This window comes from Sorex fumeus, unplaced genomic scaffold (genome assembly GCF_029834395.1).
Source record: "Sorex fumeus unplaced genomic scaffold, SorFum_2.1 ptg000061l, whole genome shotgun sequence".
Classification (NCBI taxonomy): domain Eukaryota; kingdom Metazoa; phylum Chordata; class Mammalia; order Eulipotyphla; family Soricidae; genus Sorex; species Sorex fumeus.
Window position 1 is genome coordinate 18,803,537 of NW_026606118.1, and position 144,179 is coordinate 18,947,715.

At 40.0% G+C, this 144,179-nt stretch overlaps 1 protein-coding gene across 1 annotated transcript; it reads left to right on the top strand.

Moving 5' to 3' along the window:
* Positions 1 to 23,090: 23,090 nt before the first annotated feature.
* Positions 23,091 to 102,447, top strand: SHPRH (SNF2 histone linker PHD RING helicase). Its single transcript, XM_056126373.1, has 29 exons — positions 23,091 to 23,717; positions 24,455 to 24,584; positions 27,040 to 27,255; positions 28,954 to 29,032; positions 30,266 to 30,416; positions 35,857 to 35,962; positions 36,491 to 36,744; positions 37,243 to 37,905; positions 39,255 to 39,506; positions 40,409 to 40,487; positions 45,068 to 45,231; positions 45,339 to 45,595; positions 46,718 to 46,839; positions 57,089 to 57,177; positions 58,773 to 58,865; positions 61,031 to 61,138; positions 62,550 to 62,692; positions 66,635 to 66,808; positions 67,436 to 67,498; positions 68,405 to 68,630; positions 71,444 to 71,587; positions 73,346 to 73,447; positions 76,507 to 76,578; positions 77,901 to 78,089; positions 90,625 to 90,717; positions 92,021 to 92,107; positions 92,763 to 92,941; positions 97,082 to 97,162; positions 98,533 to 102,447. The coding sequence occupies exons 1-29, from the start codon at positions 23,106 to 23,108 to the stop codon at positions 98,639 to 98,641; spliced, it is 5,037 nt and encodes a 1,678-aa protein (XP_055982348.1). The 5' UTR covers positions 23,091 to 23,105; the 3' UTR covers positions 98,642 to 102,447.
* Positions 102,448 to 144,179: the final 41,732 nt, after the last annotated feature.

The following is a 144,179-nucleotide window of genomic DNA, read 5'->3' on the forward strand; positions in this document are numbered from 1 at the left end:
GAATCGAACTTGGGTTGGCTGGGCTGGCCACATGCAAGGCAAATGCCCTACCCGCTGTTCTATCAGTCCAGCATAGTTTGCAATAAAGGTACTGAAAATTATCATGCATATTCCTTTACTTACTTTCTGCACTCATTTCTTGTCCAGAGTGATAATTTCCAACTATCATTGTCATAGTAGTCCCTTCTCAATCCTATTGCTACCCCTACCCCTCACTTGGGGCAAGTTTCCAACTGTGGAAGCTTCCAATCTTCTTGGCCCTTGTTTCTACTGTCCTAGGGTATTAATCTCTTGCTATGTTTTTCTAAATCCCACAAATGACTTCTATCCTTCTATGCCTCTCCCTCTCCTTCTAACTCATTTCACTCAGCATTGATACACTTCATGTCCATCCACTTATAAACAAATTTCATGTCTTTAGTTTTCCTGGTAGCTGCATAATATTTCATAGTTTATCTAGTCACCTGTTCTTAGGTACTCCGGTTGTATCCAGGTTCTAGCTATTGTGAATAGTGCTGCAATGAACACAGAAGGGCAGATGACTTTTCTGCTGTGTGCTTTTGGGCCCCCAAGGTACATTCTCAGAAGTAGTATTACTGTATCATATGAGAGCTCAATTTGTAGTTTTTTTGAGGAATGCCCTTATCATTTTCCAAAGAGGCTGGACCAGTCAGCATTCCTACCAACAATGAATGAGAGTCCCTTTCTCTTCACATCTGCGCCAGCATTGGTTGTTCTTGCTTTTTTTGTTGTGTGCCAGTCCCTGTGGTGTAAGATAATATCTCGTTGTTGTTTTGATTTGTATCACTTTGATGATTAGTAATGTATAACATTTTTTCAGGTGCCTTTTGGTTTTTGCATTTCTTATTTGAGGAAGTTTCTGTTCATCTTTTCTCTCTATTTTTCATGGGGTTGGATGGTTTTTTCTTATAAAATGCTACCATGGTTTGGTCCATTTCTTAACTGTTGACTTTTACTTCTTGAGTTTTAGGACCATTTATATATTTATTTTGGAAAACAGTCCCATATCATATGTCATTTCATATGTCAATTGATAGTATTTTCTCAAAATTATGGGTTGCATTGCCAATGTCTTGACTGTGTCTTTTACAAAGAGGTTTTTAAATTTAAGAAAGTAATGTTAATCAAAAACTATTTCCATGGATTGTGCTTTCAGTACTGAATCTAAAAATCATGCCTTCCACCAACAAAACACACAAATGCACACACACACACAAATAATTCAAAAAGATACAATAACATTTATGTTTATTGCAGTGCTTAGTACAATAGCCAAGGTATGCAAACAATCTAAATATACAACAGTGAATGAATCAATGAAGTTTTGGTGTATATACACATGGAATATTGTGTAGCTATAAGAAAAGATGAAATCATTCTATTTGCTGTTACTGTCACTGTCCTCCCGTTGTTCATCAGTTTGCTCAAGCAAGCCCAGTAATGTCTCCATTTTGAGACTGGTCATTACTGTGTTTGGCATATCGAATACGTCACCGGTAGCTTGCCAGGCTGTGCCATGCAGGCATGATACTCTCGGTAACTAGCCAGGCTCTCCGAGAGGGGCAGAGGAATTGAACTCGGGTAGGTCGGGTCGGCCGCGTGCAAGGCAAACACCCTACTGTTGTGCTATCACTCCATGGCTTGAAATATAGGGCATCTGACACAGCAGCAAGTCCCAGAAGACACCAAAGCACAGAGATCTCTCCAGGCCCCATACCAAGCCAACTTCACCAGGACAAACCAGATGGAGCAGGTGTTCTCTCCCTGCCCACTCCAGATGTAATCCCAGTGACCAAGAGCTTCCACAAGCAAGGCCCATGTATGCAGGTTTCAGGACTAAGTGTCCAGGCCGCACAGCAGCAGAGGAGTTGGGCTGTCCCTCCTCAGTTCCCCACCCGCTTGGCTCCCTGGCTGTTACGCCCACAATCTGCCTCCCGGGAGCCATTTTAGCACAACAGTAGCCCTGGTTCAGAGACTCTCAACTGAATCCCAAAATGGATTAGTGCTCTATAGAGATGTCTCTGGAAGCCAGCCATTTACAATCTTAGAATTCCAGAAGTGCATGTGCAATGGAAAATAAATGATCTAGCGTCTGTCCCTGGCAGGCAGGCGTGAATGGGGTGGGAAAATTCAAGCAAAATATAATGCCCAAAAGTAGAGAGAATATTGGGGAAATTGTCCACCATAGAGGCAGGGTGAGGACTTGATGGAGGGGTGGAGGGGATAATGGGAACATTGTAGCACTGTAGCATTGTCCTCCCATTGTTCATTGATTTGTTCGAGCAGGCACCAGTAATATCTCCATTGTGAGACTTGTTGTTACTGTTTTTGGCATACCACAGGGAGCTTGAGAAGCTCTGCTGTGACGGTGGGATACTCTCAATAGCTTGCCGCGCTCTCAAAGAGGGACAGAGGAATTGAACCCTGGTCGGTCTCATGCAAGGCAAACACCCTACTCGCTGTGCTATCACTCCAGCCCAATAGGAACATTGGTGGAGGAAATTGTGAACTGGTTGAGGGATGGGCGTTGGATCATTGCATGGCTGAATCTCAAACATGAAAGCTTAGTAACTGTGTCTCACATCACTCATCAGTAGAATACACAGAGACAAAAAAAAAAAAAAAGAACACACAGTATTCAATAAGGAAGAAACTTTGGCCTTAGATTTCAAAACTTATCAACAAACAGTGGGTCACACCCACCAACTGCCCCCCCCACTCCCTCACCCCCCAATACCCGGCGCCGTGTAATCCCATCAACGGCCAAGACCCAGAGACTATAAAACCCAGCTCCCGGAAGCGCGCGCGGGCCGCATCTTATTATCTCATTCTTACTTTGGACAACCTGGCAGGCAACCGAATGTAACCTGCCCATACGGCAGAGTCTGGCAAACTCCCCGTGGTGTACCCAATATGCCAAATACCAGTAACAATGATGGGTCTCATTCTCCTAACTCTGAAAGATCCTTGAATATGGCACTTTTTAAAATCTCAGGGCTAGGGTGAAGGAGACATTACTGGTGCCTGCTCGAGGCAATCCACGAACAACAGGATGATCGTGAACAAACAGTGGAGGTAAGGGTAGGGAGAATGAAATCAGGCCAGGCATAACGAAAGGACAGTGGTTGAAGATCAAGGGCACTTTGTAGGTGGTAGCACATAGTAACTTTGTTTATAAATACTGTAAGCTTAAATGACATTATAACCATATTATTGAAACTAAATAATACATAAAATAAATTTAATAAAATAAAATTACACATCCACCTGCAAAAAATACTTCTTTCAGTGAAGCAAGTTTTTTGGTTTGTCTCGTCTTGTTTTGATTTTGAGCCACAACTGACAATGCTCTGGGCTTACATCTGGCTCTACACTCAGGGATCCCTCCTGGGTCGGTTGAGAAACCATATGGGAAGCTGGGGAATCAAACCCGGGTTGGCCACGTGCGCCCTACTAGCTGTACTATCACTCGACTCCCAAAGAAGGTTTTTATTGAACAAAACTCACTCAGAAAGATGTAAGGGGAGAGAAAGAAGAAACATGTGAACTTCAGGATCCAACAGTCAAAATGGAAATGATATCAGATGGATATTATTGATAATTATATACTATTATATCACTGCTTATTACATAGCATATACTACTACTATAATATTTAAAATTATAACACTTAAGGTATGTATTAATATTTATTTAAGGGCCAAAGAGGTACGCCAAGATTTAACAAAATTTGAATGAAGTAGAATCATATTTTTATTTTACAATTACCAAAAAATGTATACCAATTCTAAAACTATACCAATCATGGTACTACTTCAGTAAAAGAAAAGTTTAGAAAGATTCTTTTCTATAACCAACATAATTTTATATTAACATTTTATATTAACACTGAAAGTGTCACATGACCAAGTAGTTTTTAAAAAATAAAATAATAGGGATCCTTGGCATATTATAACATTTGTTTGTAATTTTCTCGAAACTCTTAATAAGTATATTGAAGCTATATGTTAAAAATACACTAATTACAATTTTCCTAATCCTAATGCTTAGTGGGTGTTCGGGCACAGCTCTGGACCTCCGACCACAGACAAGGACCACACAGGAATGCAATTAGCAAGCAGGCAGTTTATTAAGCTGGCTAGCGAGGGTCGTGCACATGCACACAGCGATGCCCAGGTCCCGTGTGAGAGGCCAGACCCGGACCCAAGGTACGGGGATTACTTATATGGGTCCAAGTCAGCCGATACAGCAGATTTGAAGGTCACAATTTACGTAAGTGCCCGCTCCCGGCTTCACGCGATATTTGGGTCCGTGGGTTGAGCCCACACCCGTGACAGCCATCTCTTTCATAGCTCAGGGGCCCATACATTCCTCCCGGAACAAGCAGATAGTAGTGTAAGGGTCGAGAGGCTCGCTGCCCATGAAGGAAAACTCCAAGAGACTTTCTCATGCAACACACACAGGGTTTATTGTCCAAGCATGCTGGGGCTCACTACATGTCCCGCAAACAGGACAGAGGCAGAGAGCCCCGAACCAAAGTACAGTGGGTTTTTATAACAAAGAATAAACAAAGGAATCTTACAGTACAGCAATCTGCAGCTTCACCAAGAACAGCATGACACTTGCACAAGATTAACTTCTTCGGAACATCTGAGCACACGTCCCCATATCTGGCCCAACCAGGAGGTCATAGCAGGGAGTAGGTGGGAGCTACATTATAACTCTTTCCAGCCAGCTTTTGCAACTCTATAGCTTTCACAGCTTTTACAGTTTTCTGGTTAACTCTTTCCTACCACTTAACTCTTTCATGACTATAAGCCCGGGCGGCCCTTACATTTCTATCTCCGGCCTTACAGTAGAGACATGAGTGGAAACTTTACTATCTTCATTGTCCTTGACCCAGTCCGAATCTGTCCTGTCCTAACAGTGGGCATATTGTTTCTAACTAGTTGGAAAATATACAATTGGGAATAGAGTGTGTGGTTACTCTAGGAAGAGGACCGATGATCCAGACTACATAATATTTATTAATAAACAATATAATCTTGTCACCAAATCCAAAGTGCAACTCTTTAACACTGAAAGACTAATACTTAAGAGACAAGGGTTGGTACCAAAAAAAACAGGTTTATTCATTTTCTAGTAGTACAAAAGAATGTTAGACTTGTCACCTAAAATCATGTCCGACTGAACCTCAGGATTATCAAAGACTGGTGGTGGAAGTAGACAAAGCAAAAAAGGATAGTGGGATTGTTGGGAGAACGGATTCAGGAAAGCAGTGTCCTGTTGATGCCACTGGTTCAGTAAAGTCACTGTGGCCTGTCAACTGGTTCTTTAAAGAACTTGAGATAACCCCATTGTGCAATGTCAGCCTTTGGTAGTCTATGCAATATCACCAGAGATAAGACATGTGCTGCTTGATTTTTCTCTCACATCCAGGATTGGCTCCTAGTCTATCACTACATACACAATTTATAGAAACATTTCTTAACGTTACTAGAAAGTCAGAAGTAAGAAATGTAAAAAAAGACGCAAAAGATATATAAAGAACCAGCCTAAGTTTTATTGCAGTTTTATTGCTTGCTCACTTACAATCACTTACAAGCTTGCGTATCAGACTCAGCTTTGACTCCCTCCTTGATTTTACTTTTTTATGAAGATATGCATTTACAAAATTCATCTGGTAAACTTTACCTGATTTACATTGATTTATTTACAAACATGGGCTGGAGCGACAGCACAGTGGGTAAGTGGGTAGGGCGTTTGTCTTGCACGTGGCCTGCCCGGCCGAACCAGGTTCGATTCCTCCGCCCCTCTCAGAGAGCCCGGCAAGCTACCAAGAGTATCTCACCCGCACAGCAAAGCCTGGCAAGCTACCCATGACGTATTTGATATGCCAAACATGGTAACAACAAGTCTCACAATGGAGACGTTACTGGACCCGCTCGAGCAAATCGATGAACAACAGGAGGACAGTGCTACTGTGCTATTTACAATCAGAGCAAACACTTAGACATGGTGAATTTCCTTCTGCTTGTGTCATAAATTCATGTTCAATGCAGCATCTTATGTTCAGATTATAAATTTCACTTTATACACTATGAGAAGCAGAGGGGACCTGGCTTGTGTTGGCAACTTTCGGGTTGCAGCAAGGCAGAGAAAATAATCTTTGTGAAATAAACCTAACCTGCAATCTCCAAGTTAAAAATGAACTTCAAAGCTGCTATTAAACCTATTCAGAGGAAGCTTAAGGAAAAGTTGTGAAACTTTAAAGATGAAGATTTGTGTTCAGGTCACATGCATCCTGCCCTCCCTCCCACCCCCCCACCCATCCCCCAATATATCCTACTCATGCTTCTGAAAATCATGCCCAGGCCCTGATACCATTTGTTTGTTTGACTCAGCAACCCTTTCAGAATGTGAAAGTGACTTCAGCACAGCTGACCACCGCTGTCAGCACCAATCTTCCAAGACAACATGTCTTCCTCCCATACACCAGTAGCACTGTACACTTGGTCAGTGACTTTAAACATTCTGATGATTCCAGAACAGTGCCTTTTCTTAAATGTTTACTTTCTTTTTAGTGTATTGAGTTGCCATATTTATAATATTGTAAACTATACTTTGTTTTGTATCATTTGTTTTATTTTGGGGTCATACATAGCTGTGCTCAGGGCTTATTCCTGCTTCTGAGCTAAGGGATCATTTCTGGTGCCAGCGATCACACACAGGTTGGATGTGTGCAAGGCATGTGCCCTGACTGGTGGACAATCTCTCTAGCTCTGGTAATTATGCTTTTCATGCATCTGTGATTCCAACACCACATCCTGTTGGTGCCCAACCAGATCATGAGGATGAGTTCTTGGACGCTGCCCTGCAAGCAGGAAGCAGAACCAGGACCCCACTTTGCACTATGTGGGTGAGCAGAAGCTTGTGAGTCCATTGCTATGGAAAGGGCTAAACGACTCTCTATGGCCAGCAAGTTCCCGCAGCACAAAGAAGCAGCTTCCCCTTCTTACATCTCTCAGATCTAGCTAGTCTTTAGATGTAAACATCCTCTCCGGTTTATCACAGACCCCAGGTGCGAGGTAGTCCTGACCTATGGAGCCTAGAGCTCTAACATATTTATTTTCTTCCCAAGGAAATTGTAACGGGCCATGTTTTCCTTCTTAGATATTGTAACTGTTTGCCTCATAAATAGGGCAAAACAATGTATACTTTGATACGTGTTCATCCTGTACATTTCCTTGTTTTGATTCTTCCTTTCACTGAAAGCGATTATAATAAGCCAGCAAATTAAAGGAGGCTGAGCTGGCTGCTCTTGGTCACAAGATCTGAACGAGTCCTATGTTCCTCTGTGAGAGTATAATTTCTCTTGCGTTCCTTGTCTCAGCTCCTCAGACTGCCTAATCAAATGTTTGTATGACATCCATGACCAGAGAGCACACTTCGTTCCCAAGGGCTCCTTCCAGTTACTCCCCCTCCTATGTAAGCTCTGTACTGTAGACAAAATCTTCAGTTCCAATGACTTTGGCTATTTATTCTCTATTTTTCATTATATTCCACAAGAGAGAACTTTATTTAAATTTTTTTATTTTATAAGTTACTTAACAATATTTGATGACATTTAATACTCAAACACCAATCCCACCACCATTACACCTTCCCACCACCCAATTCGTGTCCCAAAACACAAATGAAAGAATATATTTTGTATTGTCTGTTATGAAGAACTGCTGAACATGCTTACAAAAAAAGTGTTCTTATAGAAAACAGTGTGAGGATCTTCTATTTTGGCAGAAGCCAATATCCTATAGACATCCTATAGTATATCATTAACATGTTGTTGAAGTTTGGGTGATGTGAGCTTTGGTATGTATGTCTGAAAATATGCATATAGGCATATATATATTTCCCTCCATGATTTATTGCCTACTGTCTGAACCCCATCAAACATGGTGTGGTAATTATGGAAAATGGGTAGGGGCTGTCTTATGATGTGTCCAGGAATATGTTCACTCATATGTGAAGCTTGGCCTGAGTGTCTGGAAAGGGTCCTGGAGCGTGGGAGTGATTGGTTAGTGGAGGTTGGATATGGGGCTGGGTCCTTTGGGGTGGGGAGGGCTCTCACCCAACCCCCTATAGGGTGCCCCGAGGGAAAACAGCCTGGCACAGAGTCCGGTAGCATGGTTATGGGGGCTTCAATTTATGCTCCCTTCCAGGAGAAGCAGCCGTGAATTCTGGAGGGTGGCCGATGAGGAGATTATCTGGTGCCGGCAGGAGGTGGTTTATGGGTGTGATCCCTGGGTGGATGGAGCCTGGGGGAAGCAGGCAGAGGATCTCTGCTCCCGGGTCCCATAGAGCCCAGAGTCCCAAGGTCACAAAGTTCTGCATTACCTGGGTTCCGTGGGACTTCTCTCATACATGAGGCTCGAGAGAGAACTTCTTTGTTTGTTTGGAGGTGGTGACGCTGACACACAATACAGATGGTAAAGGTAAAAGGTAAAGGTAAAGGCCCTCCCGTTGATCGTCGATTTGCTCGAGGGGGCCCAGTAACGTCTCCATTGGAGACTTTGTTGTTACTGTGTTTGGCATATCGAATACTCTCGGTAGCTTGCCGGGCTCTCCGAGAGGGGCGGAGGAATTGAACTCGGGTCGGCCATGTTGGCCGCTTGTAAGGCGAACACCCTACTGCTGTGCTATCGCTCCAGCTCTCTCACAATACAGATGAATAAAGCTAAATTTCTAAAATTCCACAAAACTGCAAATCAATGATAAATCATAAAACTGGTTTCAAGGCTTTGTATCACAGAACAGTGACTTTGATACTAATATATTCAAGTCACCAGGAAGAGGCAAAGCGGGTTGGCTGGGGGAAAAGAAGCACAGAGATATCTTTGGCAGAGCTCATTCCTACTGGGCGGTCATTAATTTCACTTCCAATAGAAAAATATTATTCTCTAGTAGAGTGGAAGAGACACCTCGAGTGTTAGTGGGTATATGCCTTGAATTCACAAAGCTTCAAGTTCAATCCTCTTCACCACATGGCCCCTCTAGTACCACCAGGTATAGCCCAAGTGGTCCTCACCCTAGAATCCACAAAAGAAAAATTTTTATATTTTATTTATTATCTTTCTATTGAGAAGAAAGTAGCACTAGACAGAAAATGGTCCTTATTGTTGATACACACCACCCTGTGTCATTATATAATCACACACTTCTTGCCATAGTTTTCCCCCTTGACAATATGGCCACAGGTTATTTTTATTTGATAGTATAAGAGGCAACAATCTAAACAGAGACGTCAGGAGAAATTCTAGGTTCTTTGTTCTCTAAGACATAAACTGGAAAATTACCAAATTTTTCAGTCCCATATTTCTCTTTGGCAAAATGAAATTTTAAATATCTTGTATTATTGTTCTAAGAATCAAGTTAAAAAAATAGACAGAAAGGGGCTTTGTAAAATACAAAGTACTACGTGTAAATCATCAGTAATCCTGTTTCCCCAAAGACGTAACTTTTATATCAGTTCCTCTTCACCCCATCTATGAGCCTTCATCCTTGGGAAAAACTTACATTTTATCATGAAAATGATGACATGAATTGGACATACAGCTAGAAAAAAAGCTACTCCCCCTCCCCCAAAACTAGAATCTATATCTTTGACCTAGTAAGACCTTATTCACGGAAGTTAGTGGACTGATCACTGAAATTAAGTTTCAAGAGAAAGCAACAGAACTCCAGGAACAATGAGGAATCACTCATTATGTCATGTCAAGCAATTGACCCCCACTAACGCAATGATGCCAGCTCATTAGTGTTTACTAGCTGAATGAACTCACATCATCCAGGTAAAGGTAAAGGTAAAGGCCCTCCCGTTGATCGTCGATTTGCTCGAGCGGGCCCAGTAACGTCTCCATTGGAGACTTTGTTGTTACTGTGTCTGGCATATCGAATACTCTCGGTAGCTTGCCAGGCTCTCCGAGAGGGGCGGAGGAATCGAACTCGGGTCGGCCATGTTGGCCGCTTGTAAGGCGAACGCCCTACCCGCTGTGCTATCACATCATCCAGAATATACAGGTATTTCACAGCTGGGAGCGTCTAGTGAGCTAAGGTGTAAAAATGAATCACAAATTCCAAAATTAGCTCTGGTAATTCTGATATTGAAAAACATTACAGAAACTTTTTTCAAGAAACACTTCGCAAATTAAGGGTTGAAAATTGGAAAATTTCCACTGGAAAATTCCATAGAAGATTTTTGCACAATTTTAACCATTGAATGATCGTGTATAGAATTCTGTTTTTATAGTTGCAATTACATTTCCTCACACTTCCAACTGTCCTGTAAATACTTTTTACAGGATTATAATAACCATGTCTAAAGACATTAAGCATCATATTCAAGACGAACAAAGAGAAAATAATGCTTTACTTTTTTTTTTTTTTTGCAGAGCTTGGGGATCTAAGCCAGAGACTAAAAAATCTGCAAGTACTCTGTATTAGAAGACTCCCTGGTCCCTGAACTTACTTTTTAATATTTAATTTTAAAAATGTAATTTTTTATTATAAATGTTTTAATATTTAATTAAAAAAATATTTTTCTGCATGGCACCTGTCGAAACACAGCACCAAATTAATACAGAATCAGCATGTTAAGAGACAATGGAATTGGTCAACACAGACACAGTAAAGAAAATGAAACCAATCTTACCTAGCATAATTGCAGGGATTTACAGCTTTTCTCAAAGAAAGGTATAAGACAATAGCCATTCCCCTAACATCAGGGTGTTAGAGCACTGTTCTGGATCTTCGACCACAGACAAGGACCACACAGGAATGCAATCAGCAAGCAGGCAGTTTATTAAGCTGGCTAGCCAGGGTCGTGCACACGCACAAAGTGATGCCCAGGTCTTGTGTGAGACGCCAGACCCCGACCCAAGGTACAGGGGTTACTTATATAGGCCCAAGTCGGCCGTTCTAGCAGATTTGAAGGTCACAATTTACGTAAGTGCCCGCACCGGGCTTCACACGACATCCGGGTCTGAGGGCTGAGGCCGGATCCATGACAGCCATCTGTTTCATAGCTCAGGGGCGGGTACATTCTTCCCAGAATGGGCAGATAGTTCCTCCCAGAACAAGCAGATAGTAGAGACCTGAGTTCATCGTCTTGGCTCAGTCCGAGGCTGTCCTGTCCTAACACAGGGCTTTGCAGCCATATCTGGACTTTCTTGTTCCCTGGACTATGCCACTCAAACCCAAATAATGAAAATAATCACTTGGCGGCAGGGCATTTGCCTTGTGCGCAGCTAGCCCGGCCGAGCCGGGTTCAATTCCTCTGCCCTTCTCAGAGAGCCAGGCAAGCTATCGAGAGTATCTCGCCCGCACGGCAAAAGCCTGCCAAGCTCCCCGTGAAGTATTCGATATGCCAAACACAGTAACAACAAGTCTCATGATGGAGACGTTACTGAGCCCGCTCAAGCATATCGATGAACAACAGGAGGACAGTGTTTGTGTTTTTTTGTTTGACAAGCAACTGTAACAAATCAAATATCTTTCATATTTTCCCCCCTTAAAAATTCTTGAGTCTGACTTGGAGGCCAGCCACACATCCTAGGGGAAAAAGGAGCTCAGATAGAGAAGGGAGCACCAAATAAAGGGTGTTGGGAGGATCCTCCCAGGATGGGAGAAGCATACTGAAAGTAGACTATAGACCAAACATGATTGCCACTCAATGCCTCTTTTGCAAACCACAACACCCAAAAGGAGAGAGAGAACAAAAGGGAATGCCCTGCCACAGAGGCAGGGTTGGATGGGGGGGATGAGGGGTGGGAGGATACTGGGATCCGTGGTGGTGGGAAATGGGCACTGGTGGAGGGATGGGCATTTGATCATTGTATAATTGAAACCCAAGCACAAAAATTTATAAGTCTATAACTGTACCTCATGGTGTCTCACTAATAAAAATTAAAAAATAAAAAAATAAAAATAAATTCTTGAGTCTGTGAGTAAGTAAAAACTCCTTGTTTGAGTATCTGGAGTTTTTCTGAACGCCAAGTGAAAACTCATACAGTATATTTCATTTTTATTTTTCTACCCAGTGTGTGGTTGAGTTTGTGATAAAATAAACCAGCCTAATTTCTACACCAAAGGTAAAAAGTCCCATAGATTGCCAGAGGAAACTTTCCCAGCACATTTGATATTTAAATAATGAGATGTAATTAACGTTGCCAAAGGTTTCATTATTTGTCCTTAAAAAAATAATCCTTCTGGAAGGAAGAGGAGATCTGACATTCTATCTCTCAGGCTTTAGCACTACTTTTTGTCTGTCTTTTGTTTTGAGGTAACACCCAGCTGTACTCAGTACCTAACTCCAGCACTCAGGGATCAGAACTCAGTCCTGACAGGATTCGGGACCTTATGGGATCCCAGGAATCGAACTTGGCCTGGCCGTATGCAAGGCAAGCGCCCTGCACACTACATGTACTTAACAGCTTTAGCCCAGCACTGTTTTTTCAACATACCTCAAGATACTTTGCAGAAGGCAACAGATTTCCACCAAATTTTGCAGGGCTTAAGGGTTTTTAGTGTATTTAAGCTCCTTTCCCACTTCCTCCCAGGCCTGTGATGAGGCTCCCTACTAAGAATGATAAAGATGCCTTTTCTGGAACCGCAAAGGACATTCTCTTGGGTAAGGACCTGGCTGTGAATGCTAAATGATGGCGAGTTAGTTATCACTAACATCAGTGCCTGATGTTTCCAAGGGGTGCTTGTTTGACAGGCTCTTGGCTCCGCAGCCTCTCAGAGTCCTTCCAAATTGAACTAAACGTACACGTACTTCCAGAAAAAAAGGTTAATCTCTTGGTGAAGAGAAGCACCTACAGATTAGACTAGCTTCAGCACAATAGATGTCATTGTCCTCTCATTTCCTCGCATCTCCCTGGGAACTTTTTTTTTTTTTTATGTTTATTAGTCTGACAAACTCCCCGTGGTGCACCAAATATGCCAAATACCAGTAACAATGATGGGTCTCATTCTCCTAAAAAGCCTTGAATATAATCTCAGGGCTAGGATGAAAGAGACGTTACTGGGGCCTGCTCGAGGCAATCGACGATGAATTAGTGAAACACCATGAGGTACAGTTGTAGACTTACAAATTTTTGTGCTTGGATTTCGATTATACAATGATCAAATACCCATCCCTCCACCAGTAGGGACTGCTTTCTCTCGATAAAAGAGGTACATTTGCCTCTCTAATTGAAAGAGTTCTCAATTAAAAGAAAAAAAAAAAGAACAGTTTCCGGACTCTAAAGATCTTTATAAACCACAATTGCTACTCCTCACTAGGACCTAGTGGAAATCAGGCCTCACCGGGCCTTACGGGAGCTGGGAGGAGGGCGGGGAGTAGGAGGGTATAGAGTCCCGCCCAATCAGCTGGTAGTCCCGCCCCCATCTAGATCCGCATTCGAGTCCCGCCCCCGCCTTTGCCGAGCCAGCCAATCCCGTGCTCTTCCAGGGAGGCCTGGCAAGCTATCGCGAGACTCGAACTGCATCCTTCCGTAGAGGCTACCCCGGCGGGGGGCCTGCGCCGAAGAGACTCACGGAGCCAATGGGGGGCGGGGGCGAAGTGGGGAGGGCGGGGCCCCCGCGACGTGCGCGTTCACCTTGACCCCACGCTCCGGCGCGCGCCCGGCAAGCTGGCAGCTGAGGCTTCTGGGCCCCCGGGGGAATCATCGCCAACCTATGGCCGCATAAAGCGCGCGTGCCCGCCGCGGGCCGATGCTCGGCCGCTTGGCCAAAGTACCTGCCGCCGCGGGCCTTGGCGGAAGCTCTCGCGGACGCCGCGGCTCGGTCCGGAGAAGCGGTGTAAGGTGCGCGCTTGGGGGGAGGGGCGGGGAAAGGGAGATGGAGGCGGAGGCGGGGGAGGGTCAGAGGTCAGAGGTCGGGGGGCGGAGACGGAGGCTCCCTGGGAGAGCAGGCATCGTGCGGCTCGGCGTTCCGCGAGCCCCCGGAGGCAGACGCGTACCCCCCCAACCCCCCACCCCAGGCGGCCGTGCGGGCCTGGATGGGGAGACCCCCTCCCCCGGCGGGCAAGAACGCGGCGCTTTCCTCGGTGGGCGCGTCGGAGGGGGCTGTCGTGGCGCTTCTTCCCGGCGACCCCGACTCCTCTTCCCACCCCCAGCCCCTGTGAGTATCGACGGGGAGCGGGGGAAGACGGAGCCGGGTGCGGGGCGCCGTGGCGCGGCCTGGCCTGGCCTGGCCTGGCCTCGAGGCAGGCCCGAAGCTTGCGGGCCCCAAAGTTCTCCGTTCGCCGGGGAGGCCGCGGGCGGGGTTGACGTTCGGGGGTCTTGAAGGCCGCCCCGGCGCGGAGGGCCGCGTTTGCACTCGACGCTCAGGGAGGTGGGGGGAGGGGGGTGGGCCGAAGGTGGCGGCTGCTCGAACCCGGCCCGCGGCCGCCCGGATTTGGGCATCGCGGTCCCGCTGCCCCCGCCACGGCCTCTACTCGGGCCTCCGAGACGCCGATTGATCGATCGATGGATGGATGGGTTGATTTTTTTTTCCTTTTAACTTGAGGGCCTTTGTGAACATAGTTTTTTTTTTCTTATTTTTATTTTAATCCCCCCCTGTCATGGCGACTGTTTTTGTTTATCTTTGTTTCCGGGGGGAGGGGGGCGCCTCCCGGCGGCCCGATCTGCAGCCGACTCCTGGCTTGGCGCCGGGAGTCTTTCCTGGGGGTGGTCGGAGTGTGGGGGGGTGGAGCCTTGTAACCCCTGTAGTGGCTCTTTGGCCTTGATTGACGACTGTTGTTGTTTTGTTGTTGTTGTTGTTCTTTCGGTGGGCAATCGCAAGATTCGGCCCCAGCAACCAATCGGACGAATCCGTTACTTCTGCGCTGCGCCCGCTAAGGCTGGAAGGCGGGAGGTGGGGTGGGGGGGGAGCGAAATGGACAAATTGAGTCTGCACTGGAAAACTGAGCACCCTGTGGCCGCCCAGGCCTGTCAACTGATTGGAAATGAAACAGTTTAGAGAGTTCCTCTATTTGTTTTCCCCCCCTCGACCCTCCTCCCCCACACACACACATACACAATTCCTTTTGTGTTCATCCTAGCTGAGCTAGAAGAAGTTGGGGAAACATAGTCTGCTAGTAAAAAGTTCCTTAGGAGGGCGTTCTCCAAGTCCTTCGGGGGTTCAGCGGATTAAAATAGTCTCACCCTGCTGAAAATTTATTCTTACGATAAAAGGAAAAGATTGCAGGAATGTTAGGGGACTGAGCGCCTAGTAGCCCTCCGCCGGGCTGCCCTTGCATAAGATCCACCTTGGATAGCAATGCGGCAAGTGCATGTTCCTTGAACCCATGATAATGCAACATCTGTTGTGAGTTGGTTGCGTTCAGAACTTGGACTGGCTTGGTTTTGGTTTTTGTGTTTGGGGCCGCACCTGGGCGTGCTCAAGGCTGGCTTCTGTCAGCTCGGGGTGACGGAAGAGCTTACCTAGGTTAGCCCTTGTAAGGCCAGTGCCTTATCTGCTGTACTATCTCTCCAGCCCCAAGTCAAAATTTGGTGTCTATATTTATTTTTTCTTTTTTGGTTTGGAAGGAACTGATGTGGATTTGAGTTTTTGTTGCATTATCTTATATAACACTAATTTTTTTCTGTCCTAGCAGTCTATATTTTCACAATTAAGTCAGTTTTCATTGTCTTCTGGGTCAGAAATGTAATACAGTACCACGTTACTTAGAGTCTTTGAGAATATGGCCAAGATAAAACGGTCCCATAAGAAATTTGAGTAAAGTACTATCAGATTCTTAAAAGGGAGGGTATCCAGAGTTCTGTTTCGCCTTATAGTGTGTAATATCTCCACCCTGGTACAGAGCTGGAAAAGTTACTGTTCTACCCAGCCTCCAAGTACTTCAGGGAAGATTTTCAGGTTACACTAGGTAGGACATTGACAGTGAAGTGTGAAGGTGCGTTTTAAGCAAAAGCTCTTTACCTTCTAAAAACTGGTCAGTGGAGAGTGTAGCTGTCAAAGATAAAATATACAAGATAACAAAGAACGTGAGAGGAAGGATTGGAATGATAGTGATATATAGGATTCTGCTAGTGCCTGTTAGCTGCCAGTGAGCACATTTTGTTATAAGTAGCTTTAATATTGGTCCAAAGAGCTTTTCCTCCGAAGGGTTCTTCAAGAAGCATGGGGACAACTGAATAGAAGAAAAGGAGGTCTCCACTGGTAAGAAAGCAAATTAGGAAGTTATTCTGGCCAAAACAGGAAGGTACAACAAGCTTTTAAGAGAGACAGTGGGCTTCTGATTTTATGCTGGCTAGAGTAAGGGTGATATAATATTCTATAATATTTACTGGTTTTTCAGGAATACTTGTGCACGTTTATGTGGGAAGAATGGACATGTGCAGTTGAGAAACATGCAGTGCACGGTACATCCAGGGAGTGTGTCTTTATACTGCTGACTGTAGGCTCAGGAGGGCTCCACTGCAGCCGTCTCAACTAATAGTGTCCAGCAAAGGGCCTGGGGTCCTTATCATTACAGATAGGCTTGTTACTTTTTGTCCCAGTTAAAGCCAGAGGAATGGAATGCCCAAAGTGGGAGTCTCACTTTTCTCAAACTGCAAGGCTGTCTTTGCTTTTCTAACCCTAGAGTCCATCTAAGTGTGAAGGTGGGAGGCAGGAAGAAAGGAGGAGACTAAAGTTGCAGTTGGATTACTGATTAGGGTAGAGAATGCTCCCTTAGAGAAAGAGTCAACCCAAATGAGATTCTTGTGCAGTCAAGTTTGAAACCATGATCTGTGGTCCTTCCTCTGCAATACTAAAGTTTGGCTTGTGTAATGTAATTTTATTGTGTTTGTAGCATGATAATAATAGCAACTATCACTTTTTATTTATGCTAAATTCCTGTTACCGTGCTGTTGTATTTCAATTATTTCTAACTACAGTTCTGCTATAATCAACATTTTAGAGACAAGAGAGCTGGCAGCTGAACTGGGCCATATACTTAATAAATGTTAAAGCTAGAATTATATTCTAGGCTTTCAAAGTCCTCATTTTCTCTCAAATAAAAATCGGTAGCTTTGCTGATGTAAAGTTATAGCCAGTTGCTTTGGAGGCTTTTGGAGTTAATTCCATTCGCAAGAATACAACTCAGTGGTAGAGTACATTCTGTATACAGTCCTAGCACAGAGGAAAAAACAAAATTCAGGGGCTGGAGCAATATTGCACAGCGGGTAGGACGTTTGCCTTACATATTGTCAACCCGGGTTCAATTCCCAGCATCCCATATGGTCCCCTGAGCACTGCCAGGGATTAATTCCTGAGTGCAGAGCCAGGAATAATCCCTGAGCATGGCCGGGTGTGACCCAAAAAGAAAAAAAAATTCAAAATAGAGCTAATGATTTTGTAAGTATCATGGTATTAATGTCATTATGCCTCTTGTATTAGATTGTGTCCAACTCTTTTCTGTCTCGCATCCATGCCCTTTGTCATGAGCTTTTCAACTTTCTGAAGAGTATTTCTCTACCTCTTGATTTTGGATTCATCACTGTTATTTGTGCCATCAGCATATAACCTTTGGGGTTACAGTTGCCAGCCACTCTGAAAAGTACTTAATTGGTTTATTCCTTATGCAAGGAGTATAAAGTGTAAGGTACATCCAAACATCTCCATAAGCTCCCTTGGTTAGGAATCCTCATTCACTATTGATAGGAATGTGGTTCAGCTTCTGTGAAAATAGTATGGAGAGTCTCACAAAAGTTAGAATAGAGCGTCCTACATGTTGCAGTTAGTCTGCTTCTTAGCATCTTCCCCAAAAATGCAAAAACGGTAAACCAGAAAGATGTGCACAACAGTTAATTTCAGTATTTAGTCCAGTAGTACTTAGTTCAGGAACCATAATATGGAAACAGCCCAAATATCCAATGACAGATGAATGAGTAATGTGTCCTCCTAGTCCAGTGACACAATGGAATACTATGCAGCCATAAGAAAAGTTGAAATTGTACAGTTCCCTACAACTGGTGTTGGGTGTGGAGTCGGAGCATTTTATAACACTATGGTAAGTCACAGTATCTAAATAAAAATTAAGAGAAAGAGATTTGGAGGTTACTTTAAGGCCCTTTGAAAAAAGTGGGTAAGAGCCACTTTTCATGGAACCAAACTTCCTCCAGAAAGTCAGTCAACATTCAGTTAGTTTGTAGAATAGATGTCTTAGGTGTTTGGCTTTTGGGTGATTCATTATATAGTATGTTTGTGGTGATAGTTAACTGTAGTATCATTTCTTAGAGTTCCAGCAGAGTAACCCAGTTCCAGTATTCCACCTATGCTTTGAGGAACACTAGACAAAGACTAATACTTCAGTTGTTGGGGAAATTCCTGTGTTATTTTTGAAATAAAAAGAGCTAAAATGCTTGAAAATTTGTTAATAGTAGTGAGAGGTAGATTCTCATCCATCAGCAGCACATTCATAAGTCAGGCATTGACTAATATTGGAATTTTCATGATTAACTTGATATAGTGCTGTTGGGCAGGTTTTTTTAGTTATGTTTTGTATTTGCATTCATACTATAGTCACTATTCAAGTACTGCTTCTGAGCGCTTAAAAGTGTGGTCAGTGAGACTGAAATGAAATAGCTCAATCTGTAATATTTAATTTTGCATATTTAAATATTCACAGGTATCTATTGGACTGCAACAGACAGAAACAGTTTCTCTTTGGGGCTGCTGAGGAACCGTCCTGCTTTTAATTTTTATTTATTTATTTGTTAATGTAGGAGTACTGGTATTTATTCAGCCACTGATTGGCTGATTGAATTGTGCATGAACTCCGCCTTACTTTTTTTAAATTTTTTATAATTTTATTTTTTGAATCATCGTGAGAGCAGTTACAAAGCTTTCGGGTCTAAGTCTCAGTCATACAATGAGATACCCGTTCCTTCACCAGTGCCCATTCTCCACCACCAAAAACCCCAGTATATCCCTATCCCACACCCTCCCCCTACCTGTGGGGCAGATGATTTCCACATTACTTTCTCTGTACTTTTATCACATTCAATATTTCGTCACCAGACCCACCATTATTATTTGAGATTTTACCCCAATACTCAGATCTGCTGAAAAGGCAACAGTAGGCAATTTGTGTTCTATTGCTGGTTATGAATAACACATGATATCGCGTGGCTGCAGTAGGGCCATGTGGTTTTGAAATTCCGAAGTTTTAACACTTAAATCTGGAGGGATTTCTGCCAAAAGCCACTGGGTTTCGAGATTTGCTCCTGAGTCTCTGGGATCATGGCTGTTGAGCAGCTTGATCAGGAGCCAGAGAGGCCATTCGTGGGCAATGACTTGGGGTCTCGTTGGGGTGGGGAGACCAGGACCGGCTCCACCCCCATCCCGTGAGGCCCAAAATGTCTCGTCACTGTGGGCCCAGACCTGACTGTCCAGTGGCCTCTGAAGGATGGTGGCCACCAGGCCGCCCCGGCGGAACAGGCCAAGGCACAAAATCCATTCCCACCTGGGTTGACCCTGCACCAGTAATCTACTGCAGGGACCGGACGCATTTCTGCCAAAAGCCGCTGGGTTTCAAGATTTGTTTCTGAGTCTCTGGAATCATGGCCATTAAGCAGTTCAATCAGGAACCAGAGAGGCCATGCCTCTAATTATATAGCTGAGCTGGAGGAGGTTTGTGGGCGTGTTTCCCACATACCTAACTTTTGGCCGTTTACTTTCTTGGTAAACTTTGCCCCAAGTTTTTAGGGTCTGGCCAAAGGCACAGCAGCAATTTGGGAATATCTGGAAATCTGAAGGCGCCATCAGGCTGCTGGTACACTCACCTCACAGGTACAGATTGGCCTGCTGGCGGCACCATACCCCTGACCATCCTGCTTTTAAATCACTAGGCCATCATGTTCCCAACAGTGTAGGAGCTTCAGTAGGAAGAGACGTTACCTTCCTAATAGTATTAGGTCATTAATATTGTTGTGCTATTCCAGGTTTCTATTTCCTTGGAACAACTTATTATTTATATTTTGTTAGGCAGTTACTTTGAGGGGGGAATAGCAACACACCCAGCAGTGCTCTGGGGTTACTCCTGCCTCTGTGCTTAGGAATCATTCCTGACAGTTTGAGGGAGCATAAGGGATAGCCAGGATGAAATCCACTTCACTGTGTGCAAGGAATGCTGTACTCTGTCCAGAGCCAGGCGTTAACCTTGTCATCTAGACTTTTTTTCAAGTTTATTAGAATAATAAACTGTGCTATCGCTGGAGCGATAGCACAGCGGTAGGGCGTTCGCCTTACAAGCGGCCAACATGGCCGACCCGAGTTCGATTCCTCCGCCCCTCTCGGAGAGCCCGGCAAGCTACCGAGAGTATTCGATATGCCAGACACAGTAACAACAAAGTCTCCAATGGAGACGTTACTGGGCCCGCTCGAGCAAATCGACGATCAACGGGAGGGCCTTTACCTTTACCTTTACCTTATTAGAATAAAATATTCTCAGAATTTTTAAGCATAATAGTGTTTGTATTTTGATTTTTACACAACATCAGGTAGTGTTTAGGAGGCACTCCCAGCTCAGTGCTTGGTTGGTGATAGCTCCTGGCAGTGCTCAGACCATGTGATACGAGGATAGAACTGGGCGTTGGGTTTGAAAGCAGTGGCTCCAACCCATTGAGCTCTCGCTCCTCCATCTCTTAGGATTTTTAGAGCTCTTCTGTTTCTACTTCTGTTACGCTTTCAAAAATCTACTGTAAGGTATACTTTACATATAATTGAACAAGTTTAAGTGTATAACTAGAAGAATTTTGACAAATATATATACAATCATATGATCTCTAGAGTATTTCCTACCTGCTACTGTGCTATTAATGACCTGTTTCCACTTCCTGGTCCTTAGTGATCACTGATAACATTCCACTACTAGATTTTTTGTTTAGCTTAGAGTTTCGTATAGATGAAATGTTATAGCATCCGGCTATCTTCATAATACCTAGAACCTGGAAGATGACTCTATAGCTTCAAACCTGACAAGTCAGAGGCCTTGAATTCACATCCCTGTGTTGCCCAGCACCAGCCAAGTTGATTCTGAGAGCTTTGTTCTAGGATCCCCAGTGACACAGTGCTTGGAAGATAGTTCAGTGGTTTAAAAATGTCCCAGGGCACGGGAGGTGGTGGGCTTTATTCACTGCATTAGCAGAGTTGATCCTGACAGTCCCTTTGTTTGGGATCTTTGGGGAGAAAATAATCAATTCTTGTTTTATGTACTGTATATCACAGTGATGTCTACTATTTGTTTATTCACCAGATGATACACATTTTAATGTTCATATTTTCATCAATAAAATATTGACATTCAAGTTTTTAAGTGATTATTGTGAACTTGTTTTATTTACTTTCAGTAAATAACTAAGAATAAAATTACTTGGCAGTGAGGAAAGTGTTTTCTTTTTAAGTGGGTTGTTCATGACTGGTTTCAGTCATATAATATCCAATACTTGTCCATTCACCAGTTTACATTTTCTAACTTTTTTTTAAAAGTTTCTTTTAATAAGAAATGGACAGGCTTTCTCAAAGTAACTTAAATTGGAGTGTTTGAGGATTCTGTTCTAATTTACTCCAACTCTATTTCAAATTTTTATTATCCTGACATTATAGTTTCTTATGGTATTTGAATTGAATTTTCATATACTTAATAACTCAGAATGATGAAAATATTTTTATACATTTTTGCTATGTGAATATTTTTAACTAAGTGCTCATTCAAAAAAATTTTACAAGTAAGATTTCATCTTCAGGTTGATTTTTGTGAGTTTATTATATACATATAAATCCTCCGTTAGATATTTGTTCAGTAATATTTCCTTTCTCTGTCTTGCTCTCTGTAGTGTTGCCTTTCTATAGTGTTGTTTTGTTTAATTTGGGCCACATCTAGCAATGCTCAGGGAGTTACTCCTGGCTCTGCACTCATGAATCACTCCTGGCAGTGCTCTGGAGATCATATGGAATGCTAAGCATCGAACCCTGGTTGGCCTCGTGCAAGACAAGCACCCTCTCCATTTCACTATTGCTCCAGACCTCACTGTACTTTTGTTCCAGGCCCCACTATTCTAATAGGCTCGGGGCCTATTAGTATTTTTTTTTCCTGTTCAGTTTGATTTTTTTTCAATAATGTCAAGTAAAAAGTTACTGTGGCTGCACCCATTTACTATTAGTATTTTTTTTTAAAGAGCCAAAGTAATTTTGATGAAATGGTAATTTTCTTAAAAGCCTCTGCTTTCAATGCTCGTAATGTTTTTTGCCAGATCCAAAGCCACTTAGACTTTTTACCTTTTCTTTTTTCCAAAAATATTTTGGACTTAGCTTTTATATTTCATATTATTACTCATTTTAAGTCCATTTTTATATGGGAATTTAAAATAAAAAGGTTCTCGCGGGGGAGGCGGGGGGGGAGTTGTTTTTATTTCAGATAAGAAAAGTTGAGGTTTAAAAAGCCTGGGTAAAGAGCCAGAGAAGTAGCACAGTGGGGAAGGCAGTAGATTCGTGCACACCTGAACGGGGTTTCACCTCTGACACTCCATAAGGTCCCCCAAACCTGCCACGAGTGATCACTGAGTGCAGAGCCAAGAGGAAGCATTGAACATAGCCCACTAGTGCCTCAAAACAAACAAAAACAGGAAGATAAAAGAAAGCTGTAAGCTAGGAAGAGTAGATTACCCTAATTGAGTCTATATTAGAATTTACTTACTGTCACTCTGGTCCCTAAATGTACTTTGAGAATTTTATGCAGTTTATATTAAATTTATTTACTGGACATGGATTAAACTAATAGATGACCCAATGGCATGTTGAATGTTACCTCGGGGGAAATCGGCTAACCATTATTTTGTTTTGAATTTATGACTAATGAATTCCTTAATTTAAAAAAAAGTCATTTCTCTGAAGATTCATGTTCTGTGTGTAGAGTATTAGTTTATGCTGAATTTCTCACCTGTAATTATTTTAATACTAAAATCCCCTCTTAGAATATCTACTATTGCGTTTGTTTTCTAGAATTCATATTTACCAACCAAGAGTACGTAAAAATGAGCAGCCGACGGAAACGCGCTCCTCCAGTGAGAGTAGATGAAAAAAGGCAGCACCACATTCAGTGGAGTATACGTGAAGCCAGAAGGAGTGTATCTCCTGTAATTGATGTGGAGATCCCTTGTTCAGACTCTTCTGATTCCTCCTTCTCAGATGATAGTTCAAGGGAAGAAGTGGCACATAGAGATAAGAGGAGGTGCTCAAAGTTGGCAAGTCGCTCAAAATCACTGAGTAAAGCAGAGGCTCGTCCCATTTTCATCCCGTTGGCTGTTGTGATTTCTCCTTACTCATCCGATAATTCTTGGAAAGCCTTTCTAGGAGAATTCACTCTTCAGCTTCTTCCTGAACAGACTTTAATCGAAGATTTTTCCCAAAGAGGTTTTACTCTGAAGAACTCGGAATCAAGCAGTCAGCTCCTGATCTATGTTCATTCAGAATGTGAAGATGTAGCCAAAAACCAGAAGGAATGCAAAGAGACTATCAGTATTAGTGAGGAAGGGATTCAAGTGGATTCATCTGTCAGTGGTGAAATGTTGCAAGATTTGGACTGGCTACAAAAGAAGAAAAGAATTAAACTTTATTACAAAGCAGAAGAAAATCACATTATCAAGGTACTCATTTTCTGTGGTATCTTTTCAGTTCTTTCACAATGGCAAGAAGTTATATATGGGTACTAGGGATTCAACCTGGGTCAGCCTTGTGCAAGGCAAGAATGTTACCCACTGTACTATCTTTCTAGCCTCTGATTGTTTTTTTTAAGTGAAAAAAATATGTAAGAATCCTGGTGATTTAAGGAGCCATATTTCGGACAATAAAAACTACTGAAATTGCATTGAATCTCAAATAGACATCTCCATTTTTCAATTGAGGACATTTGGATCAAATGATAATCAATTTTTTGGCCTGTTTTTGAGCTCCTGAATATTTTGGCTGAAAAACTTTATACTGTTTCCCTAGGCATTTTGGTTATTCTAATGAGGTTTCCCATCCACAATAAGAATCCATACATGTGCATCAGAACCTTCTGTGGGAATCCAACTTTTAACCAGTTTCACTAATAATTCTGATGCTCATTAAATTTGGAGATCTTGACTTGGTTTTCGCATCCTGTTCAGTTCTATTTAGGATAAGAAAGTATACTTTTCTAGCAACTTGAATTGGTATCACATGCAGTAGGAATGACGAAGAGCTTGTTTTTAAAATAAATGTAGACAGTATGAGAGATTTGGTAAATATTTAGTGTTTGTGGAACAAATACTGTGAATTCCTTTTAAAACACTAATGATTTTATTATTTCCCAAGAGGTGGTATAAGACAGTTAATAACTTTTTGTTTTTTTTCCTTACAGGTTGGAATTTATCTCTTGGAAAGTGGACTATCTAAATTAGACTTTCTGAGTGAGGCGAATTCAAAAATGAAAAAGTTCAATCAACTCATGAAGCGAGTGATGAAAAATTTATACAGTTTTATTATTCCAGGTAATTTTTAGGATAAGCATTAAAATTTTACTTCTTAGGAGTTGCAGTTTTTCTCCCAACTTCTATAAATAGCAATCAGAATAACTGCTATAGCCATTATAAACATTAAATCTTCCTTGGTTTTCGGCCACATTCTACTGTTTCAAGGCTTACTCCTGGCTCTGAACTCTGGGATCACTTTCGATTTGTTTGGGGGACCGGATGGGCTGCCAGGGATCAAACCTGGGACTAAGGCAGGCACTGTGCCCTTTTAACTTTTTATTCTGACCCTCATTATATAAAGACTTCACTAACTTGTTTTTCAACGCTGCCTAACTTACAGTAGGTACTCAAGTACTATTTGTTGATTCACTGGGTAGATTTAGAAGGAATCTGAACTCATTAAAATTGTTGCCTTAATTCCTGTGCTTTTATATTTGTCATGAGCAGATTGGTCCTTATTTCACCTCTGCTTTGCAGTCTGAAGAATACTCTCCAGAATGCTTCTTATAAAGACCAGTTGACTTTGCTCTGTTCCTTGACAGTGTTTTATACTTGGTTAGGTCTGGAGTTTCTGAGTGGTCTGCCTCTGGTTCCCAAAGGATAGTATGGATAATTTGGTACGCATCAAATAGAAAAATTATTCCTTTTCTCCAGGTCCTGCTTGGGTGGGTCAGCTTTATTTCAGGTGCAAATTATGAAACATTTTCCTTTCTCTGGCCCTCTGGTCTTGAGTATTGAGTTCATTCTGCAGTGCGGTCTTTATCAAACTTTGTGTTAATTTTGCATGTTGAAGTATTGAGAGGAATTGTCTGGTTGCAAATGGGATAGAATGCTTTTTAAATGCATTCTTTTTTTTTTTTTAAAGTAATCCTTTTTCTGCCTTTTAAAAAGAGTATCTTGAGCTTTTCAAAGGAAAACTACGAATTTAATTTTCATTTCTAGATTATATAACAATAATAACAGCCCAAAATAATCAACCATATAACTACTCATTGGTTGTGAAGTCTCAAGACTCCTAACATATTTTTATTTAAAAAAAAAATATGTGGACCAGACAGATAGTATAAGGGTTAAGACATTTGTCTTGAATGCTGCCAACTCTGATTCTATCCCAGGGCCCATAAGTTTCTGAGGAGTGATGTGTGAGCAGTGAGGCAGGACTTTGCTCTGAGCACTGCCAGAGGTGGCTCAATATCCTCCCAGTTCCCCTTCCCCCCAAAAAAATAAATTACATATTTTGTGGTGAGGCTGCTAAAATCTCAGGGCTGGGACAAATGAGACATTACTGGCATCCACTTGAGTAAATTGATGAACAACAGGATGACAGTGATATAGGGGTTTTGTGGTGCAATGTTTTGTTCTTTATCATATGAGGTAGGTTCTATAATACTCTGTTAAGACTTCAAGAAACCACTTGGAAAGAAATCATCAGTTAAATGAGGTTTGTCAATTTCATCAAGATTTTAACGTTCTTCCTATTATGGTAGGCATGAATCATTTACAGGGCAATTGTGCCCCAAAAAGCTTATCACAGCGGCTTCAGCGTTTATCTCCTAATTGACTACTGCTGAATATATATTTTTTAAACAAAAGAAATAAAATGAGAACCCTTGTCATTGACCTAGAAGAATTACATCTGGTCAGAGAGAGAACACGCACGTGTTGCGTTCTTGTAAAACTTTGCATGCAGGAGGCCTGGATTCAGTCCCAGACACTGCATCACTGCAGGATGTCCAGAGTACTGTGTGGTTAAAAATAGAAACAAGCAAAAATTTATATCTACAAATAAAGATTTTCTCACGATATAAAAGTGAAGCAAGTTAACTTTTTTAAACTGCAAATGATACAAATATAACTGATACGTTTATTAACTATGTCTAGTAGTCAGGGCTAATGAGACATTATTGTTCAGTGGTTAAAGAGTGAGTACACATAGTTATTGTACCACTAGGCAGATTGCAGTGGATTATTACATACAGCTGGAAGCTGGAGCGATAGCACAGTGGGTAGGGCATTTGCCTTGCACGCGGCCAACATGGCCGACCCGAGTTCGATTCCTCCGCCCCTCTCGGAGAGCCCGGCAAGCTACCGAGAGTATTAGTATATGCCAGACACAGTAACAACAAAGTCTCCAATGGAGACGTTACTGGGCCCGCTCGAGCAAATCGATGATCAATGGGAGGGCCTTTACCTTTACCTTTATTACATACAGAGTATAAGAGTATTGCAACAACATTGTGGCCACCAAGTTTAAGTAGCAAAAATGAAATGTGCCATGGGTAGAATAGCAGTTGGGCTATCTTTAAAAATGAAAGTTTTTTATCGGTGAATAATGACTCTTCCAGATAGAAAGCACGCTAGGCACGTTTTCAGAGATGGGAGAATGCATGGTAATGTTCATGAAATAAGAATTGCATGTGACTTCAAAAGGGAAGTTGGGTCATTTTGAATGCATTTATTATTGCATGTACAGACGTATTAGAAGATGAAGATGATTCAGATAGTGAAGCAGAGGGACATGACATTGATGACCTTTATCGCTTTGTGAAGCAAGCCCACCAGCAAGAAACACAGTCTGTCGAAGTGGATGTGCAGCATCCTGCATTGATTCCTGTGTTGAGACCCTATCAAAGAGATGCCGTCAAATGGATGCTACAGCAAGAGCATTTCCGGAGCACTCCTACTAGTGGCAAGTATAAGATGCTTGCAGGAAAGACAGCATCAGCAGAAAGCAGAGATCATGGGGGGGGGGGGGGGGTAGGATTGATCAAATCATGTTGAAAAGATAGAATATTTTTGTTAAAATTATTTTCGAAGAAGTTCTTTATAGAGAAATAAAAAACTTAGTTTTCCCATCCACCAACATTTGAACTCATTTTTCTTCTCAAAATAAAGGCTGTCTTCATTGAAAATTTTTGAAACCAAGAAATTATACATGAAGTGAGTTTTCTGTGTAACTGTAATACAGTAAAGTGCACAGATCTGAGTGAAAGGGTTTAATAAATCTTGACAAATCTGTGCATCTGTGTAACCAGCAGCCTAATTAACATTTAAAACTAGACTTTCTCTAAAGTAACATTTGTTTCTTGTAACTTGAAATGTGACTCTCCAATATGACTTGTGCTGTAATAGTAATATACAAGAGATTTGAACTAGTACCTCCCAGAAAAAAAATAATCTCAGTAGTGATTATATTGATGATTGCATTTGAAATAATACTTTGGTTATATTGAGCTAAGATAGTTGTGAAATCAATTTTACCTGTTTCTGTTTAATATTTACACCCAAGAATATACATAAAATATTTTTAAAATCCCAGAAACTTCCTAGTCAGTTTTTTCCTTTTGAACTCACTGTCACTATACTTTAGTGTTGCCTGTTTTTAAAAAAATAAAAATTGCAAAGACATATGTATACCTTTCAGGATTAATGTGAGAGGGTATTTGTCTTCTTTCAAAATGTTTTTAAGATTAATCTGTGCCGTTATCAGTGATTTGCTCTTTTTCATTTGCATAATTGATATCATTGATTAAATCCCCTTGTATCATTTAATAGCTCTGATGTCCCTCTGGTTTTCATACATTGAAACTTTATTCTGTTTTGTGACAACACCCTGCAGTGCTCAGAGCTTTCTCCTGTCTCTGCTTAGGGATTACCCCTGGGAGAAGGGGCTCTTGTCACCGGACCATATGTGGTGATGCTAAGGATTGAACCCTAATTGACTGGGTGCAAGGCAAGCACCTGCACTGTCTTTCTGGCACCAAAATATGTTACCTTTAGTATTTTCCTTTTATGAACCATGTCTACCTGTTTCATCAATTAATCTGTAAGGAAACTAAGAAAATTAATTGCTGTAAACAAACTTCCTATTTGGCAGTGGCTTAAACAGTATTCTAAAATGTTAATTACAAAATGTTGGTTGAAACAAACTCAGTCCTTCACTGTTAAAGTTTCAGAGGTTTTTCCTTAGTTGAAAAAGACTTGACTTGGGCCTGTCTGAAAGCTTAGGTCTGCTGAGAGTAAATGTGTTTTAGCCCACTGTAATATGTCTGTTGAATTATTTAAAAACAGTTATTTGAAGTATTTTTAAGATAAAAATTGCTGTCAGTCCTGTGTTAATTTTTCTTCTCATAATCTGTTACTTGCTATACTGGGTTTTTCTGTCTTAACACTTGCTTATGTGGGAAATACTTGTGCCAAGCAAAGGAAGCTAAGGCATATAATTGTCTGAAAACAAGAATGAGGTGCGTTTTCTTCATGTGTCTGACACCTCTCAGAATATCTTGCTAATTCTTTTTTTATTTTAATTTGATAATCCAACAGAAAGCAAAACTAAGACTTTTTATTTTTTTATTATTATTTATTTATTTATTAATTTTTTTTTTAGAAAATTCCCTGCACTACTTATGGCGAGAAATAGTTACACCTGAGAATTTGAAGCTCTACTATAATCCATACACAGGCTGGTAAGGCAAAACTTTCTTTTGTGAAAACCTGTATGATTGCTAATGTGTGTCTTTGCCCTTGTTGGTACTACCTTGAAAATACTAAGGTTAGTCACATTAGATATTTTTATAAGTTGTATAGATATAAAATTAATAACATTTAAAATTTTTTAGTAAATGCAGTATGGTAGATTTAAGATGTTGGGCTGGGGGGGCCAGAGCCATAGTACAGCAGGCAGGGTGTTTGCCATAATTTGTTTTAAGTCATTTCAGAAATAAAAGCCGGCTTTTACCAACTCTTGTAAGATGGTTTTGACGGACAATACCCACAGAAGAGATGCTTAAGGACCGAGCAATAGTATAGGGGGTAGGGCGTTTGTTGTGCATGCAGTTGACCCAGGTTCGATCACCGGCATCCCAAATGGTCCGCCAGGAGTAATTCCTGAGTGCAGAGCCAGGGTAACACTGGATGTGACCTAAAAGGCGGGAGGGGGTAGGGGGAATCCTGGGCCAGAGAGGAAGTACAGGAGGGAAGGTGCTTGCCTGCCTTATATGCTGCTGGTCCAGTTCCATCTCTAGCACCTCCAGATGTGACGCAGACACCTCCACACCGCCCATAAAAAAAGATGCTTACTTACTGATACTTAAAGAGATAAAAATTCTTAAGTAAAACATTTTAGTGCACTTTTTTTTCCTTCGTTAAAATTGACCAATTTCTGGGCTGGAGCAATAGCACAGTGGATAGAGCTTTTGCCTTGCACGCAGACAACGCGGATTCAATTCCCAGCATCTCATATGGTTCCCTGCATACCGCCAGGGGTTATTCCTGAGTGCAGAGCCATAAGTAACCCCTGTGTATCGCCGGGTGTGACCCAAAAAGCAAAAAATAAATAAATGAATGAATAAAATTGATCAATTTCTATTATAAAAGAGTGTTATGAGTGTTAAACTTGATAGTGAATCAGTAGTTATTGGCCTTATTTTTTAGTTGCAAATTAAAGTCACGAAATAAGGCAAATGTGTTCTATATATAGAAGACTAAAGATAATTTTCCAGTATCACTTCTGTTTCTATAGACTTGTCAGCTCAGCCAATGTTTTAATTAGCACAATTTTTACTACTTATAACCTATAGATTTGTTGTTTGTAAAATGTGGTTTTTAGAAGACACACGCATTTCTCCAGTTCTATTTAGATGCCATGAAATTCTTGCTTATGTTCCTATGATGTGTTTTTCTTGATTTTTTTCCTTTAGCATTATCCGTGAGTACCCAAGTGCTGGCCCACAGTTGTTTGGTGGAATCTTAGCGGATGAAATGGGTCTTGGAAAGACAGTGGAGGTTTTGGCTCTGATTCTGACACACATTCGAGAGAATGTCAAGCAAGATGCTCTCACTCTTCCTGAGGTAGGATATGGGAAAAAAGCGTCATTCATATGTTCTCAAAAAGCATCATATGTTGAACATTTGCATGCCACTTTAGTCAATACTTGCAGTCCACTCTGCAGCTAATTACTTAAATTAGTTGTTACTTAACTTCAGTGAGCAAGAAATGGGATGTTTGGAACTGGCATGGTTATTTTTAAGTGATGTTTGACTAGAAAGCGGATATGCTGTTACTAACCTGGCTTCCTTATAGTTGACAGGTAAAAATCCCTGAAAAAGCAAGTATTATTACTTAAACATATTGTCACTATTAAAAATCTCTGTATTGAGACTGGAACACATTCAAAAGAACAAAAGCAACCAGTGCTGGCGTGGATGTGGGAAAAGGGGACACTCACTGTTGGTGGGAATGTCCACTAGTCCAGCCTTTCTGGAAAACAAAATGGACAGTCCTTCAAAAACTAGAAATTGAGCTGCCATCTGACCCCACAATACCACTTCTCGGAATATATCCCGAGAATGCAAAAAAGCACAGTAGAAATGACATCTGTACCTACATGTTCATTGCAGCACTGTTCACAATAGCGAAAATATGGAAACAACCCAAGTGCCCCAGAACAGATGACTGGTTAAAGAAACTTTGGTACATCAACACAATGGATTAATATGCAGCTGTTAGGAGAGATGAAGTCATGAACTTTGCTTATAAATGGATAGACATGGAAAGTGTCATGCTAAGTGAAATGGGTCAGAGAGGGAGGGACAGACAGAGAAGCACTGCACTCATTTGTGGAATATAAAAAAACATGAGGCTGACACCTAAGGATAGTAGATAACATGGTACAGGAAGATTGCTCCATAGCTGGAAACCTGCCTCATGAACAAAGGGGAGAAGGCAGCTGGAATAGAGAAGGGATCACAAAGAATATGATGGCTTGAGGAACCGGTTGGGATGGGAGACGTGTGCTGAAAGTAGATCACTGTCACTGTCCTCCCATTGTTTATCGATTTGCGGGCCCAGTAACATTGGCATATCGAATACATCATGGGTAGCTTACCAGGCTTTGCCTTGCAGGCAAGATACTCTTAGTAGCTTGCGGGGCTCTCCGAGAGAGGTGGAGGAATCGAATGCAGGTCGGCCGTGTCAGCTGCGTGCAAGGCAAACGCCCTACCCGGTGTGCTATGGCTCCAGCCTGCTGAAAGTAGATAAAGGACCAAACATGATAACCTCTCAGTGTCTGTATTACAAACCATAATGCCTAAAAGGAGAGAGAAAATATGAGGAATATGGTCTGCCATGGAGGCAGAGGGTAGGTGGGAAAGGTGGGGTGTACCGGGGATATTGGTGGTGGGGAATGTGCACTGGTGGAGGGATGGGTGTTTGATCATTGTGTGATTGTAATCCAAATAATGAAAGCCTGTAACTATCTCACGGCGATTCAATAAAATTAAAAAAAAAAAATTCTGCAATGCCTCTTAGCATCAGATAGTTTCAAATTTAATAATAAAAAGTTAGTTATAATTTAATAATTCAAATGTTATTAAAGAATTGGTGACTTTAATCATTAAATTGTTAGATGGAACAAACTGAGTCCTTATTCCAAAGTACATAATTGAGCTTAAAATTTTATGTTTACTTTACAATCTAGGACAGCGCGAAAGGATGGTGCATATGAGGCCCTGAGTTTGATCCCCGGCCCTATTGTCTCCCACACAACCCCAGCATTATTGGACTAAATGTTGGTTTGGAATGACCCCTAAGCCCTGGGTGCTAGTAGGATATAACTGTCTGTTATACTGTTATGCTTAATAATATACCCAAAAGCTTGCTTCATGTGGAATCTTTTAATAAGAACAGTTTGCAAAATTAGCCGTTTAGATGAATAGAAAATACGTATTCCCTTTGTAAAAAAAAAATGAGAATTGTTTTAACTGATTAATAAACTTGTTTGGAATTTTCACTATTAAATATATTCTTAATATATTCTTAGGGGCTGGAGTGATAGCACAGTGGGTAGGGCATTTGCCTTGCACGCAGTCAACCCGGGTTTGATTCCCAGCATCCCATATGGTCCCCTGAGCACCACCAGGAGTAATACCTGAGTGCGTGAACCAGGAGTAACCCCTTTGCATCGCCGGGTGTGACCCAAAAAGCAAAAATTAAAAAAATAAATGTATTAGACTAAGCTTTTTGTAGAATTAGTCTAACTTCTATGGGTAATTCTATATTTAAGCAAGTTTTTAAAAGTAACTCTGATGGACTAGAAAGATAGTTAACAGGGTTAAGGCACTTACCTTGCTTATAGTCAGCCCTGTTCAGTTCCTAGAACTGAATGTGATCCTCCAAGCACTGCCAGTGTGACCACCCTTCCTCCCCAAACACTTTGTATCTGTGACTAAGTGTAAGCTCTGAAATAAATAATTCTTATATGTATATACATATGTATATTGTTTATACATTTATAAAATGTTTAGCTTTTTCTTCAGGCATAGTTGAATATACATTAGTTTTAGTATTCAGTTGTGGCTCAGTTTTTGTAGATTGTGCAATAATTACCAAAATAAGTCTTATTAATACCACCATACCTCACCATAGCATTGTAGCACTATCGGCCCGTTGTTATCAATATGCTCAAGCGGGCACCAGAAACGTCTCCACTGTGAGTCCTGTTGTTACTGTTTTTGGCATATCGAATATATCACGGGTAGCTTGCTAGGCTTTGCCATGTGGACGAGAAACTCAGTAGCTTGCCGGGTTCTCCAAGAGGGATGGAAGAATCCAACCTGGGTCCTGGGTTGGTCGCGTGCAAGGCAAACACCCTATCTGCTGTGCTATCCACCATACCTCACCATACCGACTTAAAATTTTTTCTTTTTTTTTCAGAATTGTATTTTTAGCAGCTTGCGGGTCATCATGCTGTTCATTGAATTCCATGATATGTTTTAGAACTGGAAATTTGTGCTTTTTGATTCCCTTCACCCACTTTCATCTGCCTCCTTTCTGGCAATAGCCAGTGTGTTCTGTGTATATGTAGGGTTTTGTGTTTGGTTTTGGTTTTGGTTTTGGTGTGTTTGTTTTATAGAGCTAACACTTTGAGAGGTGTGGTGTTTGTCTTTCAGTGATTTATTTCACACAGCATAGTGCTTTCAAGATCCATTTCATGTTTGTTTGTTTTTTTAAAGGCTTTATTTCATTATTTTTTTTAATAGCTGAATAATAACTCCAGTATGTGTCTACAAAACAGTGAAGATTTAAGTTTTTTCCATGCTGCAGTCAACCTGAGTGTGCATATCTTTTAGGATTCGTGTTTTATTTTCTTCTAGATAAATTACCATAATTTGGATTGCTTGGAATAGTTTTATTTTTAAATTTTTTAAGAACTGATACTGCCCTTTTTTTTTTTTTTTTCATGAAATACCATGAGGTACAGTTGTGGACATTACAGGTTTTTGTGCTTGGGTTTCAGTTATACCATGATCGAGTACCCATACCTCCACCGCATCCCATCCTGCCTCTGTGGCAGAGCATTCCCTTTTGTTCTCTCTCTCCTTTTGGTTGCTGGGGTTTGCAAAATAGGCATTGAGTGGCAATCATGTTTGGCCTATAGTCTACTTTAACTATGTGTCTCCCATCCTGAGAGGATCCTCACAACACCCTTTACTTGGTGTTCCTTTCTCTATCTGAGCTGCCTTTTCCCTGGCATATGCGACTGGCCTTCAAGCCATGGAGTGAACCTCCTGGTACTTACCTCGACTATTCTTGGATTTTAGTCTCCTGTTTTGTTATTTTATATTTCCCAGATGAATGCAATCTTCCTGTCTGTCCCTCTCTTTCTAACAGCTGCATAGTACTCCATTGTATAGATGTACCAAAGTTTCTTTAACCAGCCATCTGTTCTCAGGCACTCGGATTTTTTCCAGATTTTGGCTATTGTAAACAGTGCAGCAATGAACATAGAAGTGCAGATGCCATTTCGACTGTACTTTTTTGCCTCTCTGGGATATATTCCCAGGAGTGGTATTGCTGGGTCAAATGGGAGCTCAATTTCTAATTTCTTGAGAATCATCCATATTGTTTTCCAAAAGGGCTGAACCAGTCAGCATTCCCACCAGCAGTGAAGGAGAGTCCCTTTCTCACCACTTCCACGCCAACACCGGTTGCCTTTGTTCTTTTGGATGTGGGCCAGTCTCTGTGGTGTGAGATGATATCTCATTGTTGTTTTGATCTGCATCTCCCTGATGATAAGTGATGTAGAGCATTTCTCATGTGCCTTTTAACCATTCAGATTTCTTCTTTGAGAAAGTTTCTGTTCATTTCATCAGTCCATTTTTTGATGGGGTTGGATGTTTTCCTTTTGTGGAGTTCAACCAGTGTTTTGTATATCCTTGATATTAACCCCTTATCACATGGGTATTGGGTGAATATTCTTTCCCATTCTGTAGATTGTCTTTGTATTTTGGTCACTGTATCTTTTGAGGTGCAGAAGCTTCTTAATATAAGATAGTCCCATTTGTTTATCTCTGTTTCCACTTTTATGGTCAGTGGAGTGTTGTCTTTGAAGATACCTTTTGTCTCAATATCGTGGAGGGTTTTGCCGACCTTGTCTTCAGTGTACCTTATTGATTTTGGCCTGATGTTGAGATCTTTAATCCATTTTGATCTGACTTTTGTGCATGGTGTTAGGTCGAGGTCTAAGCCTTTATTTTTGCACGTGGTTGTCCAGTTATGCCAGCATCATTTGTAGAAGAAGCTTTCCTTGCTCCACTTCACATTTCTTGCTCCCTTATCAAAGATTAGATATTCATACATTTGGGGTTGTGTGTACAGATATTCCACCCTACGAACTTATACTGCTTCTTTGTTGACATTCCCACCAACAGGACAGAGTTTTCTCTTTACACATCCTTGCTAGTTTGTTATTTCTTTCTTTTGATATATAGCTATTCTAACAACTACCAGATGATAGTTTATTGTGGTTGATTTTTATTTTCCTGGATGTTGAGTATTTTTCCATGTACGTTTTGGCCTTCTGTGTATCTCATAATTTTTGTAACTCTTTGCTTCTCTGCAAGAGATGGAAAAGTAATTGTAATAAGTAACTCAGGAGCCAGGAAGATAAGTTCGGTTTCCTTGGGCATGTGATTTGCATATGCAAGGACCTGTGTTTGATCCTAGGCAGCACCTGCCACTCCGGCCCTCAACACTGCCAGTTGTAGCCCTGGCAGTGCCAGGGACTATTGAACATCAAGGGAGTGGCCCTGGTGTCCCCGTAGTACCTCAGGGCCAGAGCATTACCTCATCACCAAGCTCTTGTGTTAAATGTTCACCCTGGTTGGCCACTTATCTTCAAGAATGCTCTCTGAGTAACATTTGGGACCCAGCAAACCCCACAAAATAAATACATACACCAGAATACTGAAAGCAAAACACTGTGTGATTATTGAATGTTGTTTATATCAGGGGAAAGTGGTGAATTACTACATTCCATCACATTCTGGAGGAAAAGTAAAAAACAAAGAAACCCAGAATATGGAATATGAACCAAAAGAGAAAGTTCAGTTCCCCCGTAAGTATGAAATCTTTTAAGAAAAAGTTTTCTATGTTGATCTTTCTTTTTCTTTGTATAGTCCATCCTTAATTTTTAATACTTTCTCGTTATAATTTTTATAGCTGTTTGTACTTCTCATAAATGAGTTCAATTCCAATCTAATGAGTAAAGATTTATTCTTTCACTTGACTTGATCTATTCTTGTATAATCTGTTGTGTTTAAATTTATGTAGCTAACAATTTTAATTAGGCCCTGTTTATTCACAGACTTAGTTCAAACTATTCAGATAGTTGAGAGAAGTTTTTTTAATAATGGTAAGTGGCGGTTGCTTTGTAAGATTGACAAATTACTAAGTAACTCTTTAATTTCCATTTCATACATTTATTAATGAGTTAAAATATTTCATTAGTTTTTAAAAAGACAAGTATGCAGACAACATATCTTCAGTGAATTAATTTTTCTTAACATAGCCCTCAGTGAACATAAACTGAGTTGTATTTTTCTTTAATTATTTTGACTGAGTTGACATATCCTTTTACGTTTAGCTACACGTGTAATGATCCTGACAGCCGTGAAAGAACTGAGAGGAAAGAAAGGCGTTTCCATCCTCTCCATCTATAAGTATGTCAGTTCTATATATAGATACGATGTTCAACGAAATAGGAATCTTCTGAAGCGGATGCTGAAATGTTTAATTTTTGAAGGTCTGGTGAAACAAATCAAAGGCAGTGGTTTTTCTGGGACTTTTACATTGGGAAAGAATTACAAGAAAGAGGAAGCATGTAAAATGAAAAAGCAGGTAACAGCATTTATTTAGTATCTATTAAAGTGATAACTTTCGGAATGATTTGAACAATTGCATATTAAACTGACATTCTTATATTCTGAGGTTTTTTTTTTTTAAGGAAAAGTTATAGTTGTGACGTTTTCTGCTTCCTGAATATGTCCCATAGTTTGTATGTTATGTTCTATATAAACTTTTCTATATAAAGTTTTCATTGATTTAGGCAGACTATAAATTGATACTGTAAGAAATTGATACTGAAGTATTAGTGACTTATTTTTTCTGTATTTGTTCTCTTTAAATCATATGTAGCGTTATTTCCCTCCACTTTTCTCCTGCAGACTATAGGGAGCATTATTATAGAAGGCATATTGGGAAATTGATTAAGAGTTATTGTTCTTAGGGAAAGATGTTGCAAAGACTCTATTACATTTTTATGTAAACTGAGGTAAAAATGGAAATTTAATTTCAAAAAGTGTAGCTGTGTTGAAATTTTTCTTTTCTATTTCTTAGGGATTAGGTAGCCCAAGAAAAACTCAAAAAGAAACTAGAAAACCAGACAGCAGAGATACAGATTCTGAATACTTGCCTTCAAATACCTCTGATGATGATGATCAACCTTACTATTCTCACTGTAAGTCCAAGAGAAATCGAGGCAAAATCAGAAAAAAGCCTGGCCCATCCTCCAAAAATGGGAAAAGTCAGCCTCACATCAGTCACGATTCAGAAGATGACCCCACAAGTAGTGCAATTACTTACATTACAGGAGCTGAAGATACAAGCATTTTTACTCTCAGTCAGCAAAATGCCAAAAAGAACCAAGCAGAATCTCTAAAGCCTGTTGCAGATGACGGTGATGATGACGACATTCCAGATTCTGATCTCGGTCCCTTCTGTTCCTCTGATTATCGCTTTGAGTGCATATGTGGTGAACTTGGCAAAAGGGACCAAAAAGCTCGTGTTCAGTGCCTGAACTGCCACCTCTGGCAGCATGCCAAATGTGTGAATTATGAAGAAAAGAACCTGAAGATCAAACCTTTTTACTGTCCCCACTGCCTGGTCGCGATGGAGCCCGTCTCAACGGGAGCGACTCTCATCATCTCACCCAGCTCTATCTGCCACCAGTGGGTGGATGAAATCAACAGGCATGTGAGGTCATCGTCTATTCGTGTCTTGGTAATGCATTTTGATCTCTCTAGAGGGTTAAGAAAATTTTTTAAAAAATATGGCAGTTACTGCAATCTTTGTTTATCTAAAAAATTAAGATAATGGAACTTTATGAAATTGAGAATGGGAAGAAGAACCATAGACTTCCTAATCTTTTTTAGTGTCAGGAATTGCTAAAGCATTTGGAATGAGAAGTAAGAATTTTGAAAAAACTCTCAATCATACAAATTGAAGTCTGTAAAAGCATTTATGTACTCTGAGAAATGCCATCTCAAGTATAGGTAATAGTACTTATCTTATCTCTTAGGTTCAGAAATGGTATCTGAATTGTCAGTTACTGTATCATTGAACGTTTAAGACTTACTCATTTGTGAGATCAGAGTTGTAGTACAACAGAAAGGATATATGCCTTGCATGTTGCCCACCTGGATTCGATCCTCAGCACCCTGTATTGTCCCTGAGCACTGTTGAATGTGGCACAAAAGCAAATATTCTTAAATGTTTTTATTGAATACCTGTTATGTGCCAGAAATTGTGCTAGGTAAAATATTCTTAAACGTTTCTATTGAATACCTGTTATGTGCCAGAAATCATGCTAAGTTCTAAAAGTAGTACCCCCACAAGGACTTAACTGTGAATAATTTGATAAAATGCTGGCACATAACTTCATTTTGTGTTATTTACAGATATGAATACTTTTCACTCCCTTTATTACTATGTAAATGTTATCAAAGATGTTATATATTTTAATAATACTACAATTAGGTGTGATGTATAGAGTAATAAGTAAATAGTACATCTTTGCCATTGAGGATCAAATTCTGGGGTTGATTCAAACCTTGGTTTGAATTTTGCTTCTACCAGTTTTGAGGTCTCTTCGTGCTTCCTATGTATGGGCTAGAAATATTAACAACTTCTAACAGAATAGTTGGACATGGGATTTAAAGCCTACATGATGTGTAAAATATAAAAGGCAGTCATTATAGTAGTTCCTAATTGTTCTTTGTGATTCCTTTGTGCTTTTATGCATATTATTGATTCTTTCTACCCAAAGTCATTTTTTCTAGTGACAACTTCTAAATGTTCTCAAGATGCATCTAAAATTTTATTTCTGTATTTGTCTCCTCGTCCTTAGGATTGATTTTTCCACTGTGATGCTGTCACATTTACTTTCATTATAGTTTCTCATTGCATGTGTTATTACTCTTCCACACTAAACTGTAACTTTCCTACACAACTAAGAAATGTGTCTCATTGCCTGTTTTGTCCTGAACATGTAGAGTGTGCATGTAAATAATTTTGCAGTTGTCTTCATTGAGCCCTTCTCAATAATTCTGCTTTTGCTGATTATTTCCTAGGTATATCAAGGAGTAAAGAAAGATGGCTTTTTACAGCCCCATTTTTTGGCAGAGCAGGATATAGTTATCATTACCTATGATGTTCTTCGTTCAGAACTCAACTATGTAGATATCCCACACAGTAACAGTGAAGATGGGCGTCGGTTGCGGAATCAAAAGCGCTATATGGCCATTCCCAGCCCCCTCGTAGCTGTAGAATGGTGGAGAATCTGCCTTGATGAAGCTCAGATGGTTGAATGTCCTACTGTAAAAGTGAGAAATTCTTTATAAACTTTTGAGAACTAAGGGAAAAAGAAGTGAGTGGGAGAGGGAGTTGGGGTTTATTGTCATTGAAATGTAATTCTTTTTATTACAGAATTGATACAATTTAAAGTTTGCTATTATGCACTGTAGATTTGCCTTGCTCTTCTGCTACAAACTATCTTGTACTCCTATTACTCTAACTGATGCTCATATATATATATATATATATATATGTATATATATATATATGTAACCAAGATGGTAATACATGTGTGACAGACAAAAGCAAACTATTCAGAACTTTCATAAGGATTTCAGCTAAGTGGAAAGCATAGTTCTTCTAGTTCTGGGCCGAAGTTGACTTTGTGGCTCTTTTATTTTCCTAACCTATTGGTAGCAGAATATGCTACTGTAGGGAATTGAATTTTAATCCAGCTCTTGTTTCAAGGGCGTTCGCCTTACAAGCGGCCAACATGGCCGACCCGAGTTCGATTCCTCCGCCCGTCTCGGAGAGCCCGGCAAGCTACCGAGAGTATTTGATATGCCAGACACAGTAACAACAAAGTCTCCAATGGAGACGTTACTGGGCCCGCTCGAGCAAATCGATGATCAACGGGAGGGCCTTGTTTCAAGACCAAATGTCTCTAGAGCATGCAGTAGCAGTCATTCTGGAAATATTTTCACTCTGTGCATGCTGGAACTATTTTGCTTCATAAGAGTACAGGACAGCCTCGAGAATCACTGTCATGATGATGGCCCATTGACTGCATTGAGGGCAATAACTTAAGAGTATATATTAAAAGGGAGTTGGAGCATAGCTTCTTGGATTTTGTTTTCATGCATGAACATATTCCTAACAATTTTTTCCTGTCTTTCATTCTTCTTTTTATTTCATCATTTTCTCTTACCAGGCTGCAGAAATGGCTCAGCGCTTAAGTGGGATAAATCGCTGGTGTATTAGTGGCACTCCAGTGCAGAGAGGACTGGAAGGTAATGTATGGTTTTCTCATACTGCCTATACTTAAAAAGTTAAATTTTCTGTTGAGGCCGTACCATCTTGTAGAATCTTCTGTCAGTGCTTGGACTTGGTACAGGAGCAGGGTTTGGAGAGAAGAAAGCATATATGTAATGCCTGGGCTCAAAATGAGGGGCCCATGCACTCCAGGCATGTGCTCTGCTGTTTGAGCTATCCCCTGAAGAAAAGGGGTTTTGAAGAAAACGTTTTGTTACATTTAACCTTAACTGAAATTCCTAAATAATTATGCCTCTGTTTCTGTTTGATTCCATATAGTTTGAAGCACTAATATTTTTTTTTTATCTTTTTTTTTTTAATTTTTTTATTTTATTTTATTTTTTTTAAAGTTGTAGATTTACAATTTTTTGTGCTTTGGTTTCAATTATACAATGATCAGATACCCATCCCTCCACCAGTGCCCATTTTCCACCACCATGGATAATATCCCTCCCACCCCCATCCCCCCATCCCCCCTGTCTCTGTGGCAGGGCAATCCCCTGTGTTCTCTCTTTCCTTTTGGGTGTTGTGGTCTGCAAAAGAGGCATTGAGGAAGCACTAATATTTTTAATAGATCGAGTATTTTATATGGCATCTCTGCAGCGAACTGCTCGGTTCCGAGATCCTTTTGTGTGTCCACAAAGAATATTTTCTATATTTTCATTTCAGTTTTTTTATTTCTTCCAAAACTGTTAGCATCTTTTAACACTTCGATTGTTGCAGTGCATCTGTTTTTTTTCATATTGTTGCAGTGCAGTCATAAAGCTGCTATGATTTCTATATCTTACTTAAAACGGAAACCTCAGTTGTCTTTTTGTTTGTCCAGGGTTTCTCACCTTTGACGCCCTTAAGATTTTGAAACAGATCATTCTTTTTCGTTAGGAGCTAACCTGCGCATTTTACAATGGCTAGCTCTACCACTGGGTGTCAGTAGCACCCCTGCAATTGTGACACCCACAAATCTCTAGACATTGCCAAATATCCCCGGGGGGGGGCAAATGACACCCATCTATTCCACCTTGTGCTCGACAGTGGTAAATTGTATTTGATGATCTGTTAATTAGCAACATTCCAGGCATCTTTCGAATCCCAAATTATGCCTCATATTGAGCAAGGAAATGAAGCTAGGAAGTTTTTATTCCTCTACTTGCTGAATTTTTAGTATGTTCTGTAGAAAGGCTGAAATAACATCTTTGTACTTGCAAAGTCAGGTGGTCGTGACCATTGCCCTCCTCTGCTCGCCCTATCTATGTTTGTTTCTATAATAGCCCGAGTATTGGCTTAGGGAGTTATATGAACCTGGGTTCGCATCCAGAGTTATTCATCATGTCTATAAACAAATTACTTACATATTTTAATTCTTTACGTGTTTTCAAGATTTCAAAATTAAACATTATTGGGCAAGTCATCTAGCACATTATGTAAAAGACATTAAGTATTCAGTGAACTGCTTACATTATTTCTTTTTTACATATTCACTTACTGTCATTTCTTTGAAAATGTTTGCTTTAAGTGATGTAAGTACTTTGTTGGTATACTTATGAGTTCCTTTATTTGTTAAGTAGTGGGCAAAAAAAAGTATACAATGTCTGAATCTGTTGAGCTTACTGCCTATCAGAAAAGCTATGTTTATTAAATATATGGACAAATATAACTCATATGAGGTAAATACAGAATTCTTCCTATTATACATTTCAAAAAACAAAGGCTGTCTAGTTCTGTGACATTGCATGATAGTGTGCAGAAGAATGTGACAGCTGAACTGACATCTGGAACAGTGTGAACTAGGTAAAGAGGGGGTGAAGAATTTTCTAAGATAACTGAAAATATATGGCAGGAGGAGACTGAAGTGTTTAATGTGGCTAAATTACAAAAGATAAGCTTTTATAGACTGGTATGACTGTGGAGAATGCCATAGGCCGGGGTAAATATTGGTAGGATTAAAGCAGAGTGGTTAGGCATCATCTTGGATTGCATTTGTATTTCAGAAGATGCCTAGGTGTAATGTGGAGAATGATTTAGAAGTAGGGCAGAATAAAAATTGTATCGGCTGTCCTCGCCAGGGCCCCTTGGAGGGGAGCGGGTTGAGTTTCCCTCCCCACCCCGAACAGGGCTCCAGCAGCCGAAGACCTCCAGAACCAGTCACCACCATGCTGAGACCACTCTCCACATGCATGAAGGTACCGGCAGAGGAACAAAGGCATGTGGGTCCTGGGGCAGAGATCTCCAAGCCTGCTCGGATCGGGGCTGAGCATCCTCCACCCAGATCTTCCATATTCCAGTAGGCAGGGGTCATACCCACCAACTGGCCCCCTGGTGCTGTGTAATCCCATCAACAGCCAAGACCCAGAGATTATAAAACCCAGCTCCCGGAAGCAACATCTTATTATCTCATTCTTACTTTGGACAAACTGGCAGGCTACTGAATGTAACCTGCCCACACAGCAGAGTCTGACAAACTCCCCGTGGCATACTCAATATGCCAAATACCAGTAACAATGATGGCTCTCATTCTCCTAACCCTGAAAGAGCCTTGAATATGGCACTTTTTTAAAAAATCTCAGGGCTAGGACAAAGGAGATGTTATTGGGGCCTGCTCAAGGCAGTCGACGAACAACAGGATGGTTATGATCGTGATCGGTTGGTTGAGGCTTTGTATTTGGTCTGGGTTGTCCTGAGGAAACAGAAAGAAGTAGATCAAGAAAAATAAACCAACCTTAGTGATGATCCAAGGAGATTCCAAGACTATTCGCTTGCTTAATTCCACAGATGGTGATGGCATTCATCAGTGGATAGCATGAGAAAATAAGTATTTTTGAGAATAAAAGATTATGAATTTGGAATTTGATTTGGTGTGTTGAGTGTAATGTACTTTTAAGACCAGAAAGGAAAAGACGCACGTAGGCGGGTGAATTGATCTGAGCAGAAAATACACACCTGAGATGCCTGCGTTTCGGTGATGGTTCTTCAGATGTTACTCCAGAAGCATCAGAGTAACTTCATTCAGCCTAAATTCAACTTAATATGTGTTAGCCAGTTTCAGAATGTTCTGAAATGACCCATGGCTTCCCCCCCCCACCCCCCGCATTTTTGTTTGTTTTGTTTTTTTAACCTTTTTTTTGTGACAGTGCTGGAATCCTGAAGTCCAGGGTCTCAGAATGGCAAGTGTTCTGATGCTTGGCTGTGAACCCAACCCTGAACCATGTTGTTGTTGTTGTTTTTTTTTTTTCTTAAATGACTCTAAGGAGATTTGTCCGTTGTGAATATGCTAAATAATACAGAAAGTTTATCTACATTTGGGGGTTATTGCATTTGTTACAAGCTCATACTGCATACATAATTTTATGTTATCTTCTTTTCCCTCTTAACATGATATCCAAACTGGTCTTCATAAGTCTTTTCTTATTTTTGAAACTATTCATAGATATGTGGGTAACTTCTTAAGAGTATTACTGTTAAATGACAAAAAAAGCAAGTAGGGGACAGGGAAAATAGTTCATTAGGGTTAGGGCATATGCCAGACCCAGTTATGATTCTGGTACCACGTGACCTCCCAAACATTTAAGTTAGCCCTAGAGGACTTTGGTCCACCAGCATGGTGGCAGTGGTGCTTCCTGGAAGCGAAAGGACAAGCAGCCTGCATCCTTCTTTCTTATCACTGCCCTCGTGACACGGTTGACCAAAGTATGACCTGGACTCGCCCCCAGGTCACTTGAACACCACTTGGAATACCCCCCAAAGACAAAAAGGATTGAAAGTTGAGTGTCCCACACCAAGAGCTATGTAAGAATTACCATGTCTGCATCTGAGTCAGGAAACCAGATTCTTGATATGGGGAGGGAAGAACTGGAATTTTTTCAGTAATGCTCTTGGAGTCATTTTTATTCTATATATTGTTGCTTTGTGCTTCACTGTGAGGTTAATAGTGTTTCTTATTTCAGTGCTTCACATTACTGTCTTGGACTTTTTTTCTAGAGTAGGGCTGGAGCGATAGCACAGCGGTAGGGCGTTCGCCTTACAAGCGGCCAACATGGCCGATCCGAGTTCGATTCCTCCGCCCCTCTCGGAGAGCCCGGCAAGCTACCGAGAGTATTCGATATGCCAGACACAGTAACAACAAAGTCTCCAATGGAGACGTTACTGGGCCCGCTCGAGTTGTTAAAGGGTGGGAGAGGAATATTAAATCACTGATTTTTCTCCACGTCACCTATATGAATAAAATATGCCCCCAGTTCAGCTTGTCTGGTGTTCATTGATTTTGGTGTCGCATACTTAATCTACCTCTTGATTAGGCACACTCCATTGTTTCTTTTTTCTCTCATTTCTAATGAAAACTTTAGTTTTTTTTATTACCTAGAAGTGTAATAGTTTTACTAACTTTAAAGCATCTTGCTTCTAGCACAAAACCTACTATAAAATACTCAAAACTATAAGTTGAACTGAAAACAACATTCAGATTTGAGAACTGTAACGTATGAAAAAAGTTATTCAGAGTAGTAGTAAAGGAACTAAAACAATTCTCAGTAGTTTTGTTGTCTTTTTTTTTTTTCCATTTCAGATCTCTTTGGGTTAGTGGTTTTTCTTGGTATTGAACCTTACTGTATCAGACACTGGTGGGTTCGGCTTCTCTATCGCCCTTACTGTAAGAAGAATCCTCAGCTTCTGTACAGCTTTATCGCCAAGATACTTTGGAGGTCTGCAAAAAAAGATGTGATTGACCAAGTCAGTATGAGCTTTTATTTCTCCTTTTCAGTTACGGGCATTAAGAAACAGTGGGAATGAAAAATTTGATTTCCAGGTGAAATCATTTTCCCATCTCCTTTCTCCAGATTCAGATACCCCCTCAGACGGAAGAAGTTCACTGGCTCCACTTCTCTCCAGTGGAAAGGCATTTTTATCACCGTCAGCATGAGGTGTGTTGCCAAGATGCCGTTGTAAAACTCAGGAAGATTTCTGACTGGGCCCTGAAGCTCAGCAGCCTGGACAGAAGGACTGTCACCTCCATCCTGTATCCATTGCTGCGACTCAGGCAGGCCTGCTGTCATCCACAAGCTGTTCGTGGGGAGTTTTTGCCACTGCAAAAAAGGTATGATCAGTTTCCATAGAGTGCACTTGATAACAGTAATGGGCAGTACTTCAGCGCTTTGTTTCCTAGCCCACAGTGGACTCAAGGCAGTGTTCTTTCCTTTTTATACGGATGCTGCTTTCAGGGCTTTTTAATTTGTGTGTTTTTGGTTACACTCTAGATGTGAAAAATTTGTGTTACTGTTTTTCAGACATCAGGGTATTACATGGTTGGAAACTATTTTAGTTTTTTTATAATTGTGCTAAATATATCTGTTGTTTCTTTTTAATTAAGGTGTGTACAACACTCAGATGTCCCAGATCTTTCTTTTTTTTTTTTTTTTTGACTGCATCATACTGTAACTCTGACACTGGCTGGGGTTTTTTGTTGTTTATTTTTAACCTGATATTAAAAAGATAATCTTCGAGATCATAATAAAATCACCCCAAAAAAGGGATTCTTATCCTTTAAGGAGTTTATAAACTAACTCTGAAAATAATTTTTATATAAATGATTGCACAGTATTGTGATGTAAGTAGCATTTGTTCTGATCCTGGATGAATAGTCTTTTTACAACAGAAAAAAGAAATTCAGTCTTCTAAAACTTAATCAAATTATAATGCTGAGATTTGGACTTTTGTCCTAACACCCAACTGTTTCAATTATATCATTTATATTTTGTATCTTAAATCTAATTCTTTTCTCCATGAACTGAAATGGAAAAACATTAAAGAATAGGGGGAAGGGATTAAATAAAATTGTTTAAAGTGATAATGGTAAAAATGAAGGTGAAGAGAAAGATACTGAAGATAATAGATTCCAAAGAGTCTGATATTATTGACCTTATATCGTACTATATGAGGGGCCAGAGCGATAGCGTAGCAGATAGGGTGTTTGCCTCTCATATGGCTGGACCCGGGTTTGATTTCACCACCCCTCTCGGAGCGCCTGGCAAGCTACTGAGAGTATTCCGCCCACGCGGCAATGCCTGGCAAGCTACCTGTGATGTATTTGATATGCCAAAAACAGTAACAAGTCTCACAAAGGAGATGTTACTGGTGCCCGTGCTACAGTGCAGTGCTGCTATATGAGATTACACTAGGACCTTTTTCCTATTCCTGAACAATCTGCCTTTTCATTTAGCACCATGACGATGGAAGAGCTGCTGACATCTCTGCAGAAGAAATGTGGAACTGAGTGTGAAGAAGCACACAGGCAGCTAGTGTGTGCTCTCAATGGCTTGGCAGGCATCCACATCATTAAAGGTAGAAGGTGATTGCTTTGTTACCTCTGGTTCTGTTAAATGCTTAAGTTTATAACAAATCAAAATACTCCCCAAGAAACATATTCTCACATCCAATTATAACCTATTAAACTCATCTACAGGAGAGTCATGTAGAATATTTCTAAGCAGTCAAAGTTTACATATATAGAGGCCAGAGCAGTAGTGCAAAAGGTAGGGCACTTGCTTTGCATGCAGCTGACCCAGATTCAATCTTCGGCACACAAGATAGTCTCCTACGTCTACCAGGAGTGATCCCTGAGTGCCGAGCCAGGAGTCAGCCCTGAGTACCACCAGATGTGCCCCCCCCCCCCCCAAATGTTTATATGTGCTTTTGTCAAATTTTTCTGCTTTCAGAAGATTTTCTTAAAAGGAACTGAGGTGTAAACAGAGACTTGGCTGTGTTCTCTGACCACCAGAATGAAATACCCCTTTGTGGAATCACCATTTATTTGGAAATTAACACTTTAAAATAATCCTTGAGTAGGGCATTTGCCTTGCATGAAGCTTACCCAGGTTTGACACCCTGTATGGTCCCCAAAGCTTACCAGTAGTGATCTCTGAGCACTGAACCCATATGGTTCCCAAAGCCCACCAGAAGTAAGCTCTGAGCATCATTGGGCATACCAAAAAACTTTAAAAAGTCTAAAGTAGTAGGAAATATTTTGAAATGAATTAAAATATATCCAGGTTCCTGAATTGTAGCAAATTAGGAATTAAAAGAAAATTTCTGAGACATAAAAACCTAGATTGAAAATGTTAAAATAGTAACCAGATCATTTGAAAAACTAGAAGTACCCTAGGCAAAAGAACAATAATAATAAAGCAAAAGAGTGGAAATAATTAAAACAAAAACAGGGCCAGAGCCATAGTGTAGCAGGTAGGGAATTTGCCTTGCATATGGTCGACCAGGGTTCAATCCCCAACTCAGGCGCGATCCCTTGAGTCCCGCCAGAAGTGATCCCTGAGTGTAGAGCCAGGAATACATGGCCAGATGTGCCCCCTTCCCCCGCAAAAAGAAAAAAATCTGTTTATGAATCTGTTGAAAGGAAAACAAAAATTAATGGGGGAAAGCAATAATGAGTAAAGACTATTCTTTAATGAACGATAATAAAAATCTTTGAACTTCTAATCAAAGCTGTTCAAGGAAACGACATGAAACTATTATTAGGAATGAGAGACCAGATATCAGATGCTGTGAATACTTAAAAATATCCTAAAAAAATACATAATCAGCTTTAAGTCATAAATCTGACAACTTAGATGAACAGACAAATGGCTTCAAAATAAAACTCACGAAGAAAATCTGCCTAAAGAAGAAATGGATATGGGTGTGGGCACCCAAAAAAGAAAAAAATAGATCTACTTGGCCGTATAATAATGTTGTAGTTAAAGAACAGTCCTCCCCAAAGTTCTAGATTTTGATGACTGTATTTAATAATAGCAAACCTACACAAACGTACTAAAAGTTGAAATGTAAGAAATGTGTGTTATTTTGAGGTGGCATTGTTTTAATTCCAAAACAAACTTGTCATTATGAAAAAGCAAGGCTACAGATCATTATCTCTCAACATATGTGCAATTTTGTTTTGTTTTGATGACCGGTCCTGGGGATGCTCAAGGATCACTCCTGGCAGTGCTCATGGGACCATATGTAACACTGGGGATTTTGGCCCTGAGTTGGCTGCACACAAGGAAAGTGCCTTACCATCATTATTGTCTGTAGCACTGTAGCTCTGCCTTCCCATTGTTCATCAGTTTGTTCGAGTGGGCAACAGTAACATCTCCAATGTGAGAATTGTTACTGTTTTTGGCATAGCGAATAAGCCACAGGGAGTTTTCCAGGCTCTGCCATGCGGGCGGGATATTCTCGGTAGCTTGCCGGGCTCTCTAGAAGGAATTCTCGGAGGAATCGAACCTGGGTGGGCCGTGTGCAAGGCAAATGCCCTACCCGCTCCAGCCCACCATCATACAATTTATCTAAATTGTTTCCTGCCAAATTGTTTCTTTCACTTTAACAAAATTATAGAGTTGGAGCAAAGATGGCCAATCAGGGCAACCTGTGAAATGTGCCAGGTCAAAAATGCAGCAAAACAAAAATAACCAAAGAATCCCAGTGATTGCTCTGCAGAGGAGGAACATGGCAGTACTAAGATCTCTGAGAGTTTCTACACGTGAATAGCTGCTCCACAATAAGGTAACTGAACGTGCAACTACAGCAGATGCCTTGGGACAGGTGGCGATGGATGTTGTAGCTGACCGCATGACATGGTGCACAGTGTTGTCTGAACTGCAAACTCATCTAGGGTCTTTTGGCTCTCCATATGTGTGAGGCCTGGACTGGAAGCTCGCCCAGCGATCCCAGACTCCCAAGCAAGTCCCCCCCAGAAAAGGTGCAGTGTTGTGATCTCAGGCACAGAAGTCTATTCCCACTACTTTAGGCAGTGCCTTCTAGCCTTAAGTGGCATCAGGCAAAGCCCCATCTCATCTCCCTAGTTAGAGTTGAATTAGAGGGAAGTATGAGGATTACCAGGGAATTGTCAACCCAACACTGAGATCTAAAGCAGCAGGATCAGGGTGAGACCCTGGGAACTTTATATACAAGGAACCAAGTACAGATTCATGCTGCAGAGGCACAGCAGCAGCTGGATACAGTAAGGACACAACAAGTTCATGATGCAGTTGGTAGAAACAAGCTTTAGATTGTTACCCCAACTTGTCCAAAGCTAAACCCTCACCCATAGCTTTCCATGGGAATGAAGCAGCATAGGAGTGCACCAAAGTTAGTGAGCCAAGATAATAGTCCAGAAGGGTCCCCTCCGCACCCAGTCGCCTCTTCAGAGCAACATTGAAAAGGCTGTTTAATGAGCTGAAAAAATGTATAGTGCAAATTATATCTCCCATAACAAAATCAAAAATAAGAGGATATGAGAAAACTATAATGACAAATCGTAGAACTGATAAGCAGGTAGGTGAACTAAAAAACTTATTGGAATGTCTCAGTAATAGAGTGGTAGAAACTGAGGAAGTGAGTGTGTAAACTCAAAAAGACAGCAGCAGCTGCAGTGGCCTATCTCTCCCATTGCCCGTGTTCGGTAGCCTCATGCTGCTTCCCCCACCCCAGGGAGGTCGATGGCGATGAGCAAGGGAAGGAAGGAACGAGGGCCAGGTTGGTTGGTCTTAGTTGCAGTTTATTCCATTCCCATCTCCATTCTCCTCTGACTCTCCTCCTGCTTCTTCCTCCCCCATGCTACTTCGTTCACCTTCTGGCTCTGGAATCCGGGTCCCCTTTCTCTTCCTTCTGGAGTCTGGATCCTGATCCCCTGAATCCTGATCCCCTTTCTCTTCCTCCTCTGGAGTTTTGATTCTGATCCCCCAGCCCACTCTTACAGTACAGTTAAATCCCAAAGCATGAGGGGTTGGGGTAACAATTACACGTAGGTGTGATCACAATCAGTAGGGGTAAAGTTCTTTCCCTCCAGGAAAGCCGCTGCTTCTAGGACAGATACTCTCTCAGCAGGATAAACCACCCTAGAGGAATCCCATGAGTGTGTTTCTCCTCTCCTTGTCCAACAAACATAAAAGCAATAAATCATTTTGTATGGATACAGTAAGAAATACCTTAAGCATATAGAATTGCTCTCCTAGGACCATCTCGATCTCAGCCTACAGTGCTCAGGCCAGATAGTCTTTCCTATCCCTATCAGGGTCCTAGTCTCATCGTTACATTTGTATCATGACAGCATCTGTCCATGATCAAGCTCTTACAGTTAAGTATCGTGGCACTTTGGCCTGACCCATTTCGATGCCAGGGTAGCTCACAGCTTGCCCTGGGTTCATTCAGTCCCTCGTCATGACCCTGCTTTTGGGGTGTAGGAACTAAGGGCAACTGAGGCTTAAGTCAAGAAAGCAGATGCCCGGAGTGAATAATACTCAAAGCCAATTAAATCCTAAGTTATAAAGCATAATATTAACTGCTTCCCGTATCTATACAAAAAGGACATTGCTTTGAAGTAAACTTCGTAAGACATAAGGAGGGGAGAAAGGCAGTATTAAATTACAGTACAATTTCAGTGTCCTAGACGGATCTGACCTTACAAATTAAAAGAGTCCGATTAGGGGGAAAAGCTGATTAACTGGTTGGGGAAGAGAGCAGAGAGAAGTGGTTACAGATGAATGAAGGAATGGGAATGACTCGGGAACACTGTGATGGGGATAACCTGATAAACCTAAGCTCCTTGTGGCAAGGGAGAAAGGACAAAGCAATGTCATCCTACAAGTGAGCTTGAAGACAAGACACAGGAAACAGAATAGAAAATGGGAAAAGTTTGAAAAGAAATGAGGAAAATACCCCAAGTTATGGGATAAGTTCAGGAGGGAAAATATACAAATCTTAGGCATCCCCAAGGAGTAGAAGGACAGATTTATCACATATTCGGTCACGGTCCTCCCGTTGTTCATTGATTTACTCGAGCGGGCCCAGTAACGCCTCCATTTTGAGTCTTGTTGTTACTGTGTTTGGCATATCGAATACGTCACGGGTAACTTGCCAGGCTTTGCCGTGCGGGCGAGATACTCTCGGTAGCTTGCCGGGCTCTCCGAGAGGGGCGGAGGAATCGAACTCGGGTCGGCCATGTTGGCTGCGTGCAAGGCAAACGCCCTACCACTGTGCTATCGCTCCAGCCCAATCACATATTATTGAAGAAATTATAACTGAGAATTTCTTCTGAGGATTGAACTCGCATCAAAGAGGAAAACTTGAAGACATTATTTTTAAAGATAAAAGTCAAAGGTATAGAATCCTGAGAGCAGCCGTTTCAAAGAAGGAACTTAAAGAGAATTCCACGCTGGAGCGATAGCACAGTGGGTAGGGCATTTGCCTTGCAGCGGCCGACCCAAGTTCGATTCCCAGCATCCCATATGGTCCCCCAGTACTGCCAGGAGCAATTCCTGAGTGCATGAGCCAGGAGTAATCCCTGTCCATCACCTGGGTGTGACCCAAAAAGCAAAAAAGAGAATCCCCTATAAGATTCTTGGCAGATCTGTCAGATGAAACCTTACACCCCACGCATATACACAAGAAGAAAGAAGGACAGAAAGTTAAAGAAACCTTACAGGCCCAAAGAAAAAGGTGGGATATAGCAAGCAAATAAGTGAAATGAGTGAAATAAGCATCTATCAAGTACACTGTATTCAGATTAGACAAACTGATATAAAGTCTATGGACAAGCATAGCTTAAGAAGTTTATGGCTATTAAGCCAGCTTTTCAAGCAGTAATAAATAAGCTCCTTTAAAAGGCAGGGCAAACTTCACAAACACTCATAGTTTCTCCAAAATAATGGCATTAAACTTCTTAATCTCAGTAATCTCATTTAGCATCAATGAACTGAACTCACCATTCAAAAAGTGCAAAGTGTCTTACTGGATCAGAAAATTGAACCCATTTTCAGTTGTCTATAGGAGACATACCTGTTATGATAACACTATTATAACTGAAACATGATAACTGAAAGAGTTAGGATAAACACTGCAAGTGAAAGTCTAGGAAACAGTCTTTCAAACATTTGCCAAACATGGCCAGGCCAATGAAACTTCTATCAAACAAAATAGATTTCAGATTTTAAAATGTTAAAAGGAGCAGGCATGATCATTTAATGCTCAAAGGATCTCTACATCATTAGGACTACTTTATACTCATAGATACATATCCCCATAATGAATGTATGACTGTCAAAATTTGTAGAGCAACTGCCAGTAGACCTAGGAAAGATATTTACAGCAGCACGATTGTAGTAAGAGTCTTGATACTTCCTCCCCTCACCATTGGATATATGAAGACAAAAAATCATTAAGAAAATGTTGACCTTAAAAGAAGTGATAGAGATGAGCCTAATGGACTTGTTTCAAGCTCTTCACTACAGAAATCAAGTACACATTCTCCAGTGCACATGCGATCTTCCCCAAGCTAGAACTATGGTCAGATACAACTAAAATTAAAAAAAAAAATAGAATGTCAGCAGTCTTCTCAGATCACAATGCCTTGAATGTAGAAATTAGTAGAAGTCAGATAACTCAGATTCTCACAAACTAAAGAGCTAAATATTGCTGAAAAAACAGTAGGTCAAAGAAAAAAAAATGAGAATACAAGCATAAACAACCAGAATATATAGGACATAGCAAAAAGTAACAAAAAGTGTGTTCATGGCAGTGCAAGTGTTCATCAGGAAAGAGAAAAAGACCTGAATAAATCGCCCAAATGCACATCGCATGTTTCTAATAAAAGTCAATCAGGGGTGCCCAAAATAGGCCAAATCAGCAAAATCAAGGTCTGGTGTTTCAAAAAAATTAACAAGCTCAACAAAGCATTGGCTGGGATTAGAAAAAGGGGGAAGAAGTTCTTAATAAGCCAAATCAGAAGTGAAAGGGTGAGAATTTACAGCAGATAAAGAAATTCAAACGATCTTCTGAGATTACTAGGAAAAACTTTATGCCATGTAATTGGAGAACCTAGAAGAAATGGTTAAAATTTTGAAATCTTCTAACATCACAAAACTGAATTAGGAGGAAACAGAACATCTAAATATAATCATTACTAACAAAAGAAGAAAGTATCAAGTCTCCCAAAAAATAAAAGCCTGGGCCCAGATGGGCTTACTAGTAAATTCTTCAAGCCATTCAAAGAATACCTACATACTCTTTCAGAAAATCTGATAATAGGAATCCTCCCAAATGGTTTCTCAGAGACCAGTATTACTCGGGTACCAAAAAAGGAGACTTCAGCCAAAAAAAAAATTAGTCCAATATGATGAACATAGATGTAGGATGATCGTCAACAAAATCTTGGTGAGCCGATTCCAACTATACATTAAAAGGATTCCACAGGATTCTACAGCGTGATTGAGTTGAATTTATTCCAGGAATATAAGTCAATGTGATAAATCCTGTCAATATAAGAAAAGATAAAAATCTATTAGTAGATGTCAGTAGTTACAGTGAAAACATTTGACAAGATTCAGTACTCATATATGAAGAAAACTCCACAAAATGGAGATAGAAGGAGTTTCTCTCAATGTAGCAAAGGCCATTTACCACAAATCCATTGGTAACATCATATTCAATGGTTAAAAACTGAAAATCTTTCCCTAAAGATCAGGTCCAAGACAAGGATGTCTGCTCATACTGCTAGTTAACACTATATTGGAGTTCTCACCATGGCAGTGAGGCAAGAAAGACTTTTAAGGGGATCCATATTGGAAAAGAAGTCTCACTATTTGTAGATGGTATTATTCTTGAAGACCCTAAAGATGCTTATCAAAAACTAGAAGCAGTAAAACTATACAGTAAAGAAGTAAGCACAAAATCAGTGTGAACCCTTCTCAAAAAATTTAGACTTGAGAATTCCATATGACCCAGCAATTGCACTGCTTAGCTTAGACCTCCAGCTATCTTTAGAAAGTGTACTTGCACTCCTGTGTTCATTGCAGTACTGTTTACAGTAGACAACATTTGTAAACCATCCTGCGCCCAAGAACAAATAAATGGATAATGGATTAAAAAAATAAATAGGGTAAAATTATACAGTGGAGTACTAATCTGCTGTAAGAAAGAGTAAACTTGTAGTTCTGTTGTGTGGATGGAACTAGAGGGTATCATGCTGACTGAAGTCAGAGGGGAAAATATAGAATGATCTCATGTGGAATATAAAGTAGCAGTAAGGGAATAACAAGTGGCCAGTTGTGGCAGACTCTGGATATCGGCCTACAGAACCTAGTCTGCCAAGGAGGTTGGGGGGTGGGGGAGGGCGGGGTGGCAGAAGACTTGGAGACATTGGTGGAGAAATAAACGCTGGTGGTGAATGTGATGTTGGGACATCATATGCCTTAATACAGTGTTGGAATCATAGTGCCTGAATAACCATTGGGGAAAATGGAACCAATGAAATCAGCAGTATATAAACAGAAATAATACAGTATGACCAACTAGAGTTATCCAGGGAATACAAGATTGTTAAGGTAGGAAAATTTGACAAAACCCGGTTTTATTTCTTATAAAAACTTGCAATCATATGTGTATCGAAGTGAAATTCAGAATTTGTCGTAATTCTAAACGCAAAATTAGTGTAATAACCATGAATAAAATTTCTAAAAGACTTGACTGTCACAGATGAGAAATATGTGTGCAAGATCTTAAATATATGTAAATAATGAGTATACTTTAAAAATATTTTAAGTTAGCATATCTTACAAAAACATACTTTTCTATAATCACTGTTAGTCATTGTAGTCATATATATGCTGTTCTCATAAATTATGCAATGATTGAAGAACTAACATTTTCATTTAAGAAAACTTGATTTCAGAAGATATACCTGCTCTTTTGCAAGATTGTAATTATTGACAGAATTTGCCTTAGATCTTCAAATTGGACATTTTTTATATGTTTTGTTCTCATAATTATGCAGTGATTGAAGATTTAACATTTTCATTTTAATTGGCAATTTGCCCTAGATTTTTATTTCAAATAGGTTAGTTCTTATATTGTCTCTATCAAATAGACATTTTTATACTATATTAGTATTTTACTGTCTGGAGTAGGTTTAGGCTTAACCATCAAGATTTCTAAAATGAATTAAAACATTATAGATAAATTATAGATTGTCACAAAAGTTAAAATAAATTTTAGATTTCCCATTTTGATTTTATAACTGCATCCCATCATCTTGTTCTGCTAGTTGGCTCTTGTAGTAGCAGAATGTAGGATGAATTTCCACTAAATCCCCCCCCCCATAGTTGTCTGTGGATAGAAACTAGTGCTGAAAATAACTATTATATATAACTAGTTTAAACCATCAAAGATGAGTGACAGTCTAATTTCTAAAAAGTAAAATCAATTTCAAAACTAGGTGAATTTGCTTCATTATATGCAAGTGTTTGAATATAATGTATGTTGCATATGCAAAGGTAAACAGTTATAGTGTTTAAGACATTTCCATTTTAGACGTTTTTCTTTCTGCTTTTTTTCTTTCTGCTTTTTTTTTTCAGTATTGTTTTATTGTTAAATTTTTATGGTGGGGGTGGACATTTTGCCATGCTGGGGTACCGTGTGGTAGCGGGGATGTAACTCTGGACTTCCAACATGCAAAGCATATGCTTTCTGCTCATATTTTTAAGAAAATTAGCTTGACAATATCAAATCCAGTGTCATTTACTTTTTAGTGCCATCAAGTGGCAAGGAAAGGGATTTCCAAATCCAGCTTAGATTTCAGGATTCGTTCAATATGTATATTTTATGTCTCCCCTAGAATCATTGTTCATAAGCCTAAAAAAACAGGTTTTGTAATGAATAAATTCAACTGCTGTTGCAGTCTGTGTCTTAAAAAGCTTTCTGTAATCTTCTACACTAAAAAAAAAAACTTCCTCTGTTTTAGAGACTTCATTATCATGAAAATAATACCTATTATCAAATGAATTAAAATTGCTTGAATGTAAAATATACTGTGAAAGTGTTTAGAAAGCAATATGTTGGGTAACCGGTAGATGTAGTTACAAACAGGTATTTGGCACAATAGTGTTAACATATTTAATGCCACTGAACTTAAAAATTGTTGAAACAGGCTGAAGAGATAGTGCAGTGGGTAAGGCATTTGCTTTGCACGCAGCCAATGCAGGTTTGAGCTCCAGCATCCCATATGGCCCCCTGAGCACTGCAGGGAGTGACGCCTGAATGCAGAGCCAGGAGTAAGCGCCAAGCGTCACCAGGTGTGACGCAAAAACAAACCAAAATTTATTGTTTTTCTGAGAATTTAGTAACTTTAGTAAGAGGAAAATCAATTGTCTGAACTGAAAAGTAAATCCAGAATTATTTTTCGTTGTAATTTTAGAGTATTATTATATTGATTGGAATTAATAAAGAAGAACAATTGTATTTTAACTGAGACAATCCGACCAAATCAGATTTCCTTTCTAAAAATAGTTTTGTTGGGCCCGGAAAGAGAGTATGGTGGATAGAGTGCTCGCCTTGTACACGGTCCGCCTTGGTTTGATACCCACCACCTGTGGTTCCTGAGCCCACCGGGATTGATCACTGAGGGATGGGCCCTAAGCCAAAACAGAAGACAGAAGTCGTTGGATTATGTTTCGTTTTTGTAGTAGACATCTTTCGATAAAAGATAAGTAGATGATGGAGGGAATTAAATGACCTTTTTATAATTCCAATATATTTAAATTCTTAGATGAGTATGCCTTGGCAGCAGAACTGTACCGTGAAGTGTTGCGTTCATCTGAGGAACACAAAGAGAAACTCAAAACCGATTCACTGCAAGTAAGAACTCAGGAGTTTAAGATACCTTTTCTCTTTGCGCTTTTCTTTTTTTAACTTCCATTTTGTTGTTGTTGTGTTTGTGGGGGGAGAGGTCTGGCAGTGCGCGGTATTCAGTCCTGGCTCTGTTCTCAGGGAGCAGATCTGTGCCATCTGTCAGGCCTTTTAAGGAAAATAATTTTTAGGAATACTTAGATAAAGAGTTACCTCTGGAGATGGTTTGAGATTCGGACCTTTTAGTTAGTATCCAAATTGATTTTGTATATACACTAAAGTTTGAGAATCCTTAAGTCCTTACTCTTCTCTGCTCAGACCAGTATCAGAAACAGTAAATCTAACAGTAAAATGAAAAAACTTGTATGTATTCCAAAGAATGGGTTCAGTTGTTTCATTTTGCATGTCAGCATGCACCTTTGGTATAGCCCTGATAGCACATGAGCACAGCCAGGTACAGCCATGGGAACCACCAGCACCTCGGATCCAAGTAGCACAGACCTTAATGCCCAAGCAAACTTTTAGGCCTGCACAGCTGGACTAAGTATCACCACCAGGAGTAGTTTTCAGTCCCTTTAGCATTACTTTTTTTTATGGGGGGAGGGGAGGAAGTGGAAGAAATCCCCACCAAGAAATAATTTTTTTTAGCCAGTAGGTTAGGCACTTGCCTTGCAAGTATCTGGCCTGGTTTCAATCTCCTGCACTACGTATAGTTCCCTGAGCACCTCCAGATGTGATTCTTGAGCCAGAGAGCCAGGAGTAAGTCCTAAGCATGGCCAGGTATAGCCCAAAAACAAAACAAAATTACTTTTATATGATTTTTTACTATAGTTCTTAAGAGTTCCAGAGGGAGCTATCTTTAACCAGTTGCAGATTCCAAATTACAATGAGTCTTCACCTTCTCTGTGTACTGCCTTCTCTACCTCCTCCACTTTTCAGGCTTTAAGTTCAACAGATGCGAGTTTTTTAAAAAATATATTTTACTTATATTTTTAGATTGGTTCTACATCTGCTAGTGCTCAGGGACCCAGGACCATTCCCAGCAGAGCTCCACCTACAAAGAAAGAACTCGGCCTTATGTATGCTACACATGCTCTCTTGACTTGAGCAATCTCCCCGGTCTCTCATTCTTTTTAAAAATCAGAATATTGTTACCAGACTCGTCATGTTCCGTTCTCAGGAGAAGAGGAATCCAGTCTGTAGCAGTCAACTTCTTAATCTTGCTAGACTTAACTTGGCATGATATATTTCAGGTTTCTTATCTAGACAAATGCTGTAATATTTTATAGAAATATTACAGAATATTTCATTAGATAACATTATATAGATGCCTTGACATACTTCATAAAACTGTTCATGCATACTGTATAAGTATGAAGTATAGCCATGTTCTTCATCATAAGACTGTTTTTAGTTGAAAAAAATTCATGTCACTTTGAATTAAGATGTTATAAAACTGAGTTTGCTTTTCTCCAGGAAAGTTGGGAATAAAATTGTTTTAAAAGAACTTGATCATAACGTGTTCTTAGTAACTGTAGGTTTTATTACAGGTTCACAGTTTCGTGTCTTGACTGTCATAATTATTGCCCTTTTTGTATCTGTAGAGACTTCATGCTACCCATAATTTGATGGAATTGTTGGCAGCCAAGCACCCAGGAATACCTCCAACATTGAGAGATGGCAAACTTGAAGAAGAGGTAAAAAGAATGTTCTTGATTTTATGGCAGCTATGAAAAAGTTATTTTATAAAAATAAAAAGGTTTGCGTTTTGCCTTTCTGTTTGTTGCCTAGGTCAGTAAGTAATACTCTAGTTTTTGTGTTATTAGTTTTCTCAAAGAAGTTCTCTGTGGTATTGCTGGTCATTGAAGAGTATTTTAAATTACGAAGTGTTCGATTTTTTTTCAATTTTATTCCCAGTGGAGACATCTAATCCTTACTGCTAGAGGTTTCTTTTTTAAATTCATCCAGTGACAGAATTGTGATTGTGAGACAGCAAAATTAATAGATAGCTCTAATTATTAAATAATTATAACCAAGAAATTTTAATAGGAATTAACTGGAAGATAGTAACAGAAAAAGGAAAAACACACCATGAACAGGAAGATTCAGAGTTCATCTTCTTAAGTCCCTCTTTGCACCTGAAATAATGAAAGGCCAGGGAAATCATATGGCTAATCCAAAAACATGTATATGTTCAGTTGAACCGTATGAGATTGTTAATTTTCCCTCTACTTAGAAACTTAGAAGGAAGCATTTGCATCATTAGTTCATAGTTTTTCCCATACAGCTGATACTCTTTATTCAGACACTCTAGGAATTCATATTTCAGTGAGATAGAACTTCATTTCATGTCTTTCTCTCCCCCCCCCTTTTTTTTTTTAAGTTTTTGAGCCTTATCTGGCTGTGCTCAGGGGTCACTCCTGGTGAGCTTAGGGACTTCTTTTGCTCACAAGTAATGTGATTCTTCTTGCCAGAAAACTCGGGGGGAGTGTGTGAATAGCAACTCCACAGAGCCCACAGCACTGTGAGCGGGAGGCCCAAAGGACAAGAACCAAACTCTTAAACACATGCCTCTCAAAGGAGGAAGATTCCGGGGTGGGAGGGCACCCGGGAACACTGTGCTGCGACATTGCATGCCTGAAACACCTAAGAATGACTTTGGAAGTCACCCCTTTTAAAATTTTTAGATTCCAACATTTTTTTAAAGCAGGGGGAGAGGCAGAATAACAAAATTCCACACCCTCAGTGTCTTAGAGACACTTAAAGAAGGGAATTTTAATTCCCACAGTTCTGGAGGTTGGAAGCCTAGAGTCTTGGTGTCTGCGGGGTTGGTTATTCCTGAGAACTCTGTAGTGTATTAATAGGTAGCTGCTGCTCTTTGTGCCCCCGCCTGGCATTCTGTGTTTGTAATCTGCCTCCCCTTTGTGGATAAGGACACCGTCATTAGATTAGCACTACACTGTGCATTTGCTTATTTAAATAACTCTCTTATCTAAGCTGTTATAACCAATCACATTAAGACTAAGCCTTCACCATGTGAATTTTAGGGGAATACGGTTCATAATATCTACCATTACTGAATATTCTCAGGTATTGTCTGAGGGTGGGAAGTAGACTTGAGCCACATTGCGCAGTGCTCAAGAGCTCTTACTCCCAGGTAGGTGCTCAGAGTTTCTTCCCAGTGATGTTCAGGAGACCCTGGAATACCAGTGGTTCGACACAGGCCTCCAGCCCTTTGAGCTATCACCCTTGCCCTTCAAGTGTAATTTTTTTAAGATGAGGCATTCCAAGAAATTTAAATAATTAAATCATAGTAGAGATTTTGAATGGTATCCTTGTATTTTGCCTCATAATTTTAAATATGACTAGTACTTTTTACTCCCTTGTGTTTTATTTTTCTTTTTTAAATTGTAAGAACATAAAGTTTGGAGCGCAAACACATGGAATTTCTTAAATGTTACAAGTTACAAATAAATTTTATCCTCTTTGAAATACTTGATGAATGTCAAGCATGGAGGTACTTTGTACAACACTGCTTTTCGACCTTTTTCCAGCCATTCGCTCCTTCCAACCTTAATTTCTTTCTGTGTCCACCCATCTGATCAGTTGACCCATTTATTTCCATATCATGCCACCCCATTACATTTACTGCAGATTTCACCCGTGGCCACCTTGGAATATCTGGAGAGCCTCTAGGGAGCATTTGGCCCCTTTCTGAGAAATGTTGCTCTAAGTGATATGTAGAGTTCTCCGTTTAAATTGGGTTGTTCTAAGAAGATAAAACGACCATACTGTTGAATCATACCACATTATTTTCAAGACCTGGGATGAAAGTTTCTCTTTGTTTCCTGTTTCAACACAGGCCAAGCACCTCCGAGAGCATTACATGAGCAAGTGTAATACTGAAGTTGCTGAAGCACAACAGGCTTTGCAGCCGGTGCAGCAGACCATACGTGAGCTCCAAAGAAAGGTTTGTCTCACAGTGTCCCGAGGGGGAGAGAGGCACAGAGACAGAAGGAAAGTGCCCGCTATAGAGACAGACGGGGGAGGTTGGCTGGAGGGAAACTGGGGACATTGGTTGTGGGAAGTGGACACTGGAGGAGGGATGGGTGTGGGAACACTGTATGACTGAGACCCACCATGGTCAGCTTTGTAACTATGTATCTCAACGGTGACTCAGAAAAAAATTTTGTCACTTAGTACATACAATACCTGGCCCACACTAGAAGTAAATATGCTTTTAGCATTATTGACTGAAATGAACAGATGCGTAGATAAATCAAGGATTTTTATTTTTGTTAAGCTGTAATGGGATTCCTCTTACCTTGAAAATGTAACAAGGTTTTTGGTGACTGTTTGAATAATTTAAGACTTCTGTAGCCTCGTTATTATTTTAGATGCTAAGCTTCCATAATACTTTTTGTGGTGTTGTTACTGTTGTCATCGTCCTCATAGTTGTTGTTGTTGTTGTTGTTGTTGTTGTTGTTGTTGTTGTTGTTGGAGGGCAAGGCCTGGCTCTGCACTCAGAGATCACTCCTGATGGGTTTGTGGGGGACTGTATGGGGTGCCAGGGATCGAACTTGGGTCAGCCGCGTGTACGGCAAGCACCCTGTCTGCTGTACTATCTCTTCAACCCCCCCAAATAATTCTATTTTAAGATGGCAAAACTTAGAGGGGCCAGAGAGCAGGTAGAGTGCTTGCCCTGCACACTGAGCCTGGGTTCAGTCTCCCCATTCCCCATCACAGCATCCTGTAGGGTTCCCCGAGAGCCACCAGCAGTGATTCCTGGGCACCAAGCCAGGAGCTGGGTGTGGTCCAAAAACAAAACAAATTTTTACAGAAATGTCAAGGCATTAGAATCAGAGACATTTTCACATTCTCTTATGATGCCATTCAGTCTCAAAAAGAGTCTGTAATCATCTTTTGTTTTTCTCTTTAGCCAGTCCCACGTTTTGTTCTACTGATTCGGGCGTATGAGTGATTTTTGTTTCCGTGGGTTATTCATTCAGTAGGCTCTAATTCAGTTAATAAAATATTAAAATAACGTTTTCATTATGTTGAGACTAAAGATCTACCTTTTAAATATATAGAATATTGAATTTTCATGTTGCTAGGTTTTTTAGTATAGTTTTATTATACCAACGTTCACAGTAATTCTCATTCCATCCAGAGTAGTCAGGAAACGAGGGTTCTCTTTGTACAAGAAGCAGTATTTACTTATTGTACGTAAAATGCTATTTTTGTCTTCTTCCTATTTGAAATCCTTTGAGAGGCATTTAATACTTCCTTTGAACCTTTCACAATATCTTTCCTAATGAGGAAACATAATGAATATAAGAAAATAGTGATGTATCGCCTGTTCTTTTTTTTTTCTTCTTCAGTTTCATTCTAGTTCACCTTGGTGGCTAAGTGTGCTCCACAGAGCAATAGAGTTTTCTCTTGAAGAAGAACTTCTTCAGCGAGTGAGAAATGAAATAACTAGCAACTACAAGCAACAACCTGGCAAGCTTTCCATGTCAGAAAAGTAAGAAAATAGTAGAAATGTTTACTTATTTTAGATACCTAAAACAGTTATTAAGACTCAACGAACTATGGTTATAAATAGGTTATTTTACATATTGTCACGATATGAATACTATTTATAAAGATATTAAATACACAGCTAAACAAGAGTTTTAAAAATGTATTTAGCCTCTTTTCTGTCTTTTAAACATTTTATCTTTCTAATGCCACCTTCTCACACACACACACACTTTTTTTTTTTAATATGCTTAAGACACCACTCTCAGGCCCAGAGCGATAGTACAGTGGGTAGGGCATTTGCCTTGTATGCGGCCGACCCAAGTTCAATCCCCAGTAACCCATGTGGTCCCCCGAGCACTGTCAGCTGTAAGTAATTCCTGAGTGCAGAGCCAGGAATAACCCCTGAGCATCGCTAGATATGACCCAAAAAGGAAAAAAAAAAAACTGGTAAGTGCCTTTTATTTTTGAGGGCAGACGTTCATCTTTCCTGTGTGTTTTACTCCATATACTCTAAACACCATAGTGCTGCAAAGGGCCAGAGTTTATATTGGGGCAGTACTCTTCTTTCTCTCCTTTGTGTATCTTCTCATCAGCACTCACCTTTCTTTATAATCTAAATGTAGATAAATTGGATTATTGATACACATAGCTCTTAATAACCGTAAAAGAGTGAAGTAATCGTCCTGATGAACAACTTCTGTCAAAAGTCTCTTAAGTGGCTTAGCCCCCCAAGAATGGATATAATGTAAGAAATTTATGGTAGAACTGCTGATTCTAGATAGAGGGACAGGGGATATCTTTTATTGTTCCTCAAATCACATCAACCTTGGGAGAAAATAAGATCACCCTCAGGATAAATGCTAGTTTTGAGTGTAAAATTTTGCATAACAATATTTTAGAAACATTTTAAAGTGATTTTATTTACTCTTCCAAAATTTTTTTTCAGAAGTTCGCTGAAATCAAAAGGTTAAGCAACCTTTTCTTTGTGTAATTTATTGACTGGTTTTTACTCTAGAAATAATTTTTTTTTTCACCATACAGAACAAAAAGACTTTTGTGAATGTGCAGTACTTTGTATACTTTACCCTGGTAAGCCCAAGAAGCACTTTTTCACAGTTCACACTTAAGTGATGACTCATTTTGTCCAGTTTTTATTTTCTTTTGTTTTTGTGGATTTGGGGACCACAGCCAGAGGTACCCAGGGCTTGCTCCTGGCTCTGCACTCAGGGATCACTCCTGGCGGGCTTGGCGGAGCAGATGGGATGGCAGGGATAGAACCCGGGTTGGGCTCATGCAAGGCAAGTACCTAACCCAATGTAATATCTCTCTGGCTCCTTGTTTTGTATCATTTTAAAGCTGTGTCCTAATTTGTTCTGCCAACATTGTGGAATCAAAAGAAAATAGGAATATTCTTAATTTTTTTTAACTATACAGAAATGCCTTAAAAGCAGTATGTTCTCATAGCAGTGTTAAGTATGAAACAATTATAGTACTGTAAAGCACTAGACTGCAATAAAAAAGGGGAAAAATAAGTCATACACGGGAAAAGGTATTTATTACTATATTAGAACATATATCCTAGGAAATGTTTTGAGATCCTCAAGCCAGAGGAGGACCTATAGGAAACAAAATGTGTCATTTGTTACGCAAACATGCCTTTTTTAACAAAGCTAGCTGTAAGTAGAAACTAAACCAACATTTAAAAAAGGTTTAACAAGCCTGTAGCTAAGTAATGTTATTTTATATTACATATATGTGTGTATAGATATATGCATAAAGTCAGAGCTATCATTTTAATGCTATATGCTTTAGTGAGATATTTCAAAAGCCAAATTGGTCACGTTTTCTCGAGTGATTCTTGGTAAAAGATTCATGGCTTGGTTATTAGGAGTGCAGCTAGGTTCACAAGTCGTACTATATGAGTTTGTCCCTGTTTGTATACCACCGTGGCCTTGAGAAGGATGTGTGACATCTGAGGCTTAGTTTCTTCACCTGTAAAAAAGCATTTTTGTGAGAACTAGGACCTGTGTATTTAGATTAGTATTTAACATTTAGTTTGGTGTTTTAAAGTAGCCGCTGTTACTGTTTTCTTCTCTCCCATCTTTAAAGGAGCTGCAAGAGAGAATGTTGTTTGAGATTTGTTAAATACTGTCTGTTATTTTTCAGCCCCAAGTCACATGACTCAGACAAAAATGAACAGAATTTTTCCAAAGCCACTTAATCCTTTTAAATTTGGGGCTGGAGCAGTAGTCCTGCAGCTGGGGTGCTTGCATGCACACGGCCTTTCCAAGTTCGATTTCCAGCAGCCCCTGTGATTTCCCACTCCTACCTCCTCCCACGCTGTTCCCACTGTGAGCGACCACTGACCACTGAGCACAGAGCCAGGAGTAAGCCCTAAGCACAGCTGGGTGTAGTCCCGCCCCGTCCCTCCCCCAAAAAACTAAAATTTAAAGAACTGTTTAAATTCTTAGAAATAAAAACTGGGTTTTCTTTTTATGAATAATGTAACTATGCAAATTAGAAGTTACGGAGCAGTTAATTTGTGTCAATTATATGTGGCTTTTAAAAAGAGTTACAGCTTTTATAATTCTTTTCAAAGTTACCCAAATGAGATGACCTGAAATAATTTGAGAAATATGATTTTTTAAGAGTTGAATACAACAAAATATTAAAATGAATGATACTGTCAGAAACGCAGCTCAATGCTGTGATGTACTGGGGTAGCATTCAGGAAGAACGGTTTTTTTTTTTTTTGTTTTTTTTTAATTAGTGAAACACCATGAGGTACAGTTGTAGATTTACTATTTTTTGTGCTTGGGTTTCGATTATACAATGATCAGATACCCATCCCTCCACCAGTGCCCATTTTCTACCACCATGGATAATATCCCCCCCCACCCCCATCCCCCCATCCCCCCCTGCCTCTGTGGCAGGGCAATCCCCTGTGAAGAACGGGTTTTTTGAACAATTTGAAAAGGAAGTTATAATTGGACAGAAAAGGATATAATTGTAAGTTAAAATAGAAACCTATTTGTATTTTTCATTTTTTAATTTCTTATTCTAAGCCTTTATTTCCCCCATAAATTCATGCACATATATCATACAATTTTTTAGCTTCTAATTCTGCAACACATAATAGCCTTGTAGTTTTAACTGAGTTACTTTGATTTATTAAGCTTTAATTATTCCACGTCACAGTATTACCTGTTGTATAAATGTGTGGCTAGAGATAGATGCTAAATTCTTCAAGGAATATAATGTAGCTATTTTCTTCCTGTCAATTTTGTCTGTTTTTCATTCATCAGTCACCTCTTCTTATATAGCAAAGTTATATCCAGGAGAGATACATACCTATGGTTAATCAGTATTAAAAAGAAGGAATATTGCAGTTCTGATAGTTAAAAGTTGATTGAGATAGCGGGGTGGACTTTTGAGTACTCTTGTTTTCTTCTGGAAGTCTCGAACTATGGGATTTCAGTATCTTTGCAGTAGATAACCAAGTATTTTTATTCCTTCTAATAACATAAAAAGTAAAAGTAAAGTAAAGGCCCTCCCGTTGATCATAGATTTGCTCCAGCGGGCCCAGTAACTTCTCCATTGGAGACTTTGTTGTTACTGTGTTTGGCATATCAAATACATCACGGGGAGCTTGCCAGGCTCTGCCTTGCGGGCGAGATACTCTCGGTAGCTTGCCGGGCTCTCCGAGAGGGGCGGAGGAATCGAACTCGGGTCGGCCATGTTGGCTGCGTGCAAGGCAAACGCCCTACTGCTGTGCTGTCGCTCCAGCCCTCTAATAACATAAAGTAAATATATTGTAAACTTCCTCAGGTATTGCTAGGTAAAATGATGGACATGTTAATATCTAAAGACAAAAACAACCATTTTCTGAGTTGAGGACATTGACTCACTGTCCTTTTCTTTGTGTTCTGATAATGGGAATCAGGTTCCATGACTGCAGAGGTCTTCAGTTCCTGCTTACAACACAAATGGAAGAGCTAAATAAATGCCAGAAGCTAGTTAGGGAGGCTGTGAAAAACCTGGAGGGACCCCCATCTCGTAATGTTATTGACTCTGCAACCATCTGCCACCTTCGACCCGTCAGACTTCCTCTCAACTGGTAGGTAATAGGAGAAATGGCAGCATTACTTTAAGCTAAATTTCTTCTGAAAAAAGGAACAACTCATAAAAATGTTTCATTGAGGGCTGGAGCAATAGAACAGCAGGTAGGGCTTTTGCCTTGAACGCGGCCGACCCAGGTTCAATTCGAGCATCCCTTATGGTCCCATATCCCAAGCACCGCAAGAGTAATTCCTGAGTCCAGAGCCAGGAGTAAATCCTATGCATCTCCAGGTGTCATAAAAAAGAAAAAAAAATGTTAAAAATGTTTGAGGGGCGAGTACAGCAAATGGTTACTTGCCTTGCTTGCACCTAACCCAGGATCAGTTCCTGGCATCCCATGTGGTCCCAAGCTCTGCGACGAGCGTTTCTTCAGTGAAAAGCTGGGACCAACCCCTAAATATCACGGTGTAACACAAAAACTGAAAAGTAAAATTATTAATTGAAAAACATTTGTTGAAGTTAACGGAAAAGTATTCATCTAACTTTTAACTCCCAAGAATCTATTTTTCTTTTTTTCTAAAATCACGTTTCTTACAAGAAAAAGTGAAATATCAAATATTGTGAGCCTATTACCTTGTTGGTTATGTTTGTGAGTATCTCTCTGATGCAGTCTCTTCTTTTCCAGCTGTGTCTTTTGTAAGGCTGATGAATTGTTCACAGAATATGAATCCAAGCTGTTTTCTCACACGTGAGTTCCTGATTGATGTTTTTCTCTTCAGGGTACTATTTTCTGACTTGGTATTTTATGTAATAGAACACGTTTTCTTCACAATATCCTTTCCCTTTTTTCATGCAAATTAATTATATTGTTGTTTTTATCATTTATTGCTCAGTTTCCCTTATACAGAAGCTAACTCCTGTAGGCTCGGGTTTGAGGATAATTGGTATTAAGAGACATTTTTGGGTCGTGAGTGACTCTTGAGGTCCCTGATTTCTCACCTGGTATTATAGGCAAATTACTTAAGCTTCAGTATCCTCATTCATGAGATGAAGATAATAATGCTTATATATAATTCATATTGATTAGGATTATGTTAATGACAAGTGTCCAGAATGATTACTCTCATTAAAATTCTGATCACATCCTAAAACAGGCATTTATTGGCATGGTACTTTTAGGTATTCTTTCTTATGATTGTTACTTTGTTTTGCATGATTGGTGGTAGTGGTTTATGATTGATGTTATTTTGGGGTTTTTTTTTTTAATTATGCTTTCAAGAAACACTGGTCAAATTTATGATGATTCAATTATTTTTGGAGTAGTTGATGGTTAAGTTGACTGGAAAGATAGTACTGGGGTTCAGGTACAAGCCTTGGAGGTGACCGGCCCTGGTTCAATTCCTAGTACTGCATTTACTTCCTGAATTTGATTTCAGGAGCGCACTGAGCACAGAGCCAGACATAAGTCCTGAATATTGCTGGGTGTGGCCCAGTCCCTAGCCCCCCAAAATAGTGTTCTCCAAATACTTGAAAACATAATTTTGTTCACACAGTATTAGAAGTTATTGGTCAAATGTTGTTACTCCTTTCTTACATGATTTTACAGTGCTTGTTACCCACTTAAGTGAAGAATTTTCTTTTCCTTTGTCTTCAGAGTCAAAGGGCAGACTGCAATATTTGAGGAGATGATAGAAGATGAAGAAGGACTGGTGGATGACAGGATACCTACCACCAGTCGGGGTCTGTGGGCAATAAGTGAGACAGAGCGAGCTGTGAAAGCTGTCTTATCATTTGCGAGATCACATAGATTTGATATTGAATTTATTGATCAAGGAAATATTTCAATGGATCTCTTTGAAGCATGGAAAAAAGAATATAAGGTATTATATTCTAAAACTCCTCTTCATTAGGACCGGGGGGATGGCTTAAATTGGTGAAGTGCATGATTTGCATGTGGTTTATCTGCATTCAATCCCCAGCACCACGGGATCCCCTGAGCAATGCTCCTTCAGATTACTTTTAATTAATTGCTTTACTTTTTCCTCTTTGGTTTTGCTACCTTGTTTAAGAACCACACCTGGTAGCTGCTTCGAGCTAATAGACACTATTGACCTGGCATTTCTGTGTGTGAGGCTCAACGGTTCTAGAGCCTCAAGAGCCGGACCCAAAGGAAGCTATGAGATGCCAGAGTCCCAGGCATATGTTTTACCCCGAAAGAAAGTAGATTCTTCTGTGTTTCTGAGGAGCAAACCCAGGCTCTCGCAAATGTAAAGCAGGTGTCCACTGAGCAACATCCCTGATCTCTCTTCAGTGTTTAAAAATCTGCTAGAGAGGTTTAAGATGGCATAATTTCTCATTCTAAACCATATTGATTTTGCTTAAAAATAAATAAGGAGGGTTCAGAGAGTTAGTACAGCAGGTAGGGAGTTTGCCTTGCACACAACCGACCCGTGTTCAATCCCCAGCATCCCATAAGCTCTCCAAAGCACTGCCAGGACTAATTTCCTGAGTGCAGAACCAGGAATATCCCCTGAGCATCACTGGATGTGTCTCAAGCAAAATATGGAGTTTTTACTTATTACTTAAAAAGTTGGGGTTTTTTAATTTTTTTCTTTTCATTTTTGGGCCCTTACCAGAGGAGTTCAGTCAGGACTTACTCCTAGCTCTTTGTAGTTAGGAGTAGCCACTGCTGGGCTGGGCGGCTATGTGTATTGCTAGGGATCGGCCAGGGTCAGCTGTGCGTAAGGCACGGGGTGTGTGCCCAGCCCATGGGCAGGTGAGGGGGAGGGCAGTAGAAGGGGGTCTGTCCTTTGCTTTTTCTTTGTAACAACTAAATATCACCCACCTTGAAGACTCGAGAACATAGTATATCTTTCTCAGTGTTGCTGGAATTGCGTTAGAGTAATACTGCAGAAGTGGGGCTAAGGGATGGCTCAGCAATAGAGTGCCTGTCTTGGAGGCCTGAGGCTGGTGAGGTCGCAAGTTCCTTCCATAGCATCATGATGTGATCCCAACAACTCTGCTGTCTGGGGTCCCCAGTGCCACAATATAGTGTGCAGTCTCCTGCATGTGCAACCAAGTGAGTTCAGCCCTTGGATACAGAAAATGACCTTTCATATTTATACTTCAATTGATTTCATCACATTGTAACTAACTTTGAAGTGAGATTTTAGAATTTTTGTTTTGAATTATTGGATTTACTATTTTTACTTTTTAAAAGGTGAGATGGTAAGAGAATAAAAGAAATGTTCGATTATGTTGAAATTAATTTGATACTTTTTTTTTAACCTAAAATTCTTGCCTTTTTAGCAGGACAAAAAAAATAATAATTGCTTTGTCTAGGGAGTGAACCCAGTCTCCCACACATGAAAGGCAAGTGTTCTACTATAGACCCTAGAATAAAATCTTTCCATAAAAAGATCTATTGTCTATAATAATAGTTCATATATCTGATAAATTGTGGAGTGATAGTTTTCTAAAGATAAAATCGTTGTTTATAAAAATTTGCTTTTTTCATTATCCTAAATGTAAACACAAGGTTTCAGCAAGCTGTAGGAGAAGGTAGTACTATATACATTGTCCACTTGCCCCGAAATTCTTTCTTTAGACTCAGCGTGGCCACATGTTCTGTGTCACAGCAATCCTGACTGTGCAGTCCTTCTCGATCTTTGAAATTTTTTTTTTCTTTATTAGAATGCAGAATTCTGGATCTGCTTCAGTGTTTAATGTTAGTGAAGAAATCATATCCAAAATGTGATAACAAATGTTAAATGCTTCTATAAATTTCAGAAACATATAATCAAATTATTAAGGATACAGAGATTAATATAACTCCAGTGAAAAGTGTGGAATAAGAAGTCCAACTCAGAATAGTGTCCCCATTGTTGGGGATTGAAGGAAGAATGAGTGAGTGAGACAGTGAAGAAGAAACTCAGAGGCTTTCCAAGGAATTGGTATTCTCTTTTTTAAATTGGATGATGGGTATTCATTTGTATGTTTTGACATTCTCACTTTCCTATACACGTAGTAAGTATATAAAATATTTCATGATTTAAAATACCTTAAAAAAAATTAAAGCAGAGATTCCACCAACCTAACATTATCTGTGAAGTTCTTTGTTTCTGCCAAGAAATCCCTGGGTATTCTGTTCTTACTCTGCAGTGTCCTCTGGACATTATGTAGTGCCCTTCCTCATCTGCAAAATGAGTCAAGAGTTGCTTGTACCTTAAACTCCATAATTCTTAAGTAACGGATCATGTAACTAAACGTGAGAGTCAATAAAAATTTCGGCAACTGTAGAAAGCTTCTCAGTGCACACTGACCAAAAATGAATTCAAGCTGTTTAATAAGTTTGAATTAAACTTGAATAATGATTTAAATTTAATGCATAATAATTCCAGGCATCATTACCAGTTTCTGGCAGTTCTAACAGTGTTGCATTTCTCGGGCAAGAAGGGATCACAAGTGGAAAAAGTTTAAGAAGCCCTGTTTTAGACAAATTAATGAAAAAAAATGTTACTGGTCTGAAGATTTCATTAAAACTTTTGATAGAGGTACATCTTGGATAAATGTGATTTTAACCAATTTTAATTATAAAAACTTTTGACCAACATACATCTTGATCAAAAGTTACTGTTGTAATCAATTTTAATGACGAGTTTTACCACCCTCTTTGTCTTCCGTGTTCTTCTAGTTGCTTCATGAGTATTGGATGGCTCTCAGGAATCGTGTGTCTGCTATCGATGAGCTTGCAATGGCTACTGAACGACTAAGAGTTCGTCTTCCTAAGGAGCCAAAACCTAATCCTCCTGTGCTTTACATCATCGAACCACATGAGGTGATTCATCAGTAAATTAAAGGAGCACAGCCAGTAGATGTTACTTAAGTTCAAAGTTGCAGACATTGGCCTTGCACACATGACTGACCCACATTTGGTCCCCAGCATCCCATATGGTCCCCTGAGCACCGCCAGGAGTAATTCCTGAGTGCAGAGCCAGGAGTAACCCCTGAGCATGGCCGGGTGTGACCCACAAAGCAAAATATTCTAAGTTCCATAGAAGAGTTTGAATCAGGGATCTGAGAATACTTAGAATAAATCTAATTATTTAATTATTAGATTTATTATTTAATTATTTAATCAGTTTCATTATCTTAATCATGCCTGTTTAGCATTCACTATTTTGGTGCCTGCTTTGTTTTTTCTTTCCAGATTGCATATACAGTCAAATATTTTTTGAGCACTTTCTTCATGCCAAAGTCTTGGTGAACTTTTAAACTTTTATTCTGTTACCTTAGCTTTTTCAGAAGACTGGTTTTTTAAGAAAGAAAATATTATTCCTTAATATCCAAAGTTTCTTTTGCTGTGATTTTCTTTGCTTGATGAACAGATGGCGACCGTTTCTCTTCTTAAAAAAACCCTCAAGTCTCAGAATTAAGAGATAATTCTAATTTCCTCTTCTACATTAAAAATATTTCCTTCATAATAGATTTTATTTCTTGCACTTATTTAAGATTATTTATTGTGCAAGATTATTTATGTAAGGTTATTTAATTTTATTCATCCTCTTCTTGCTGTAAAGCTCATTCAAAGTTTCTGACTTAGAAGTATTCATTACTGTCTTTCAAAATTTTAATCCGTGATCCAGGGAAATGTCCAGGGAGAGGTTAAGATTCATGTCTTGCAGTAGGGTGACCCTGGCTCCATCCTGGCAACCATGTGGTCCTATGAGCATCCATCCCTTGGGTATAGCCCTGGAGACCCCAGGGTACGCAGGTGTCACCCTGTATTCCTCTGAGCCCCACCAGAGTGGCCCAATTAATCCCCATCACTGGTCCAGCAGGGCCTGAGCAGCACCACTCCCGTGGGCCCTCAAATCAGCGTGCCTTCCAGTTGGCTGAGAATTTCGGGTAGTGACCCTAAGCATGCTTCGCGGCTTAGTAAGTATATAAATAAAACGAATTCTCACCAGGTTTTTTCTAAGAAAACAAAGTGTTCCTCTTCTTATACTCCTCTAATGTTCGGGGTGGTGGGGGGAGCAAGACACAGGAAGCAAACAGAAAAATTCTTTGGATTTCATAAAATCAGCCTGACCCAAGTAGCATATTATTTTATTTTTCTTTGTGCCTTTAATGTATTACTTTAAAATTATTCGGAAATAAAATTTGAGCTGATTTCTATCTAATAGCTTGTATAGAAACTCCCTGTTTAAAATTTTTCTGCATTGACTGGAGCTATAGTACAGTGACTGGGGCATTTGCCTTGCATGCAGCAACCCCAGGTTTGTTTCCCAGCATCCCATGTGACCAGGCACTGCCAAGAGTAATTGGTCAGTGCTGAGCTAGGAGTAACTCCTGAGCATCACCAGGTGTGACTAGGAAAAAAAAGAAAATCCTGCACTAGTATTTTTTTCTATAAAGCAAAGAAAACAACATCTTTCTTTTTGGAACGTTATTTAATATTCACTTTACACATTTGATATTTTTCATATGTAAGTCAGTTTTCTTAAAATAGAACAGATTAAAGAATTGTGTATGTTCAATGTAATTTTGTTGTCTTTCTGAAAGACAATAAATAAGTTGTTTTTACTTTTTTAAGGTGGAACAGAATCGTATGAAACTTCTGAACGATAAAGCTGTTGCTTCGTCACAGCTTCAGAAAAAACTTGGACAGCTTCTTTACCTAACTAATTTGGAGAAGGTAATTTTTTTTTCTAACCACTTTAGTTATTCATTCCATTGAATCTGTTATCCACATAGTTATAAATGGTTTTGGTTTTGGTTTTTAACTTTCCATTTGTTGGAAATAAGAGTCAGCACTAGCTCTATCTGTAGTAGCCTCACAGAACACAGAGGATGCTATTTCTGGGGTGGTGTCTCAAAGCTGAGGTACATCCTTTTCATGAGGAAGCTCTGGGTTCAATCCTGAGTACCATTGGTAGAGGCCCCCAGAACACTGCCAGATGTGGCACCAAATTAAACAAAGATGCAATACGTAAATAGCAAAGAATATGCATTGTGTGGTTTAGAACATTGTGAAAAGATATAGGGAAACAGAAATAAAGCTTCCTATAGTGGAAATATTATAATATCATTATGGGCTAAGATTGCATTGTGTGACATACATGTGTAGTTAGTAAAGCATCCATAGTGTTTTTTTTTTTAATGTTTGTTTGTTGTTTGAAGTTGTCAGATGCATTTGGAAAAACCACCAAATCAGAATATAAGGTAGTGAATTATTTATTGTAATTCACAGCAAATTTTCTGAGTTATGAACAAAATATTATGTTAAGACATTGATAGTATAATTCCATTTTAGTGCAAGAATAAGTGACATTTGGCAGAATACCTATCAGAGCAGGTCATATTTGAAGAATTTTTGGATAGGAAACATACAGTAATGCTGTAGATTAAAGTTAGTCAAAAAAAAGTAGTAAGGAATACATTTAAGTGAATTAGTAAATCCCAGTGAAGACAAAATGAAATTGGACATTTGTTGTAGGTAAAAATGCATGACAGTTAGGAAGACCTTAGATGAGTTAAGGTCTGAACCATGACTTCCAATTTCTATGAATGAGAACCACTATTTTCTCGTGCTCTTTTCAGGACTATATGAATTAATTGATGTAAAGTATAGTATACATTATGTATTAATGAAAATTTTTTAGGAGTTATTAATATTATTACCATATTACTATTCTTACTCTGATCACTTCTGTTATTTTGGTAGGATAAAAGAGGTAGAAATACTTTAAAAGTCATTCTCATGTAAAATTAGAAAATTACCAGTTGGGGAAGAGGTACATTTCTGGATTTAGTTTTTTTAAATGTATTATTTTAAGACTTTTTTTTTTAAATGAAATTTTACTGGATCACAGCCACACTTACTCGTTTTCAATTTATCTCTGGCTACGCTTAAAGGGAAAGTTGAGTAACTGAAAAGATGACTGTATGTCCCAAAAGTCTAAAATATATACACCAGGCATCTTTGTCTAAAAGGGGGAAAAAAGTCCCTTTCTTTAAATAAATTCGAAAAAAATTTACAAAATGCTACTTGTTGTATACCTCCTCACTTGCAGGTAATCCTCTTTCACATTGGCTCTCTGAGCTTGGTCATAAAACTTGCTTTTTACCTTGTGACAAGCAGACTGGAAAAATTCTGCCTATTGTAGTTTTCCCACTCTTGTTGCTATTTGTAGTTCTGACACTACGTGAAGAAGCCTAGATGATCTTCCTTGAGGAACACAAACTAGTTGTCTAAGACTAGTTGCTCGATATGAGCATGAGGTCATATTGAACCATCCCACCTCAACAATAACACCCAGCTCCAGATTACCCAAGTGATCTGTAAAATCATGAGAAAGAAAAAGATACTATCACTTAGTATTATAATACGCTATCTAGAATAAAATAACGGGGGAAACAGAGAATTTCAATTTTTTAAAAAGGTGCACAGCCTCTCCAGATTCAATCCCCAGCATCCACAGGGGACCCTGAGATCCGCCAGAGGACCTCATGCAGTCGCTATTCCCGCATGCAGAGCCAGGACTCCCTGAGACTTACCGAGTGTGGCTTAAAAACAAACCAAAAAACTGCCTGTATACTTCAGATATTTGTTGGCAAAAACAAGAATTTCACTAATGGGATTGTTTTGAACCCATTAATTGCTTGATTATGTCCAGTTTAGTCTATTTTTTACTAATAAAAATCAAATGATCATCAAAAACTAGACTTAATACTCAATTTTGATTAGTGAAGCCATACCCTTTTCAAATATTTATCCTTTACGTTTTACTTTTATTTTCAATTCTATTTGATAACTTTTTGATGTTAACTTATTTTCCTATTTGTTTTACTTAATTTTAAAATCTCTGCATCAGGCAACTTTTTGGGTTTGTTTTTGTTTGCTGTGCTCAGGGATTCCTCCTGGCTCTGCCCGGGCTTGGGGACTCCATGAGGAGGGCTGGGGTTGAGCTTTGCCCTCTGCGCTTTCCAAGCCCTCCCCCCAACCAGATAACTCTTGGAAGCTTTTTAAAATAATTCTAGTAAAGGAGATTTTGAGAAGTTCTAACACTGAGATTTTTCAGGCATATATAGGTCCCAGTATCATTACTGTTTTCAATTTACTTGTTTTTTATGAGGTTAGGAAAAAAATGGTAATTGGGAAAAAACAGTATTGAAAAGGAGTTGTGTAACTACTACCCCATACCATGTCTGTGATGTATACCAAGTGAACATGCATCATACATATTTTATAACTAAATCTAGCTTGAAAATAAAATTTTAACCAAGTTGTATCCTATTTTACATCAAAGTTCATAAATATTGTAATATGTTAAAATTAGAAGCTGGTTAAAAATTATTTTCATTGTTCATTTTTTAATAAATTTTAGTTGTAAATCCCAAGATTATATTATTAGATAATACATAAATTGCTTGAGGGGTCATTTGTTTGGGGGGCCATACCCAACGGTATTTATTGCTTTCTCTGTGCTCAGGAGTTACTCCTGGTGGTGCTTGGGGGACCATATGGGATGTTGGAGGTCGAGCCCAGCCTGGCCGCGGGCAAGGCAAAATGCCCTTTGCCCTACCTGCAGTACTCTCTCTCCAACCCAGTACATTATTTATTTATTTATTATTTATCTCAATTGTTAGTTTTTTTATATTAGTCACTAACATTTACTTCTATAAATAAATTATATATTATGTACCAAGTTTTTAAATATAACTAATACATTTTTTTAATTCTATTTTGGGTAGTCTCAAGACCAGACATCAGGAGGCATTAATCCAGAACCTTGTCCAATCTGTGCGAGGCAGCTGGGAGAACAGGTGAAATTATAATAAATATCATGACATGCATGGTTAAAAGACTTTGTAGTTTTGAAAGGTGTCTGCAAACAGTCTCTCATGACAGCTCTTTCTCTTCCCATAATTCGTAAACTGTTGACAGTGCTCACGCTTGGTAATACCTCTAAAGGTGTTGACATTTGTCAGTGCCTTATTCCTGTCTGGGTCACCTTCCTGTTCTCATACTCTAGTGCCAGATGTCTCTGGTTTCTTCTCTGTGAAGATGTGGATGAATTTGTCTTTCAGTTCAGCTTGTTTATCCTGCGCTTTCATAATTCATAAGCGTTCCTTCAGATAGATGAATATGCTTCCCCTATAGTGACTCTCTAGATATAGGGCAAAGAATTACTGCTGCTGTATGATCAGGAAAACACACACGTAACAGCTTTTTATGCTTAGTGCATCCTCATCTTTTTAGGATTCTGGCACAAATCCTTGATTGCAAGAACTGCTATTCAAAATTTATAGATTATTGCAAGAAAAAAGCATCAGCTAACCGCCAGGGGGAAAAAATCTTCCCAATAATTGTTTATAAACCACACTTGTATATTTTATCTTTCTCTTCCCTCGGTGTGGGGTCTTTAGCAAAGGACTTCTTGTCCATTAGGCAAAATACCTCAGGGGAGCCCAGCCTCACACCTTCTTTCCATAGAGTCTTAGAAGAATTACCTAAGCTTAGGGTATAGGAACTTTATGTGCAAATTTTATGATTACCTAGAATCATAACAGATAGTTACCTTTTAGAATTAGTACCTAGAGTAAATCTGAAGCTTTTCTCCATTCTCCGTAGCAAAGGGGGAAAGTCTCCATGTATCTTTCAGAGATTCAGAGTATTTTGCTTTTCTTTTAGAAGGACAAGAGTGCTTTCAAGTTAATCTTTTCGGTTATGTATCAAATTATTTTTATCTTTTTCAGTGTTGTGCTAAGTACCTGTGTTCTGCTATTACAAGGTTAAAATTATATATATATATATATATATATATATATATATATATATATAGCACTTCTCCTAAATTCTTGGAATCAAAGCAGCAGTTCCTTAAAAAATAATGATGAATGTTTTATTCACTCTTAGGATAAACAAAACTAAAGATCTTGAAAGCTTACTCTGATGTAACTAAAAAACAGTTCATTTAAAGTAAATTTATCTTTTCTAGCTTATAGAATGTTAATGTAGTGAAGTATTTAGAAAATAAAATTTTAAATTTCTTTCAATGTACATGCGAAGACAGCTTTATTAATATCTCACTAAGGTATGTTTTTTATTTTTAGTTTCATTTGTTTGTTTGGTGTTTTTTTTTTAGTGGGCAGTGCTGACCTGTGGACACTGTTTTTGTAATGAATGCGTTGCAATTATTATTGAACAATACAGCGTGGGGTCTCATAAGAGCTCCATTAAATGCGCCATTTGCCGCCAGACCACATCCCACAAAGAAATCTCTTACGTATTCACTTCCGAGAAATCCAGCCAGGATGAGGACTTTCCTGTGAAGGTAACGTTGGTTAAGAACAGATAGCAGGAAGTTGAAGCAGTGTAATAGAAATCAGTATGTGGCATTAAGCACATTGAAGTCAGGACAAGGTTGGCACGGTTAATACATAGAAATCCTCTTTTCTTTCTGTAGATGAGCTCATGGAAACCTCTGCTTACCAGCCACATTCTTGTGAGAAGGGTGCTAAAACACTGTTGTGCTCAGAATACTCTCATGCCCTCTGTGGCAAAAAGTAATTTATAGACTTCCTGCTAATAATATCTCATTCCAAAAAGTAATATTCTAGACTTTCTGCTAATAACACCTTGTTCCAAAGCTCAGGTTAGAGATTTGCTTAGAGAAAAATTTTTCTTGTTCTTTCGTTCAGCCAAATTGAAAAGAAACAAATAGATTGGTTACCAATTTAGGGAAGACAGAAGCGTGGATTGGAGACCAGGATGTAGCCAGCAGTATTATTACTTTCCTTATGTACAGAATGTTCTGGATTCAGTTCTTGAGCCCATGAATGGATAAGTGAATGAACGAATAAATTAATGGATTTTCATATTGGGATATAGCCAACATTTGGCTTTACTTTCATTGTTTTCTCACATTTTATTGAGAATCGTAAGAAAGTTACTATGATTTGAAATCCAAATATGACCTGTAATTGTATATTTTTTGCTTTACCATTTTAGGCAGTCGCAAATTGGTATGTGAAATAGTAAGAGCATATAGACCAGCAGGAGTGATTGAGAGAAAGACCGAGCTGACTATTAAGATGAATTAGAATGTTTTTCATCAACTACTTCTTTACCCAGTGGTGCTCACGGTGCAGTTCATGACTGGGGAAAGAGGAGAATCCATGCAGTGCTGGGGATCAAATTCGGGGTCTTGCCAGACATGTACTTTCTGAGTCACATTCTGTCTTCTCTTTTATTTTTAAGGAATTTTTTGTTTGTAAACCACTTAACTATAAGTTAAAATGGACAAGAATAATATAATAGTTAGGATGTCCCTCCTCCAGAAAAACACTGTACTTGAGTTATGGAGTCTAATTGCTATTTATTTCCACTGTTTATTGAGTAAACTGAAAGTACCAATTGCATTGGTCAGTGTTTGGATTATCCAGAGATGGAGAGTTCCAGAGTTGGATAAACTTTGATTCATTTATTCCAATCATGTTTACGAAATATATGCCGACAGTATGCTATACCTCAGACATGCAGTGTGCATTATTGAATAAAGCAAACATTATTACTGCCCTCATGTTGTGAGATGTTGGCTGTGGGGAGAAGGGGTTTGAACTGTGGGAAGTGTAATAATTAAATAATACATTATTAATAATCACAACTACAAATAATTGGGATATGTACTTTCTTAATATTAAAAAACCAAACCTCACATAAAGGAAAGATAGTAAAAGATAAGTGGATTGACCGGTCTGGGTTGAAGGTGGAGACCTTGTGAGGAGTTAACTGGCAGACGCTAGAAACACATACACGTGCGGGGAAAGGTCTGATTGGCTACCGTGTGGGAAGCATAGAGGAAAATGGAATGGAAAGAATCTTGAAACCGAAAGGCCATATATTGAAACACTTTCCTTTGTGTTTGTGGGTGGGGTGCGGAACGGGCCACACCTGGTGATGCTGATACTTTACTTCTGGCTCTGAGCTCAGGGATCATTCCTAGTGGGATCAAACCCTGATTGACTGCACACAAAGCAAACACCCTTCTATATTATCACTCGGCCCAGCTGTGAAGTGCCTTCTTAGGATTTGAGCCTTTTTCTTTTGATCTAAGCAAAAAAGGCTTTGCTTGTTACAGCAGAGATGTTCCATGGTCAGGTTTGGGTTTCTTACCATTCTTCTTAGGGCAGTGAGAAAGCTGGATTAGCAGGAATGGGAAAGAATAGGAAAATCACATCTGTAGAGGCTGAATTTGGAAACTCTAGCAGCATGGATGACTTCTGTTAGGTTACAGTGATAGGGATACAGAAGTAGGTGTAGTCAAGGGTCGCTTTGAGTAAAATTGATCAGGAAGATAGAGTGTTGGAGAGATTGATGAAGAAAGCTTATATCAGTGAGCGTAGTTGACTTCTTGTCACTGTTGTTAAAAATCTGGTGGATAATGGAATAGGTTTCTAATGAGGGTATTTGGTTAGAAGGGTAGTACGTTTAAATTGCTTAAGACACCCATGTGGGGGCTGAAGCAATAGCACAGCGGGTAGGGCGTTTGCCTTGCACACAGCCGACCTGGGTTTGATTCCCAGCATCCCATATGAATCCCTGAGCATTGCCGGGTATGACCGAAAAAGAAAAAAAAAAAGACACCCATGTAGATCTATCTAGGAAAATCTTTGTACATAGAACTGGAGGTTTAAAAAAAAATCAGTTAACAGCTTTAAATAATTGTTATGCCTTGAGAGAAATGAGTTACCTAAAGAAAGAAATAGAAAACACTATGGAGTTCTGTAGAACCTGACCTGAAGCTAGTTTCAGGTCAGGTTCTACAGAACTCCATAGTGTTTTAAAGGCTGTATAAAGGAGAAGCAACTAGAAAAGTAGGCTGACAAGGAGTAACTAGAGACACAGGCACTCAGTAGAGTAAACTGTCAGTAGAAAACACAGGAAAAACTACTTCCCTGTAGATGCAATTATCAGTGTACCCAGGACCATTAGAAAGGTGGCTCAACTGCTGCGTGGACTAATTTGGCTAATGAAGGTCATTAATGACTCCCGAGGAGAGGAGCTCTTCCCTGAGGAATAGAGTTAGAGCAGATACAGAAAGAACAGGAAGTGAAGAGGAAGGAAAGAAAATAATCAGTTCATAAATTAACTGAAGTAGAAAAGAAAGTTGTAGGTAGTTACAGGTAGTAGATCCAAAATATAAACCTTTTTGTTGGGTGGTTTTCATTGTTAAGATGAAAAGGGGTTTTGAGCGTGTCTGTACACTAGCGAAGATGAATTGATGACGAAAAGAGAAGGGATAATCTATAATATAAGTTCTTGAAAGAAAGGTGACTGTTGGTGTACAGAAAGCAGCTCTCCCCAAATACAATGGCAGGTAGAGGCATTCCGCACCCATTCAGGAGTGGAAGAGAAGAATGGTAGTGTGGAGGGCGGGGGGTTGGGGGTGGGCTGCAAAGCAGCAATGGGCTTATAGGTGTTCAGGGTTCGTGATGAGAAGACCTTAACTGGAGTCCTGTGACTCCACACTCTGTCGGAATACCTAAAACAAATTCCGAAGAGCTGCTGCATGAAGAGGAAGATGACTTGCAAGCTGCCGACCCGCCCGAGGCATTTGATGGTTCTCCTTTCTCCCCTCACCACAGAAAAAAGTAACTGCCCTTCCCAGGCTCCCATGTCCCTTTCCTTGCTCATTAAAGTCCCTTCCTTTTACCTCTTCAATTCCTTCTGGCTTCGGGCCTTCCAAGGGCCACACATGGCATCTGGGGCGAAGAACAGCTACTGACCCCAAGTTGAATGCATCGTCCCAGGACAGAGAGTAAGCATAAGAATTGCTGTGTCAGACTTCCTGCAGTGAGTTTAGGAAGTTATCACTCTAGCTACCAGTAAACAGCACAGCCTCTGTGGAACTGAGTCACTGAGCCCATCAGATGCGAACACCTGTTGGTTTTATGGCAGCTTTCCGAGATACCCAGGGGAGAGCTAGGACAGTTACTGTCGTTTGCTCTTGGTTGGGAAGAGGGACATCAATGCCTATTAATCTGAATTTTTCCTGCTTTTCGTGGGTATTGGTAAACACAAATAAATTGAAGCATTTGAAAAAACTGTACAATTACCAAAGTTAATTTCTCTTTTGTCAGAGATGCTTGTGTACTTGTATTTCCCTTTAAAATTTATGACTGAGTATTCCACCTGTTATTATGCAAGCAAGTTTTTCCGCTTTCCATATTCTCACAGTTCTTCTTGCCACATTTACTTTGGCTTCTTGCTGCCTTTTTTTGTCATATTTGTGTCTGTCACTTCCTCCATCTGCTGCGTCCTGTCCCCTTTCCTGACTTCTGTCACATTTCTGCCCTACTGTCTGCCACCTTTTTCTGGAGCATCTGCTGTTCTCAGATAGTAAAGACACTCTTCTACCTAAAACTGTTCAACTCGATGGTCATACTTACCTTGGAGTAAGAAGGTTATATTCTCTGTTTTTAAAGCTTTTATCCCCGTATTTTTAGACTAAAGCAGTAACATACCTGAGGAGTGGGTGCAGATTCTCTCAAGGGAGAGTCTCTTTTCAGGACAGGCAACAATTTTTATTTTTGTAAAGCCAAAAAAAAAAAAAACTTATATGAAACTTACTGAGAAAAACCTGAGGAGAGAAAGAGGAAGTACTTGTTCAAGAGAGAACATGGGTTTCTCCAGATTGGAAAAAGCAAAGCAAAGAAACTTAAAGACAAACAGGCAAGAGATGTGTTCAAGGAAGAACACAGACTTGAAGAGCAAGCCTAGGCAAGGGGGAGGTTATACAGAGGTTGGTTGGTATGAGTGGTCAGATGTAGATAGTGCTAAAGTTATTAAAGCATTGTTGAAATTTAGTTCAAAATTTCTGAACCAAGAAATTTTGTTTTTCATTGTTGGTTATGAAATCTCTTATCCTTATTAAATCATCCTGGAAGTGTCACTCAGTGATTCTTGGGGGTTGGTGCCAGTAGAGCTTGGGGAACATACGGTACCAAAGGTGGAACACGGCATTCTTGCATGTACAGCTGCACTCTGGCCCATTAGCTCAGCTTCAGTCTGACAAGTCATTTTATTTCATCAATTTTTGTGCTACCTAGAAGGTTCATTTCACTCAAAGCATTTTTGTCAAGGCTCTAGGACATCACAGATTAGTACATGCATGCAGCTCTTTTACCATATTGTTGACCTTAGATAAGGGAAATTTGGAAATACGAAAATAGTATTAAGTACTATAATCATCTTTCTACTATATTTGGGAAATAAACTGTCACAATGTAAGGAATCCTATTTGAATGACTGTATAAATAAAATGGCTACTGTAGTCACATATTCCCTTTATTGGGTAGTTAAAAGCAGTGTGGACTGTATTCCTGAACGACCCTTGGATCCTGCTGGGCATTTCACAGAGTACACAAAATTCCCCTTGCAAGTTCTGACAACTGCCAGGCATTTGGGATGGTGAAGTAGGCCTCCTGGCAGAACATATGCCCACGTGGCGTGTCCCCTGTGTCCTGAGTTTGGCTAGCTTTTGTACAAAGCATCTTCTCCAGTTGAAAACCTTGAGCCTGAACTGGACAGGTTCCTGTGTCCTGGGTGTCTAGCCATGAGAAAATAGACCGATCGCATGGGTATAACCATAGCAGCGACGTCTTCTCTCCCCTTGTCCACATAGTTTCTAAGACTTTTGTGTTTCGAACACCACCTACCCAACCATGCTCCTGACTCTGCACACAGGAATTGCTCCTGGCGGTGCTCGAGAGATTATATGGGATGCCAGAGTTGGAACCCGGGTCAGCCCTGTACTTGACAAGCTCCCCACCCACTAGGGCCTGCCTTTTATGTGGGAATAGAAGGCAATGCTAGAACCAATGCCTCAGACATGGAAAGCCCATTTTATACCCCAAAGTCACCTCCTCAGTCCCAACTGACCTGCCTTTTAATGTATTTTTTTTCTTGCCCCATTCCTAGAAATTTTTACTCATTGGATCTAAGTATCTGCATTTTTTGCAACAAATTCATTGACAATAGATAGGTGTCTAGCCTCGTAGTAAAGAAAACAAATAATCCTTATAAACATTAACCGGTAAATTGGGAAAACAATTTGCATTTTCGTTTAAAAAGAAAAACAACTACCAATTCCTATTCACTGACCAAATTACGGTAGCTTCCATTGTGTTTCGGAACTGTTTGCAATCTCCTGTTGAAGTTAGCAGCTTGTAATCAACAATGCAACAGACACTTCTAAATCAAACTAAAAATAATTTTATGATATTACTGCATTGCAAACTTAAGACATGGGGGAATTTCTGTTAAATTGTGGAAAGAAAATTGTTTATCAGATGGAGACTTAGTTCTGCATCCCTGACAACTAGGCAGTGCTTAGCATATAAGAAGTACTTCGTAGCAGATAGGTGGGTCGATGGTTAAATGTATTCATTGGTGGGTGGGAGGTTGGTCAGATAGAGAATAGTTGAATAGTATTTGCATGTAATATCCCTACATCCTTTGGTTCCAAATAAATTATTACTTATTGACTTTTTTTTTTTTTTCACTTGCCAGCTTACCTATTTGAGATCACTGTTTTAAAGAACAGGGTGATTCTTTTGTGACCTACTATATGTTAAACTTTCCATTGTCTAGGTATAGTTTTCACTGATCATTATTCAAGTAATGTGAGTACTTAAAAGAACCCAGCCATTGTCCTAGACAGGTGCTTGAAAAGTGTTTCTGCTTCTGAAAACCAATTATATAAGCAGCATAACTGTACTAAATTTTGTCTCTCACCACCAGCATGGGTTTTAACATGTTGAACAGGTGCAGACAAAAATAAAATAATGTTAACTGATCTTACTCAGCTGAAACTTTGGACAGCAGAGGCATATTTCTTTTTTAAAAAGGATAATCCACAATGGAAGTACTGTAAAAGTAGGAGAATAGTAAGACAGGAAATTAATTTCTCTGGAATGAACAATAGGAAATAGTCATTATTTGTAGCTTATAAACTCTACGAAGAACTAAAATAATGCATAGAGTATCACTAATATCGATTGGCCTTATTATATAATTACTAATAGAGAACATCTCTAAATTAGGGAGAGAGAAGAGCTATAAACTTGTGAAAATTCATCTTCAAAGTGATGTTCCTCAGTTGGATAAAACTTTTTTTTAAAAGTTTTGAGTCTGGAGACCTTTTATTATATTTTTGAAAGATTGCAAAACAATTCATATAATAACTGGAATATTTAAATGTTCTCTATGCCCTGCTTCAGACCTTGTATGATTTTTGTTGATTAAATTCCATGCAAGAAAATAGAAGGTCTTCATAAAGATCACTTATAAGGCGGTTTTGTTTTTGAGGGTTTTTTAAAGAACTTTCTGTTTTCTCTATTGTTATCTATGAAGCACTTGGCTGCCTACTCCAGGGGAAACCAGAGAGGTACTGAGTTGATCTCAGTGGGAGCACTTAGTGTACCTCCCTTTCTTGTTTCCTTGTTGACTTTAGAGAGAACTTAGGCCTCAAAGAGAATAATCAGGGAGGTACAGTCAGGAGAAGGGGCTGGCAATGTCTCTACTCCCACACTAGGCCTTGGGTTATTGGTTTGTAGAAATCTGAGTAAAAACCACACATTCATCACAAAAGCAAAGTTAAATAAATTTCTGGAAAGTTGAAGAGTCTTATCAAAAAGGACAGAACTTAAGATGAGGACAGAGCAGTTTTGTGTTATTTCTTTTCCCATGAACTTTATCTTCGTATCTATTGATTCAGCTGTACAGTAAGTTAAGTTGAACTGAAGCTTCCAGTTTATCTTTCTTGAGAATATTCACGGTCACGGTCCTCCCGTTGATCATTGATTTGCTCGAGCGGGCCCAGTAATGTCTCCATTGGAGACTTTGTTGTTACTGTGTTTGGCATATCGAATACGTCACGGGGAGCTTGCCAGGCTCTGCCTTGTGGGTGAGATCCTCTCGGTAGCTTGCCGGGCTCTCCGAGAGGGGCGGAGGAATCAAACTCAGGTCGGCCATGTTGGCTGCGTGCAAGGCAAACGCCCTACCGCTGTGCTATCGCTCTAGCCCTGAGAACATTCAGATTCCATTAATCGTCAGCATAAGGATAAATAATCCTTACATTTTTCTTCTATGTTTTCTAGCCTTTTTAAAGATCTTTTCTAACCATATACACACACACACACACACACACACCCCAAATCCACCCCCTTCTTTCAGTTTTAATAGCACAGCGGGTAGGGCGTTCGCCTTACAAGCGGCCAACATGGCCGACCCGAGTTCGATTCCTCCGCCCCTCTCGGAGAGCCCGGCAAGCTACCTAGAGTATTCGATATGCCAGACACAGTAACAACAAAGTCTCCAATGGAGACGTTACTGGGCCCGCTCGAGCAAATCGACGATCAACGGGAGGGCCTTTACCTTTACCTTTACCTTTTAATGTTGGTTTTTAGAAGTAATGACCACCATTGGGGCTGGAGCAGTAGCACAGCAGGTAGGGGCGCTTGCCTTGCACGCAGCCACCAGGGATAATTCCTGAGTGCAGAACCAGGAGTAACCCCTGTGCATCCCCAGTGTGACCCAAAAAGCAGAAAAAAAAAAAAGTAATGACCACATGGAATAATCCTCTTAGAAACTAGCATATTTCACCCCAATTTATCGGAGAGTGAAACATTGAAAAGAGCATATACAAACCACAACACCCTAAAGGAAAGAGAGCAAAGGGAAATGTCCTGCCACAAAGGTGAGGCGGGGTGGGGGTGGGAGGGCTGCTGGGATCATTGGTGGTGGAGAATGGGCACTGGTGGAGGGACGGGTACTTGATCATTGTCTAACTGAAACCCAAGCATGAAAGTTTCTAAGTCTACAACTATATCTCATGTTATTTCACTAATAAAAAAAAAAAGAAAGGAGCATGTAGTGTGCATGGTGCACATTAAGATGGTAAAATAATGCAGTAAGTTAATCATTTCTTAGCCAGATTTGTAGTATTAACCCTTTATTTTCATATTTTCTCTATATTCTATAACAGGTATTAACATGTGGCCTTTGTAATAATTGAGTGTATCTTTTCATCTTGATATATTCAATAATACTTGTCACTGGGGCGTATAAGTTGTGCGTTTTAATTACTTTAACACCATGGTATACCAAGTTGTTCGTTGTACAGTTGTTTCAGGCATTCAGTGTCCCAGCACCAGTCGTACCACCATTATGACCTTCCTTCCACCAATGTCCCCAGTTTCCTACCCACCTTCCCAGGCTACCCCATTAGCATGCACAAATTTACTTCATATTGCTTGTTACACAAAGGCAAATGGAATTATTTTTTTAAAAAAAACGGATCAATAAAAGTCAGTTTGTGATCATTGTTATTATGTCTCACAATGGTGTTGCTTAAGTCTTTGAGGATTTACTGGGCTGGTTGGTGCTAGTTCAGCCTTCTGTGTTAATTTTTTCCGCTCATAGAGTTTATTGGTCTACACAATTTTACCATCAGATTTACTGTAGTCCTACTGGGCTGATAATACTCTGAAATTTGGAGGTGTTGCACAGTCATATATGCAGCCAAGTGCTTCATGAACTTGGCGCTAGAAGGATTTGCTGGCTTGGCCGCGTGAGGGTCAGTTGTGGAGCTGGACTGCTTCTTTGTGAGAGGGTGTCTGGTGTGTTTGGACTGCTGTCCCTTTGGGCAGAAAGGGGGCCTGCCTCGCCCCATTCCAAGAAAACCTAGAGCTTTCAGCCCTGACTGGTCTACTTGAAATTCAGAGGCACTAAATTTTTATTGAATAATTAAGTAAATGACTTGAATAATCACATCAAATGATAGGGGAAAATGCGGAGGAAAATTTGCCCTATCTCTGTTCACTTTCATTGACTTTGCTCTTGTAAACACAGTAGGATCTTATCTGTATTATTAGGAACTTTTCCTTTGCATTTGGAAGTAAAAAGGCAATAGGTGGAAGGACAGCATTCACAAGGAAGAGCTTAATGTTATAGGAATCTGTTTTAATGATTATAAATAAAACCTAGAGTTTGCCAACTTTATTAACCTCGCATTTAAAGGTTAGATGAAAAATTGGAATGAGGTAGTACAGCCCTCTTGTTGACTTATTTTAACTCTGGAGCCAGTGATTTTATTATATAATACCTAATAAAATTTGCGCAGAGCCTGCTTTGTGTTAGATCAAAATCCCTTGTGTTTTCCGACTTAGTCACTCTCCCTAGAGAAGTGAGAAATAATTATAAACAAGGCTTGATTACCTTTTTTCATTGATCATTCTGAATATTAAGAAATGGGATTTGTTTTATTATTATTATTATTATTTGTGTTATTATTATAACACCGTGACTTACCAGGTTGTTCGTAATACAGTTTCAGGCATTTTTTATTTCAACCTTTCTTACTGTTTTACTTAGAAATCTTGGAATTAAGAGGCCTAAGTGTAAATATTAATACATGTTTAAAAATACCATTTACAACGGGTCATATTAGGTATGAGGTGATATAAAAGTAAAATAATTTGTTCTTTGTTTTCAGAAAACATCAACTACTGAGTGACAAGTATATTATACTGAAATGTGTTGTAATATATGAAATTACACCCACCAACTGCCCCCAGCGCCATGTTATCTCATCAATGGTCAAGACCCAAAGACTATAAAACCCAACTCCCAGGGGCTGGAGCGATAGCACAGCGAGCGGGTAGGGCGTTTGCCTTGCATGCAGCCAACATGGCTGACCTAGGTTCGATTCCCAGCATCCCATATGGTCCCCCGAGCACTGCCAGAAGTAATTCCTGAGTGCATGAGCCAGGAGCAACCCCTGAGCAACGCCGGGTGTGACCCAAAAAGCAAAAAAAAAAAAAAAAAAAAAAAAAAAAACCCAGCTCCCAGAAGTGCGCAGTTTCTTATTATCTAGTTCATACTCTTGGAGAACCCGGCAGTCTACCAAGAGTATCCTGCCCGCATGACAGAGTCTGGCAAACTCCCCGTGGCATATTTGATATGCCAAAACCCAGTAAACAATGATGGGTCTCATTCCCCTGACCCTGAAAGAGCCTCAAATGTGGCACTTTTTCAGGGCTAGGACGAAGGAGACATTATTCGTCCCTGCTCGAGGAATTCAATGAACAAAGGGATGAGAGTGATACAGTGATACACTGGCATAATCCATCCCATTCCTTCACTATATTGAAATAGTTAAGGAGAAAACCATCCTTTCCCCCAATAAAATTGCTCATACTTTCCTTATGAAACGTTTTAAATGTCAATTACAGAAAAGTCTAGTAGTATCTTAATCCAAATGGTATTCAGCTAACTATAGCACAGTCCTCCCATTGTTCATCGAATTGCTCAAACAGGCACCAGTAATGTCATGTCAGCCGCTTGTAAGGCAAATGCCTTACCCACTGTGCTATCACTCCATCTAACTATATAAAAAAAAATTCCTTTGATTTCCATTTGTTGAGTCCTCATGAATCAGTATTTAAATCTTGGTGAATATTTGGTCTACCTCTCTAGGGATGATCATGTGGTTTTTATATTTCCTTTTATTAATGTGGTTAATTGATTTATGTATATTGAGCGGTTCTTGCATCCATAAAGTTGGTCTCTTTACTTTTAAAGTATATTGATTTTTTCTCTTCATTTCTGACCCAATTTATCAGAGTTTTCTGTAATAAATGTGTTCAGTGTGGGGGTGTGTGTGTGTGTGTGTGTGTGTGTGTGTGTGTGTAGTAACAATTGAAATAATAACTTAGGGTCATTGAAATGTATTTGTCATCAAGAGCGTTGAGATGGTGATGGTGGTATGTTCCCAAGCAGCGCTCTGGGAGCACCACCAGCAGTTCTTAGCACACTGGGCCAGCAGTTGAATGCAAGGGAAGAGAAGCATCTTAACAAATTGATCTAGTTTAAGAATTTGTGTTTGTTGATTTTCCTCTTATGTATGGTCAAACAAAGAATCACACAAATATATGGAGCACCCACTGCTTTCGCCACTGCTCTTACTACTCTCGGTACCCACTTTCTGTCCATCTAGAAGAAAAGGGGTGTTTGGGTCATAGGTTTCCCCATGAGACATGCAGCCAAGCTAAGCTTTGGGTCTCTAGACTTGTTGAAAATAACCACACTGCAACCAGGTGATTCTGAACTGTGGCATTTGGAAGGGATCATTCAGGACTAGCACCAACTGATGAAAAGATGTGGTTAGAGTTTGGAGCGTAGCCAATGATTTTAAAAGGCTGTTGTTTTCTTTTTACCTATAAATAAGAAATGGTTTGGTAAGTAAGAGCTTGAGGGTCATCCTAGTATTTCAGTTGAAAATGCTTTTGGAAGTGAAATCTTTCAGGGAACAAGGGTTTTTCTGAGTAACTAATCACGTTATATTATCTTCCGGTTTTCTCTTATTGTAGATGATTTTGCTCTTAGGATATATATAAACCATAAAAGGAGTTTATTTGGGGCTGGAGCGATAGCACAGCGGGTAGGGCATTTGCCTTGCATGTGGCAGACCCGGGTTCGATTTCCAGCATCCCATATGGTCCCCTGAGCACCGCCAGGAGTGATTCCTGAGTGCAGAGCCAGTAGTAACCCTTGCACTCCTGGGTGTGGCCCAAAAAGCAAAAACGGGGGGGAAAGGACTTTATTTAACTTTCTATTAAATATTATCAAAAACCTATATTAAAAAATGAATGTAAACTTTGGACTGGATTTTATTAAGAGAACTTGGCAAGGGGACCTCAGTATAGTTTTTCATGTACATGGTTTGTTATTAAGTATCTTGTACTCTTTCTATTGTCAAACAGATTTCATTTAGTAGTAATATGTATTCTACTTTGTATTTAAAGGGTAGTCATTCTACAAAAGTGGAGGCCGTGGTCAGAACTCTGATGAGAATCCAGCGTAGAGACCCAGGGGCTAAAGCACTTGTTTTCTCAACGGTATCGTCTACATTTTTATTCTCACTATTCCTAAGATCAACTCATTGTCGCTAATCAATTTGTATCTGAAAACTAATTTTAATGTATATCACAATGTAATTAAAATTTAGAATTTCATGTTAGACTCCTTTCTATGTCTGTATAGTATTTTTGTGTTTCGTTTCACTTTTAGTAGATGTGCTGCTGAAGCGAGCACAAATTATTTTTGGTTTTGGGCCACACTCAGGGCTTACCCTTGGCTCTGTGCTCAGGGATTGCTCCTAGTGGTGCTCTGGAGACAAAATGTGGTACCAGAGTTCAAACTGGGTCAGATGCATAAAAGGCAAGTTCGTGCCTGGTGTGCTATCTCTCCAGCACCAGTGAAACTATTTTTAGAAAAATTTCATGCTGCTCCACAGAACAATACCTTTAGATACATCTCGCATTTCTAAACCAATTTTATTTATGGATTTTCTTCCGTTAATATGTTTAAAATGGGGTCTGGGGTGAGAGTCCAGCGGATATGGTGTTTGCTTTGTGGCCAACCTGGGATCAACCAACCCTAGCATCCCATACAATTCCTGAACACCGACAGCAGTACAGAGCTTGGAGTAACTCCTGAGTAGTGCTGAATGTGGCCCCCCCAAAAAAAAAATTTTTTTTTTCTTTAATGGGAATTTCTAACCTTAATATCTTATTTCACAAATGAAATTGTTTTTACAGTAGTGGGTAAAAATTAGTTTTTGTGTTCTTTTTTTATACTTCTGCCTAAAGTCTTATTTTTAATTTGACACCATATTTACAAAGTTGTTCATAATAGAACTGTTTCAGGCATACGAAGTTGCAACACCAGTCACACCTCCAGTATCTTGGGGTTCTGACATCCCCTAGCCTGACCTGTTGGCAGGTATATTACAAAATCGTTTCATATTGCTTGCTCCAACAAAACTTCAAAAAGTGGCAGATGGAATTATCAGAAGATAAACCAACAAGTCAGTTTGTGGTGACTAATTCCTATACAATTAAACCTAGACTGGAGCAATAGCACAGCGGGTAGGGCTTTTGCCTTGCATGCGGCTGACCCGGGTTCAAATCCTCCATCCCTCTCAGAGAGCCCAGCAGGCTACCGAGAGTATCCCGCCTGCATGGCAGAGCCCCACAAGCTCCTCATGGCGTATTCGATATGCCAAACACAGTAACAACAAGTCTCACAATGGAGACGTTATTTATTTGTCTTAGTTACAAAAGTAATTTTGGTTTAGTCCTTTTACGAATCTAACATAAAAAACTGAGTAATTTTTTGGTATTGTTTTATGTGTTTTAGTGGCAAGACGTATTAGATATTATTTCAAAAGCTCTCACTGACAACGACATGGAATTTGCACTTATCAGTCGTGTTAAAACATTCCAGGTATGTCTCAAAGATAATAATTGGTGTTTTTTGGTAGTCAATTCAGTTGTTTATTAAAACTACTATAACTAGTGTTCTTATACTTATAAATTATAAAAACAGGGTTTCAGTTTTTTATTATAAAATTCACACAAAGTGAAAAAAATACTTTATTTACACTCATAGCGAGATCGTTTTATTATTATATTAATGTAAGAAAGATGCTTTATGCTGCTGGATTAAATTCTAATGATACTGCATCAAGGAAAACTGCATATGATCAAATTGTCACTACATCACATTCAGAACAATGACATTAACATAAAAGACAATACATACACACAATGTACAGCACACACATGCTCATAAACTAAAAAGATTCATGTCTCGCATTCTGTTTTTTTCTAGAAGTTCAATTAGTTTTGATTTTTGTGTTATCACATATGTCTTACACGTCTTCGCTAAGTCTATACTGTAAAAAACAAGGTAACATACACAACATTTCATAAATCAAGATGCAACAGGTTTACTTCTAAAATTGATAATTACATTCCATTTTCTTAGTTACCACCTTTCGCAATAAACTACAGCATTAGGGATCTTTAAATGAGCTTATACAATACTGCTTTTATTTTTAACTAATCCAACTAAATTCAAATTCACTTTTTTTTTTTAGGAGAATCTCTCGGCATTTAAACATGACCCTGAAATCAATATTTTGCTGCTGCCCCTGCACACAGGATCTAATGGATTAACCATTATTGAGGCAACTCATGTTCTTTTGGTGGAGCCTATATTGAACCCTGCCCATGAGCTGCAGGCCATAGGGAGGGTACACCGAATTGGACAAACAAAGTAAGGGTGAAAATTAACATCAGCTATATTTGCTTCATTGTTACAAATCATTTCAATCTAATTGTGTTCATTATGTACTGTGTTTAATTATTTCCTAATTTAAAATGCTTAAGACAGTTTGAAACTGAAGGTATCCATAGTGACTTAATTGATTTTAACTGTAATCAAGTAGGCTGTGTTTCAAAGTCTGCTTTATATAAACAAATAGCTCCTTTTAAAATTTCTTATCCTGGGGGCTGGCGCGATAGCACAGCAGGTAGCGCGTTTGCCTTGCACACGGCCAACCTGGGTTCGATTCCCAGCATCCCATATGGTCCCCTGAGCACCGCCAGGAGTAATTCCTGAGTGCAGAGCCAGAAGTAACCCCTGTGCATTGCCGGGTGTGACCCAAAAAAGCATAAATAAATAAATAAATAAAATAAGATAAAATTTCTTACCCTTAGTGGGGCTGGAGCAATAGCACGGGGTAGGGTGTTTGCCTTACACGCGGCTGACCCAGATTCAATTCCCAGCATCCCATATGGTCCCCTGAGCACTGCCAGGGGTAATTTCTGAGTGCAGAGTCAGGAGTAACCCCTGTGCATCTTCGGGTGTGACCCAAAAAGCAAAAAATAATAATAAAATTTCTTACCCTTAGATAAGATAACCAGCCCTCTAGGTCCACTCAAAGAGCTCATAAGATATAGATGCATTTACATACACAAACTTGGTAGTGGATATTTCATGGTATGTACTAATTTTGTTCAAATATCAGAAAGAATAGTTATCCTTCATAAGACAGATACATTGCCTACTAGATGTGAGATACCTTGAATGTTTTGGGATATACATATGTCTGTACTTAAGCACTCAGTAAAAATTGGTATTTGTCAAACATTCTGCTAGAGTCTGATACTCAAATTGTTTAAGATGTAATCTATTCACTAAGTAGTTCGGGAACTTGTTGAAGTAGACAGTACAAAAATAAAATAGCAGTACCGTGGTTCCAAAAGATGGGCATGGTCCCTTGTTGCCCTATTAGGTAAGGATGAAGACATCATTAGGAAGAGCCTTGAATAAGTAATTATTTTCAACTGTACTAGAAAAAGAAGTACAGAGGCAGAAACACATGAGGAGATAAACAATATGATACATCGAAGAGCAAATGATCCTTCCATTTTCATCAGGGAACAAAGTTCACCATAAAACATTAGCAAAATAGGACGAATAAATAATTATTGTAAAGTACTATCAAGTCATTCTGAGCATGACTTTTAATCTATTATCTGCTTGTCCATCAAGAAATGCAGCACAGGCAAGCATCGTCAGAACACTGCAGACTCATTACCTGGTTGATTTGAATTAATTTTTGTGTTGTACATTTAGAAACCTTTAGCTATACCAAATTTTTTTGCAGCCCCCTTATTTCATTTTAGTTCAAAGCCCACAGTTTTAAAAAGCTAAGATTTTAAACACAGTTGGGAATTTAGGTGTGGGGGAGTTGTCTTATGTTTCTAAGCATTCATTTTTGTGTCCTTGATATTTTCTAAAGGATTTCAAATGTAAAATTATGGTCTGAAAAGACCATTCAGCACTACCCAGACATCCTATTCTTTCTAGTAAATAGATTTATTTAATTTCTGAGGGTACTCTCTTGAGACTTCTGTATCTTCCTCCCACTGATGATAATCTTACCTCACACAGAAAAACAGAACAGTCAGATTACAAGTACCTCATCTTTCCATCACCAGTTTGAACAGTCTACTTGCATGCTTCATTCAGTACACCTCTCTTGAATTCTTGTTTGCTAAAAACCTTTCTAGGTACTTGAGATGGAGCTTAGATTGTAGTGTTAAGAAGGTGGTTAGATAGTAAACGATGAACATAAAGCAGAATATACATACTGCTAAGACCAGGGGAAAGAGAGGGTTAAAAGTGTAGGTGACAGTGCAGGAAGGCGTTTGAGGTCTTGTGGTAACGTCTAAACACAGACTTCAAAGATAGAAGTCATGCATATACAACATTCCAGTAGATAATACAGCCAAGTCAAAGGCCTTACATCACAAGTATGCCTGCAATGTCTAAGGAAGACCAGGGTGTCAGGAGTTACTGAAGAAAATTATTCAGAAAAAGAGAAGCAGGACATGAAGTCAGTGAATTTGGTGAAGGGCAGTTATATAGTCTTCTGGGCTGCAGAGAACTTGACCTTCACAGCGTGTGAGGTGATGCTTTGAGAACAGGAAGTGACATGATCTAACTTGGGTTTTGAAGGAGAGTGAATTTCATGTTTGATTTTATGACAAAGGTAAGCGGAAGAGAGGGGCAAAGGGACCAGTTAAAAGATGACCTTAAAGTGACAGTAACTTGAGCAGGTTGAGTACCTTATTCAAGGTTACACAGCTGGTAGAAGTAGAGGCATTTTTCAGAACCAGCCATAGTGCCTCTACACGCTGCACTGCTAAAAATCCTAAATCCTCTGGCAGGAGTGAGGATTTTAGGAGTTTTGCTCCGGAGAGCAAAGGAAGCGAGTAGGATCCAAAGGTTTGCTGTTTTCCCTTTCAGTGTTGGAGAAATAATAGACAGATGATTCAGGAAGAAAAGTTAGTGGAGCCAGTGTGGGTAAGGAAGAGTCTGATACCCCCAGGTGAGCCTGGTTTTGTGCAGGATCATGGATATTTCATTTGTAGTAACAGGCAGAAAGACACCTTTCATTTCAGTGAAAGAACATTTCTTTGACCTCAGTGGAAGTTCCGCCATCTGGTTCTGAACTCTGTGCCATCATATTCAAGCTTCTTCCTCTTACAATATGTGACTATAGAAATGTGTTTTGATGTTATCTTTTTAATCTCCATACCACTGAAATTAGACTCATCTATGATCTTACAGATTCTCACCATTGTATCCTAGGCTTTCGTGTCCCTGTGTTCTGTGTCCCATAGTCATCCACCCACCCACCCACCCATAAGCTGTTCCAGTGCCATAGATTTGCACACCGTGTAACCATTTATATTTTGATGCACTTCAAGTGCATGTCTCTTATGCTCCTTTCTCAGCTCTGTGAATGTGGTTCTCTTGACAAGTAATTGTGGACTATACCCTTTGGGTGCCTGTCTAACAGGTTACTTTCACAGAGGCAGAAGCTTTCTTTTCTGCATCTTTCCCACCAGTCCATGGTGTAATGCTCCTTCATCATCTGTGGTTTCTCAGGCCAGAAATCTAAGACTGGTCCATGTTTCTTTGCAAGGCCTAACATTCAAACCATCGTTTTCATCTTGTCAGCTATACTTTTAAAAGAATCTTTTGAAAAGTGCCTGAGGTAGGCAGGGGTGGGGGGTGATGGCTTTGTACCCATCAGTCAGGTTTTAACTCACCTCTGCTTTCTCCTGGGGGGCCTTGGTGCTGGGTAATGTACACTGGTGGAGGCATGGATGTTGGAACACTGTGGGACTGAAACCTTATCATCAACAGCCTTGTAAGGGTCAATTCAATAAAAAAGTAAAAGTTAATTGAATTTTAAATAAGAAAAATAGCAAATGCTTCTCTTCGTGGGAGCAAGTAAAAGAAAAAAAATAAAAAGGATCTTTTGATTAATGTACTTAGGCCCACTGATCTAACCCTAATCCACTTTTTGTTGAACCATAGCTGACCTTCTTAACTAGCGTCTCTGCTTTCTCTTTGGCTGCCTAGCAGTTTATGTTTTGCATAGTAATCAGTGGAGTCTCTGAAGTAGATCAGCTATAAAGCAGATCAGGAATAAAACTTGCTGGTGGCTTTGCATTATATCCACAACAAACTCTGAGAATCCTGTGGTGTTCTGCAAGCCTCTGTGATCTGGTCCCAGTATTCTTCCTGTTTCTCTTTATTCTGGGGCTTTGTACCCATCAGTCAGGTTTTAACTCACCTCTGCTTTCTCCTGGCTTTAGCCGGACATGATATCTTGATTGATTGATTGATTGATTATGTCTTCCCTTATTAGAAAACTAGTTCATTGAGACTAAGCAATTTCTTTCATTCGTCACTGTCTCACCCTTACCCCATTCCATCAGTTGGTTTTATTCATTTCACAATGGGTACCAGTTAACTGATGAATGTAACATGCAACAGGTGAAATCTGATTTGTTTGAAGAATTTTTAAACTTACCATTGTTCCATGCCTTCTAGACCAACTATTGTACACAGATTCTTAATTAAAGCAACAATAGAAGAAAGAATGCAGGCAATGCTGAAAACTGCTGAGAAAAGGTAGGTAACAATTAGTTACAAGTCAGTGGCAGTCATTTCCTTATTTTCCTACAGGTGTGTTTAATTTGAAATTTTCTTAGGTCACCGTAAGATAAAATGCACAGTTCTTAGAAAGTATGGTATGAGATCTTACTTAATCTCATTGTTATACAATGAATGTTTTAGATGTTACAATTTTTACTTTAAAATTTTAAACTAGGGACCTGACAGTAATAAAGCAGATAGGGCCTTGCATGCAGTCAACCTGGGTTCCAACACTTGCATTCCATATGGTCCCCCAAGCACCCTCAGCAGTAATTCCTGAGTCCAGAGCCAGGAGTAACCCCTGAGCACTGTAGCACTGTCCTCCCTGTTGTTCATCAATTTGCTTGAGTGGGCACCAGTAACATCTTCATTGTGAGGCTTTTTACAATCACCACCAGTACTGATTCTTGAGTGCAAAGTAAGCCCTGCACACTGCCAGGTGTGGTCCAAAAACAAAAAAAAAAAGACATTCCTTAATTGTTCATGCAATATTATTGTGCATGTAGCAAACAGTTGGAATCAGAAATTTCTTTCCATTTTGTGGTTTGTGGTAAAAATGCTGCCACAAGGGTTTTCTTGCCTCAGACATGAAAGCATTTTTTGATGTTGTTTTCACATGTAATAGAAAGTGATTGAATTTTAATTTTTTAATTAAATTGCAATTACTTCTTTTAACAAGAAGTTAACTTCACATAAGAAGGTAATTTGTGAAGTAAGAGCCTTTGTAGCAGTTAGTAGGTAACTTAGTTTCTTTGATTAATTGTACAAAGAAAAAACATTTTATGACAGTGCCTGAAAGCAATTTTGACAAAATATAATTGTTTCCCAGTTAAAAGGTTTTTCTTTTTTTAAAAGGGTACAAACTTGCAGGCTATCGAATGTAGCCTGCCCACAGGGCAGAGTCTGGCAAACTCCCTGTGGCGTACCAAATATGCCAAATACCAGTAACAATGATGGGTCTCATTCTCCTAAAGAGCCTTGAATATAATCTCAGGGCTAGGATGAAAGAGACGTTACTGGGGCCTGCTCGAGGCAATCGACAAATGAAATGAAATGAAAAAGGGTACAAAAACTTAGGAAGAAGTAGTTTATTACATTATAAAAAAATAGGGACTACATTAATAGTACAGCATGTGGGGTGCTTGCCTTACACATGGTCTGCCTGGGTTCAGTCCCCAGCCATGTCATCCCCTGAGCATCACCGGGTATAGCCCAAAAAAAACAGAAAAGAGAAAATATAGTGATCTTAAGTATATTTTACTAAAAACTAGAAGCATATAAGACATAGACACTAATTTATCTTGGGGGATTTATTTCTGACTATTATCTCTTGGAAAATTCTGCAGTCATAAAAAATCAGCAGTGAAGAATACAGAGGCGTCTGTCTTGACCGTGGCTGACCTGGCAGACCTGTTTACCAAAGAGACCGAAGATCTGGATCTGGATCTTGACTGAAGTACCCTTAACTCAATCCACACAGTTAAATGTATTTTTAAAAGTTTCATAGCTGTAGATCAAAGCTTAAGTTTAAAAATGTCATGGATGTCAGTAAATACTGTTCTCCGTATTTTTGAGTTTTAAAATTATCCTAATAGTTACTGAATCCTTTTTAGTGTGCTGTTTCCAAAAGCTCTCCTAAGATTTTTTATTTTGCACTCCTAATAAAACATTTATTTTTGTTCCAAAGAAAATATCTGGTGAGGGAAATGAGAGGTAATGTGTGTTTGAAGTAAGATCACTTTTGAAAAGAATTGGACTAAGAGAGAAACTAGTTTCTAGTTTTATATGTCCTGGTATATTCAACCAACCTAGGTCTCATTTTTGGAAATACTTCAGTCTCTTTAACCAATGGTTTTGTCATTATCTTGTTTCAGTATTAAATAAGTGGTAAATTATATTAACTCTGTAAGTTTAAACTATAACTGCATACTTACTAATTTTATGGTAACATGATTCCTAATAAGAGTATTAGGTGATTATTTTCTGTCGCTTCTAAAAATCAAAATGCTAAACATTTCATATTTCATATGTTAAGTAATGTCAGTATCAGCGGTTATCTCAGTAGCATTTCAAGTGTATCAATATTTACCTTTAACTTACATCTATTTTATGGTTGATGTATCTGTAAATACTGTGATTTTTGTAATTTAAGCTTTTATCATAACATGGCGATATGGCAGGTTTTTTTTAAACTGTTCTTTTACTTATATCTTCTACTCTTTTTCTTTCCCATGTTTTTGTATAAATTAAACATTTCATGACTTATCTAAATATTTTATAGAGTTTGTTGTTTTATCCTCTAGTGCTTCTCTCAAGGACTAGTTTGTTGATCTTTGGAACCAGAGAAGGTCATATTAACATAAGCAAATAGTTGCAAGTGATACCATTTCTTCTTCTATGAAGAATTAATAGACTTAAATTGCTAGTTCAGGAGTAGCTTATTATATCCTTGTGTTCTTGTTTTGTTTCCTTTGAGTCTTCAGTTTTAAACGACCCTCAGGACTCATTAGCTCCTACTTAGCTGCCCAGAAAACTGTAATAGAAATATCCCCGGGATCACATTTGTCCGTGAGGCTTTGGTGCTTAGTTAAGGTGCATTTTCTTATTCTAGGTTTGTAGGGTGATATCGTTCAATTGAAGAAAACACACACATTTTTGGTGCTTATTCTTCAGTTGAAAGATGATGTGTTCTGATTCTTTTGTATAAAATTAAAGACAATTATTATTTTTATAGCTCTTTGCATATTATGAAGAGCTTTCCTGTGCATTCGTGTGTATGGTTGACCCATGATTCCTGTAAAGCTCATGCAATGAGTCTCATTCCTGTTTTTGAAGTTTAGAAATCTTAAAGACACGTAACAAGTCAACAGTGGCGCCCACATCCTCTATATCTAAATCTTGTGTTCATTCACAAAATCAAATGTGATGCCGAGGTTCAGAAGGCCAACAGTGGTTATAATTTAATTTTCTTTTTAAACTAATTTCAGGAATAAAATGTGATGTTTTCAATTTTATAAAAGGAATAAAGCATAAATTGGAGAAAAATTGCTCTCATTTATTTATACCATCAATTATATATTTTAGAGGAAATTTAAATTGGGAGATTGGTTAAACTTCTGAGCTGCAGTGTACTTTTTTGCTGGAGGCGTTGGGTGAGTAGTTGATGATTCAACAAATGCTGTCAAATGTTAAAAGCAAGGGTTTTAAACCTTTCTAAACCTGTAGGCAGGTACCAGTGCATAAATCCCATGATTGTGAAGCACTGAGTTAAGCAGCCAGTAGTGAAAAGCTACTAGTTTAGACAGGAGAATTCCATATTTATAGGCATTTGCAGCTTCTCCCCTTCTGTTTATGATCTCGACAGAACGATCTGTGCGTTTAATTTTAGTCCCAGACCTTCGTGCCACTTTAAAAATGACAAAAGTTCCTTACGTGATAATGCACCTTGTAAATACTTTTATAATCAATCCAGTACTTATCACAGTGCTTAGAGATTGAATTTAGCAATGCAAGGTTGTTCTCGGTCCAGGCTGTCAAGCTAGACTTCCAAGGAGACTGAGGAAGAAGTAACGTTTTTAATCTCTTGCTTTCATTTCCTAATTCTCCCAGGATTTAGTGTGCTCACGTGCTTTCTTTTTTATCTAAAGTCACGTTTGAGTTGTCACAGAAAACACCTGTGATAAAGCCCTCGGGCTTGGCAAAACGGAGTAAAAACTGCCCTCCAATTTTTCTTCGCATGAGCAAAATGCAGTAACAATGCTGTCAAAATTTTTAACTGTCATACTAATTATCAAAAGGAAATGTCATTAAAATGGTACAGTATAACCAATGCATTTTAATCTGGTTTGTTCTAATAAAGGAATTTCAATGTTCACTAATACTTTTTTCAAAATGGAATTAACTGTATTTTGTAAAAATTTACAACATCTGTGTAACTGTTACATTTTGAAGCCCACATAGAATGCTATCACATCTAAGGCCGGAATAAGTACCTCTTGCAAACTTTAAAGGAAGAATAGTAGGTACTGAGCACTGCCTCTGAGTTATAGAACAGATAATTCTACGTACAAAATATGTATTTCATCACATAATCATCATACCCTGTTTTTACTTTCAGTCTAAAAATGTATTTATTGCCTTTCATTGCATAATTGTAGACAGGTTAGTGATTATTTTTCCGTAATACTGGCATGGTTCTTTTCTAAAAGCTTCACATAATGGTTGCATCCCACTTTGGTGGGAAGGGGACAGGATTGGCATAAAATCCGTAAGAACTATGTAAGACTTGGCAGGGACCAAAGTTGCTATCGCTGAGCTTCCCTTGTCTTTGGTCAGCCTTCCAGGGACATGCCTTTCTTCTCTTTGAAGATCCCACACTATCCCGCGAGTCCTATTTCAGTATTTATTACCAGTGACTCTCAGACTGATTTCCTTTGTTGAACCTAACTCTGCTATATTGAAACATACTTGTTTCATATTTTGTTCTCTAGCTTGGGCTTTTTTTGCTTTTTTTCCCTTGCAAGAAGAAAATAAAATGTAGCCTCTGTATAATGATTCTTTGTATAGGTGATGATTGTTCTAAAATTGTTCGGTAGCATGTTTTTCTTCCTGCCTATCAGTGACCAACCCCTTTCTTAAAGTTCTTTCTCTCCAAACCTCTTTCTTTGTCTTTCAGTAAACCTGAATTTACATTCTCCCCCTTCTAAGAATCCAGCTGAGCAGCAGTTTTGCCCAAGGACAGATTTTCCTGTGGGATCTTTTTTGAAATGTGTCTTGTATGCCAGCACAGTTCTGATCACTGACCCCTTCAGTGCCTTAAGGAGCAAATATTTGTGCCCAGATTTTATTAGAAATCTAGTTTCTCCTCACTCTATTAATAATTTACTTTGGGGTATATCTACTGAAATCACCCACATTTTATTTCCTTTCGAGACCAGTTATTTTAAATTCACGTCATCTCAATACTTAGAACTAAAAAGGCAACGTCACACCACTTCCATCTCCCACTGGCTTATGATCAAGTGCCACATCAACGCTCTTGTGTTTTCTTTCAGACGCCTCGTAAATATTTTCATTGAGAGCATTTTTCCCTGTTGATCTTGTCGTGTATATTTTCCTTTGACTCTAGTAGACCAACATCTTCCTTGGTAAATGCAGACCTGTTTTTAAAAGGAATGTATTTTAGTATATTAGTGCCTGATCTTGCTTTGTTGTATTCAGAATGTTTATAAATAATTAGCTATTAAACTGTTAAAGCATTATTGTAGAGTGCTGTGTTTTTGTTTGAAACCTCCTTAAAGCATTTTGCTCTTTTAATTTTGTAACTAATAATGAAGTTATCAGTTCTAGCCCACAACTGACCTTTTCTATTCTACATTCACATTCTGTGTCCCAGCATATGATGTGCTTTACATGTTGTTAATAGTGGCTAAATCACGCAAGCATCTAATGTATGCAGTGAATTAAAGGGTGATCTTTTATGCATATAGCAAAAGATAAACAAGTTTGCTTCTTAAGTGGCCTAGTCTTTCAAGATTAAGGTAAAGCTCCTCACTAAGTAAGCCACTTTTTAATAATTCTGTTCTTTTTTTTTCCCCCTTTTCTTTTTGGATCTTTGGTTTTGAAACTCGAGCGGGCCCAGTAACGTCTCCATTGGAGATTTTGTTGTTACTGTGTTTGGCATATCGAATACATCACGGGTGGCTTTCCAGGCTCTGCCGTGTGGGTGAGATACTCTCGGTAGATTGCCGGGCTCTCCAAGAGGGGTGGAGGAATCGAACTCGGGTCGGCCATGTTGGCTGCGTGCAAGGCAAACGCCCTACCACTGTGCTATTGCTCTAGCCCTGTTTTGAAACTATGCTTAGGTATTTGACTGTAGCTTATTTACTGTTATGTAAAGGAGTACTTAGAACATCACCCTTGTGAACTAGAATCGGCAGGCTCCTAACGGAAGAACGGCCTTCTCAGAACACTTTCATTGAGGAACCACCTCCTAATTGTATGCAGGTTGCAGTTTTCTGGAGAGAGTTCACTCTAACAGCCCAAACTAACATCTTTATAGACAGAAGTTGTTTTGGGTTGTCAATAGTTCCAATGCATGTTAATAGATTCCACAGACCCAAAGCTTTGACATCCACTGCCATAGCTTTTTTTTTTCTCTGTGGGAGTTTGAAGGCTGGTCTCTGGTGGTTATGTCCACAGAAACAGCACAACAATGACCCCTGCTTATTCTCTGGCTGCATGAGGTTCGTGTAAGTAGCAGACCTGAATGCAGAGCAGAAGGTGTCACCGCAGCCATCTCAGCAGCAAGTTTTTAATTGTCTTCTATTATCTGTCAGGAACTCAAAGTTTTTTATTATCAGTACAGCAGCAAGAGTATATGCAATTAGTGTATGTATTGGTGGACTTCAGGGCAGTTTAATTTTGCAAATTAACTGTTTAGACATTTTTTAATGGTTGAGAATGCATATAGCAGCTTTTTTTTTCTTTTTTTTTTTTTAACTTTTGACTATGTGTATTAGGGCTGGAGCAGTAGCACAGCGGGTAAGGCATTTGCCTTGCACGTGGCCGACCTGGGTTCAATTCCTCCGTCCCTCTTGGAGAGCCCGGCAAGCTACCTGTGGCATACTTGATATGCCAAACATAGTAACAACAAGTCTCACAATGGAGATGTTACTGGACCTGCTAGAGCAAATCGATGAACGACGGGAGGATAGTGCTACAGTGCTCTATGTATTGAGATACCAGGATTTATAATGTCATTTATTGTACTTTTCAATGGATACATAATTCCATCACCCTCTTTTCTCTACCAGTGTCCCTAATGCCCCTCCAACCCAGTCACACATACCCTTAAAGCTCAGTTTAATAGACAAAATCTGTAGTTTCTTTGGCTTTGGTCATTTGTTCTTTATATCCCATATATGGGTGTAATTTTTTTTTATTGTGGAGGAGGTGATATCTGCATACAAAGACGAAGAAAGTTAAGTTGAAATGCCACAAAATTGTAAATCCTTAAATTGATTTTTTTAATTTAACTCTTTCTGAGTATAAATTGAAGACAACATGATTAGTTCTATTTAATGCATGTTAAATATGCAATTTAGTAAAAATGAGAGAAAATCTTAAGGCGAAAAAAACCCAAATAGTGATATCAAAGTACAAATGTGTGCTTTACTCTAACAAGGGAATATTTTTTATGCTACCACATTTAAATAGCTTTATATTATTTCTTCACATTCATACTCCAAATGCCTAAACAAAAAAGTTGCACAGAAGAAAATGAGACTGTTTGACATATCACTGTGTCCTTTAGTGACCTCTAGTGCAGTATGTATACATCCCATAAAGTCAAGGAGGTCTAAAAAGAAGATGTTGGAAATAGGATTATAAAAGAAACATCTGCTATGAAGATTGCCTTTAGCACTTTTATTCCCATCCATAAATAATGTGGGTGGATGTCACAATGTTAAGTGGGTGTGGAGGCTTTTCATATTATTAAGAAAGAGATAGAGTGAAAAATTGTTGAAACTGGGTTAGAGAGGATAGTTGGTGAGGTGTCTTGCACGTGGCAGGCTCTGTCCATCCCTGGCACCATATATGGTCACCTGAGCACATCCAAGAGTAAGCCCTGAACAACTCAGGATGTAGTCAGGAAAAAAAAAAAAAAAAAACAAGGATTGCCTGACCTGACATGTCTGAGGGGAAGAAATTAGTCACTGTTCTATTGAAAGTGAAGGAGGGACTGATAACATCTAGCAGGGCTTTGATTGTCCACAAGAAAGGAGTTTTGCAATGCAAAATGGGCCCTCAAAGGAGATGATGAAATTGTATCTGAAAAACTTTAAGAAAAGGAAAGGATATTTTTAGGTGCAGGTGAACTCCAGGTTCTTTTTTAAGTCTAGTTAAATAACTGGAATAACTAGTTAAATAACAGATTTCCCATCTTCGAATTTTTTTTTCTCTCTTCCCAAATGCATAGTGTTAACTTCAGAATCTCTAGCAAAGTAGATCACAAGTCCAAATAATTGAAGCTGCTCTTTCCTGTTCTCCAAAATTAGAAAACACGACCAGAAAGCTCGTTCAAGGTTAAACAGGTACTTCCCCTTGCGTATAGCTAGCCGTCCCAAGCAGTCCCAGGAGTGATCCCTGATCATAGAGCCAGGAGAAAGCCCCGAGTACCAGAGTATGGCCCAACCTCCCATCCCCCACCCATTCAGTATCCATAAATAGTGCCTTTGGAAGAAAGTGAACAGAACTTTTGGAAAGGGATTTATCAAGGATTTCAATGAACTCGGTCAAAAAGGCACTGCCTTTATTGGGCTCTTAGTAAGTGGCTGATTTCACTGGTTGTATTAAATACAGTTCAGAGTGGAGTTGTATGTGCTGCTAAAACATCTGCACAGTTTCTGCCATCCGAGCCAGAGAAATAGTTCAAGGCTCAAGGCGCCTGCCTTCAGAGCTGACCCCAGTTGAATCTGGAGCACACATCCCCACCTCCACCATTGGCAGGTGTAGTCCTGCGGGTCATCTGGGTAATTCCTGGCACTGCATGGTTGATTGCCAGGAACCACAGACTCTGACACTGAACCTATGGCACCCTCACCTCGAGCACCACTTGGGAACCCCCTTCCCCACAAAAATCCTGCCCCCCCAGAGGCCTAGCTAAAGTCACGTAATGCAACATCTCAAAACTGCACTGCTCTTGTATCTTTTTTTTCTTTTTTTGGGAGGGTAACACCCGACGATGCTCAGGTGTGATGATGCCCCAGCCCCATCTTTCATTTTTAAGAGTAAGGCGCGGTTTTATTCTTACTCCTGTTTTCGGTATCAAACAACATTATACAAACCTGATTAGCTTTTCATTAGAGCTCCAAAAATTATTTAATATTGCCTAAAGCTGTTGCTTTCTTCGGGACTCTTATGGCTCAACTGTCAAAAGGTGGCTCTGGGGCTGGAGCAATCGTACAGTGGGTAGGGCATTTTCCTTGCACACGGCCGACCCAGGTTCGATTCCCGGCATCCCATATGGTCCACCGAGCACCACCAGGAGTAATTTCTGAGTGCAGAGCCAGGAGTAACCCCTGTGCATTTCCAGGTGTGACCCAAAAAGCCAAAAGAAAAAAAAAGGTGGCTCTGCCCGGAAACCACGAGGCATCTCCTTTGGCAGTCAGAAGAGATCTGATAGAAAGGACAATGAACCATGCAAGGATGCCAACCTCCAGAACAACACAGTGTCTTTTTCTCTTGGATTAGACAGAATCTTGTTTTCCTTTTTTGGTTTGGGTAAAATTCATCTTTAAAACGTCAGTATTAAAATAGACCCCAAGAATCACTAACACCCAAAGGCAATGGAAAGGAAGAGCAGATCTGCTCCTTAGTCCGAAGCTTCCCACAGTGGGGTTCTGTGATGGGAGAGGTTGGATAGGGCAGGGGCATCACTACAACAGTGACGGGGGAAGTCATCAGTCTGGAATCTGGACCAGGACGAGGTGCTGAAAGGAGGGTAAGTGACCTGCATGATACCTTATCAGTGACAGTAGGGTAAACCTGATGTATGAAAACACCGTTTAGTCAAAAAAAGCATTTGTAATCAAATAGTAAAAATTTTGCAGCCATATTCTCTTCTCACATTCTCAAAACTTAAATTCTGATTAAGAAAGCAGAAGGGGGGCGGGGGAGAAAAGCAAAATATTGCCTGCCATAGAGGCAGGCCCGGAGGGCAGGGGGGAAACTGAGGACATTGGCAGACACCAGTGGACACCAGTGGAGGGATTTCTGTTGCTACCCTGTACACCTGAATCATGAATCTCTCAAAATGTTTTTAGGTAAGATAGGCCCCCAGAATGAATTATTTTCTCCAAAATGAAGACACTGGAATGACAGGAAGTCCAAACCTTTCATAAAGTTACTTTAGTGTATTTGTCATTGCCACAGTATTGTAGCTCTAAACATGTGTTTCCTCAAGCAAGTTACGGTAATAAGTACAAAGATAAAAATAGTAGCCATTTGAACCTTGAAAGTTTCCCTCCAGCTTTAATGCACTTTGAATATAATTGTGTCAATGTAAAGTGCACCTGTAATGATTTTATATTGAAATGACTAACAAATACTTTGCATATTCATCCCCGTACTGAACTCCCTCCGAAGAGGAGATGCTCCTGCAAGTACAAAAGACCACTAAGGGTGCCAGAGTGATACTTCAGAAGGTCGGTGTTTACCTTGCCCATGACCAATGGGAGTTCGATCCCCGGCATCCCATATGGTCCCCTGAGCAATGCCAGGAGTAACCCCTGAGCGTTGTTTGGTGAAAATGGGGACTGAAGAGATAGTACAGCAGGTGGAGACCCAGCTTCAATTCCCAACCTCCCCAGAGCACAGCCAGGAGTGATCCCTGAGCACGGAGCCAGGTATGGCCCAAAACAAGACATGACAAAACACCAAAAATTCATCCCTCCTTCCATTGTCAACTCCCTAGCAACAGACTATAGAAAGCCCTAAGCTGAGGCAGTTTGGTAGGAAATCTAGAAATTCACTTTGCAAAGGCAAACGGGGCCCTTCCCTGTGCTGAGACTCACTCTCCACTTAGGGTGTGGGATCCTGGCTTATTTTGTGCCTTACTCATGGCTCTCCGCTCCAGGGAAGCCCTTGTTCTCTCAATCATGTTTCTCATCCTCTCTTCCATCTCAGAATCTCTAAACGAAACTGTTTTCGCATCATAGTACAGTGGCTAGACCACTTGCCTTTGATTCACTCCCCGGCACCACATGCTGTCCGAGCCCTGTCAGGGATGGTCACTTTGATCACCGAGCACAGTGCCAGGAAAAATCCTGAGCACTCCCAGGTGTGGTCCAAAAAACCAAAATCAAAACAAAACCACGTTTGGGGGGGGGGGGGGGGGCAGAGCAATAGTACCACGGGTAAGACATTTGCCTTTTAAGTAGTCTGACACCGGTTCAATCCCTGTCGTCTGTCATCCCCTTAGCACCACCAGGAATGATCCCTAAGTGCACAACCAAGAGTAAACCTTGAGCCCTGCTGGGTGTGGCCCCCAAGCAAATAAAATCGTTGGATGTTGCCCCCAAACAAAACTGTTGGGTGTGACCCCCCCAGACTTTAACTTCATAAATCATCCTTTGAAATTCTTTCCTGGGAGGTGATCAGCGGATCTGGGAAGCTGAGAGAGGTCAGGACTGACTCGTCCTGCAAAGCACAGGTCCTCACTCCAACCTGAGCACTCTGCTGGGGCTGGGGGCAGGAGGCCTAGTTTCTGTCCTGTGACAAGTGGAGCTTAAGTCCAGCCTGTGACACTTGCCTTGTGGGGCTGATGGGTGGCTAGTGTCCCTACTGTGTGGGAGCTCATGGCATTGTATCCTGTCCTGACCCTCCCAGGCATATTCACAGTGACTGAGCTGGGTCAGGCAAGAAAGCAGCAGGGCACTTACCCCTGTAGAGTGGCTCCCTGCCTACCCGCACTCCTCCCCCCAGTATCACTAATACTTTAAGACCCCAGGCCGCAGAGAACAAGTTGGCAGGTCAGTCCAGCAGCACCAGCACCAGCTCTAGAGGAAGCTGCAGAAAGAGAAACTGGGGCTCTGGTGTCTGCTGAATGGGGTGAGGATAATGGAACCCTTAATAACATGTTGAGGAATTCTGAGCGCAGGACCATGTATATTTAGGAGACAAAGGTGGGCGTGAACAGCTGAGGGATATACAGAATCCTCATCTCGTGCATAGAACAAGTAAGCGACATATCACCAGTGGTGAATGTTCCAGTAGGGTAAGAATAAAGGTGGTCACGGGCTGCAGAGGGCTCTGCTGTGGTCTCCACTGTAAAATGATACAGATTCTTTGGAAGTCAGTTTGCCCATTTTTCTAGAAGGTTGTACAAGCACACCTACCAGTCATGCTGATGCCTGTGGATTTACTGAAAAGGCAGCATCCAAAGACCTGAATGTGACGAGGAAGGCAGTTGAACTTCAAGTCCTTAAGCATAGTTTTCCAAAACTCCATACTGTCCCTTCTAAGCAAGACCTGTAACTCCTAGAACTGCTTTAACAAAATCCCACATACCGGGAGACAGTAAAGCACTTTTCTCACGCTTTTTTAAGGTTAGAGACTGGAAGAACATTGTCTTGGTAGATGTAGTTTCTCCCAAAGTCTTGCTTCTTGACATGCAGACAAAGACTTTCATTTCGTCCTTAGAAGGTCTCTCTTGGACCATGCACCCTCTTCTCATATGGATACAGTCGCATTGGATCCAGGTCCATATTGAAACTAGTTCTTATCAGCAGCAGACAAAATTAAACAAGCAGCAGCAGTTCTTACCTTGCAGTAGACAAAAGTGGGAACCACCTAGATGATGACTGTAAAATGAATGGGTAATCGAAATATGGTACAGAGGCCAAAGAAATAGGACAGCAGGTAGGGTGTTTGTCTTGCATGCAGCCAACCCAGGTTCAATCCCTGGCATCCCATGTGATGTCCCGACCTCATCAGGAGTGACTCCTAAGCACAGAGCCACACGTAATCCCTGAACATCACTGGGTATAACTCAAGTTAAAAAAAAAAAATTTAAGACAACAAAAAAATATATAGTACATACTTGGAACACATAACTATTAAAATACAAAAGGACTGACTTTTGATACATCACAGATAAACATTGAAAGAAACCAGTAACTACCCTGCCAAAGAGGCAGGACGGGATGTGGGGATGGGGGGTGGGAGGGATACTGGGACCTGTGGTGGCAGAAAATGGGTACTGTGGAGGAATGGGTATTTGATCATTGTATAATTGAAACCCAAGCACAAAAATGTGTAAGTCTGTAACTGTATCTCATGGTGTTTCACTAATAAAAATTTAAAAATAAATAAAAATAAATAAAAAAAGAAAGAAACCAGTAACATGGAGCTATATATGAGGGTGGGATAGTGCAGCAGGCAAGGCATTTACGTTGCATGCAGTCAACCTGGATTGGATCCCTGGCACCACTTATGGTGCTCAGAGCACCACTAGGAGTGATCCCTAAGTGCAGAGCCAGGAGGAAGCTCTGAACAAAAACAAAAATTAGGTGTGGCCCCTAATCAAATAAATAACAACAGAAAGATGTGCTTCTTGCACGAACTTTCTAGAACAGTTAAATCTGTGGAAACCAAAGGTACCCTAGTCTAGGGAAGGGATTTGAGTTTGTGGAGTGAATGCTAATGGACATGAATTTTCTATTTATGGACTGATGAAAATATTCTAAAATTAATAATTTGACTGGTTGCACAACCATCAAAATGTTCTAAAAATCATCGAATCACACACTTAAAAATGGTTGGATTTCATGGAATTTGAATTTTATCTCAATAAAAATATTTTAAAACATAGCACAAAGGTTTTATTTTTAAGTCATTTGGCATGCATCAGATTTGGCAGTGCCTGTTCAGGATTAAAATGTGACAGATGGCCTTCAAAATATGAATCTCGCAATGCAGTGAATTTTTTACTTAGACCTGTGTATCTTACTGCTACATGCAGTCACAACTATAGGGTTGCAATATCTGAACTTGTTGGCTATAGCTAACACTCAACCAAATAACCATGGAACTGGAATAACAATACACAGAACAATTTCTTAGATGTGAAATAAAGATGAGTATTATCTTCCAAAACTCATTAACCTTCATAATACTCCTATAAAGTCTCAGTGCAGTATATTTGCCAGTAAATAAAGGATCAAATGGTCTTCCAACTAAAGTAATGACTAATAATGAAACATGTAGCCTCAAAGTATAATACTCTTTCCACTCTGGAAATACATTACAGAGCCAATCTATCTTGATAATTGAATTCTTAGAATTATGACCACCAAAAATGTTTCCAAATATTACCAAATTTCTCATGATGGAAGGGAGCATGGGAAATTTGAGAACCACCGACTCACATTAAGGAAGAACTAATAATTTTCCCTGGCAATAAGATCCTGACCAAAAAGAATGGGGTTGAAATAGTCCAGAGTTAAGGCACCTATCGTGCATGTAGCCCACTCTGAGTCAATCCTCTGCATCACATATGGTCCCCCGTGGCCTACTAGGAGTGATCCCTGAGCATAGACTCAGGAGTAAACTCTCGACACAGCTGAATATGATATATATAAAAGCAAAACCAAAAAATAACTCCTATGGTTGATTTCTGCCTCACTTGTACAAGTTGTTGATTTGAAATATGCAGAATATTGAGAAGAAATAGAAATAAAGTTTTGTTGATATTTGCAAATTTGTAACCCTATTCTTTTTCTTTTCTCCTATTTTGTTTCTTTGTTTTTGTTTTGAGGCCACACCCAGCAGTGCTGGGATTCAAACCCGAGTCACTCAAGACTCAAGGCAAGTGCTTTAACCCTTAGACTCATTCCACCCCTGACCATATTATTTGCCAACTTTATTTAGAAAATTTTTATATTTTTTTCTAAAATTTTAACCCAGTGCTAAAGTGCAGTCTTGCTAACACAGAAAGAGTTGTTTGTATTTAGCCGAAGACAAATCAAAGTGTAATCAATTTTGCCACAGAGTTGATTTTTTTATCTACTGATAGAGACTTCACATACACTCAGTCTTCATCAGTCAGCACACCAGCTCAGCACAGTTAAAATCACTGGACAGGCTATCAGTTCCAGAATTCCTTAAGTCTATACTTTAATCCTTGTACTGAAGGAAAAGTGGACTTGGTACAATGGCAAAGCAAGGTCAATGTGGGTAGTAGACCAGATGGTCAACCCTACCGTTCTTCAACTACTGGCCACAGACTGATGCTGCTCTATAGGGTAGAAAGATTGAAGAACATTGTTTAAAAAAGGGGAGCTAAATATTCCTTTATTTCCCCATCCCTCTTTTCCATCCTTCATTCTCCCTTCCACCTTTCCTTCCTCCTTCCTTTGATAAGCATGAGATGCTACGCTGCTATCCACACTCTCCACCCTTTGTGATTATACTTCCAGGGAATCACAAACATTTCAACCTCTCCCAAAGAAGAATGGAAGGTTTTACTAGAACCCTCTAGATTTTATGTGCTTGAGTTGACTGAACAGTAGCCAAGTCCAATTTGCAAACCCTACTAGACTGCACTGCCTCCCATGTTCTCCTAAGAGACCTAGCACTGCACTGTATCACTGTCCTCCCGTTGTTCATCGATTTGCTCGAGCGGGACCAGTAACATTGTGAGACTTGTTGTTACTGTGTTTGGCATATAGAATACTGTGTTTGGCATATTGAATACATCACGAGTAGCTTGCCAGGTTTTACTTTGCGGGCGAGATACTCTCACTAGCTTGCCGGACTCTCCAAGAGGGGCGGAGGAATCGAACTCCGGTTGGCTGCGTGCAAGGCAAACACCCTACCTACCGTTCCTATCGCTACATCCCTAGACACTATCATAATCACTCTACTAGGTTTCATTGTGACAGCCTTCCAGTATAGCTTCGTGAGGGATCCTTTATGTAATATTTTTCCATAGGTACTCATCCTAACTCAGAGAAAAACCTAAATCCTCATGAAAGCTGGAAGGCCTTACTGATCGGGACCTTTGCAGCTTTTCTGTGCTTCTTACTCTCTCATCCCTCTAATCCACCCTTGGGATGTTTCTAATACCTATTGCATTTCACACATGCTTTCCCAGGGCCTTTAAAATGCCTCTACCTGGGGCTGAAGAGATAGCTCAAAGATCAAGGACACCTACCATACTAGCCGGAAGACTGGGTTTTATCCCTAGCACTATGTAGTCCCTTGGCATCACTAGGAGTGACCGAAACACCGCTGAAGTGACCCTAGTGGGACCCTTAAGCACTACCTGGAAACACCACCCCAGTAAATAAATAAACAAAATAGCTGTTTCCTCTGCCTGTTATCTTTTCTTGGCTCAGTTCACTCCTTGACCTGCTGCCTCCCTTCCTCTGGGACTCTGCTCCAGTGTTTGCTCCTCCTTGCTCAAACATCCTCCGCAAAAGTTGTTTTTTAATCTTTCTCTAAAAACTTCATTAAGTTATTCATTTCACTAATAAGGTATGTGGTTAATGTTCTGTGCCAATATTATTGGATCTGTCTGTTGCCAGCAATGGACTTTGAGAAAATTCATTTTGTGACAACCCATCCTCCACAAAATTGCTTCCTTTCCCCTCCCCATCATTCTCTCCTCTATTACTTCATTCCACAAGCTTTTGCCACCAAATGGGACATACTCGTTTACTTTTTTTAGTAGTCTTGATTTATTTTTTTTAACTTTTTTATTGAATCATTGCGAGGTAGACCCTTACAAAGCTGTTCATGATTGGATTTCAGTCATACAGTATTCCAACACCCATCCCTTCACCAATGTACATTTCCCAGCACCAGTGTCCCCAGGTTCCCTCCCATCACCCCTCACCCCCACCCCCAACCCCTGCCTACCTTTGGCAGGTACTTCCTCTCTCTCTCTCTGTCTCTCTCTGTCTCTGTCTCTCTCTCTCTCTTTCTCCCTCCCTCCCCCCCCCTCCCTCTTACCCTCCTTTTGGGTATTGTGGTTTGCAGTATTGATACTGAAAGGTTATCAAGAAAATCCCTTTACCTTCTTTTAACCCTCAGATCTTGTCCGTCCGTTGATCAAGATCATTCCCAGCTACTATTGTCATACTGGTCTCTTCTCTATCTTACCTACCCTTATCTCCACACACATTTGTGGTTAGTTCCAACCATTGATCAGTCGTCCTAACCCCTGTTTTCCCTGGCCATGGATATTAGTCTTCTACTATATATTTTTTTATATACCACAAACGAATGCAGTCATTCTATAACTGTCCCTCTCCTTCTGACTCATTTCACTCAGTATGGTATTCTTCAGCGGGTAGGGCGTTCGCCTTACACGCGGCCAACATGGCCAACCCGAGTTCGATTCCTCCGCCCCTCTCGGAGAGCCCGGCAAGCTACCGAGAGTATTCGATATGCCAGACACAGTAACAACAAAGTCTCCAATGGAGACGTTACTGGGCCCACTCGAGCAAATCGACGATCAATGGGAGGGCCTTTACCTTTTACCTTACCTTATGGTATTCTTCATGTCCATCCATTTATAGGCTAATTTCATGACTTCATTTTTCCTAACAGCTGTATAACATTCCACTGTGTAGATGTGCCATAGTTTCTTTATCCATTTGTCTGTTCTTTATCCATTTGACTCAGGTTGTTTCCACATTCTGGCTATGGTGAGTAATGCTGCAGTGAACATAGGAGTGCAGATGGTGTTTCTGATGTGTGTTTTTGGGCTCCCAGGGTATATTCCCAGAATTGGCATTGCTGGGTCAAATGGAAACTCAGTTTCTAGTTTTTTGATACTCATTTACTTTTTACATTTTCTTGTCTTTATAAAAATTGTTATTGCTTTTTTAGTATAATTTTTTACTTTTCCTTAAAGGAGAATGTAAGCTATATCTCTGATATCTATAAATATGCTTATTTGGACTTAATCACTTCACTTAATCACTTAACTTCCCGTTAGTCGGCGATTTGCTCGAGCGGGCGCCAGTAACGTCTCTTGTTTGGACTAGTTGCAGTAAATACTTTGGCTTCAGCTCTAGTGATGACATGTAGAAATGACCCTCTACTTTTCACCTCTACTCCTTAATTTTCCAGTCCAAACCCTTATTTCCAACTCTGTGTGGTATTTACCCAAAGGAGTTCAAATACTGTGCCCACACAAAAATCTTGCAGGTAGATGTTTATTGCAGTTTTATTCATAATTGCCAAAAAGCCAAAGCAACCAAAGATGTCCTTTAGTAGGTAAATGGACGACCGCTGGACTAGAGCTGTTACCGACTGGATTCCACGGGATGTCAAAAGACCGTGTGGCCGCCCACCTACCAGATGGTCAGACTTCTTCATCAAGATCATGAACGATAGGTTTGAGGCTCTTCATGTTCCCAGAGCGAACAGATGCCATTGGGCTACACTAGCACGCGACAGGGACAAATGGAGACATTACTGGCGCCCACTCGAGCAAATCGATGACTAACGGGAAGTTAAGTGATTAAGTGAGGTAAATGGATAGATAAAATGGTGGTGGCTTATCCAGACAACAAAATATTATTCAGGACTTTTGAAAGATTGGAAGGTTGGAAGACCATGAATACACACAGAGTCAATCTGTAAAGGCTACATACCATGTTGTTCCAACTATATGACATTATGGAAAAGGTAAAACTATGGTTACTATAAGGAAAGAAGAGAGGAGGAAAGGATGGAGAACAGATAACTGTTAGTGGGGCAAAACTACTCTATAATACTTATTTTCGGTTTGCTCAAAGTGAACATCAATGTAAAATGTAAACTATTGAGTCTGGATGTTTGGCTAGTTGCAGTAGTGATGATCTATACATAGCAGCTGATCACTTGTGACAATTACACCCAGTAAGGGGTGTTGATAATGAGGAACGCTATGCAAGTGGGCTATGTGGAAAATATCAATAAATTATCAACAGTATCAATAAAATATCGGTTCCATTTTGCTGTGTGCCTACAATTGCATTTGTCTATTTTTAGAAATATGGGACCGGAGCCATAGGACAGCGGGTAGGGCATTTGCCTTGTACGCAGCTGATCTGGGTTCAATCTCTCGCATCCCATAGGGCCCCCCAAGCATTGCCAGGAGTAATTCCTGAGTGCAGAGCCAGGAGTAACCCCTGAGCGTCGCTGGGCGTGACCCAACAAGCAAAAAAAAAAAATGTCTATATGAACATAGACATAAATATAGTTAGAATTCTGTACTTTAAATATTTCTCATTTCTTATACCCCTCTTAAATTTGAGGCAAAAGTAATAACTAACCTTTATATTTTAGACACTTGTTTTTACAGTTGGTATGCCCTAAAACTTTAACTACATAGCTCCTCCCACAAGAGCATTAATAGTTAATCCTCTTAGAAGTCACACTCTATGAAGTAAACAATTCCATACAACTTCATAAATATTTATAATGGGTCTTACTGTAATACAAAAGTTTTTGCCAAATAGAATTTTCCATCATCAAAGCTTTGGTTATGTAAAAATAAAGTGTAGTCCCTTAATTGTCATTTCCTCTAAAAGGCAGATGGCAAGATTGTCTCAATTCTCCCAGGGTTTAACTCTGGAGATTCTATGAGTCTAGACTGTAATAAGTCTTTCCCAGCTTTCCATTAAGGCACATTTCTCTCCTTTTCATTTTCCAAAGTGAAATAAAATTCTCTCCTTACCAGATAAATGATAATTTTATCACCCACAGTTTGACTATAATGAAAAATCAAGAATGAAAGAAGAAAAAAATATAACCCCAATCCAATCTTACTGGCATCAGACTGAGCTAGAACTCCATCTTCTGTGAGTCTGGTGTCCTGGGCAAGAATATTTCAGTTAGAGGTTTTTAAACTACAACAATGCCTCCTGCATAAAAATCATTTGGAGGATTTGGTAAAACACAGAAGACTACAGAACCCTAGATGGGTGAGATCTAATAATGTCTACTAAATTCCCAGATAATATAAATCCCAGTAAATCATAACCACACCTAAAAACTTCTAATCTCTGTGTGCAATGCTTGTTATCTGTGAAGAATGTCTGCTTGTTATCTGTGCAGACCTCAGGTTAGTCAAAAATGTGACCTGTCAATATTCTGGAATTCTCAATCTTGTATTATACTACTGAAATAAAAAGACGAGCTTGTGGCCAGAGAGATATAGTACAAAGGGGTTAAGGTGCTTTTGATCCCTGGCACCGTAAGGTCCTCTGATCATTACCAGAGGCCATTCCTGAGCACAGAGCCAGGAATAGCCCCTGAGCACTGTTGGGTGTGGCCCTACACCCCACCCGATTTCAAGAAAAAAAAGCTGCACTTGTCTTTCATCCATTTAAAATGATCAATGCATTGATCTTGCTATTGCTATAAAGTACCTATCAATTCAAAGGGTCCCAGTCACCAACTTTAATTATGTATAAGAAGAAGAGACTGAAGGTGACCGACCTTTTGCAATCCATTTGCAATTTAATTGAAAGCACCACTGCAGATACTGGGTGGGACTCGATCCTTCTCTGTTACGACAAAGAAAAGGATGTTTGGTAGTTGGAAGTGACCTCTCTGGATAAGAACTGCATGCTGAAAGTAGGTAAAGGAGCAAACATGATAACCCCTCAGTATCTGAATTGTAAACCATATTGCCCAAAAGGAGATGGGGGGGAGAAAGAGAGGGGGAGGGAAGCATCTATAAACATGGTTAAAATATAGAAAACTAGTACCCTAGTAACTGAATGAAAAGATTTCTGTTAAGAGTGATAGCTAAATAATGCACACAACTATTATTTTGACCCGCTTCATTAACTCATATGCAGAAATAAGTAGAATACACATCTATTCCAAAGATTTAGGGGGCTGGAGAGGTAGCACAGTGGGTAGGGCATTTGCCTTGCACGCGACCAACCCAGGTTCGATTCCCAGCATCCCATATGGTCCCCTGAGCACCACCAGGAGTAACTCCTGAGTGCAGAGCCAGGAGTAACCCCTGTGCATCAGCTAGTGTGACCCAAAAAACAAAACAAAACAAACAAAAAAAAAGATTTGACTCAGGCAGATATATCTGAATATAAAAAGACGTATTTTGCATTTGTTGTAAATTATTCCCCAATATTCTAAATAGGTTTTATTTGAAATCCATAACTTGGGTCTTTCCCCTCCTTGTCTGAACATCCTAGACAAAGAAGGCAGCATGGAGCCATTCTCCTTCCTAATGCCGGGGACTGCCACTTTGGTAGGGAGATCCCAGTTGTCACTAAAAGGCTCAAAACTGTTATGGAAAACCAATTATGCAAATGATGTATGCTTATTAAAACTTGCTTTAAGTCAGTTAATGGCTTGGAAAGCAATAACGGCACATTCATTATCTTTATGTAAAATGATTCAAGTAATCATTAGTATTTGGAAGTCAGAATTAGCCAATGGAAAATAAAGAGAAGGGGAGAGAATTACCTTCTTTTTAAGTATCTATGAGAGCAAACATTTTTCTGGTGTTCTAATACCTGGATGCACTCTTTCAAGTAAGCAGCATAGGAAAACACGTTCCCTTGATGGAGTTCAGATTGCTTTTAAAAGATTCTGATCAGGCAATGACCTAAGCAGCTCTTCATAAATATTAAACTCTTCAAAGAATGATACTGCATATAACAGAAAATACATATTTTCTATTGCATCATAACTCTAAACATAAAGTAGTTATGCAATCAATTGAAAATACATGGCCATTACAAAGTACTAAGAAGAAACTTGAAATCATGATACAAACAACACTAATCTAATGCTGGATAACAAATCACTTCAGTAGGTGGAGTAATTGCATCAAATAGTTGGATCAACTCTTTTTCTACAGCAATAAGAATTTTTACACTTTTCATGGTTTCTTTGGTCAAGATTTTTGACAGGGGAACAGAGAGATAGTACAGCAGGTAGGGTGTTTTCCTTGTACATGGATGACCAAGGTTCAATTATTCCAGGTGTCCCATATGGTCCCTTGAGTATTGCCAGGAGTAATTATTGAGTGCAGAGCCAGTTGTAAGCCCTGTGCACCACTGGGTGTGGCCCAAAAACTGAAGCTAAAAAAGATTTTTGGTAATCACTCTCATGAGGTTATAGTCTTCTGTTGGCTGTGAGTATAGACATAAGACATGGTTGATATGTTATCTAATTTTGACCATCATTGTTTACTATGGGCTGGAGCGAAAGCACAGTGGGCAGGGCATTTGCCATTCACGTGGCCGACCCGGGTTCAATTCCTCCACCCCTCTCGGAGAGCCCGGTAAGCTACCGAGAGTATACCGCCTGCACTGCAGAGCCTGGCAAGCTCCCTGTGGCGTATTCAATATGCCAAACACAGTATCAACAAGTCTCACGATGGAGACGTTACTGGGCCTGCTCAAGCAAATCGATGAACAATGGGAGGACAGTGCTACCATGCAGTGCTGTTGTTTACTATTTTACTCCACTAACTTACAGGCTTCATACAGGATTTTTCTACATGGAATTTTTTTACCTTATTCCCAGATATTTGTTGATTGAGTAATGTTATATTTGGATATTCTCCCCAATTAAAACAATTTTGAGAACTTGATAAAAAATAATTAATGAATACCACAGTGTCCCATGAAGTGAACACGTGGAGCTTTATGGATTTAGAAACAATTACACCAAAAGATTTCAGACTCCTAAAAATAACTCTGCTATTTCTTTGTAGATTTGTTTGTTCCCAGAAAAACATGTGAAGACTCCAAGTCTAAGAGTAATGACTTGAGAGCTGACTTTTTTCCTTTGTCTCTGACGATGCAGATGCCTGGGCTGCCCCCTGCCTCCTTCTTCAGCTTCAAATTGAATTTACTGAACCAGAAATTAGAGAGGATGAGCTATAAGAACTGGGCCTTTCGGAGAAAATCACTTCTCTCCCTTTGATTCTCATTTGATTCTTTTTTTTTTCAAAAGTCCTGGGACTAGAATTTCATATAAGTCATCTGCTTTCAACCACTGTTGGTGTGGATGTGAGGAGAAAAGGATGCTCTTTCACTGTCAGTGGGAATGCCAACTGGTCCAGCCTTTGTGGAAAGCAATATGGACATTTCTTCAAAAACTAGAAATTGAGGCTCCAGCTGAGCAACTAACCTCCCCTCTTCACTCCTCAAGCTGCGCTGCTCTCGTCCCAAACCCAGGTCAGTTCATCCTCCGGTTCTTGAACCCGGGACTTGGATCTCTCCCTTCAAGACCCCAGGTGTGCCCCCAGACGCCTGAAGAAAAGCAGTTCTGAGAGTCTGCCCTCCCCCTTCACTCCTCACGCTGCGCTGCTCTCATCCCAAACCCGGTCAGTTCATCTCCCAGTTCTTGAACCCGAGACTTGGATCTCTCCCTTCAAGACCCCAGGCGTCCCCCCCCCCCCCCAGATGCCTGGAGAAAAGCAGTTCTGAGCGTCTGCCCTCTCCCCTTCACTCATCACGCTGCACTGCTCTCGTCCCAAACCCAGATTTCCGTAGGGGCGTGGCCTCTTCACAAGCGGGCGTGGCTTCTATAGAAGTGGGCGTGACCAATTTTTCAGCCAGGGCCACTTATGCAACCACAGGTAGTTTAGCCATGATAAGGAACCTACTCCCCAAGGAATCTAGTCCCCAACCTACACGGCAATATAAAGAAACAACGCAAAATCCCCACCACAAGGGGAGGACAACGAAAGCAATCTAGAAGACTCTGTTGATACTGCTTACCTAAGGAATATCTCTGACACAGAATTCAGATACAAAGTCATGAAGATGTTCAATCAACTCAATGAAACAGTCAGACAGACATCCAGTAACACCACAGAAAAAATTGACAAATTACACGAAGAAATGAGAGCAGAAATGTCACGATTAAAAGATTCCGTAGATGAAATGAAAAACTCAGTCTCTTCTCTTAACAATAGAATGACCACAGCTGAAGAGAGAATCAGTGAGCTGGAAGATCAGCTTCACCAAGCCAATAGGCAACAACAAACAGTGGCAAGGGACCTCAAAATAGCTCTACAGAGAATCAGAGTCCTAGGAGATGATTCCAAGAGGAACAACATTAAAATCATTGGACTACCAGAAGCTCAGGGAAACAATCCCAACGAAAACAACACGGTCAAACAAATCATTGCTGAAAAATTCCCAGAGCTTCACAATGCAGCCATTCAGGTTCAAGGACCCCGAAGGGTGCCAGCTAAAACAGGCCCTAACAAAAACACTCCAAGACATATCATAGTTAGAATGATTGATGCTGCCAATAGAGATACAATACTGCAAGAAGCAAGGGCAAAGAAGGAAATCACATACAAAGGAGCACCCCTTAGATTCACTGCAGATCTATCAGAGGAAACCCTCCAAGCCCGAAGGCAGTGACTAGATATAGTGAAAAAACTCACTGAAATGAATGCTTCACCAAGAATACTCTATCCGGCTAACCTCTCACTGAAAATCGAAGGAACGGTACACTATTTTCTAGATAAACAGCAGCTCAGGAACTTCATAGACTCAAAACCGAACCTAAAACAAGGGCTAAAGGGGCTACTATAATACAAGACAAACCCTACAACCACAACACACCCGCACAGAAAGATGACACAAAATCCCATAGCAATAATCTCTCTCAATATCAACGGTCTAAATTCACCAATTAAGAGACACAGAGTGGCAAAATGGATTCAAAGACAGAACCCAAAATTCTGCTGCCTACAAGAAACTCATCTCAACAGTCAGAGCAAACACAGACTCAAATTCAAAGGATGGAAAACAACCCTGCAAGTAAACAGCTCCCTCAAAAAAGCTGGGGTGGCCATACTAGCATCCAACAGCATTAATTTCACTTTGAAAAAGATTAGAAGGGACATCGAAGGCTATTTTCTCTTCATCAAGGGATACGTACAACAGGAAGAAATCACACTCTTAAATGTATACGCACCTAATGAGGGAACAGCTAAATATTTAAAACAACTGCTAACAGATTTTAAGGAGAACATTGCTAGCAACACAATAGTAGCTGGAGATTTCAACATCACCTTATCACCCCTGGATAGATCAACAAGAAAAAAACTCAGCAATGAAACATTGGCTTTGAAAGAAGATAGAAGAGAAAGGGCTTATAGACCTATACAGGGCTTTACACCCCAAAAAGAAAGAATACACATTCTTCTCCAGTGCGCATGGAACACTTTCCAAAATAGACCATGTCCTAGGCCACAAAACATACTTAAATAGAATCAGGAAGATAGAAATAGTATCAACAATCTTTTCAGACCATGATGCACTGAGAATAGAAGTGAATCACACACAGACACAGAGAACCAAATCAAACACCTGGAAATTAAACAACTCAATGCTTAACAACGAGTGGATCAGGAAGGAAGTCAAGGACGAAATCAAAAGATACTTGGAAACAAATGAGAATGAAGACACGAGCTACCAGAACTTAAGGGATGCAGTGAAAGCCGTTTTAAGGGGAAAATTTATAGCTCTGCAAGCATATCTCAGGACAGAAGAAAGGATACACATAAACAACTTGACTTCACAACTCAAGACCTTAGAAAAGGATCAACAGAAAGAGCGCAAATTGGGCAGAAGGATCATAAAACTTAGAGCAGAAATCAACGACATGGAAAACAAAGAAACAATCCGAAAGATCAAACCAAGAGCTGGTTCTTTGAGAAAATAAATAAGATAGATAAACCACTAGCAACACTCACAAAGAAACAGAGAGAGAGAACCCTAATAAATCGAATCAGAAATAAGAACGGGGATATCACAATAGAAACCAAAGAAATTCAAAAGATCATCAGAGACTACTTTGAAAGTCTGTACGCCACGAAACAAGAGAACCTAGAAGAAATGGATAACTTCCTGGATTCCTATCATCTCCCAAAGCTGAATCAAGAAGATATAGAGTACCTGAATAGACTTATTCACATCAAGGTAATTGAAACTGTAATCAAAAGTATTCCCAAAAACAAAAGCCCAGGTCCAGATGGATTTACTAGCGAATTTTTCCAAACATTTAAAGAGGACCTATTGCCAGTTCTTCTCAAGCTTTTCCAGGAAATTAAAAAACAGAAACTCTCCCAAACAGTTTCTATGAAGCCCATATCTCTCTAATACCAAAAGAAAACAAAGACACCACAAGAAAAGAAAACTACAGACTGATATCTCTGATGAACATGGATGCGAAGATTCTCAACAAAATACTAGCAAATAGAATTCAACAACTCATCAAAAAGATCATACATCATGACCAAGTGAAATTCATCCCGGGGATGTAAGGATGGTTCAACATTCGGAAATCAATCAACATAGTCCATCATATCAATAAAAGAAAAGATAAAAATCATATGATCATATCAATAGATGCAGAGAAAGCATTTGACAAGATCCAGCACCCATGTATGATGAAAACCCTCGCTAAAATGGGGATAGAGGGGACCTTCCTCAATATAGTTAAAGCCATCACCACAATCTACAGCAAACATCATCCTCATTTGGGAAAAACTGAGAGCCTTCCCCCTAAGATCAGGGACAAGACAAGGATGCCCACTCTCTCCACTACTGTTCAATATAGTACTGGAAGTACTTGCAATAGCGATTAGGCAAGAAAAAGATATTAAGCTCATCCAGGTAAAGAAGGAAGAAATCAAGCTCTCACTATTCGCAGATGATATGATACTAAGAGAACCCTAAAACCTCTACCAAGAAACTCCTAGGAACAATAGACTTGTATAGTAAAGTGGCAGGCTATAAAATCAATACCCAAAAATCCATGGCTTTCCTATATGCAAATAGTGAAAGAGAAGAAAGTGACATGAAGAAAACAATCCCATTCACAATTGTGCCCCAGAAAATCAAGTACCTGGGAATCAGCTTAACTAAGAAAGTAAAGGACCTGTACAAAGAAAACTACAAAACGCTACTTCAGGAAATAAAAGAGGACACGAGGAAATGGAAAAATATCCCCTGCTCATGGATAGGGATAATCAACATTGTCAAAATAGCACTACTTCCCAAAGCACTGTACAAATTCAATGCAGTCCCTATAAGGATACCCATGACATTCTTCAAAGAAATGGAGCAAACACTCTTGAAATTTATATGGAACAATAAGCCCCCATGAATAGCTAAAAGCAATTCTTGGGGGAAAAGAAAATGGGAGAAATCAACCTGCCTAACTTCAAGCTCTACTACAAAGCAGTAATAATTAAAACAGCATGGTACTGGACAAAGGCAGAGCCACTGACCAATGGAACAGAGTGGAATATACTGACATCTCCTCCCAAGCATATGATCATCTAATCTTTAATAAGGGGGCAAGAAAAGTGAAATGGAGCAGGGAAAGCCTCTTTAATAAATTGCGCTGGCAAAACTGGACAGATACATGCAAAAAAAAGTGGGCTCAGATCTCTGCCTAATGCCATGCACAAAAGTAAGATCAAAATGGATTTATGACCTCAACATCAGATCGGAATCCATAAAGTTCATTGAAAACAAAGTTGACAAAATCCTCCATGATATTGAAGCTAATTGTATCTTCAAAGATGTCACGCCACTGGTCAAACAAGTGAAAACAGAAATAGACAAATGGGACTATCTTAAACTAAGACGCTTCTGCACCTCAAAAGAAACAGTGACCAAAATACAAAGACAGTCTACAGAATGGGAAAGGATATTCGCCCAATACACATCCAACAAGGGGTTGATATCAAGGATGTACAAGGTACTGGTTGAACTCCACAAGAAGAAAGCACCCAACCCCATCAAAAAATGGGGCGACGAAATGAACAGAAACTTTCGAAAAGAAGAAATCTGAATGGCAAAAAGGCACATGAGAAAATGCTCTACATCACTAATCATCAGAGAGATGGAGATCAAAACAACAATGAGATACCATCTCACACCACAGAGACTGGCCCACATCCAAAAGAACAAAAGCAACCGGTGCTGGCACAGATGTGGCGAGAAAGGGCCCCTCCTTCACTGCTGGTGGGAATGCCAACTGGTCCAAGCCTTTTGGAAAACAGTATGGACGATTCTCAAAAAATTAGAATTTGATCTCCTATTTGACCCAGCAATACCACTCCTGGGAATATATCCCGGAGAGGCAAAAAAGTATAGTCGAAGTGACATCTGCAATTGTTTGTTCATTGCAGCACTCTTTACAATAGCCAGAATCTGGAAAAAACCTGAGTGCCCGAGAACAGATGACTGGTTAAAGAAACTTTGGTACATTTACACAATGGAATACTATGTAGCTGTTAGAAAAGATGAAGTCATGAAATTTACATCAAGTGAAACTACATGGAAAGTATCATGTTAAGCAAAGTAAGTCAGAAAGAGCAGGATAGACACAGAAAGATTGCATTCATCTGGGGAACATAAAGCAACAAAATGGGAGACTAACACCCAGGAGTGGCTGAGATTAGTACCAGGAATTTTGCTCCGTGACTTGGAGGCCAGCCACACGTGCTAGAGAAAAAGGAAGCTCAGATAGAGAAGAGAGCTCCAAATAAAGGGTGTTGTGAGTATCCTCCCAGGGTGGGAGAAGCATGCTGAAAGTAGCCTATAGACCAAACATGATTGCCACTCAATGCCTCTCTTGCAAAACACAGGACCCAAAAGAAGAGAGAGAAACAAGGGGGAATGACCTGCCACAGAGGCAGGGTGGGATGGAGGGGGTTGGGGGTGGGAGGGATGCTGGGACCCGTGGTGGTGGAGGATGGGCACTGGTGGAGGGATGGGTACTTGATCATTGTATAACTGAAACCCAAGCACAAAAATTTGTAAGTCTATAACTGTACCTCATGGTGTTTCACTAATAAAAAAATTTTTAAAAAAAGAAATTGAGGTTCCATCTGGCCCCACAGTACCACTTCTGAGAATATAACCCGAGGGTGCAAAAATGCACAATAGAAATGACATATGCACCTGTTCACAATAGCCAGAATCTGGAAACAACCCAGAGTGCCTGAGAACAGATGACTGTTTAAAGAAACTTTGGTACACCTACAACAATGGAGTACTATGCAGCTGTTAGGAAAGATGAAGTTATGAAATTTGCTTATAAGTGGATGTCATGGAGAGTATCATACTAAGTGAAATGGGTCAGAAAGAGAGGGACAATTATAAAATGACTGTACTCATTTGTGGAATATAAAATAGCATAATATGAGACTGACACCCAAGAATAGTAGACACAAGGGCCAGGAATATTGCTCTATGGTTGGAAGCCTGCCTCATGAGCTGGGGGAGAAAGCACAGCTGGGAGAGAGAAGGGGTCACTAAGTCAATGATAGTTGGGGAAATCATTCGGTATGAGAGATATAGATGGCTGAAAGTAGATAAAGGACCAAACGTGCTAGCTTCTCAGTATCTATATCGCAAACCATAATGCCCAAAAGTAGAGAGAGAGTATGGGGTAAATTGTCTTCCATGCAGGCTGGGGGAGGGTTGGAAAGGTGTGTGTGTGGTGGGGAAATACTAGGGACATTTTTGGTAGAGAAGGTGCACTGGTGGAGGGTTGCATGTTTGATCATTGTATAACTGAAACTCAAGCATGAAAGTTTTGTAACTGTATCTCACGGTGATTCAATAAAAATAAATAATCTGCTTTCATTTTATAATATCCAACGGTGGGAGGCAGGAGTACTTCTTTATGAACCTTTCCTGGGTCCCAACTTAACTCCATCTCAGTCTGATGGAAAAACTGGTGAATTCATCCGTGTTTGTTCATCGTGATTTAATGAAAGTTCATTCTACTCTCAAATATTCCCTTTTTATTTTCAAAAAGTCCCTTATAAAATAAACTAACATTGCCTCAATTAAAAAAAAATTATATAGCAATTCCTCTCACCATCTCAAGGCCAGAAGTTTGAAAACAGTTTCACTGGGGAAGCAAACCTAGTAGCAGCGCTGCACTCCCTCTGGAGAGTTTCCTGTAGTGCTAGAGGAAAGTCCCTATGCGTGGCCCCTATGTCTGGACTGACGTTTCTAGGCTTTAGGGCATCGACGCTTCCATCTCTGCTGTGTGGCCACAGCGCCTGCTCTAGAGTCTGCGTCAGTTCCCTCTGCCTCTCTTTTAGGACACTGCTGCTTGCGTCAGGCTAATCCAGGATAATTCCCCTGCCATGATTTTCCACTTAATCACTTGGGTGAAGAGCCATATAAGGTTCCAGATTCCAGAGACCAGGGTCTGGCTTCTCCGGGAGCCACGGCCCTGCCCACATCTTCAGGGATGCATTCTGATACTCAGGGAATACAAGCTGCCTTCCTGTGCATCTCAGGCTCCTAATGTATTCATGACCAAGACATTTAGTGTATGGGCTCATTCTAAGACTGGGGAGAAACTGCGCGTGGAAAAGCAAATGCTGACACTGTTGAAAAACATCCCGGAATATTTCGATGACTTCAGTTTTGAAGTTGAGCGTCCTAGTTTAGATTTTATGTTTTGGGAACTAAAACAATATTTTGTTGTTGGTGGTGTTGGTTGGGGACCAACCAGGCTGTGCTTAGGACTTGCTCCTTCCTCTGTTCTCAGGGGTCATGCCTGGCCAGAGGAGAGTGATCAGGTACCACAAGAGATGCCTGGGATCTTAACCCAGATAAACTGTGTACAAGGCAAGCTCCTTACTCTGTGAATTCTCTCTCTAGCCTGGAACTGAAATAATGTAGAAAGTAGGAGACAGATTCGGAGTACAGATGTTGGCAACTTTTAAATGCTTTGACAAAACCTATCTTTTTTTAAAATTTTTATTAGTGAGACATCATAAGGTACAGGTGTAGACTTACAATTTTTTGTGCTTCGATGATCACGATCACGACCATCCTGTTATTCATCGATTGCCTCGAGCAGGCCCCAGTAACGTCTCCTTCATCCTAGCCCTGAGATTTTTAAAAAAAGTGCCATATTCAAGGCTCTTTCAGAATTAGGAGAATGAGACCCATCATTGTTACTGGTATTTGGCATATTGGGTACGCCACGGGGAGTTTGCCAGACTCTGCAGTGTGGGCAGGTTACATTGGGTAGCCTTCCAGTTTGTGCTTGGGTTTTTGTGCTTGGGTTTCAATTATACAATGATCAAATGCCCATCCCTCCATCAGTGCCCATTTCCCACCACCATGGATCCTAGTATCCCTCGCACCCCCCATCCCCCCATCCCACCCTGCCTCTGTGGCAGGGCATTCCCTATTGTTCTCCCTTTCATTGGGTGTTGTGGTTTGCCAAAGAGGCAATGGGTGACAATTATCTTTTATCTTCCGTGTAGGATTCTGTACGCCAGAAATTCTCTCTCTCTCTCTCTCTCTCTCTCTCTCTCTCTCTCTCTCTCGTGTTTTAGTTTTGGGGCTACTCCTGGTGGTGCTCAGAGCTTATTCCTGTCCTCTGGAACTTGGGGATCACTCCTGGTGGTCTTGAGGGGGGACCATATATGGTGTCAAAGATCGAACCCAGGTTGACCACCTACAATGCAGATAGATGCCTGCCCACCGTACTATTGCTCTGATCGGAAATCTCATTTTTTACCTCTCCCTGGTCATACTCCTGCCACAGCCTGTACAAGCAAAGGCCAGAGGGAGTGACAAATAATATTGTACTAGACCTGCTGATGTTTGGGTGCAGAAAGGACCTTGACCCTTGATTCCCCTGTGGCAAAGGCCTCAGAAAGGAAGAGGCAAGTCTCAGAGCCTCATTTAAACCTTTTCCATCTCTTGTGGCCTCTTCGCTGAAATCCAAGACTGCTGGGTGTATCCGTGACCCCGTTAGTTCAGCACGTGAGCTTTGTACCTTTGCTCCTTGCATGCTACCTAAGACGAACCCTCAGGTCACTTCAAAATGAGGTCAGGGATGGCTCACTCTTGTACAACCCATAATGCCTGATAGTAATAATACCTCCTAGTACTGCAGTATTTTATAACAGAGTACACTTAGGTTCTCATTACAATACACTAGGAAGACAAAGTAGGTAAGTCATATTTTTAGCCCTTTAAATTCATTTCAGCCCTGTTAAGGATCTTTTAATCTCCACAATTCAGGGAGGAAAAAGCGAAAGACATTTTGCTCCATTACTGAAAGAGAAAACTAAATGTTAAAAGCTATTTTTTAAAGGTAAAATTATGTGGGGCTGGAGCAATAGCACAGCGGGTAGGGCATTTGCCTTGGTTCGATTCCCAGCATCCCACATGGTCCCCTGAGCACCGCCAGAGGTAATTCCTGAGTGCAGAGCTAGGAGAAATCCCTGTGCAATGCCAGGTGTGACCCAAACAGCCAAAATAAATAAATAAATAAATAAATGTAAAATTATGACTTTTAATGCAGCTATAAAAATGAATATGGAGGGACTGGAGTGACAGTACAGTGGGTAGGGCATTTGCCTTGTACCCGGCAGACCCAGGTTCAATCCCCAGAATCTCATATGGTCCCTCAAGCACTGCCAGGAGTAATTCCTGAGTGCAGAGCCTGGAGTAACCCTTGAGCACATCTCCAGGTGCCACCCCAAAATTTAAAAAAAAACACATGGATTAGTTTTAACTCATTTGGTGAGGGAAGTAGACAGAGCTTAGAGCTAACTCACAAAAACAGCAGACATTTATATGGAATAAAAGAATGTTAAGGTGAATTGCAAATAAAAGCAAAACCACCTTTCACTTGGGTGGCCAGTAAAATGCATGTCAGATGAGACAAAATGTATAAGGCCATCTGTTATTTACATTTGTAAAATAAATAGCTCCAGGGAATCAAAATATTAAATAATTCAAGGAATTCAACTTTTGGAATTTTGAATTCAAAAAGTTTAATTAATTCAAGTAGACAATCTATGCTTCCTCAAATAAGTGAACTCTGAATCTTCTGGCATTGAATTCAGTGCTTGTCTCTTTCTACTGTCTGCCCCAAACTCCTGCTAAGAAAGGTCATCAGATCTGTCACTGGACTCGGTCCCTCCTTGGACACCTCACAAAATAAAGATAGACCCAAAATTAGAAAGGAAACCATTAAAGGCTGAGATGCCTTCACACTAAGCACTGTTTTTTGAAATGTTTGTTCGAGCAATCAATAATATTAGGTGAGGCTGGACCTGACTCTTGGAAAGACTACACAAGCCTGTCTCTCTGTCTCTGTCTGTCTCTCTCTCTCTTTCTCTCTCTTTCTCTCTCTTCTCTCTCTCTCTCTCTCTCTCTCTCTCTCTCTCTCTCCCCCCCCCTCCTTTGTTTGGGGCAATGCCTGGCAGTGCTGAGGGCTTCCTCCTGGCTCTGTGCTCAGGTATCACTACTGGAAGACCCAGGGAAATACATGAGGTGCCAGGAATCAAATCAAGATAAGCTGTGTGCAAGGCATGGCTTCTGCCCCCCGTGCAAACCTAGGGCACAGTTCCTGAGATCAAACAAGCTTGGGAACTTGTTCAGCTGTCTATATATTGTTTCTCAATGCAGTGGCAGTTGCAACTTGAATGAGAAAGAGAAGAAGTCATCTGCTTCCTTTCAAATTCAGGCAGGAAAAGCGCAATAGGGACCAGACAGGGGCTTAAGTTAGGGATCTGGGTGGCTATAAATAGGGAAGACAAAATTGAGCCCAGAAAAACAAAGCTAGCAGTTTCCCCCCCCCCACACACACACATCTTACTTTTTTATTTTATTTTTTTTAATTGAATCACCATGAAACACACAAAGTTGTTTATGATTGGGTTTCAGTCATATAATGTTCCAACACCCATCCCTTCACCAGTGTACATTTCCCACCACCAAAGTGATGTGCCCAGTATCCTTCTTCTCATGCCCCCCAGCCTGTTTCCGCTCTCCTTCTCTCTGTCTCTCTGTCTCTCTGTCTCTCTGTCTCTCTCTCTCTCTCTCTCTCTCTCTCTCTCTCTCCCCTCTCCTTTAGGCACTGTGGCATGAAATACAGGTACTGAAAGGTTATCATGTATAACATTTTCAGAACTCATTTCTTGTCTACATAAATTTTTGCATATTATTTTATTTTATCTTTTACAAAACTTTCATGTTTGAGTGTCAGTTATACAATGGTCGAATACCCATCCCTCCACCAGTATACATTTTCCACCACCAATGTCCCCAGTATCCCTCCCATCCCTCCCCCTGCCTCTACGGCAGATAATTTTCCTCTTACTCTCTCTCTACTTATGGGTGTTATGGTTTGCACTACAGATAATTGTCCAGATAATTTTCAATTATCATTGTCATCAGACTAGCAGTTTACTTACCAAAATGTGACCGTTTGTGGTTCTGGGAGCTGGTACTTTTGACTGTGCCCTTTATGAGAAATAGGAAAGGAGCCACAGTTGCAAACTGAGTCTGTGTCTTAAATTTTCTATGATGACTAAGGTTCACAGGGAGTTTTTTCAAATGGACGTTAACAATAAAAATAAAGTGGAATTCACGCTTGCCTGTCACTAATGACCTAAAAATAAAAATGGAGCACTGCAAAAAAGAAACAAATAATCATTTCAGTGTCCTAGAAATCTAGGACATCATCTAACCTTGGTCCCTTTGGGCTTTTCATTTGGAAAGAATGCTGTGCTTTTAATTTTTTTAACTTGCCTTTCTTCCCCAAGCCTTTTCAGGTCTTATTCATAAGCAAAAATCTTGTTTAAATGCAAAAGAACCTCTCTTTCCACCAAATAGCAAAAAAGCAACCTATTTACAAGAGCTTTATCCTTAATAATGTGGTTTTTTTTTCTCTATTGTAACTGTCTTTTTTTTACTTTTATTATTTCATTTTATTTATATTTGGGCTTGGGGTCACACCCACTGGTACAGATGGACTATTCCTGGCTCTGTACTAAGGAGTGACCCCTAGCAGTGCTCAGGGATCATTCCTGGCAGTGCTCAGACTACAATAAACAAAGCTGGAGACAAACTGGGTTGGTTGACTGACTGCAAGATAAATGCCTTAATCTTTTTTTTTTCTTTTTGGGTCACACCCGGCCTTGCACAGGGGTTAATCCTGGCTCTTACTCAGGAATTACTCCTGGCTGTGCTGGGAGACCATATGGAATGCTGGGAATCGAACCCGTGTCGGCGGCATGCAAGGCAAACTCCCTTCCCACTGTGTGATTGCTCCAGCCCCAAGTGCCTTAATCTTGATCACTATGATCATCTATGATTTCTCTGGTCTAATTGTTTTGATTTTTTAAAAAAATCCATTACCCTTTTAAAGATTCTTTTTGGTGTTCAGATTTTTCTTAAGTATACAATAATAAATGTCCTTAGAAATAAATGCAAAGACTTTCAATTAAGACCCAGAACCAAAAGCTGATGAAGTATGAACGAGGAAATAAGGAGATGCAGCTAGAGTCTAATTGTTTTATTTAAAAAAAAATAATTACCCTTTTAAAGATTCTCTTTGGTTTTAAGACTTTACTTAAGTATACAATAATAAATGTCCTTATAAATAAATGCAAAGACTTTCAATTAAGACCCAGAAACAAAAGATAATGAATAAGAAAATAAAGAGATGAGCTCTGGACAATCACCCTGAGGAATTTGTCTTATGCCACACAGCAAGGAAAGAAGCATTGATCTGTATTATCCATCAGATAAAACAAACAAAAAAAATCACTCATGTTAAATTCAGGGTTGTATGTGACAATTTGCTTTTCACATTAATTACTCATGTGGATACATAGTAATAACTATAATGAAAAGGATTTTTAAATATTTTTCATATCTTACATAAAGCACTGTAAAAACAACAAAAGACTAACCAACCCCATCAAAAAATGGGACGATCAATCACTTAATCACTTAATCACTTAACTTCCCGTTAGTCGTCGATTTGCTCGAGCGGGCACCAGTAACGTCTCCACTTGTCCCTGTCGCGTGCTAGTGTAGCCCAATGGCATCTCTTCGCTCTGGGAACATGAAGAGCTTCAAACCGATCATTCATGATCTTGACGAAGAAGTCTGACCATCTGGTAGGTGGGTGGCCACACGGTCTTTGGACGATCAATATCAGAGCTGAATCCATAAGGTACATGGAGGAATATGTAGGCAGAACCCTCCATGACATTGAAGCTAAAAGTATCTTTAAGGATAAAACATCACTGACCAAGCAAGTGGAAATAAACATAAACAAATGGGACTACATTAAACTAAGAAGCTTCTGCACCTCAAAAGAAACAGTGACCAAAATAAAGAGAGAGCCCACGGAATGGGAAAGAATATTTACCCAATACCCATCTGATAAGGGATTAATATTCAGGATATACAAGACACTAGTAGAATTGTACAAGAAAAAAACCTCCAACCCCATCAAAAAATGGGGAGAAGAAATGAACAGAAGTTTCCTCAAAAAAAGAAGTACAAATGGCCAAAAGGTGCCTGAAAAAATTCTCCACATCATTAGCCATCAGGGAGATGCAAATCAAAACAACAGTGAAATATCATCTCACACCACAAAGACTGGCACACATTAAAAAGCAACCACTGCTGGTGTGGATGTGGGGGAAAAGGAACGCTTTTTCACTGTTGGTGGGAATACCCACTAGTCCAGCCTTTCTGAAAAACAATATGAACAGTCCTTCAAAAACTAGAAATTGAGCTTCCATATGACCCCACAATCCCACTTCTGGGAATATATCCTGAGAATGCAAAAAAGCACAGTAGAAATGACATCTGTAGCTATATGTTCATTGCAGCACTGTTCGCAATAGCCAAAATCTGGAAACAACCCAAGTGCCCTAGAACAGATGAACCCAAGTGCTGGAGAACAGAAGATTGGGCTAAAGAAACTTTGGTACATCTACACAATGGAACACTGTACAACTATTAGGAAAGATGAAGTCATGAAATGTGCTTATAAATGGATGATATCGAGAGTAGGGTACTAAGTGGAGTGAGTCAGAAAGAGAGGGACAGACATAGAATGAATGCACTCATTTGTGGAATATAAAATATCATACTATGAAATTAACACCTAAGGACAGTAGAGACAGGGCTAGGAAGATTATTCCATGATTGGAAACCTGCCTTATGAGATGCGGAGGAAGGCAGCTGGAATAGAGAAGGGATCACTAAGTCAATGATGGTTGAAGGGAGGGAGATGGGAGATGTGTGCTGAAAGTAGATAAAGGACCAAACATGATGGCCTCTCTTTATCTGTATTGCAAACCACAATGTCCATAAGTAGAGAGAGAGAATAAGAGGGAAACTGTGCCATAGAGGCAGGAAGAGGGGTGGAATGCAGGGAGGTGGAGGAGGAATACTAGGGACATTGGTAGTAGAAAATGTGTACTGGTGGAGGGATGGGTGTTTGATCATTGTATGACTGAAACTCAAACACAAAAGCTTTGTAAACGTTGCTTACAGTGATTCAATTAAAAAAATGGGAAAAACTTAGTCCTCAAAGAAGACATGCCAATAGGTGGATGAAAAGGTGCTCTTCATCACTTATTATCAGGGGAATACAAATTAAAACTGTGAGCTATAATACCTCACACCAGTGAGATGGGCACATAATAAAAAGAATACTGGAACAACCAGTGCTGGAAGGGATGTAGTGAAAAGGGAATTCTCATTTACTGCTGGTGGGAATATTGTCTGCTTTAGTCTCTATGGAAAATAATATGGAAACTTCTCAAACAAGTAAGAATCAAGCTTCCATATGGCCTATCAGTCCCACTTTTTGAAGTCTACCCCAAGAGCACCAAAACATTTCAAAAAAAATTTTGCACTTCTATGCTAATAACAGCACTTCCCACAGTAGCAAATATTTGAAAACAACCCAACTTCACTGAGAGTAGATAATGGGTGTGTGTGTGTGTGTGTGTGTGTGTGTGTGTGTGTGTGTGTGTTTATCATGCTAATGAAGTCAGTCAGACAAAGAGGGAAAAATACAAATGATCTCTTATATGAGGAATATAAAGAAATGGTACATGGCCAATGTCACAAACAGATCAGGAAGCGTCAACTACAAAACTGAGCTTGCCAGGAGGGTGGGGTGAGACAATCAGAGGGGATCTTGAGACATTGTGGAGGGATACTGAAACTCTAGGAATGGATGTGGAGTTGTGTGGGATAACACTGGTTCGTCCTTTCCGCCTTGCCACAGGGAGCTTAGGTTTACTGGGTTACTCCAATCACAATGCTCCCATTCCTCTGTATTTACTTGCATCTTCTTTCTTTGTGTTCTGTTGGCTTGTAAATATTGTTTTTCTCTTCTCCGTAAGTCCTTTGAATAGTTAATTCAGAGAAGTGTCCTTTTTATATAAGCACAAGAAAAGAGTAAATGCTATTCTTTTTAACATGGGAAGTTAATTGACTCCAGATAATATTACCTCCTGGGCATCTGTTTTTTGGACCTAATCCTCAGTTGCCCTTACTTCCTAGCACACTAAAAGCAGGCTTCCAATGAGGGACTAGATGGACCCAGAGCAAGTGGTGAGCTATGTGCTACCATAGCAACACTTTGGGCCTGGCCAAAGTGCCATAATACTTACCTATAAGTTATGACCATGGTCATGGACAAATGCTGCCATGATCCAAAAAGCAATAACTAGATTCAGATCCTGCTAGGGTTAGGAATGATTAATCTGGCTTGAGCACTGTAGTCTGAGTCTGTGGCAAGATGTCCCCAGGAGAGTCACCCTACAAGCGCAATGTATCTCTTGCTGTGTCCATACAAAATAACTAATATTAAGAAGTAGAATAAAGGGTGGGAGGGATACTGGGTTTAGTGGTGCTGGAGAATGGGCACTGGTGGAGGGATGGGTACTCGATCATTGTATAACTGAAACCCAAGCACAAAGATTTGTAAGTCTACAACTGTACCTCATGGTGTTTCACTAATAAAAATTAAAAAAATAAAAAGTAGAATAAAGATGTTAATTAAGTTATTGGATTTAGGAAAGGGGGAAAACACTGTAAGTGGTATTTTGCCTGTTAGCAAAGGAAGGGCTTTCTTATGTTGATTTTGATTGGGGGTGTGGTATCTACCCCCAATACAGGGAGTTGGAGAGAGACTAGAGAGAAACCAGGGCAGCAAGATGGAGTGCAGAGACTAGCAAGGGGACAGAGAGAGAAGAATGTAGGGGAAGAATGCAGGAGCAGGCGTGTGAAGCAACGAGAGACCAGGCTACGAGGGGGAGTGTGTAGAGAGGAGCGGGATAGACAGGAGGGGATGGGAATGAGGGGCAGTGGGAGACTAGAATGGGAGGCTCAGAGAGACGGGGGCAGGCACGTGGGGAGAATGGAATAAAAGGCATCTGATCACCAACCAGCTTGACCCTCATTTCCCCCTTTATCTGCCCATGGCGTGGGCCGCCCTGATGGGGGAAAGGCCCAAGTCCACCTAACCCAGGCAGTGAGAGGGAGAGCTGCCGGGGCTTTCCCTAGACGCCCTGGAGATTATACAGAGTTGGAACATTGTATTCCTGAAACTATTAGTAATGGTATTGTAAATCATTGTGGCTAAACAAAAATTGGAAAAATATTATTAGCAACATTTTTCCAGTAATACCTCATGCATCATTGCAATTCTTTAATTATTCGAGCAATCACACTAGACAAATAGTTACTTCCTGGGTATGACCTGGATTTCCATGGTGCCCAAGGCCTATTTGTTATTGTTTTCTCTCTGCCTGGTAGGTCCCTTCCCCATGCCTTATAAACGTTTCCTTCCTTCTTGAAATGCTATCTATTCTTTCTTGCTCCCTTGGTCCCCTGCCTCCTGGATCCTTCCTTCCCCTTACTCTTTGATTGCTCCAATATTCTTAGGTTTAGAAAACATCTAATGTAAAAGGAGCATCTCTATCAAGCAGTTTCAAAGAGAGCGGATGAATGGAGTAGCCAGCAGAAAGACAAGAATTCAAACTGATATCACCAAATCCCAAAGAAGCATGAACTATCCTTGCCATGACATCAGACACTTTTTGCAATAATCCCAGCTTTGTTCCAGTTACCCACAAGTTAGGTTAGCTTATACTTTTGTTTTATAGTCTGTTCCTATGTTTCTTTTATTTTTTAAAAAAAATTTTATTAGTGAAACACCATGAGGTACAGTTGTAGACTTACAAATTTTTGTGCTTGGGTTTCAATTATACAATGATCAAATGTCCACCCCTCCACCAGTGCCCATTTTCCACCACCATGGGTCCCACTATCCCTCCCATCCCCCCATCCCCCCATCCCACCTCTGTGGGATGCCTCTGTGGCAGGGCATTCCCTTTTGTTCTCTCTCTCCTTTTGGGTGCTGTGGTTTGCAAAAGAAGCAATGGGTGGCAATCATGTTTGGTCTATAGTCTACTTTCAGCATGCTTCTCCCATCCTGGGAGGATCCTCGCAACACACTTTATTCACCTTCTCTATGTGAGCTCCCTATGTTTCCTTTAGCTGAATAATAAGATTTTGTGTCTTATATAGGCCTTATGATCTACCATAGGAGAAAGCTGTGACCCACCACAATGCTCAAATTTGACTTTACAAGCAAAATGAGTTTAGGAGCCCAATAACCTTACCTTTGATATTATATTATCAGGCCTTCTCATAGTTTGTAAAAATAGATAAATATTAAAATGTACAAAATTAAAGGAGTTTAAATGTAAAGTTTGATAGATGTCACTATTACTAAGCCAGCTAAGGTATACCCTAAGAAACAAAGAACTTGCTCTTGAGCTGGAGGAAGCAGTTAGCAGCAGCCTCAATTCTCAGGACACCAGGCGCTTCCGGCTCACAGTTGGCCATGGAGTCAGCTCTTGCCACCTGTCCTCTATGTAGAAGTCACTCCATCCATCTCCATTCTTTCTGGCTACCCAGGATTTTCTCAATTACTCTGTTGTCTAAGTGCTGCTCCCAATCATCCCTCCCACTCTCCTTTTACAAGACACAGACCTGTATGCACATCAAACCAAGAATTTTCCGGCTGCTTCTGCTTCCTTTATTTTTCACTAAAATTACTCCCAAGGCATTTGGGGGCCAGAGAGATAGATAGTACAGTGGGTAGGGTGTTTGCCTTGCACATAGCTGACCCAGGTTTGATCCCTGGCATCATCCCTTATGGTCCCTCAAGCACTGGCAGGAGTGATTCCTGAGCATAGAGCCAAGAGTCTAGCCAGAGCATCACTGAATGTGCCCCCCACCCCCCAAGCACGCGCATGAGTGCACACACATACACACACACACACACACACACACACAGCTGAAAAAAAAACAAGCAAACAAGCAAAACTTACTAGAGCTTCTAACTATATTTCATTACCTGCTTCCTAGGAGACCTAAGCTAATGCAATTAAGTCTTCTTCAAATTTAGAAATAGGAATCTGGCCCATGTAAGCATAGGGCTTAGTTCCATTCAAGACTAGAATGACATAATAAGAGAAACACATTTTGTCCATGTTTCATTTATCTTTACACATTTTATCCACTTTTTCACTTATTTTTACTACAAAAGTTGATTTGTCATGGAACTATCTTTCTAAGATGGAACTTTAGTTACTACTATAGGAATCTTTTCACCAAATTCATAAAGTGAAGGAAGTAATAGATTGCTATTCTCACTGCAACAAATCGTGTGTGATTATCTAGTTCTGTGCCAACTCAAATCAGACTATTTTTTCCATAGTAGAATAAATGGAAATCCATACAAATGTTGTGCAAATTTTCTTTTGACTATAAAACATCTATGAGTCCAGGCATTTTCAATGTTCAAAATTAAATTCAGGTGTTCCTTTGCTCATCTAAAAAACACATTATTGTCATAATCAATATGGCATCTACTCAGTTGCATTCCTTATTTTCAAGTTAAATTATTCACCTGAGTCAGAGAATTATATAAGAACGTGTTGGGGATTTGGAAAATTTTCACCAAATTTTCACTTTTTCATATAATACTTATTTCTTTCAGTCAAAAGTTTAGATCTATAATTATCCTCTTTGAAACCAGCTGTGCTAGCCTTCATGTAAAGCCAAGATTGATATAAAATTTAAAACCAATTAGTGAAGAAAAAAATAAGAAAACCAACATAAATACAAAATGCTAACTCAGCAATAGAAAAAAATAATTTCAGTTAGGGAACATTAAGAAAGCAGAGTTTGAACTGGAACAGTTGAACTGCAACAGCAATGAGTGAGGACTAGCCCAACTTTGGGGAAGAATTAGGGAGAGGAAAAAATAATATTTATAAGACTTTTGGGGTAAAAGAGGGCAGACAGAATTCAGGTTTAAACATAGAGTTTGAAGAATGGAGAACAGATAATGGCAACAGTAATACGGGAGAAGCAAGTGAAACCCATATCATAAAGACAGGGTACATTTGGTAAGCCTTAATTTCTAAATCAGAATTACATATTCCACATATGTATTGGATTTTCATTTATTTCCCACAATAAACAAGCTTTGAAAGTATATGTTATTTAAGAGTATGTGGGTCTTTGCCCATGAGCATGCATTGGGATCATGCAATGCCAAGGATCAAATCCAGTCCTCTTGCAAGCAAAGCATACAACTCAGTCAATTAAGCTAGCTAAGGGCATTAATTTAGCTAGCTCTGGCCTTAAGCATATGTCATTTCTTTTTTGGTTTGTTTGTTTGGTTGATTTTTCTTCTGTTGCCTTTTGGGTCACACCATGTGGGATTCAGGGCTTACTCCAGGCTCTACACTCAGGAATGACTCCTGCTGGTGTGCAGGGGACCATAAGGGATACCAGGACCCAAACAGGGTTGGCCACATTGGAGGCAAGCGCCCTCCCTGCTGTACTATCACTTTGGACCCAAGGGTATGTCATTTTTTTTCTTTTGGGGTCACACCTAGCGATGCTCAGGGGTTACTCCTGGTTCTGCATGCAGAAATTACTCCTGGCGATGCTAGGGGGAACCACATGGGATGGTGGGGATCGAACTCTGACTCGTGTAAGGCAAACACCCTACCCGCTGTACTGTCGCTCCGGTCCCAGGGTATGTCATCTCTATAAGAGAAATTGAGCTCAGAGAACTCAATTTAACACTTGTTGAATAAATGAGCTCTCTATTTTGTCCAGGGGATTGTCCCCGTGATGCTGAAATGTTAGGTGGTTAGCGGAGGAATGTTGAGAGCAGGTGTCCTGCGGGCCATGCCGCAACTCACAAGTTGTTCTTAAGCCACGGATCTCCACGCCCTGCTGCCTGACCCATTAGGAAATTCGTCCATAGCTCTTGCAGGATTTAGACCTTAGACTGATTCCCTAGAGGGTCGTTGGCAGAAATAAAAAAGTGACTCATTCGACAGAATTAGGATCCTGGGATTCTTCTTGCTTCTATTTTAAAAGGTATTCAATCCCGAGAATTCAAGTTCTAACAACAACCTTCATGGATAAATGAAATGAGTAAGAATGACAAACAAAATTTCCCCTGGAGTGTAAATTGCATAGTCACAACAACTTGGCAAGGTTAGGAACAAAGCTTGTAATGCTGTTGAGTAATGTGATGACTGGACTGTCCTAGCCACATGAGTAACTGGACACCAGGTGTGACACACACTCACCCAGGCCTCCTTAAACTTGTTCCACTCATGACCCTTTTTCACCCAAGAAATGCCAAACAGTGAGTGCGGCCAAGAACATGTTGGATTCTTTAGGTGGCTGACTTTGAATTCAATTTTGGTTGTAGTGTATGCATTTTTTTTATGGTCCAGATATCTTTTACAACCCAACATTCAGTGACTGCAACTCCATCTGGAGTTGTAACCTACAGTTTAAGAATCAAGGGACTGGTGTCATCTGGATTCAAAGGGAATAGGCAGGGTGGGGATGGGGGTGGAAGGTTGAAACCTTCTCTATAGGGGACTAAGATAGTACAGTGGGACTAAGATAGTGCCTTGCACACAGTTGAGACCCAGGTTCAATCCCCGGCATCCCATATGATCTCCCAATCACCCCCAGGAGTGATTCCTGGGTGTAGAACCAGGAGTAACTTCTGAGCATTGCAAGGTATGGCCCCCAAACAAAACAAAACAAAACAAAACAAAAAAATCTGCTGGTTTATTTACAACACAGAAATTATTCACAAGATCAACTTTTGGAGGACAGGTTGGTTTTGGGGTCACACCCAGCTGTGCTCAGGGCTTATTCCTGGTTCTACACTCGGGGATCCTCCTGGCAGGCTTGAGGAGACTTAATGGGGTGCTGGGGATTGAACCCAGGTTGACTATATGCAAGGCAAGTACTCTACCCACTATACTCTAGCTCCAGTCCCAAGATTTTATTCTTGGAAAAGTTCAGTTGTGCTTTTATTTGGGGACCATGTCATAAATGCAGATGTACACAGGGCTTACTCCTGACTATGTTCTGAGGGCTGAATTCTGGCAGTGCTTAGGGGACTATATTTGGTACTAGGTATTAAATCCAGGGTGGCTGTATGAAAGACTTACCCACTGTACTATCTCTCAAGCCCCAGCGTTCTTATTCTCTCATTTGAGAGAGTAAATATGTATGTGGAAGAACTATTTCTGAAATATTTCCAACCTCCCCTCAAAAAATAGTGAAAGCAGACAACTAAAAGAAGAATCCAGCTACAAACTAAGCCACATAAAAGAGCTTTTCATGTAATGTGAAATAAACATAAACTCTGGATCTTTGTATTTTCTGCTTTTCTGTCCCAAGAACCTTACTTGTGCTTATGAAGAAACAATACCTTCGGCTTTGTAAGTTAGGATGTGGCATTTAGCAGGACTTCAAATTTCTGATTAGGAATAATCCATAGCTTTAGTGTCTCAATTTCTTCTAGGTGCACTTGAGTTGGGAGAAGAAGCACTATTTTATAATGAATAAAAAAATTCAAAAACCAAATCCAGATCTACTGAGTTTTCTTATGTTGGTCTCTACCCTGTAACATAGTTAAAATATATCACAGTTTTGCTACTGGCAAACTGATAAACTTTCTACTCAATAAGGTCTGGGGTTGAGTATGCAAAAACGGAAATTATACCCTATCTTAGAACAAAACTTTCAGTTTGACACTGCATGCCAATGAGAAATGAATGGACATTTTAAATATACCTCAAAGTTAAGGCAGAAATCTATCATGAGCACTTTAATAAAACACACAAGAAGTTGAGACTTTGTTATCTAAAATAACTGGATAATCCATGAGGTAGGGTGTCCACTTACTGTGAACAGAATTTAGTGCTATGAACAGATTCAGGAGGCTAGATGATCTGAAGCAAGCTATTTTCTACATTTCTAGAAGTGTCTTACTTTTTGTTGCCCTCATTCTTATTCAGGCTCTTTCCATGCATTGAGAAGATTCCATTAGCCTTAACTCCATTATTATTACTGTGGATCTCAGTAAAAGTGAGCACTTTCTTATTTACTATCGGGATTATAATCAATATCCTAGTTTGGGTTATTTACTATCCATGAAGTGATTAGAGGGTGATTAGAGGTCACCCCAAAAGCCTCTATCCCTCTCGGAAAGACTGGCAAGCTACCGAGAGTATTCCGCCTGCACGGAAGAGCCTGGCAAGCTATCCGCTGTGTATTCGATATGCCAAAACCAGTAACTACAACTGGTCTCATTCACCTGACCCTGAAGGCTTCACCGACATGGCAGCACTGAGAAGGATGAGAAAGGAGAGGCCGACAAAATCTCAAGGCCGACCTAGGCTGCCACAACGAAGGAAGACAAAAATGATCGTCTGTACTTTCAAGAATGTCGAAGAAATAGCTAAGAGGACGAAGAACCTCCGGCTCCGGGCACATCTCTTTGATTCCACTGTTCTTCCTGCATTAACATATGCCTCAGAGACCTGGGCCCTATGCAAACAAGATGAGAACGCTATTCAGGTCTTCCAAGAAGAATAGAAAGAGCTATGCTTGGAATATCACGTTTCACTCAAATGAGAGAAAGAATCCAGAGTTCCGACATCCGTCGATGATCAAGAATCAGGGACGCTGTCTCATTTGCCAACGTGTCAAAAATCAGATGGGCTGGCCACGTAATGAGATTTAAAGACGACCACTGGACTAGAGCTGTTACTGACAGGATTCCACGGGATGTCAAAAGACCGCGTGGCCGCCCACCTACCAGATGGTCAGACTTCTTCATCAAGATCATGAACGATCGGTTTGAGGCCCTTCATGTTCCCGGAGCGAACAGATGCCATTGGGCTACACTAGCACGTGACAGGGACAAATGGAGACGTTACTGGCGCCCGCTCGAGCAAATCGACGACTAACGGGAAGTTAAGTGATTAAGTGATTAAGAAACTATCATTAACATTCTTGTCAATTAACAATACTTCAATCAACAAAGATTTAAAAAAAAAATCAAACACAGGGCCAGAGAGACAGTTCTATGTGTTGAGGGCATATTTTGGTTGCCAGAGACCTGGGTTCAATCCCTGAGCCTGTATGGGTCCCTGAGACTAGAGCCAGGGATAGACCCTGAGTACTTCTGGGTGCCCCCAAATATTGAAATACAAGACACATTACGGAAGACTGTTCAGCTATAAAGATGAAATTCTGCATTTGCAAAAACATAGAGGGACCTAGGGATGCTATGCTAAGTGAAATACGCCAGATGGAGAAACAAAAACACTATGATTTCATTTAAATCATACATAACAAACATATGAACTAAATCAAATAATAGTGAGCATTTGAACTATAAAATAAGTGGTTTCCAGAAGGAAAGAAGGAGGACCAGAAGGCTGCTGGAGCTGAGAGTGGCAGGGGATAGGTCAGGATAAAGGAGTTTCTCATGTTGATTTTCAGTGATGAGCACCTGAAACCCATATAATGTTAGAATCAATGATGTGCCATAAAATCGAAGGGGAAAAACCCGAACAAACAAATACATAGTTAATTAATTGCAGATGTCTTCTAAACAGGCAAATATAAGAAAGAAAACTGATGGCCAAAATGCATTAATATCTGTCCTACAATACTTCCCACATATGTGAAGAATAAGTTGCAATGCTTTTTAGAAAGACTGTCTTTCTGCCAACAATTTTTTAAGCTTACACAAAAAGTTCTACCATACAATAAATAACAAAACATATTTGTACATGCTCATATTATACTTCTGATCTTTTGCTACTGAGTTGTTTTTTAACTTCCTTTTCTTACAAATAGCACCTTTTGGTGCAAAGTAGGTTAAGCTCAAAAATATAGCGGCACTAAGAATTTGTTCTCTTGTGTGTGTGTGTGTGTGTGTGTGTGTTTTGTTTGTTTGTTTGGGGGCTCGACTCATCAGTGCTCAGGACTTACTCCTGAAAGGCTCTAGGGGCCATGTCAGATGCCAGAAATGGAACCCAGGTTTGCCGAATGCAAGGCAAGTGTCCTAGTTGCTTTACTATTGCTCCAGCCCCTCTTTATTTATTAATTTATTTAGTTAACAAATATTTACAATACTGTATGTTTTATAAGTACACGTTTACACTTCTTCAAATGTATAATGACACACATCAATGGGCTATTGGATTAAATAGATCTTCCTCCTACGGGTAGGGCGT

Excerpts from the sequence above, each read along its gene's own strand:
- SHPRH (XM_056126373.1), top strand. The coding sequence starts at position 23,106 with ATGAGCAGCCGACGGAAACGCGCTCCTCCAGTGAGAGTAGATGAAAAA. Across the intron at positions 23,718-24,454 it reads AAGAAAATCACATTATCAAG|GTTGGAATTTATCTCTTGGA; the intron begins GTACTCATTTTC and ends TTTTCCTTACAG. Across the intron at positions 24,585-27,039 it reads ATACAGTTTTATTATTCCAG|ACGTATTAGAAGATGAAGAT; the intron begins GTAATTTTTAGG and ends TTGCATGTACAG.